The sequence below is a fragment of the Phacochoerus africanus genome, chromosome 7 (assembly GCF_016906955.1).
Source record: "Phacochoerus africanus isolate WHEZ1 chromosome 7, ROS_Pafr_v1, whole genome shotgun sequence".
Classification (NCBI taxonomy): domain Eukaryota; kingdom Metazoa; phylum Chordata; class Mammalia; order Artiodactyla; family Suidae; genus Phacochoerus; species Phacochoerus africanus.
Window position 1 is genome coordinate 60,088,352 of NC_062550.1, and position 144,179 is coordinate 60,232,530.

Below are 144,179 nucleotides of genomic sequence, written 5' to 3' on the forward strand. Positions count from 1 at the left end.
CCAATTGAATCCTACTTCAGCTTGTTCAGTTGGTAGGGATGGGGAGAAGGTGCACACATGTAAATTGGAGGCCTGGAGAAGGACAGTCAGAAATACACAGCCACACATGGGCCCAGACACTCCATGTTTTCCAGGCTGCAGAGTTTCACTCATTCTGTTTCTCTAAATAGAATCCACTTTTTCACATTTTCTACAAGGCAAATTTCCACTTTCTTCAGGCCTGGTTCAAATATTATCTGTCTTCTCACCTCAGGAGAAGTAATCTCTCCTCTTATACAGGCATTTTATAGAAGCATCAAGGAACATGCTCTGAGCACTTTGAAAACCCCTTCAGTATAGCACTTGAGGCACCAATGAAATTGGTCCCTTGGAGTTCCCATTGTGGCTCAGTGGGTTAAGGACCCAACACTGTCTCTGTGAGGATGTGGGTTCAGTTCCTGGCCTTGATCTGTGGGTTAAGGATCTGATGTTGCTTCAAGCTGTGGTGAAGGTCACAGATGTGGCTCAGATCTAGTGCTGCCATAGCCATGGCCATGGTGTAGGCTGGCAGCTGCAGCTCCAATTTGACTCCTGGCCTGGGACTTCCATGTGTCATGAGTGCAGCCCTAAAAACAAAAAAAAAAGAAAGAAAGAGAGAAATTGGCACGCATCAAAGATATCAATATCTTGTTTATCATTAAATTACATACATACATTTTATTTCTTATCTAACTTGACATTTTACTATTCAGTTCTTCCAAAACCTGCCAGGCAATCCCACCCCTGCCACAGCTCCCATTTCCTTCCTACAGTCTCACGTAAGCAACTCTTTTTCTATCTTAAATATTGAAATCCTCCAAAATGCCTTGTTTTGGGAGTTCCCGTCGTGGCGCAGTGGTTAACAAATCCGACTAGGAACCATGAGGTTGCGGGTTCGGTCCCTGCCCTTGCTCAGTGGGTTAATGATCCGGCGTTGCTGTGAGCTGTGGTGTAGGTTGCAGACGCGGCTCGGATCCCGCGTTGCTGTGGCTCTGGTGTAGGCCGGTGGCTACAGCTCCGATTAGACCCCTAGCCTGGGAACCTCCATATGCCGCGGAAGCGGCCCAAGAAATTACAAATAGACAAAAACAAAACAAAACAAAACAAAATGCCTTGTTTTGCCTTTGTCTTACTCTCCTCACCTTCCTTGAATGGCTTCAACCATCCTCATGGTCCCATTTAGCATCAGTAAATACAATCTATATCTCTGGTCCAGATTTGACTCCTCATATGAATATTCTGGACATCTCTTTCAATATGTCCCTCAGAAGCAATAAATTTAGTCCATTGTCTCCTTCACCCCCATACGCTCTCCCACTCCAAACCTTTCCACTCATCTATGTCTCAGGAAATAGCACTGTGAAATTTCTCCAGCCAGAAACCCTGGGAATCAAGATTGATTTTTCCCTCCTTCATGACTCCCTAGTCTGTACCCTGCCTTCTACCCCCATGAAAATACCCACAAATTGGCAGTCATCATTTATCACCCAGATGATGTATTTTCTAGCCTGTTTCTATGGTTTCCTGCCCATTCTTCCCATTGAGGCTGGAAAAAAGCCCCTCGTGGCTCTTTAGATTACAGTTCTGACTACATCAACCCAGAGTGGGAAACTTTTGATGGACTTCTCCTGAGATAGAATAAAATCTAAGCTTTATATCATGCACAAAACTCTCCACAATTTTGCCCCACCTTGCATGCCTCTCACCTTCACATAGTGTTCTAGTGCTATGAAAATATGTGCAGTTCTCAGACTCTCAATTCAGTTGCACAATTGACTGCCTGTGGCTCACTCTTCCCTCTTCCCGGAATGCACTGCCCTTCCGTCTTGTCCTGGATCACGTTTTGAACCTCACTGAGATTTCACTCAGGCATGACCTCCTCCAGAAAGTCTCTTCTGTACAATCTCCTTCACCTGCACTTCATCTGTTTATCCCATGATGCCCTGAGCGTACGTCTAGGAAAACAACGGTCACTGTTTTCTAATTATATTTTTACTTCAATCTCCACCATCAAACTGTGAATTCCTTGAAAGCCAAATCTATGTCTTTTTCTCTCAGTCCTCTCCACTTATTACAGCTTTCTGGCACACAAGCAATATGAAATAAATATATATATTTTTTAGGGTCGCACCCAAGGCACATGGTTCCCAGGCTAGGTGTCGAATTGGAGCTACAGCTCAGCTGCTGGACTACACCACAGCCCAGAGCAACGCTGGATCTGAGCTGTGTCTGCAACCTATACCACCGCTCTTGGCAACTACGGATCCTTAACCCCCTGAGCGAGGCCAGGAATCGAACCAGCATCCTCATGGATACTAGTTGGGTTTGTTAACCACTGAGCCACGCTGGGAGCTCCTGAAATAAATATTTCCTGAATGAAGAAAATAATCTTATCATAGTTGCGTGTGTGTGTGTGTGTGTGTGTGTGTGTGTGTGTGTGCAGTTATAAATATACAAACACATATACATACATACCATGTTGAAACTACATAGTATACTTACTGGAGGAAATTGAAAGTTAAAGATGACCTTATTCTCCTTTAAATCCCTAGCAGAGTGCCTGGCATACGACAGGTGTCCAATAAATGTTGGATTTTTCCTTGGAAAATCATGCCAATCCTCTGCTCTCTTTTTCTACTACAAACTGCTATGTTAAGTTAGGTGTCAGTCTGTTTGAGGACAAACATTGGGCAGAGCACTGTAAAAAAAAAGCTTAAAAGCTTTGGTCTTTGTTCTCTTGGGACTTTACAATCTAAATACATACACAGATACACATATAAGTTTAATATCAAAGTCCATCACATGGACAAGAGAGATAGGATCTTACTAGCCCCATAAAATAATTCACTGTCCCCTGTGCCCTGCGGGTTCTGAGATAACACTGTCCACATTTGTATATGCTGCTTTACACTACAGAAACTTTCCTCAAATTCATGTCAAGAGCTAGGAAATGAGTCAGAAAAAGACATCTCACTCTATGAGATAACTCGCTCTAATTTCCTCATTAGTGAAAACGACATCATCATAAAGAATATCTGCCAACAATCTGATATAAAAATGTACATGCATCATGAAAAATAATTGCTGTTCAATTACTACTGAATTATAAAGCTGTCGTACAGGTGCAATAATGCAAAAGCTTTGAAAGTATGAAAAACTGCTTAGCTTAGGTAATTACATGTGTTTGAATAAAGTCCCCAGAATAAAATTTGCAGAGTTTGAAGAAACAATGAAATCCGAACCAAAGTGCTATTTATAACTATATATTTTTAAATTTTCTGTTTTTTTCTCCTGCATAAATTTTGAAAGGACAAGGATTATTTTTTTAAATCTGGGGTCCAGGGAGCAAAAGCAAGATGAGTAGCTCTTCCTTTGCTTTCTAACTTCCTACTTCTCAAATTGGATCCACAGGGACAAAACTACAAAGATAGAAATCTAGCCATAACCATGGTAATTGCATCTTTTAAAATAGTTAAATCTTACTTATGCCCTGTGCAGAGTTTACATATATGAAAAGTATAATTTATAGGAAGGCAATTCTATTACTACTGTGAAAAGGATATATTTCTTGTAAATTTCCAAGGTCTTTAGCAAGGGAAATTAGAATCAGAAAACTAGAAAAGGCCTTAAATATCATGTAATCCAAAGCCATTAGTCATCTAATAAGGAAACCGAAGTCCTGAGAAGTTAAATTTATCATACAAATGTGTAGAGATGGTAGGAGAACTGGGTCTAAAAGCATCTCTCCAATATTATGGACTTGATCAAGCATCAGCTCTGTTGGTCCAGGTCAATTTCTAATTTTCAGGAGACTCAACTTTCAAAGCTCTAGAACAGATCTTTATGCAACTATAATGGTATAGAAACAAACTTGAGCTGGCAACAAAGGGGATGAATTTTATTGCAAGACAAGGTATTAATTAGTTAAGTTGGCTTAGACAAATCACTCAGTGGGTTAAGGATCTGGAGTTGCCGTGAGCTGTGGTGTAGGTCACAGACACAGCTCAGATCTGGCATTGCTATGGCTATGGCATAGGCCAGTGGCTACAGCTCTGACTGGATTTCTAACCTGGGGACTTCCATATGCCACCAATGTGGCCCTCAAAAAAAAAAAAAAACCCCAAAAAGTGGGGGTTTCAACATTCATCATCATTTTAAGTTTTCAAGACCAGTAGTATAGAGGTTAATTATTTCTTCCTACACATCTTCCCTAAAATTGGTGCAGGCAAAACCCAAATCTGAGGCGAATGACCAGGAATTAGTTTCACCTTCACACTGCTTAATATAGTATGTGATTCAAATGCTTCCTTTTTCCTTTTTCTTTCCTTTTCTTTTCTTTTTTTTTGTCTTTTTTTTTTTTTGTCTTTTTAGGGCTGCACTTGCGGCAATATGGAAGTTCCCAGGCTAGGGGTTGAATGAAAAGCTTTATGCAATTCCTATCAAATTACCCATGACATTTTTCACAAAACTACAACCAAAAAATCCAAAAATTTACATGGAACCACAAAAGACCCAGAATTGACAAAGCAATTCTGAAGAACAAAAACCAAGCAGGAGGCATATCTCTCCCAGACTTCAGGCAATATTACAAAGCCACAGTCATCAAGACAGTATGGTACTGGTACTAAAACAGATAGACAGACCAATGGAACAGAAGAGAGAACCCAAAAATAAACCCAGACACCTATGGTCAATTAATCTTTGACAAAGGAGGCAAGAACATAAAATGGGGAAAAAAGTCTTTTCAGCAAGCATTGCTGGGAAACCTGGACAGCTGCATGCAAAACAATGAAACTGGAACACACCTTCACACCATACACAAAAATAAACTCAAAATGGCTTAAAGACTTAAATATAAGACAAAACACCATCAAACTCCTAGAAGAAAACATAGGCAAAACATTCTCTGACATCAACCTTATGAATATTTTCTCAGGTCAGTCTCCCAAAGCAACAGAAATAAAAGCAAAAATAAACCAATGAGATCTAATCAAACTGACAATCTTCTGCATAGCAAAGGAAACCAAAAAGAAAACAAAAAGACAACTTACAGAATGGGAGAAAATTGTTTCAAATGATGCAACTGACAAGGGCTTAATCGCTAGAATAGACAAACAACTTATACAACTCAGCAGCAAAAAAGCCAACAACCCAATTGAAAAATGGGCAAAAGACCTGAATAGACATTTCTCCAAGGAAGATGTGCAGATGGCCAACAAGCACATGAAAAAATGCTCAACATCCCTGATTATTAGAGAAATGCAAATCAAAACTACCGTGAAATACTACCTCACACCAGTCAGAATGGCCATTATTAAGAGGTCCACAAATGGAGTTCCCATTGTGGCGTAGTGGTTAACGAATCCGACTAGGAACTATGAGGTTGCAGGTTTGATCCCTGCCCTTGCTCAGTGGGTTAACGATACGGCGTTGCCATGAGCTGTGGTGTAGGTCGCAGATGTGGCTCAGATCCAGCGTTGCTGTGGCTCTGGTGTAGGCTGGCAGCTACAGCTCTGATTAGACCCCTAGCCTGGGAACCTCCATATGCCGCAGGTGCGGCCCAAGAAATGGCAAAAAGACAAAAAAAAAAAAAAGAAGAAGAAGTCCACAGATAACAAATGCTGGAGGGGGTGTGGAGAAAAGGGAACCCTCCTGCACTCTTGGTGGGAATGTAAGCTTGTACAACCACTATGGAGAACAGTATGGAGGTAAATTAGAAAACTATACATAGAACTACCATATGACCCAGCAATTCCACTCTTGGGCATATATCCGGACAAAACACTCCTTGAAAAAGACACATGCACCCACATGTTCATTGCAGCTCTATTCACAATAGCCAATACATGGAAACAACCCAAATGATTGGATTCGGAAGATGTGGTATATATACACATTGGGATACTACTCAGCCATAAAAAAGAATGAAATAATGCCATTTGCAGCAACATGGATGGAACTAGAGACTCTCATACTGAGTGAAGTAATTCAGAAAGAGAAAGACAAGTACCATATGATATCACTTATATCTGGAATCTAATATACAGCACAAATGAACCTTTCCACAGAAAAGAAAATCATGGACTTGGAGAATAGACTTGTGGTTGCCAAGGGGGAGGGGGAGGGAGTGGAGTGGTTGGGGAGCTTGGGGTTAATAGATGCAAACTATAGGCTTTGGAATGGATTAGCAATGAGATCCTGCTATGTAGCACTAGGAACTATGTCTAGTCACTTATGATGGAGCATGATAATGTGTGAAAATAGAATGTGTATATATATGTATGTGTAACTAGGTCACTATGCTGTACAGTAGAGAAAAAAACTGCATTGGTGAAATAACTATTAAAAAATAATTTAAAAAAAAAGGAAGAAAAGCTTTAGCTGTTGGCCTACCCTACAGCCACAGCGATATGGGATCCAAGCTTCATCTGTGACTTCACCACAGCTTACGTAATGCTGGATCCTTAACTCTCTGAGAAAGGGCCAGGGATCAAACCCAAGTCCTCATGGATACTGGTTGGGTTCGTTAACCACTGAGCCATGACCGGAACTCCGGGTTGGTACCTTTAGACGCAAAAGAGCCCCTCTTCTTCTTGCCACTTTAAAATAAAGCTAGTGAGTCAAGGTGACTGTATTTTATGAACTTGTATTTAGAGCTCTACCAATTTACCAGGAGCCCAGGAGAGATTTCCCATTTAAACATAAAGAATTGAAAACTAGAAATTCTGTATTTTTAAGCTTATCTTTCCTTTTCTTTCTTGAACAAAGAAGAAAAAAAATTGGGGCAATATGGGTGATGTCTGTAGACATCAGGATTCTCCAGAGAAGCAGAACCAATAGGATGTGCAAATAGACAGTAAGAGTTTTACTTTAAGGAACTGGCCCACATGGTTATGGAGGCCTGTTGAGTTCAAAATCTGACCAAGGAGGTTGGCAGGCTGGAGACTCAGAAAAGAGTTCGAGTCTAAAGGCAATCTGCTGGAAAATCTGGAAGAAGTGATGCTGCAGGTGAAGTTCAAAGGTAGTCTGCTAGAGAATTCCTGCTTGCTCTGGGGGGCGGGGGAGGGGAGTCAGCCTTTTGTTCTATTCAGGTCTTCTATTGACTGGATGAAGCAATCTGCTTTACTCAGAGTTACCGATTGAAAGGTGTATCTCATCTAAAAATACAGAAACATCCAGAAAAATGTCTGACTGGGCACTGTGGTTCAGTCAAGTTGACACATAAAATGAACTATCGCATTGTACATGCAGTAACTCTTCCCCATCTTACTTTATACAACTATACCTTCTATGTAGAGTTCAGTGCAGTAGCAAGATTCATAGTGGTCTTCGTACGGTGGAAGGAAAACCCCTTAGGAGTGCAAAGGCCTTAATTCTTAGTTATCCTCAGGGAATGGAGAAGAATGGGATATTTTCTATGGTCTTAAGACCATATGAGCTATTACGTACTGGAGGCAGAAGTAATTCCCCTTCACACTTGACAGAAGAATTAAGGAATAGGTGTTATTCAACTGCCAGAGCCCCTTTATGATGGAGGAATAGGGGTCTTTTTCCCAAAACATATCCATAGCCCAATGTGTACCTTTCAATTTCCACATCTTGATGATGAAGCAAAAATTTCACTTCTACAAGTCTTTGAGGCACAATTTTAATAGTTAAATTATAATAAAACCAAGCCCCATGTTCCTGACAATGCTTTCAAGCCAGTTACCAAATCTCATAGTCAATGGAATTAAATGGAATTGATAGGCTGAAAAGAATAAATATCTTCAATGGACCTTTGTGTACACCACTTATAGAGAAGTATTGAGCTAGAAAAGCTTCTGCTAAAAATGTTTATTAAGTGTTTAGAAGACCTATGAAAAGCTATTCTGTAAATACGTGTAAAAGTTGAAAGTGTACAGCAACACATTGCAAAACCATTTTGGAAGACACTACGGTTTTCTCAAAAATTCATAATCACCTTGGAGATATTTTATAACAATGCATTTTAATACTGCATTGTTTAAAATTGCCTCCTTAAAAGCAGGGCTTACATTTCTGGTACATTCTCAATGCAACCCTTACAGGATCTGATGCATCCAGGCTCTGAGTGCCTAATAAAAATCATGGATTATCCTTAGTTCATCAAATAGGCTTCTGACAGATTTTCTCTACTAAATAAGATATACATTTCAACACCTACAAGTATGGTCAACATTATTACCCACATGTTGACTTATGACTTTTGTCTTCCCAGTGAAGAATTCTAGTGATAAGTATAGTTTTTGCTTTCCCAAAATAATATAGGTTTTTTAATTTTAAAAAATGCCCTAAGTTTATATTGTAATTTGACATTACATATCAAGATGCCTACAAACTTTCCCAAACTTTAACCCAGTACTGTTGTTTCTGAAAAACTAGCCTGAGGATATAATTCTGGGAGTGGAAAGCTTTATGCACAAATATTCATTGCAGTATTGCTGAGAAAGGTGTTTTGTTCTTTTAAATGTGGGTCCATGGTCCAAAGTTAAAGAAAGACTGACATATAACTGATCTGAGACAAATGTCACTAACCCAAAATGGAGGAAGAGTTAAGTGAACCATGTTTCTACCTATTAATAACCATAAAAATTCATGCTTATGATGAGTTCACAATGGCATGTTAAAGTGCTTATAACATTACCTACGAAAGAGGTAGAAAACACATTACATAGTAATTGTACACAATTATACAATTTAAATATTTAAAGCCTACTAATAAACACTAGCCATGAGGGGAAAACATCAAAAGAAATGCTTCAAAAATAGTCGGTTTGGGTTTTTTATTCTATTTTTAGACATTTTTCCAAATTGTTTCTAATGTGCATACATTGCTTCTATAATGGAGGAAAAATATCATTTCATTAAGGGTGGTGGGAGGGGGAGGGACAGGGACAGAGAACAGGCCTGAGGGTGCGGAGGATAGGATAAGGTTGCATAAAACTTCAGTATGCATAAGTTCCCACTTAAGGGCTCAAGTGTGTCGATAAAGATGGTATTCAATATTCCCCGCCAAGTCTTATTCTCAAGTGGAGTTGGAATTTGCCCTTTAAGCTCACTCTGAGCTTGGTATTGAGAAATACCAATAAGAAAGGAGCTTTCCTATTGTTTCAACCCCACTCAGCAAATACTGTTGTTCTCCCTGATATAACTACCCCCAAACCACAGATTCCCACCACCTGTGGCCTGTTCTTGGCCAAGGATACACATCAGAGCCAAAGAATTCAAACAATCAGCATCAGGCCCTGGGAAGAGGCGGTGCTACCCTGCTTTCAAAATTACACTGCAGGAGTCCTTTGTCAGGTACTGGCTACATGTACCCGCCAGTAGCTAGGGAGTAACTTTCCCTTGAATCTGGAGCAAACAGAAACAAAGTATCACTGAAGGTTCTTTGTAAACCACAGATATCAAATGGGGTTAATTTAAACCAAAATTGATTGGAAATGGAGCCCTTTACAGAATAAAACATCTAATCATGGCCCCCACTGCAGGATAAAGACCAGGGTGGCCCTGATTTCTCCGTCCCTTTCTTCTCAATCCCTTTTTGGGAGCTGCCATCTAAACAGCCTCCATCATGTCTAATCTTATGCCACTTACGATTAAAATTCCTGCAGGAAAACAGCAAAAAGACTGTCTTAGACCATGGGGTTGATCCCCAGACCAGAAGAAAGCTCCACCAGGATCTCCTGTTAACAGATGGAAGCCATCCCCCAAAGGTAGGATGACCACACACTGGGGTTTGCCCTAGGCAAATCCCAGGGTGTATCTGTTTTTCAGGAATAAGAAGCATCGCTTTCACTCACAAACATGTCCAAGTTTGCATAATAAATTGCATGATCGCTCTACACAAAGGAAAAACGGGGTGTTGAAGAGGGGGAGAAGCAAGGCTGAGGGGATGAAAACATGCCTTTACAATGAGACTCTTAGAAGAGGTCAACACAGAGTGTTTTGCTCCCAATCTCTCAGGTCAAAGATACGAACCAGAGTCAAAAGCCTTGATCAGTCTTTTGCTTTAGATTGCAACATGAAAATAACATTCCTATACTCACCCCCTATGTTTTGAATGATTATGACTTTGACCCAATAATTCCATTCCCTTGTCTTCCTATGTCCTTGCAGCTAAAGCCCTAACTGTTAAAGTGTTCTCTTTTACTGATGCTTTTTAAGTTTAATTTGTGCTCACCCGCTTTCCAAAATAGAATGCTAACATCCATTCACCCAGCTGGAGGGTCAGGGTGATTCCAAATTCAATATTCCCCAAAGCATGTATGTGGGATAGTTGCTGTACCCCTGTTGCTGACTAATAATGAGTCAAATAGCACCTTTTGATTCTGATTTCCTCTGAGAGGCTGTTCTACAAGCAAGGGGTCAACTTAAAGGAAGAGGGTTTTTGTTTAATATTTTCTCCTTTCATTAGTACACTTAAATTACTTTCTTGCAAACTCTGCTTGTTACCTAAATGTACTAGCACTTTCGTTACCTAATTAGCTTTCTTATCAGAATTCAAACCAAAAATAACAAGAAATGTAATAACGATAAGGTATTCTGCCCCCTCAAAACAGATTTCCTTTCGCGCTTTATCTCTTGGTACTGTTCTGGCTTGTTTAATTAAGGTATCAGAAATTATTAGACTCAAATTATTTCTTGATCTAGTGCTCAAATTCTCCTGAAAAACTGCTTCTTCTGCCTCTGTTTTTAAACCTTTATCAGTGTGAGGCAGATGAGTTTCCACACCTATGGTACTGGATTCATGTAAATCAATATAATTTTGGAGGAAGAGCCTAATTTAGCCTGTAAGTAATTAGACAAACAAATCAGATTGGGCTACATTGAACTACCATGGTTTAAACACTCGTGTCTCCTTTCCTGTGCTCCTGGATCATTAAAATGAACAACATTAATGTGCAAAAACCGTATGAAACTTTAGCACAGAGTTGTGAAATTCAAAGCAAAGATCTTATTTATTTTTTCATTAGAGGGGCAGGGGCAAAAATCACCAGGTTCAAACCACTAACATACGTAGCATTCAAAGAGGGTAGTCATGTCTGTTATAGGCTTTAAAAACACCGATGAGAAAGTATCTTTAAATCACAGGATTGAGAAGGAGGAAACTGTAAGCCATATTGGTTATTTCTCTTCATCATGCTCTGTGAAAAAAATTCAGCTTGGAATCTGTTTGCTTCTAGTGGAGCTGTGTGAGAGGTTCACTTTCTTTGAAGTTGTCTGCAATATGATCCCCTTTTGCACCATCAAGCTTGGCTACCACAATTATCAGGCCGCCATTTTGAACCTGTGTTTTATTGGGACATCAATCCTTACCCCTGTGTTTGCAGGATGGCTTGCTGACATCTGCCTGGGAAGAAACAAACTGGTCTATATTTGCTTATTTCTGCATTTCCTAGGTGAGTGCCCTTTTCTGACTACATTGCTTTGCAACTTATTTGACGGTATTTTTGTTAGAATACTTGGTTTATGTTATTCCCACCTTCCTTTTAGCATAAAGTGTAATAAATGAGCTAAGACTGTTGTTTCAATTTATCTCAGTCTCTGTATTCTTTGAGGGACACTGGTACGTGTGTGTATGTGTGTGTGTGTGTTACAGGATACTTTGATAGGTTTATTACTGCACTAATTATATTTTATAATAATTATCTCTTTACATGTCTCTCTTCTCTACTCTGTAGAACACACTCCTTTCCCTTCTTCCTACTGCAAACCCAAATTTGTGACAAATTCTATGTGAAAATATGAAGTTCATTTGCTTCACAGCTAAAGTGAAATGTGCTAAAAAAGGTGTTTCGAAGTTCATGCAGACTAATTGAGAAACATTTTCATCAAAAAGCAGACTTTCCATTTGCCATATAGTAATTAAGATTGCATTTGAAAACATGATGTCCCTATTATGAACTACGGCTACATGCTAAAAAAAAAAAAAAATGAGTGAGTGAGTTTAACACTACACTCTGCTTCTTTTCATAGTGAACAAGAGTTATCTCTACAAAAATTTGGGAGTGAAGTGATTGCAAGCAATGTTGGGGAAATAGCAAGTTTGTTTGATAAGGTATAGAGATCAAGTTGATGAACAGTCTAGAAATTAAGGTTGGAAAGTCCAAGTTGCTCTTCTAGACAAGGAGGAGTTACTGAAACTATGATGAACACATTGGGGAAGTGCTTCAATAAACAGGATGAACAATCACAATGATAGCTTAGAGAGAGAACAGAAAATCTCAGGATGCTGGTCTAGGTGATGGAGAAAACTACTAAAAAACTCCTCTCCTCCCGACTTGTATTATAACACTCACCTCACAACCCCCACCCGGGGCTCCTCACCTGTGTGTGTAGCTTCAAGGCATTGCATGAGAAATGAGAGAAATAAAAGGGCTTTAAAAGGAAAAAGAGAAATAGAAAAAGAAAAGAGAGGCTATGATCTCCTCTACAATAATGTTCTTAAAACATTTTATTTAACAAGTTTCTGAGTGTCTGAGATCATTGAGTTTTCTCTCATTCCATTGATTAAGAACAAACAACTCTTAGCAGTGGTTTTCTGGGAGGAGAGGGACTAAAAACATCTTTAGTCTCTCACATCAGGTATTTCTGAGTTGTTTTAATTTTGTCAAAATAGACACAATTTGCTTAAACATTTTGAGAGAAAAAATAGCTCAAGTTTGAAGGGAAAAAAAACCCAGGACTCTATAGATTCATTAAAAACACATATTGAGGGAAATATTTACATTGAGGAAAATTGTATTACCTCCAAAATTGCCATGATGAAATATTTTAATAAGACAATCACATAATGAGGCTCTGTTCAGAGGAAACGCCTTATTTATGATATGGTTTGTTGAGTCAATGGTCTATGCATATTTATTCCCTTTTTCCTTTATCTCTAGGAACTGCTTTGTTATCTGCGGCTGCTTTTCCCTTGGAGGATTTCTACATAGGCACTCACCATATGATTAACAACATACCAAAAAAGGAGCAGAACAGGCTGTTTCATGTAGCCCTTGTGGCCCTCTGCCTTGGCACAGGAGGAGTAAGAGCCATTGTCTGTCCACTGGGGGCTTATCGTCTTCAGGAGTATGGACCCCAGAATCGAATGTCTGTTTTTAACTGGTAGGTAGCATGGGCTAGGAGGGAAAACAGGTTTATGACATTCTTCTTCCTTTGGGCATTTCTCATCATTTGCTCTCTGGTCCCATTTTGATGGTGGTAGTTTAACCTTTGTCGTCGAGTGGGCCGGGTAGATGACAGTGGGACAATACCTGGGTAGTGACAAGGATTTAGCCAGTAATTATGGGAGCCTATGAGTTAAGGATAGACCCACACAGCTTATCAGCATCAGGTAAACATGTGTGAAGTGGTTTTTCATATGAATAGAATATGGGTTTGGAACCAAATAGGCCTTGGCGGCAATCTCAATTCCACTTCACAAAATTGCCTGACCTTGGTCAGGCCACTTGTTCTTTGTGAGTTGGACCACTGCTGAAGAGTTATAATAATACCTCTTCTTGGGTTTTATCATAAGTGATAATATGTGTATTGCTGGCCAAGAATGTAGCAGTGGAAGTAATCAATAAGCAGTAGATATTATGATTAGTTATGTCTATATGGTAATAGACTTAGAAGGCAGGGATTATAAATTCAGAGAGAAGATGATAATGCTTGAAGAAGTATTTTACAATTTGTTAAAACATCTACTAGCACCTCTATTTCACATCCACTCTACCTCCAACTCTTGAAAGAATTTATACTCCATGAAAACCAAACCACCATCTATGAATCTTTGTCTCTCCCAGTGAGTTCTTGTACAGTTTTATGTGTTTTGAAGGAACTAATTTTATCAAAAAAATCCAAGAAAAAATTGAAATTTTGATCTTGAGACTTGAGTATTTCAGCATTTAGTAGAATTATTGATCAGTAGATGTCAAATAGATCTGACATATATATGTCATATATACACATATATGTACATATATATATTGTTTTTTGCTTCCTCTTCTCTTTGAAATGGGTTAGCAACATTTTCTAAAATATGCTGTCTTTTCATCAATGTTAGCAGTCGATAAAAGCAATGCATAGGCAGCATCAGACAAAATGTTTACAGAAAATTCATATTAAGTGATTAAATAAAAAAACTTTGGAATAAATATTATCTAGATATGTGTAGCTATCTAAGAGAGTTCCTTTTTCTCTTTCCTTCCATCTTTCTTTCTTTTCTTCTTTCTCTCTACCCCCACCCATTATATTAATATTGCAAAGCACTCGGGCCTATTTTGGATTAAGTCCAAACATTAGAGAATAATGCAGTTTCACCAAAGGTGGAAGAGACTCTTTACTTCCCTATAGCAAATTCTGCCTCCTTGACCTGCCCAAAGGAGAAAGAAAAATCCTTCTTTTTTATTCTATTCGGAGGTTTTAATCCTTAATTAGCAACATCATTTTGATTAAATAAGACTCTAGAGGATTAAGACTAGAGAGCAATCAGTTGTTCTGAAAGATTGCTCTGGAGAATTTATTGTACTGTGGTCTTAGTCATTCAGCGTTGTGTTTAATCAAAGTGACATTTCTCAGTGTTGATTACAAAGGAGACATTATATGAATGAAATATTTCCTTGGGGAAATGGAGGGGACACCCAACGGGTTTGTGCTTTAGGACACTGGAAAGGGGGATGAGGAATGGAGTGAAAATGAATTTCTGTAGCCAGGCCAAATTTAGGATGAACACATTTCTTTGGTTCCTTATTATTTTCTAATTTCATTAAAATCTCTGATAAAAGGAATCATGCAATACTTTTTAAAGTTAAGCACTGAGAAATGTGTATAAAGAACCAGGGTGTTATTCTTTAATGTGATAAAAGACCATAAAAATAATAAGCTCCTTGAAGGCTGAATATGTTTTTATTTTTTTCTCAGTTCAATTACTAAACTACAGGAAAACTTTTATGAACACCTGCTTGTTGCAGTTTATAGAAATGGATGTTCATTCTATTCTGGTACATACTGCAGGGGTTGGTGGCAAGATGGACAGAGAGCCTGCTGGGAAGCCAGACAGCTGGCAGGATCCTAGCTTTGTCACTTGGGAGTCTTACGGTCTTCGGCAAGTTCCCTCACCTCTCAAAGCCCCAGATCCCACACCCTCAGAATGAGGATAACTTGGAGGATTATTGTGTGGTTTATACACCAAGTATCCTAGCACATTATAGGTATTCAAATCAGGATAGCTCTCACTGCTATTATGAAATGACGAATAAGTCATCAGCTAAAATCATTGTGCAACTTCTGGGAAAGAGGGAAGCCATTTAGGAGAAGGCCATCTTTAAAATGAGCAGCCCATTGATTTATAATCTATTTCTCCAAGTCAAAAATGCCCCTAGAAATTACAAGGTTGGTTAATATAATGAATTTCAGCACTTTCTTTAAAAAAAAAAAAATCATACTACTTGAATCTGGAACCATATGAAGGCTGAGAGTCCAGTTCTGTTTTCAGCACAGATGTCAAATGTTCATAGTTACAGGACCTTTAATGAGAGGTGTCATTGCATCTATACCACCTAAAGCTTCCCAATGAGCATGCAAAATAGTAGAGACTGGATGTCTTAGGCATTGAAAGCACCACTTCAGAGTAGAGCTGCCAAATATAGGTGAGAAAACCTCTCCTAGCCAACATCACCATCTGGTATTGGATCTTCCTCAGCTATGCACCTCATTGAAAGAATAAAGCTAAACTCCCTGAAAACAAGAGGCATAATAATCTGCCAACATCTCCTTGTGCCATTATCCAGATCAGAACCTGGCTCTTTCAGCATTTTTTCCAAATTCTGAGGTGTACAATTAAGAGTCACTCCACTGGAGATCATGTAGGTAAATACACCTGTGCAGAATCTTTTCTGGAAGCAAAAGCAATGGTGAATAATTAAGTCTGTTCATGACCATAATTTTAAATTCTACCAAAGTTAGCCTTAAATCCTGCTTTCACATTTCTCTACTTACTTCACCTGACAATTTGCATCCCATTTGCATATCATAGTCTGTTGCTAACCAGTTATCAGAGTGAATTATACATGATGTAAAGACCTAAATAGTATATTGGTAGAGATCTTAAAAAGTCTAGACACTGACTTATTCCATTCCATAAATTTTGAATATCTGGTACTCAATTTGACTGCACATAATATCCATCTCATACTAAAATGTTCTGATTTTAATATTTATATAAATTTAATGTTTTTTATCTTAGGAAAACACTAGAGGTTAAAAAAATTATTATCCCATAGTCTTTTTTTCCCAGGCTTTTTTTTTTTTATTGCTTTTTTGCTTTTTAGGGTTGCACCTGCATGGTATATGGAAGTTCCTAGGCTAGGGGTTGAATCAGAGCTGCTGCAGCTGCCAGCCTACTCCACAGTCAAGCAACATGGGATCCAAGCCACGTCTGTGACCTACACCACAGCTCACGGCAGTGCCGGGTACTTAACCCACTGAGTAGGGCCAGGGACTGAACCTTCATCCTCATGGATACTAGTCAGGTTCATAACCAACCAAGCCACAATGGGAACTCCCCCAAGGCTGTATTAATATTCACTTGAGTTGTTTGGGAGCAATGATTCTCAGACCTAGATGTCTATGAAAGCAACCTAAGGACTCAAAAAACACTGATCCCTGGGCCCTGCTACCAGAAGTTCTGATTTTGTGGGCCTGAGGTGGAACTAGAGACTAGTATTTTTTTTTTTTAAGCTGCCTAATTAGTCAGGTTTGAGAACCACTGCTCTCAAGCAGTGTAGGGTGATTTTCAGAATCACTTGAGGACTTTGTCAAAAAAATGTTTCCCATGCCCCACCCCCAAGCTCCCAGATCAGAATTTCTTGGGAGCCTAAATGGAGAATGTGAATTTTTAGCAAGCGCTTCAGAATTCTGAAAACAGTTCCAGAGACATAAGGAAAGGGGATTCCAAATATAGTCTAAAGATATTCTTGAAAAGAAATAGAACTAAACATGGATGGAAGGCACCTATTTTGTACCAGGATGCTTCAGAAAGTTTTGAGAATTCATAACAATTTTTCACTATACTTAGAAATCTCCCCGATTGAGAAATTCTACCCAATCCTTGAGAATAGAAACAAAATACAAATTTGCATAATTCTGCAATAGTAAATCTTAATTTATAAGGTATATTTTAGACAACAAAATCAAAGCAGTTCATGGAATAATCTTGTTAATACTCATGAATCTAGGTACACCTTATTTTATTACGATTTGCCTTATTGTGCTTCACAGCAATAAAGTCTTTAAATTTTAAAAATTTATAAATTTTAAATTTGATAATATTTACAAATTGAAGGTATATGGCAACCTCACATCCAGCAAGTCTATCAGCACCATTTTTCCGACAGCATTTGTTCACTTCATGTCTCTGTGAAGCATTCTGGTAACTCTCACAATATGCAAACTTCATTATTATCATATTTATTATGGAGATCTATGATCAGTGATCTTTGAGTGTCTACTATCATGTGCTAAGGTTCAGATGACGGTTAGCATTTTTAACAATAAAGGATTTTTTAACTATGGCACGCACATTTTTTTAGACATAACGTTACTGCATACTTAATAGACTACAGCATGGTGTAAACATAACTTTTTATATGCACCAAGAAACCAAAAACTTCCTATGACCTACTTAATCTTGGTGTTCTGGGACCAAACCCATATTATCTCTAAAATATACTTGTACTCAGAATATCTTGAGTTGCATACTGAGGAATAGCTTTTTTAAAAAATCACTAGACCTTCCAAAATTCTCTTTGCATGGGCTCTAGCCAAGTTTAACAAATGCTATCCGCTCACCCTAATAACAACAGGATCTCCTTCATTATCTCTGCCAAAACTGTATGCTTTCAGAAAATACAACACAGAATTTCTCTCTAACATATAACTATGTATTCTAAAACATATTGAGGAAAAAAAATAGAAATTTCTTACATCCCTTACTGATCCCGCAGTTTCCTGCTTTTTTTTTTTTTAAGCCCTGCTTGGTTGCTTTTAAGCTTGGTAGGTACATCAGTAGGGACTTATTTTTCATCAGTAAACGTGCAGTGGTTCAAGGATCTTAAACTCAGAAAACAAGAAAATGATGCACATTGTTAAAAAACAAAGTTCAATGGAGTAAATTTGAAGGCCTAATTGGCTTCGTTAGGTGATGCGTGAATTGGGCAGCATCTCAAGTAGCAACTTAAAAGGGTGTTCTGAGGGATTGTACCAAATGGAAGTTTTTTTTTTTAAATAGGAAGAAGGGTGGGGCCAGAGCGCTGTTAGCACAAGAAAAGCAAAGGATACCTTTTTGAGGGGGAGAAGGGAGTGGCAGGGGGTTTACCAGGAAGATTGTCTCTTCTTCTCCTGAGGGGTAGAGAAAGCCCACATGACAGATGACTTCATGGATGCTGCCCAGAACTTTCCAGATGGGTTGACTAAGAGTACATTTCTAGGGAAGCTCGAAACTGCAGTTAAGTCATAAATTAAGTCTAGGTTTGGAATCATGGGCTTTAGCACAAGTAACACCATTCTGAGCCTGTGGCTTTCTCTTCAACAATATAAACAATAGTTAAAATTGGGATGTTGGCAGAAGAAAGGGGAACAAAGACAGAAAGGGAATGAGAGCAGGTTAAAAGAGTGAGAGAGGGAGTTCCTGTGGTGGCATAGCAGTAACAAATCCATCAAGTATCCGTGAGAACTCAGGTTCAATCCTTGGCCTTGCTCCGTGGGTTAAGGATCTGGCATTGCCTTGAGCTATGGTGTAGGTTGCAGACGCAGCCCAGATCCGGCATTGCTGTGGCTGTGGTGTAGGTTGGCAGCTGCAGCTCCAATTCGACCCCTAGCTTGGGAACTTCCACATGCCGCCAGTACAGCCCTCAGAAGACAATAAAAAATAAATAAATAAATAAATAAATAAATAAATAAATAAATAAACAAACAAATAAAAGAGGGACAGAGGCAGGGAAAGCAAGAGAAAGAGAACTGAACTACTGAAGTAGTCCCCAAAATTTCTTAATTAAAAACAAAACTTTTACTCTAATAGTGCTGTCTATTCACCAAGATCCATGGTCTTCCTTTATTAAACTGCCTTTTCTTTTCTTTTTCTTTTGTTTTTTGCTTTTTAGGCCTCCCCCACGTCATATGGAAGTTCCCAGGCTAGGGGTCGAATCAGAGCTGTAGCTGCTGGCCTACGCCACAGCAACCAAGATCTGAGCTGTGTCTACCACCTACACCACAGCTCATGGCAACACCAGATATTTAACCCACTGAGCAAGGGCAGGGATCCTAGTTGGGTTTGTTACCACTGACCACGACGGTAACTCATAAACTGCCTTTTCTTTAATAGCCTTGTTGAAAAATACTTGTAGATAAAAAGTAGGAACTGCAAATTTTCCTTTTGGTCTTCCTCCAAATTCATGCCAGCTGGAGTATTCACTGAAGTACTTCAGTGGGCCAGTGGTTATGCTAAAAGAAGCACTGACTGACAACAGCCATCCACCATGACATCAGCACCCCTGTGTTTCATTGACGCTTCTAAATAGCTCAGTTTTAGCCAATTGAAGAATCACAAATCCCATGGTGAATTATCCCAAAATTGTTCAAGGCAAAATAAAAAATTCTGCCTGAATTCTTTAGGTTGTCCAGTAAGGTTATGAAGACCTGAGTTTTCCTTCCCACTTCAGTACATTCTCAAGTAGGCTGGAAAGACAATTTCAAATTTTTCTCTTATAATCTCTTAGAATAAGTCTGGGAGTTCCCACTGTGGCTCAGCAGTAATGAACCCAACAAGTATACATGAGGACATGGGTTCAATCCCTGGACCTACTCAGTGGGTTAAGGATCCAATGTTGCCATGAGCTATGGTGTAGGTCCACACACAGCTCAGATCCCCCATTGCTATGGCTGTGGCATAGGCTGGCAGCTGAAGCTCTGATTCGCCCCCGAGCGTGGGAACTTCCATATGCCACAGGTGCCGCCCTAAAAAGACAAAAAATAAAACCAAATATGTCTGAAGCATGTCAAAACTGGCCAGTCTAAGAAATGACAAAATATTTGAATGACTTTAGAAAATAAATTAAGGTGAATGTTTAAAATAAATAATCTCAAAAGGGTTGCTGAATTTTGCAGCAACAGGGTTTTTTTCCCCCCTTATTTGTATTCAACACCATAGAATCATGAAGACAAAAAAAAATTACCACTTATATATATTCCCAGTTATTTGCAGTTCCCGGTCTGTGTTTAAAAGTAGACTAAAGAAACATATTTTTACTGCTACTTTCAATTTTCCTTAATCACTGGTATTTGTTTTGCTTTAGTGCTTTGCTCTCTGACTTTCTGTGTGAGAGGTGCTTTATATATTCAATTTGCTGGTGAGCTATGAGATGAAAGGAGTCTTAATGGTGAGTTTGAAGACTATGGATTTGTATTTCTTTTCTTTCTTTCTTTTTTTTTTTTTTTACAGTTGATACATATACAATTTCACCCCTAATTATCTATGGCTTGTCCTGTCCAGGGATCAGCAAAGACATATATAAAACATGATTGTACTAGGTAATTCTTTCAGAAAATTACACAATCAAATAGGTTGGGTGGCATTTGTTAAAATACATTTAGTACTTATGTGAAATCTCTTCCTATACAGAGATATTCAGCACTATAATTCTTTGGTTTCTAACTGTATTTCACAAGCTGTAAGTCTTCGAAGAATTGTAATTTTCCTTGACCCTCTTTGGAGCAATTCAGTTTACATCCCCCCATGGTACACTGAAGACTCACATGGTGTCCTCTTGGATTTTCTCAGCATTATTTAGCATTTGGAAAAAAAAAAAAAAAAAAGGAAGGTTTCTTAAAGATTGAAAGGACTATAAAATTGCTTGCAGCTTCAGCTTCCTTTAGTTGCTACAGCCACAACTCAAGTGTGCAGCTTGCAATAGCATAAAAGAATGACCCGAGGCTGAGCCTAGGCACTCTATCCAGTTGCCCTAGAAAATCCTATCTTTGTACCTTCCCTGCACTCTGATACTGTGATAAATAAATTGCTATTAATGGATTACAGTCAATCAACTTGCTCAGCATGGCCATGTTTGACATTTGATTACTTTTCTAGGTCAATTATTGAGAGTTTAACTTTCATGATCTTGGATGGGGTGATCATTTCATGGGTACATACATATCAAAACTTACCAACTGTACATTTTAAGCACAGGCAGTTTATTATATCTCATGTCTATCTCAATAAAACTGTTTAAAACACAAGGGGAAAAACAACAGTAATAAAGATATTATGTTATTGGTATAAGGATAGCTTAGTAGGACAGAATCAAGAATCAGAATAAAAACACCACATTTATAAGGTCAATTGATTTTCAACAAAGATGCCAAAAAATTCAATGGAGAAAATATATTTTCAATATACTGTGCTAGAGTAACAGGATATCATTGAGAAAAAAAAATTACCCATGACACCTTACTAAAAAATTAATTCTAAGTGAATGATTAACCTTACATAGGTCTAAAACCATAAAACTACTTTTTTAAAAAGGGTGAAAATACTTGTGACATACATTTAAAAAGTATTCTTTACATAGGACACAAAAAGCATGAACCAATTTTAAAAAATGAATTGAAATTTATTAAAATTAGAAACTTTTGTTCATCAAAAAAATTCACTAAGAAAATGAAAGGCAAGCCACAGATCGAGAGAAAACATTTTAGAACATATATCTGACAAAATACATGCAGCCAGAATATATAAAGAACACTTACAAATCAGTAATAGGAAGATAAACTACCCAGTTGTAAAATTATAGAGGGAGTCCAGGATAGTCCAAGACAGTAGGCCCAACCCTTTTTACAGATCCCCCTTTTTGCCTCTGAAAAACCCTGGACACAACACAATAAATAAATACAGGAGATTCTGAAAGGTAGGAAGAAGACAGACTCTAGCTAGAGGTCTTGGAACATGAGAAAGGAGAGCAATGAGTTTTTGGGAGGGGTTTTTTGCCACCAGTGGGGGCAGTGGAGAACCCTGGAATGCCAACAGGTATGGGGGAGAGGGAAGCTCCAGGAAAAGTCTGCTCCTCCTTAGGCAAAGTACCAGGAAAAGGGTAGCCTAACATAAAATAATCTTTTTGATAATACATGCTCTACTTCAGGCAAACACTGTGGAAAAACTGCCCCAACTCCCTCCTCTGACTCCATAGTTTCAGTAGGAAAGAGGAATCCAATATTTTACACACTCACACACAGGTACACATACACATGCATAAGCACACACTTGAGCAAAAGCAATCAGGGACACTCTGATTCCCTGTCTGGAGTGGTGTGTTGATGGGATCACTTGAAGAACTGGTCTTCCACTCACTGCCCAGAAGAAGCAGGTCATGCACCAATGCACCCTCCTGGATAAGGTGAGCTAAGCACAGCAGGAGCCAAGCTCCCACCATGAATCAGCAAGTGGAATGAAGTGAGGTCAAGAGGCTGGTCTTCAGTTAATAATCTAATTCTGCATCCACAATTCCTCCCTCCCCCTCCCCTCGGTTTGCAGTACTCTCCTCAGGGAGGAAGGAAACAATCCTGGTTAAAATTAATCTCTCCAGGGAGTATAGCTCAGTGGTAGAGCATTTGAATGCAAAATTCAACTCTTCATCCATTATATTACTGTACACACAGAGCCAAATAGATCTGGAAAAAAGTGCAAAATCATGCCATCACACTAAATTCATGGCCAACATCAAAATGAACCCTTACTATCAACCTTCAAGTGTACAGTATGTAGTCATTCTCTCTCCTCCTCCTTTATATGACTATTTCTAACCATTTCCTTTTTTCTCAAACCTTCACTATCCTCTTCCTGCAGCCAGTCTTACCTGTTGACTCTGCTTCTTCCTTCACTTAGAGGAAGAAAGAGAGAGAGTGAGAGAAAGAGGAAGGAAGGAAAGAAAAGAAGAAGGAAGGAAGGAAGGAAGGAAGGAAGGAAGGAAAAAAGAGAAAGAAAGAGAGAAAGAGGAAGTCAGGAAGGCTAAAGAAGATATACAATGGTATAAAGTAGTATACAATGGTATACTTACTCAGCCATAAAAAAGAATTAAATTTTGCCATTTGCAGCAATATGGATGGACTTGAGGGTATTATACTAAATGAAGTAGGTCAGACAAAAAATACAAATACTCAATGACATTACTTATATGTGGAATCTAAAAAATACAACAGACTGGTGCATATAACAAAAACCTCAGATACAGGGAACAAACTAGCAGTTACCAGAGGGGGGGGGCAATAAAGGATGGGGGTGTGGAATGTATTACTGTGTGTAAGATAGGGTCAAGGATGTAGGGTACAATACAGGGAATACAGCCAATATTCTATAATAACTGTAAATGGAAAGTAACCTTTAAAATTGCATACACATCAAATAAATAAAATTCAAAAAAGAAAGCTAATAAATATTTGCAAAATTGGGAGTTCCTGTTGTGGCGCAGCAGAAACAGTTCAGACTAGGAACCATGAGGTTGAGGGTTCGATCCCTGGCCTCTCTCAGTGGGTTAAGGATCTGGCGTTGAGCTGTGGCGTAGTTGCAAACACAGCTCAGATCCTGTGTTGCTGTGGCTGTGGTGTAGGCCAGCAGCTGTAGCTCTGATTTGACTCCTAACCTGGGAGCCTCCATACGTCGTGGGTGTGGACCTAAAAAGCACACACACATACACATACACACACAAATTTGCAAAATCTAGTTCAGCTAACATGCTACTACTTTATAGCTTGTATTTATTAAAAGTATTAAAATTAGCAATTGTTATCTGAAGTAACTCAATGGTTTTTGTCTTGTACCCCAGGTTTTACTGGATCATGAATCTAAATGCAACTATTGTCTTTCTGGGAATATCTTACATCCAGCACACAGGGGCCTGGGCCCTGGTTTTACTTGCTCCTTTTATGTCTACACTTATGGCTCTGATAAGTCTTCATATGATACACTATAACTTGATTTATAAGCCAGAAAAATGTAAGTAAATCACACTTTCTGTTAATTTTTTGTTTTTTATGGGTTTCTTGACACGTCTCCTTCCTCTTTGATTCCCTTTTCTTTCAACTCATAGAATGTGTAGATACAGCCAGTTACACTTGAGACCAACAGTCTGCAAGAATATCAATAATCTCCATCTTCTTTTATTTTTCCCTAGTTTAAAAAGTCTTAATAATGGAATATTTTAAACATAAATAAAAGTAGAAAAAAATCCCATCTATCTAGCTCTCAGCCTCAGCCATTCTCAGCTCATCTCACTTTTTTCCCATCTTAGCTGGTAATTCTGAAGCTAAACTAAATATTATAGCATGTCCTGTGTGTGTGGGTATGTGTGTGTGTGTATAAATAAGTTATATATGTGTTAAATGCTTTAAAAAATATACACAATGTAATTAACACGGAGAGAATTTCTCAACACAATCATGTATCTGGTTACTAATCTGTTTCTATTTTTGAATTTCTTTTGTTTTGCTTTATAATTTATTCACATCAAATCCAAAAAAAGGCCCCACATATCCCAAATGCCAGATATGTCCCTTAAACCATATATAGTCCCCCTTCATCTCTGTCTATTTTAAGTTTTTTAAAAGAAATCTGAACATTTTGCAGAGCATTTCCCATAATGTGAATTTTGCTGATTACATCCATGTGATGTCATCTAGCAAGTTTTTCTCCTCTTTAATTCCCCTAAATTGTCTGATAGCCATAGGTCTTTGATCAGGTTCAGATTTTGGGGGGTCAACATTCACACATGGTGTTACATATTTCAATTAAGAAGCATAATGTCTGATTATCCACTTTCTCAGAGTCAGCACCCATTGATGACTTTTGCCTAAATCCACAACCCCATTGGGGGTTGCAAGTTAGTTATAGTCTATAATTTCTTCTTCTATTAGCTGAAATAATTCTATAAAGAGAACCATCTCAACAACCATTTAATTTTGTGTAAGAAAAATGAAGGGAAAAGATAAATAGGAGTTCCCGTCGTGGCGCAGTGGTTAACAAATCCAACTAGGTTGCAGGTTCGGTCCCTGCCCTTGCTCAGTGGGTTAACCATCTGGCGTTGCTGTGAGCTGTGGTGCAGGTTGCAGACGCGGCTGGGATCCCGAGTTGCTGTGGCTCTGGCATAGGCTGGAAGCTACAGCTCCGATTAGACCCCTAGCCTGGGAACCTCCATATGCCTTGGGAGCGGCCCAAAGAAATAGCAAAAAGACAAAAAAAAAAAAAAAAAGATAAATATCTAATTCTTTCTATTTTTAGATTTTCAAATTAATGAGTTGAGCTTCCATGTTTTCAAGATAACCTATTAGTTGTTTTTCTATGCTATTATTAATTAGTGGGCATAAAATTTCAATATGTTTTAACCCACTGCAATTATTGATGCTCGAATTGTTCCATATTTGGGCAGTGAGGTCCTCCTCATGTTGGTGTCTGAATCCTTCAGACAAGCCTGTGTTGTCTTTGAATGCTTCCTTGCTTTCTGCTATGACAAGATAGACTATGGTCATCATTTTCTTCCTAGAACTTTAAATCATCTCTTTCCTTCAGAATTGTGTTTCCTTTTCTTGTATAATGCTATTTAGAGACTACAGTCTTGGCAATGGGGGTGTTTATTGCTACTTAAGTCTATCACAGTTTCTAGGTCTTTTCAGTGAGCAAAGCTAGAGAATGTCTTTTTTTTTTCTTTCTAAGATAACATATATTTTGGATTATACGAATGCCCTAATCAAAACCAGTACTACAGGATTTTTACTTAACCCTGATTAAACTCGTCTTTTTTCTACTTCTTTCCATGAAAAAAATCCCAGATCACAATGATTGTTGACAGTTTCAAGAGTTTCCTTCTTTCCTTCCTTTTCTTCCTTGCTCCCTTTCACCCTCTTTTTTCTTTTCCTTTCCTTTCCTTTCTTTTCCTTTTGTTTATTTTCATTTCTTTCCTTCTTTTTTACGTGGCCACACCTGCGGCACAAAGAAGTTCTCAGGCTAGGGGTTAGATTGGGGCTGCAGCTGAAGCCTGTGCCACAGCCATGACAACACCGGATCCAAGCCACATTTGTGACCTCTGCTGCAGCTTCCAGCAACCCTGAATCCTTAACCCACTCAGTGAGGCCAGGGATTGAACCTGCATCCTCACAGAGACGATGTTGGGTCCTTAACCTGCTGAGCCACACAGGAACTCCTCGAGAGTTTTCTTTCAGTTTGTTTTTCTTTATGTTATATTCCCTAGGAATGTACAGTAAGATGATTACGTTTTAAAGTCACTTGGTATAGTTCCTCTCTGCCTGGTTATGCCACTAACTTTATAAAAAATTAAGTGCATTTGTTCCATTTTTGAGTGTTTTTTTTTTTTTTTAGGTGTTGAGCAAGTGTAATATAATTCATATTTTGTGTTAAGAACTTTATATCCAAGGAGTTCCATTGTGGCTCAGTGGGTTAAGAACCCGACATTGTCTCTGTGAGGATGCAGGTTCAATCCCTGACCTTGCTCAATGAGTTAAGGATCTGGTATTGCTGCAAGCTGTGGTGTAGGTCACAGATGCAGCTGGGATCTGGTGTTGTCCTGGCTGTGGTGTAGGCCACAGCTGCAGCTCTGATTTGACCCCTACCCCAGGAACTTCCATATCCCTCAGGTGTGGACATAAAAAGAAATTTACATCCAATATCTCATTTAATAACATGTCAACAATAGGAAATGGTGTTAAAATTCACTTTTTGCATATAAAGAATTAGACAACAGTTACTAAAGTCTGGACCCAGATCATTCCTAGTAAATGGGGGGAAGCACAGAATCTTTGTAGCTCTGAATCTGCAAGTCTCCTATCCAAAGTATTTCTATATATTATACTCAGTCTAAAACACTTAAAGCTAGATGTGAAAATTGCTAAATAGCTCATATGACCTTGTCATAAACATATACTGTTTAACATCTATCACTTATTCCCCTTATGTCACAATAACAATACTTCCAATATCTTTAAAAGACTGATAGATCTTTGCAGACATTATTGAATTACAGTGTGAAGCTTTACCTGATGGGCATAGTTTTTTGGACTTTTCAGTTACATATCTGCATAAATGAGATTTTTTTTTTTGCTTCTTCAATTTTTAGTGAGATATCATCAGCATACAGCACTATATAAGTTGTACAATATGATGATTTCACTTACACACATTGTGAAATGATTGCCATGAGTTTAGTGACCATCCATCATGTTATATAGATTTAAATAAAAGAAAAAGATAAAGACTTTTTTACTTGTAATCTCTTAGGATTTGCTTTCTTAAAAACTTTCATATATAACATACAGTTGTGTTGATTATATTAATCCACATAACACATATATAATAAATTATCGTGTATTATACAATAATATATACAATAAATTTTTTTTTATTGTCTTTTTGCTATTTCTTTGGGCGGCTCCCACGGCATATGGAGGTTCCCAGGCTAGGGGTCCAATCGGAGCTGTAGCCACCGGTCTATGCCAGAGCCACAGCAACGCGGGATCCGAGCCGTGTCTGCAACCTACACCACAGCTCACGGCAACGCCGGATCGTTAACCCACTGAGCAAGGGCAGGGACCGAACCCGCAACCTCATGGTTCCTAGTCGGATTCGTTAACCACTGCGCCACGACGGGAACTCCACAATAAATTATTGTATATTACATCCCTAGTACTTATCTTCTAACCAGTTTATACCTTTTGACCACCTGTCATCATGCAAAGATATTATTATTGACTATTTTTCATACTGTACAGTTCATCCCTGTGACTCATATTTTGCAACTGGAAGTTTCTGTCTCTTAATTTTCTTCATCTATTTCATTCATTCTTTAAAAATCCTGAGGGACTTTTAAAATGTAAAAACTTCAAATAATTTGAGGCATTTTTAAAACTTAATTTTAAATCATAAATAGCTTCATGTAGCTAAAATTCATGTACAAAGCCTAGTTATATTTCTTTATCCCCTCTTTTCCTTTAGGTGTCCATTTACATATTTTTAAAGAATTATCTTTCAATTTTTAAATAAAAGAAAATATTAAAATTTTATATATGTATATGTATCTCTGGGTATATGTACGTATTTTCCCACTTCTCATATAAACAGTATTATATTATTCACATTTTTCTCACTTTTTTTTTCATTTAATATAATGTAGGGAGTGCTTCATAACTGTACATAAAATATTCCTCATTCAGGAGTTCCGTCGTGGCGCAGTGGTTAACGAATCCGACTAGGAACCATGAGGTTGCGGGTCCGGTCCCTGCCCTTGCTCAGTGGGTTAATGATCCGGCGTTGCCCGTGAGCTGTGGTGTAGGTTACAGACGCGGCTCGATCCCGCGTTGCTGTGGCTCTGGCGTAGGCCGGTGGATACAGCTCCGATTAGACCCCTAACCTGGGAACCTCCATATGCCGCAGGAGCGGCCCAAAGAAATAGCAAAAAGACCAAAAAAAAAAAAAAAATTCCTCATTCTTTTTATAGCTTCACTGTGTGGTAACCACTGTTTATTTTACCATCTTATATTGATGGAGATTTGTCTTGTTTCTTTATTTTTGTCATGTTAAATGGTTTCTAATGAACAGCTTGGTACCTACCCCTCTTTGTATTTTACCCCAGCAGAGCTTTAGATTCCTAAAAGTTGGATTACTAAATCAACAAGTAAATCTGTAAATAATTTTGCTATATATTGCCAAATTCCCTTCTACAGTGCTTGTACTGTATGTTGTATCTCCACCCAAAATGCATAACACCACCTATTTCCCTAGAGTCTCTCCAGTTTTTTTTCAATTTTTATATTTCTATATATGGAAGATATTAACCCTTTGTCTATGATAAAAATTGCAAATATTGTTCCTAGTTTGTCATATATCTTTTAATTTTGCTTCTTGTGTTATTATCCATGCACGAGACTTAAGTTTGTCTGTCTTGTGTAGTTTATGGTTATAATCAAAGTTATCAATCTCCTTTACTGCTTCTAGATTTTGAATCATGGTGAAAAAGTTTTCCTCACTCTCAGATGATAAAGGAATGCATTGATATTTTCTTTTGGTACTCATATGTATTAACTGTAACATCTCTTTCACATTTAGAAATTACATTAGACTAAGTGTTTTTAAGAGTGAACTCAATTTTATCTTTTTTTCCATATGACTATCACATTATTGGAAGTCACTTATTAAAAAGTCTATATTTTCCCCACTAATCTGAGATGTCAACTTCCTGGTAGACTGCCACTTGCATTTCTGGAGTTTCTCTTCTGCTCCTTTGGTTAGTCAGTCTGCTTATATTCATCTTATTTGGTGTAACTCTGACCTTAATTTCTCATATATTTCACTTTTAGTAGTCCTTTGCTACCACCATTTCTAGCACTGATCTATACAACTACCACCAATAGCAATGCAATAAGTTATATTTTAAAAATTAAGGGCATTCACCAATGTTACTTCATTTCACCACATACTGGTGAGGAAGGCAGGAAGGGCACTATGAATCCACGTGATTTGCCTCTGTTCCAATACCACCCGAGCTACCTCTACCATTTCACCCACCACACTGCATTGAAACGATCCACTTCTGAATACAATTAGAAATTCCTGTGTCATATATATACTTGGAATATGGTAAATGCTCAACCAGTGTTTGTTATTGGTAAACTGAGTACAGAAGATGAGACATACTTGAATGAAATGACTTGCCCAAGGTATCATAGGCAACCACTGAAGTGGAACCAGAATCCAGGCCTTACTTTTCTCAGGCTAGAGCTAATTTTATTACACCACTCACTTTAGGGAAACAGGGAAAACATCACCCCAGAAACCTCTGCCCCAGTTTCTCAGAGCTCTGTGTTCTGTGGATCACAGCTGGGCAGTACACACCTTCCTGAGAGTCTGCAGAATGGGTTCATTATGTAAAAAGATGTCTGAGAGATCCTCTCTGTCAGCCCCAAACAGCAAAAAGAAGAACATGTAAAATATAAACTTTTATCAGAATACCCACTTTGGCGTTTGCTGGAGTGTGCAACTATCAAATAATTCTGGGGTTTTTTGTGAATATGTATGTGTATGGATATGTATACAAATGTAATTTTTAGATTCAAATTTTCTAAATAACTATGCAGCATGCAACCTAATTTACTTCCTAATCACCTATTTGAAAACACATTCGTCTGAATAAAGAATTACAGTTCTTCAATATACAGATCTATCTGATCAACTCAGTTTACTGCCAGCTTATTGTCCACATGTTACATATTTTAACATGTGATAAGGTAAGCTTTCTTTGGACATTTACAAGAAAAAAAATTGCATTAGCCACAGGTAAAATTATAATAGAAAATGTTCATCAGTGGATTACTTTACACAACATTCTACAAAATGAATACTTTGGAGTTTTTGTTTTGTTTTGTTTTCTATTTCCAAGTTACAGGATCACTCAACTATGATGAAGTAAAACTCTTGTCTTCCCTCTAGCAAAGTATATAATCCTTATTTTGGCTTCTTCCTCTCTGATGACTAAATTGGAAATTCTTCAAAGCTGTAATTCAAAGCCATAGGTGACCTTAAAGAAATGATTTTTATATGCTACCTTTTATTTTAAGGTAACTTTTCAAATGTGGACCATGCATTCCATTATGTTTAGCTGTCAAGCACGGCCTTCATTTGCATTTCTTCCCACTGCTATAATTTTGAGAACTGGCAGGTGACCAAAGAAGAAAAAAAATGTGCATCTACCATCTAGAGTGCAATGTAGGCTTTTTTTTATTATTATAATTAAGTAGCATAGATATTCATGATTAGATCAAGGTCAGAGGAGCAGAACATCAGAGCCAAGGACGTCAAGGTACAAAGAATAGAAAAATTGCTTTCTAAAGTTTTTTTTCAATAGTAATGGCTACAATCTTTAAGTTTTGCAATAAAGCATTTAAAATAGCTCATCTGTTTTATTTTAAAATGTGCACGCCTGGTGTGTTTGCCGTGCACATTTAAACTGGAGCTTGAAGTTTCAGTTGCATTTTCATTCCAGGTTTTTTTTTTTTTTTTTCAACTTCCCGTTTCTGCTCCTGGTGCAGAAAAGCAATTTGAAGATTATAATGACAATGGATTTTTTTAAAGGCTGAGTCTACAAGACACGAAATTATTTGTACAGAAGGCATGAGTTTTCTATTAAGTCTAATAGGTTAATCCAGGAAGACAATGTGATGTTTAGATGTAGATGTTTTCAACAGGACATCCCTCCCGACGCTCAGTGATAACTGCTGTTTAACGCGACAGCAGCCGCCCCCTTGGGTTGATGGATTACTGTAGAACTCCTTTTCTTACTCTAACTTACTGGCTCCCTCTCTGTCCAGCTGATCAACTTGGGTTTATTACTTCCCCTTCCTTCTGACTTACAATCATCTAGGACATCGTCCCCTCTTTCTCATCGGCTACCTCTTCTCTTTCTACAGTGTCCTAACTGATGAAGAGCTCTAGGATTTATTTATTCCAAGGACTCTGTTCCTCATGCCTCACCCTCTTTCCTTAAGGAACCACTAGTCCTACATTTTTAATGCCAACTATACACCAAACACTCAATTTCATTTGACTTCTCTCCTCACCTTGAAATCCATACATCCATCTTCCTATTCAACATTTCGACTTGGTTATCTATCAGTCATCCCAAATTTAATCTGATCAAAACTCAACTCTTGATTCATCCAACTGTGAACAGATTCCATTCTTGTCTTCTCCACCATCATGTAAGTCGCCAACACCCAGTGGTCTTAAAGTAGCATCCTCAGATCTTCCCATTTCTTCAACATTTCCCCACATCATAAAATCCTATTTCTTGTTCAATAACACATTCTATTTTGTTCACTTCTCTTCTAGCTGCTTCTATGTCCAAGTCACTACTACCTCTTCCCTGTCTTCCAACTTCTTCTCTTGTTCCCTAAAATCCACACAACTACCAGAGTTCTGGAGTAACTCTTTAAAAATATACATCATATCATAGCTCTACTCTGCATAAAACTTCTTAATAGTTTCCCCATAATACAGAGGATAAACTCCAAGTTCCTTACTTTTACCTGTAAAGTCTGACCTCATCTCTCTCTAATCTTTTAACTGAGCTACTGCTTCATTGGCATTTACAGTTCCTGTGCCTCTCCTAGCTCAGTTCTTACCTTATGGCATGCCTGGTATGTGCCTCCTCCAGGTCCTTTTGCCTGTTTCTGGTCTATTTAATTCTCAGTTCAAATTTCAACTCCTGAGGTGTCCTCTACACACTCCTCCACAACTTATCACAATTTTGTTTCCATCATTGAACTTGCACAATATTTCCCTGCTTGTTCCCTGTCTTCCCCACGGGAAGGAAAATGCAGAAATCTGTAGATCTTGCTCATTGCTATAGTCTCAAGGCCTAGAAAAGTCCCTGCCACTTAATAAATATGTTAAATGAATGAATGATTGCATTCATATTTATTTGGCATCAATTATGCACACTTTTGGTGCTAGCTAAAATTTTAGATCTCACAGAGTGATTCTCTGTGATCACTTAACAAAAGGATTAAGAACAAGATTATTTCTTGTTCTTAACCTTTTTGTTTCTGTTGCTTCATGTCACCATATCAGAAACAATTTTATGTGTTTAAATAAATTCATTTTTTCAAAGTGTGTATTCAGTTGAAGCCAGTGCTATACAAAACCTGGTCAATGGAGCAGGGCTGATGGTGAACTATTTGTTACTGGTTTGCAACAAAGTTAATAAAGACATTGGGATAAAACATGCAGAAATATAATGGAAAGTTACATCTTATGTCTGTTGAATCTAATAATCAAACTATCAGGACTTACATTTTGTATGTCAGTTTTTTGTGTTATTCTTTAGGTATTTCATTGTTATTTCATTTCACAAATGTATTGACCATGAGAGTTTAGAATTAAAAACAAACATCTTTTAACACAGCTAGTTTCGGAAGCACTAATCTAAACATTTCTTTAGAAGTAGTAATAGTGATATTTAACTATGTAATAAGACTTTGAGGTTTCAATTTATCATGCATAAGAGTAGATTCAAATTAACCACCAATAAATAGTGATTTGTTTAAACAAGAGTTTAAAATATTAAATATAACTTAATATATATAACTATATATTATAGCAACACTATATAATTATAATAAATAAAGTCCATGAATTTAAAACATAGGGATGAAATTGGGGAGAATATCTCTGGAAACAGCTTTTCATCCTGCAAATAATTATCATTTAATAATAAAGCTTATTTGAAAGTACAGAGTATGTTGGATCAATGCCAGCAATAACCCTTGTATCTACATAATACTATTCTGTAAGAGTTGAGCAGAGAACAGGTTGATGAGCAACAGAGAAAAGATCATAAGGAAATGTCAGGAAGCTAAGCCTCCTAGCCCAGACCTGTTCAAATTCAGTCTCGAGACTGTTCGTCAAGACATTCTCCATTCTCATCTTACTAAAACCTTAAGTAAACTAATTGAAATAGCTAGAAAAGTCTCATAATAGAGCCCCTCTTCCTGCAATAAAAAGAGATGTCCCAGTTTCTTCTTTGTTAAGAGACACAAACCTTGGTCATTAACAGGTTTGTCCATCCCTCAGCATTCCCAGTTTCGGGGGGGCATTCATCTATGTCTGGCTAAAGTGACTAAGAAGAGGCAATAGTGTGTAGATATGAGCCCACCTCCTGTCAGCAGTTATCCTGACATACTTCCACTTGACCTCAATACACTTTACAGAGGCCACCAAAGAGCCTCTGCCGAAATCATTCTTGGTCACTACCAATTTGGGCTGGATTTGATTCAGTGACTTAGAGGTGAAAGGCTCCATATTCAATTACCAGGCCCCCAGCTTCCCCTATTAATCAAAGACTGACATAATAGGTCTATTACAACTCTCAAAGAAAAGACCAGATCAAATCAATATAATCACTCTATAACCATAAAGAAGAATTATGAATAAATATTCTTTATTTAAATATAAAAACCAGTCGTCTGTGGCATTTCAATGAACTTGGTTAGAATGCATTTCATCTAAGCAGCATGGACAGACCTAGGGATTATCATACTAAAGTGAAGGAAGCCAGAAAGAGAAAGACAAACACTATATGATATCACTTACATGCAGAATCTAAAATATGACACAAATGAACTTATCTACAAAACAGAAACAGACCACCCACAGACATAGAGAACAGACTTGTGGTTTAACTAAGGGGGAAGCTGGCGGGGGGAGTGGGGTTGGGGGAAGAATGGATTGGGAATTTGGGATTAGCAGATACAAATTATTATATATAGAATGGATAAACAACAAGGTCCTACTGTATATCACAGGAAATTATATTCAATATCCTGTGATAAACCATAAGGGAAAAGAACATGAAAAATAATGTATATATATATATATATGTCTAACTGAATCACATTGTTATAGAGCAGAAATTAACATAGAATTGTAAATCAACTATACATTTTTTAATTTTTTAAATTATTTATTTATTTTTGCTTTTTAGGGCCACACCTGCAGCATAAGGAAGTTCGCAGGCTAGGGGTTGACTTGGAGCTGCAGCTGCCGGCCTATGTCACAGCCACAGCAATGCAGGATCCTAGCCACATCTGCATTTGCGACCTACACTACAGCTCATGACAATACCAGATACCTAACCCACTGAGCGAGGCCAGAGATCAAACCCGCATCCTCATGGACACTAGTCAGGTTTGTTACCACCTAGCCACAACGGGAACTCCATACATTTTTTTAAAATGCATTTCATTTAGAATTTTACAGTTGGAAATGAACATAATCAAAATGATGATTGACTATATACTTTGAGTTTCTATAGCAGCCTTCTTTGGAGAAACTCAAACATGTTCATGTTTATTTTGCTATTTATCCTGCAACTGCGGTTTGGTATCTACATAATTTGTGGAAGGGTTTGTCTGGTCATGGGAGTGCAATGAAAAATTGTAACAGTTGGAGTTCCCGTTGTGGCTCAGTGGTTAATGAATCCGACTAGGAACCACGAAGTTGTGGGTTCAATCCCTGGCCTTGCTCAGTGGGTTAAGGATCCGGCGTTGCCGTGAGCTGTGGTGTAGGTTGCAGATGTGGCTTGGATCCCGGCTCTGGTGTAGGCCGGTGGCTACAGCTCCAATTCAACCCCTAGCCTTGGAACCTCCACATGCCACAGGAGCGGCCCAAGAAATCGCAAAAAGACAAAAAAAAAATTGTAATAGTCATGATGGCAGAGTCTCTTATCTGTCACTGTATCAGTCCTAATGGAGTCAAAGAAAAGGTGGACTCTGAAAGATTATAAAAGAAGCAACAATGGGATTACAAATCACTAGCAGTAAGTGACTGCAAACATCTAAAGCAATAAAATGTTTCTGATACTAAAGCATCAGCCATATCAACCCAGAGAAAACTACTGGAAAAGTCAAAAGCCCACTGATCTAACATGAACTTTTAGTGACACTATCAACATATATAAAGTCATTTAAAGAGTTTGAAGTTTAACTTTATGTCTGAACTTCAAGGATAAAGTCAAAGCAGAGAATATATTTCAACTCCATGTCAAAAAAAGGAAACCACCTTCTACCTGACAAAGTGAGGATTATTTATGTGGCAATTTATATTAAAAAATAGTATCAGCTCTTTGTGATGAGGCTGTAAAAGAAAGTTCAGGTTGTCTTATTCATTAATGAATTAAAGTTAGAGGCTTCTGAGAGATTCTGAAATCTTTACTTTTCTTCCCTGTTTAATATGTTTCCATTGATCTTACCTTTTTCATTTTTTACATCAGCTGTCAGACACCACCTTGGGCTGGTCACCAGGATGCCAGAACCCTCCTCAGAAGCTTGTTCCTTTGAATTCGATCCCTCGGGTGCTAAAATCTTCTCAATCACTTTCCTGCTCTTCATCCTTACAATTGTCATCTTTCTGACTGACATTTTGGAAAAGTGAGGAACAATTCCTTTATTAACACCTATTATTTTCAATTGTTTGTAGGTTGCTCCCTCCTGACAACCTTTGGGGTGTTTTTGAATGCACTGAAAACATGCTGTCTGCGGTATTGCCATCTTGGCGGAGGTGTGACAAGCTGGCTGGACCATGCCAAGGAAAAAAACGGTGGCTGCTACAGTGAGCTCCATGTGGAAGATACAAAATTTTTCTTCACCCTTCTCCCTCTCTTCATTTTTCAGCTCCTCTACAGAATGTGCATTATGCAGGTAAGGAAAGGGCATTAATATGCCCCCCAGCAACAGGAAGATGACTGCATATTAACATTACAAGTAAACATTTTTTTTCCATCCCAGCAATCGCTTCCCATGCACTTCATTAGGCAGTTATCTTATAAATGTTTCTAGTCATTAGAGGCTCTAATTTTAAGAGCTAAGATGGGTCAGGTAGACACATACTTTGAGAAGAACCTGGGTGGGACATTTCGCCTGTATAATTACAAATGCCTATGACTAGGTGCAGACAGTACTTCAGAGAATGTAGTCATATGACCTAAGAGTAATGCATGGGAATATGAGATCTATAGACAATTACCCAATCTCCCTTTAGTCAAAGGTTCTGCCTTCCTCCTCGACCAAGCCTTTAAAAACTGGTCCTCAGAGAAAGACAAATATACGATATTGCTTATATATGGAATCTTAAAAAAAATGATATGAATGAACTCATATACAAAACATAAATAGACCCACAAACACAGAAAACAAACTTACGGTTTCCAAAGGGGAAAGGGAGGGAGGGATAAATTAGGAGTTTGGGATTAACATATACATATTTGACTGTATATAAAATAGATAACTAACTAGGACCTACTATACAGCAGAGAGAACTAGACTCGATGTTTAGTAATAACCTACAAGGAAAAAGAACCTGAAAAAGAAGATATGGATAGATAGATACATAGATATGGATATAGGTAGATAGACACACAGAGAGAGAGAGAACTGGATCACTTTGCTGTACATCTGAAACTAATACAACATTGTAAATCAACTATACCTCAATAAAAAAATAAAATAAAATAATGGTTCTAACAAGTAGCTAAGCTGGCTTTTACCACCACCCCCACCATGCTCTTAAGTATAAATACTAATGAGCATGTGATTCTTTCCCCACCCACTCTTAGTTCCCTTAGTGAATCAGTTCCTATGCTGTGAAGAAATCAGAGGGAAAATCCTAAGTCCAAAATATTGTTTTAAAGTATGTGTGATTTTAAAACAATTTTAATGTGGTAATTGTTGAAGACTCGCTTATTTAGGAAGAAGCATAAATGATTATAGAAGTCTTTGAAGAAACTTGGGACTCTTTATCGCTAACCCCTAACTTGGAATTAGATGGCTATGAGTGAGTTATATTCTTAAATCATAGAACAATAGAGCTGGGGGAAAAAGACATAGAGATTAATTTACTCAACAACTTGCTGAAGAAGAAACTGAGGCTCAGAAAGTTTAAGTGATTTTGAAGGGGATAAATATGTCGCACAGTCTGACACCTTCTGATTCTTGGTGCAATGCTCGCTCCTCTAAAACAGGGATCAGCAAATTACTGCCAGAGGCCAAACCCAGCCCACTGCCTATGTTTCATGTCCTAAAGATAAGAAGGTTTTTTACATTTTTATATGGTTAAAAATAATTTAAAAAAGAAAAATGTCTTGTGGTGCATGAAAATTATATGAAATTCAAAATTCAGGGTCCATAAATAAAGTTTTATTGGAACACAACCACTCCTGTTTGTAACAGTATGTCTGCTTATGCATGAAAACAGCAGTGTGGAATAGCTGCAATAGAATCCATACATGGGGAGTTCCCATTGTGGCTCAGTGCGTTAAGAACCTGACTAGTATCCATGAGAACGTAGGTTCAATCCCTGAACTTGCTCGTTGAATTAAGGATCCAGTGTTGCTAAAAGCTGCAGCATGGGTCACAGATATTGCTGGGGTCCAGCATTGCTATGGCTATGGTGCAGAATGGCAGCTGCAGCTCCGATTCAACCCCTAGCTCAGGAATTTCCATATGCTGCAGGTGCAGCCCTAAGAAGAAGAAAAAAATCCATACATGGAAATATTGTCTATCTTACCTTTGTACAGAAAAGTTTGCTGACCCTTGTTCTGAGCAATTCATGAAAAACAGGTGGATTTAGCAGGTTCAACCTCCCTCTTGACTCTACAATAGTAGCTGGCACAAAAACACAAAAATATTACCCATATATATTTTCATTAAAGAAAAACATCTTAGAATGGAGAAACTAAGCATGAATACGAACTTACTAAATGGTCCACAGGGAGCCTCCAACCTTCTGTGCAAACAGCCCAAACTACTGATTCTTACCTTCATGATGTAGTGACACCTGACGCTTCTTTTGACTAAGTCTGAGCCTCTTGTGCAAACTGTTGTATTTTTTAAATTTGACCTAACTTACAATACATTTTGATAAGCTAATTTTTCAGCATCTCACCAAATTGACATGCCCAGTTTATTGCGAAGAACAAACTAATACTGACCACCTACGTGGGTCATAGCCTTTAAAAGAGGGCTTTGGGGTGTCTAATTTAATTCCCACAGTGAGCCCACAGGGCTGATATTATTATCGTAACTCTGAAGCTCAGGGTCCTTAAGTGATTTGCAATCTGTTCTTGGTCACTCTACTAGCATATGGCAGAGTGGCTATCAACCCAAAGCTGGTATCAATGCCCATACTTTGCTATTAGCCCACAGTGCTTCTCTTGCAGCTGGGTTAACAAACCCCTAGTACAGATTATACAGGTTCCAAAATTATATACAGTAATGTTATAGCAGAAATTTCAAAGAAAATGGTTAGAATGTACTTCTCAAGGGAAGCAGAGGAAACTTCCACTGGAATAGCCTGGAATTAGATTTTTGCCTCTGGACGAAATAATCACCAGCATAAAGGCAATCAAAGTACCAAGAATAAAACATCATGGAATTCCATATTTTAAATTTAGTAGCCATTATTGACCTTCAGTTCCAAGACATACATTTAAAATATGTTGATATTAAAGCCGATGATGTTGCCATTTGACATTACTGGCCATTCAAAGGTGAAAATGAATCTCTATTGACAGCAATTATTTCTGAATACTCAGAGGCTTGTATGAAATAAAAGTATTTAAAATTTTAAAAGGGGATGATTTCAGAACTTGAGGCAGAAGCAGAAATGATTTCAAGCTTTCAAGACATCGAAGCCTTTCTCAGATTAGGCAATATATTAATATTGCTTCACTAAAGATTAATAGAACATTTGCCACATTATTAAGTTAACAGGTTTCTGTGTCTGTGATTCATGCCGATAATAACTTTATTCCTATTAACAATAATTCTCGTTTGAAATCAGTAACAGAAACTTCCAAGTTTTGCTGGGAGCTTTTTAGTCTTACAGTAGTTCTGCTGCCAGCACTTTTTTCTTTAAAACATCATTCATTTTCCTCTGATTGGGGGGATACGTGCTCAATATTTTGATTGAATGAGGGCAGAATGAACTAATGCTTCTTTCTCTGTTGCCCTCTGTACCCAACAAAAGCAACCCTTGTTTACAATCCCAAGGGTCAAATGAAAGACTGGAAGATAAATTATCACCAGGACATATTTTATATCGAGAGAAAGAATCTCAGTGTAAATGTGGTCCATTCCTGTGTTTAACATAGCAATAGGCCCATTTTACAATTGGTGGGTGGGTCAGAAGCCATACTGACTTATGTCTTTGCTTCTCCTTATACCCTGTGGGACTGCACAATTGATAATAGAGAATGAATTAGTGAAGGTTTCAAAAAGACGTATAGTAAAGGTTTCAAACAAGAAGTTATCATCTGGATGTTTGAGTCAGGTTGTTCTCCCAGGCTGGAGGTAAGACAGGAGTCCTAAGGTAGTTCAAGCTCCCATTGAAAATGAAGAATCCATTCCTCAAGGACAAGATCTGGGTTGGCTTTCTTGCCAAGCCACTCAGTAGCTTTGTGTGCCATTGGGAATTAGAGAAACAATTTGTGCTACTAGGGAGAACGAAGATGTGATTTCTGCAATAGAGCTCATGAACTAAGAAAGTGAGGAGATGCCCCTTTTCCTGTGACACTGCTTAGCTCTGGTGTTTTAAACTAACAAGAGGTTTGGAATACATGAAGAGACTCCAAGTTAGTGTCAGGGTTTTAGTTGGCATAAGGATTATTTTGTAAATGAAGAAATTCTAACATTAACAGGGAGGGTTCATGGTGAGCAGAGGTTTTTGTGTCTTCGTTTTTTCATTTCTACTACTTTATTATACAACTTTTTTCATGTAGTTCCCTTTTTGGTCCTCAAGTGCCACACAATTAGTTTAAAAGGAGAGTATAGACATAAATATGTTTTCTCTCTTTTTTTCTCATTTTACTCTGCTTATGTCAAAAAACAAGGCCCACTGGACCTCTCATCTTAGGGAAAAATCATTCTCATCTATTTTGCCACCAAACTAGATGCTATTTAAAAGATCTAGTCTAGCCCCAAACTATTTTTTATTAGGGTGAAAACCAAAGTCTTTAATACTTTCTACGCTTTTGCTTTATTTTTGGGGAAAAAAGGCTTATTTGCTTATATGCACAATATGTGACTTGATTCTCAGGTGTTATCTCAAGCACAAAATTAAGGTCATTTTATTTTTCCAAGGAAATTTAAGAAGATAGACTAGATGACAAAAGATTCATTGATAAGAAATCAGCAGTATTGTCAATAGATTAAACGGAGCCCCTGTTGTCCTTGGTCAGCTCATAATCCGGACCTTGAAGATCTGGGGATCCTTAGGCTCATCTGTCACAGAGTACAGGCAAGGGACAAGGCACTTGCCACAGGACTCTTTCTCCAAAGTTAAACCACTGTCATAATGCATGGCTCTTTTCCGGTTCAAATGCAGATTCCTTCAGGATATTATCTGCAGACCATGAACTCCAACCTGAATTTGGGTGGATTTCTTCTGCCAGTTTCTGTCATGAATGTCATCAGCATCCTGCCACTACTGATCCTGGCTCCTTTTATGGAGTATTTCAGCACCTGCCTATTTCCCTCTAAGAGAGATGGCCCATTTCTGCCAGCATGCATTAGTAAGTACAACTTACCATTGCACATAAGTGGTTTGCAACTTTATATATTTTTATTTATTTTTGTTTATTTTTTAAGGCCACATATGGAAGTTTCCAGGCTAGGGGTCGAATTGGAGCTGCAGCTGCCGGCCTTCGCCACAGCAACGTGCAATCTGAGTTGCGTCTGTGACCTACACCATAGCTCATGGCAATGCCAGATCCTTAACCCACTGAGCAAAGCCAGAGATCGAACCTGCATCCCCATGGATACTAGTTGGGTTCTTAACCCAATGACCACCAGAGGGAACCTAAGTAGTCTGATTTTGACAAGGTGGGAGGAAGGTGAATTTGAGAGTGATGACATCCAGCTTCTCAAATTCCTACACAGACATCATTGTCCCACTTTCTTCCTATCCCTCTACACTTACTCAGAAGACACATCTGATATAAAGATTTGGTGACACTTCCAGTGCTACCAAATAGCCTCTCTTTCTTCAAGTAAAGCCTCCCCTACCCCTTAGTCAATGCTGAGTATGTTTTAAAAAATTAACACAAGTAATGGACCTAAAAAAATAATGCTGAACTATACTTGGGAGGCATTAACTTCTGAGCCAGTAGAAAAATTTATAATAGATAAATTACTTAAAAGCAAAAAAGAAAAAAAAAGATTGAGTACTGTGATTCACAGCTTCAAATAATACTTCCTCCAATAGTAAGGGTGCATTAACAATAATTTTCAAACATTTTCCCAGCTTTACTGAAATATAATTGACAAACTGCATAAGTGTAAGGTGCATAATGTGATGAATTAATTGATACAAGTCTATATTGCAACATGTTTACCACGGTCAGGTTAACTAACACATTCTTTACCTCCCGTAATTACCATTTTTTGTTGTTGTTATGGCGAGAATATTAAAGCTATACTCTTGTTTTGTTTTTAAATGGAAAAAAAACATAGGAGGTCTTGTTCAGTACACAATTAATAGATGGTAAAATAAAACGTCTGCCATTGCGATGGGAGAGAAGGAGTATTCTGGTCACACTCTCCTCTGTTTCGCTGTGGTCCCCCAGGCGCTGCCACAGAGCAAGAGGACAAGTGCTAGGACAGGAAAACCAGACTCAATTTAACAGCCAGAGAGCAGGGTCTCAGCCCCTGCTTTGCCACTGAAGCCACTTCACCTTTCTCACCTTCTAGTTCACTTATTTTTTTTCCTTGATGAGCATGCCCGAGATAAATTTGGGGTCCCTTTGTCCTGTAAGCCTTTTGAAATCATTCCAGATGACATCAGTGTGTGGTGAATAGTCCAGACACAGAGTAAACGCTCTGTAAATGTTAGCTAATATTGAGTCAGCACTTGCAGGGGCAGGTCTAATTGTTTGGTGAGTATAAACAGAAAGCAAAGGGAGCTTGGAAGTCTTAAGAAATATCATGCAACCTTATGTCTTATCGTCTACTTGAGAAATAATTTCACTGAAATAGTCAGTCAGACATTAGGAAATTCTCGTCTCTTGGTTAACCTGTTGCTATTCTTTTATTGATTGATTGATTGATTGATTGTTGTTTTAGGGCCACATTGGCAGCATATGGAAGTTCCCTAGGCTAGGGGTTGAATCAGAACTGCAGCTGTCAACCTACGCCACAGCCACAGCAACTCTAGATATGAGCCAAGTCTGCGACCTACAGCGCAAAGCAGGATCCTTAACCCACCAAGAAAGGCCCGGGGCCAAACCTGAGTCCTCATGGATACTAGTCAGGTTCATTACCACTAAGCCACAAGAAAACTCTCCCTGTTTGCTATTCTCAATTTCTCCTTTGCAGAGATCTCTGGAGATTATGCAGTCTTTTAGTAACCCATAATTACCTATAATTATATTTTTTCTATAAACATTAACATTTCAGAGTAACTGCTTCCTGTTATTTACCAAAGCCATCAATGAGATCACTTCAGATTACATCAAAGAGTAGATTTGTTTTTGGAAAGTACTCAAAGTGACTAAACTCACCTTAGGTTATTTTGTTATCCTCAATTGCAGGTCTTTAGTACATAATCTTTTTTGATTTATTCTGTAAGCCAGCAATGCTGACATTATTTATTGTTAATAGGTTTAAGCAAACTATAAATAATTTCTTTTTTTTTTTGGCTTTGTAGGGCTGCACCCACACATATGGAGCTTCCCAGGCTAGGGGTCTAATCAGAGCTACAGCTGCCGGCCCACGCCACAGCACAGCCACAGCAACACCAGATCCGAGCCTTGTCTGCGACCTACACCACAGCTCACTGAGCTTCCAAATTATGCTTTATTACTAAAAAAAGATTTTTTAGTTGGGCTACTGTAAAGAAATATGGCATACAACATAAGAACTACATTAAAAATCCTTCCTGAGAATAAGAAATCTTAAATTCATTTGAAATATGAGCAACCTTCTCTTGGACAATTCTCCCCTTACATATTTGAAATCATGTCTATTCTTTTTTCCTTTTTAGGACTGCACCCACAGCATATGGAAGTTCCCAGGCTAGGGGATGAATTGGAGCTGAAGCTGCCAGCCTATACCACAGCCACAGCAACACTGGATCTGAACCACATCTGCAAACTATACCACAGCTTGTACCAATGCCGGATCCTTAGCCCACTGAGCAAGGCCAGGGACTGAACCGGCATCCTCATGGACACTGTCACTTCTTAACTCTCTCGTGTCTATTCTTAAAGAAGTATGTGATTTTTTTTTTGTCTTTTTGCCTTTTCCAGGGCCGCTCCAGCAGCATATGGAGATTCCTAGGCCAGGGGTCCAATTGGAGCTGTAGCTGCTGGCCTACACCAGAGCCACAGCAACGCGGGATCCCCAACCCACTGAGCAAGGCCAGGGATCGAACCTGCAACCTCATGGTTCCTAGTCGGATTCGTTAACCACTGAGCCATGACAGGAACTCCGTATGTGATTTTTTTTATGTATGGAGGAGAGTCAGAGTTATCTAATATACTGTTTGATGTTAATGAACTGAAATTCCCAGTCAAGATTGGTAACAGATTTACTGGGCATGAGAAGGAAAAAAAACTAGACTCAGTAAAAAAAAAAATAAAAACAAAAAAACTGAGCTATATTCTCCTGAGTATAGAACACTGAATTCAATTTCTAAGCCAGACTCCATTCATTTGTTCATTTACATACTTGTTCACTTATTTGCATAATAATTTGCTATAGGAATATAAAGATGTGTGATGATATGTACCTTTTTAACTAGATGTTCGCTTGAATTTTCCATATTCTGCTTGTGATTATGGAAGATTGATGTTTTATCACGACATATAAGCACAAACCTAGAGTACTTTTTGAGAGTAATTTACATAACTGCATTAATCTAATATTAAATTTTACTTTCACTTGAACCCAAGTGCCTTGAAAATATGAGTGAATTATGTAAGTTTGAAAAAAAATTTATGAATTAGTAATTTGAATCTAGCAGCTTCATATACATATCTCATTTAACCTTGTGATAAATCATCATTTAATAGGTCAAGGGCCTCAAAGATAATAAGCCTTATTTGAATTCAGGCCTTCTAATTCTAAAGCCATTGCATTATTTGTTATTAATATTATTATTATTATTCCACTTCCCTGCCATACATAACACTCACAGAAGTCAGTGTTAATTTGTAATCGGGACTGCTGTTTCCAATTAATGCTATGAAGTGAATGAAAAACATTTTAGTCACCACAAGGGACAGCTCCTCCTTAGAGTCCCTCACCTCTTTTCACAATCAGTCATTCCCAGCCCAAGGACTGTCAAGTTTAAGGAGGCAGATGGTACAGACAATGCTGATGCCTAGTGTCCAACACGGATAATCCCAGCCTAAGCTAAGAGTGAGTGATGAAGAACGCTCACTCACTTGGTCCAACTAGAAATTGTTAATAAAGGAAAAATAAGCTCTCTTTATCTACCTCGTAAACAATGCAAGGAAAGAGGGATTTCTGATTCAAGAAAGGACATTCTTGAGTTTATCAGCTAAAGAAATCAAGAAGTGTATCACAGTGACAACTGTAAAAAATCTCCAAATTTTTCAGAGCTGCGAAAGGCAAAGGTTTGATATGCTCAGAGTGTTTTACCAAGACTGTATTTTTCTAATGTTACATGTGACAGATCTGTCCAAAAGTCAACCTTAATACACTAAAAATTTAGAATCAGTGACATCATTGTGTTGTATCCCCTGTCAGAGCTGGATATACTTCGTTTTAGCCTTTTGCAGTTCAAAAATGTTTACACCATGAGTATTTTCTTTCCTTACCATTAATTAAATCCTGCAGTATGTGGCATTTAGTAGCTAGTGCTGACACACACAAGTATTAATCTGACTAAAATTAGCCTAATTAAGATTGTTATTAAGCCTTATACAAAGCAGAAGTGTACAACACAGTAGGTAGCAATTATCTTGGCTTTTAAGTAACATTTAAATTGAAATGCAGATGAAGTATATTCAAATATCTGCCAGACCTTTCTCTTTAAAATAAAATTCTAACTCGACATCCTTTATGATATAGGTACAGCCAAGGCGTTAGTCCCCTTTGAACATAATCAGTAACTTCCACTAGTTCTAATAATTGGCAGCGATATAAAGTATCTTTTTGTTTGGAACCAAAATGTTTGATAAATTAAAAACATTTTGGAACTAAAATGTTTGATAAATTAAAAGCCAAAATGTTTGATAAATTAAGTTAGGGGTCCAGTCACCTTCATCAAAAGTAGGATTATTTTATCCAAACTACTTTTTTCTCTATTATGGTTTTTAGAACTGCTACATTTTTGCAAGAAATATCACAAGTCTATCCCTATTGCAAAATACCTGGCAGAAGGAACTGCGTAAGCACTAAAAGAAGTAACATGCCTGAATAACTCATTCATTCAATTGTTCATTTGTTTAATAAAATCATGCCAATGTTCTCAGGTTCTTACTTTTAAAGGTGACATCAACGCTGGAATTAAATTTAGGTGAAGTAGACCATCTAGTAAGCCATCTAGTAGACCGTCTGAAGCAATAATTTATGACTTATATATACATGTGTGTAACTGATCTCCATGTATATGAGTTACCTGTTCCAGATTCAGAAGTTAAAATACTAACTGAAGCCGAATCTCCTGAAATCAGATTCCAGTGGTCTAAAGAGAAGCAAAAGATAGAATATGGATAGCTTAAGTCAAATACAGGAACATATCACTAATAGGAGAAATAATAAATTTTAAATAAAAACATATGCCGTTCTATCAGTGGGTAAGAAATATCTTCCAGGAAGGCAGCAGACATGTATGATGATAAAACTATAGCTGTCTCTATGGGAGTGGTTTATGGACACCAGTTTGTTCCCACAAGAACGAATTTTCTATTCTTGGAATATGCCAATATCATGGATCCAAGTACAAATTCTCAAGGACTCAGTAGAATTTCATACTGCATGTAAAGAACTCATAGTTTTCTCAGTGAACCAATAATGGAATTTAGCCAATAATGGAAGAATCTTAACATGCCTATTTTTCAGTATTAGAATTTGCTTCAATAGGAATTGGCAAGTACAACCGAAATATCTGATTAAATTTTGATTTTTAAAAATTCGATTGTGGTCTAATTTGGTAAATTATTACATGGTGGGATAATAGAGTAAATTATAAGAGCTTTAAGACTTTTGTAGATTCATCTACAGCCACACAGCCAATACTAAAACATACATTATTTATTGGAATATAATATCTCCTTTGGAACCATGTGCTTTACCTTATAAATACAGATCTGCTAGAGGTTTAAAATGTGTACATTCTGATAAACTGCACTCTGCTCTGGACGAGTTATGATCTCATAGAAGCTAAGAATAAAAATGGAATAGATTAAATTTAGGTTAGAATCCAACTTTGTTTTGAATTTTTAAAAAGCCATTTTTCACTTGCACCAGAGTGCAGCGGCAAATAAAAAGCAAATGCAGTTATCTAGATCCTTCATGTAAAATACACCTTGCCCTAAAATGTCTAGGTAAACGGGTTAAATATTTGTGCTTTGCTTGAAATCATTTGGAGTACTAGCTTTCCCTGGATTTTGCTAGATCAGGTCTCATAGTGCTCTATGCTAGAGTAGTTTTATGTGTATAGGAATCTTCTTGGGATCTTGTTTAATGAAGATCTGATTCAGTCCCTCTAGGATGGAACGTGAGATTCTGTATGTCTAGCAAGCTTCCAGGTGATCCCTATGCTGTTGGTTGGGGACAGAGGAAGAGGTCAAGAGAGCACTCTCTTACATTTCATGCCTATGTATAGGCAGCAGTGGCCCAGGTTAAAAATGCCACAGTTTCTCAAGAGGTCAAAGCTAGAATTACAGAGTGGGCAATAAAAGTTGATGACTAAACCAAGGGTTGGCCAACCACTACACTCATGGGTCAAATATGGCCTGCCATTTGCTTCTGCAATGTCAGCAAGTTTTCACAGATGGATATTTGCAATTATTTGATAAAAGATAATAATTTTGAACAACAATTAAGTGAAACCACATCACCCCCAAAAGAACTATTATTTTGAAATTCGTCAATAAAAATTTTAGAGATGGAGTTCCCATTGTGACTAAGTGGGTTAAGGACCCAACATAATCTCCATGGGGTTCAATCCCTGGCCTCACTCAGTGGGGTAAAGATTCAGCATTGCCACAAGCTGCAGTGTAGGTCACAGATGCAGCTTGGATCCTGTGTTGCTGTGGCTATGGTGTAGGCCTGCAGCTACAGCTCCAATTCAGCCCCTAGCCCAAGAACTTCCATACACCACAGGTGTGGCTATAGAAAGAAAAAGAAAGTCCTTTACCCTCAAACTTGATTAATTAGTTATATATAGAATTCTAAGTTGAAATCATTATTCTTCAGAATTTTAAAACTATTTCTCTATTGTCATCAGGGACTTGAATGATTACTGAGAAGCTCAGGCCCCTCTGATACTTATTCCTATGTTTATGACCTCTTTTTCTAACTGAAAAACACTCTTCTCTCTACCTGTGATATTCTAAAATGTCATGTTATTGTCCCTTGGGGAAGGTCTTTTTAACCATTCTACCGTCCTCCAGGTGAACTCTTTCATTCAGATAAATGTTCTGTTATTTTTTAAAAATAATTTCCTCTCCTTCATTTTCTCCATATTCCTTTTGTCCACTCCTACTGATCAAATGTTGGACCCTCCTAAAATAATCCAATAAATTTCTTTAAAAAAATCTTTATTGAGGTATGATTGATCTATAAATAGTTTATAAATTTTTTCTGTGTGATAAGAACCCAACATAAGATCTATCCTCTTAACAAAATTCCAAGTATACAATAGAATATTATTAGCTCTAGGCTATATAGTAGATCTCTAGGATTTACCCATCTACTATAACAGAAACTTTGTATCCTTTGACTAATACCTCCCCATTTCTACCTCCCCTTGCCCCCGGCATCTACCATTCTACTCTCTGCTTCCAAGAACTTGACTATTTTATATTCCCTATATAAGTGATATCAGGTAATATTTGTCCTTCCACGTCTGGCTTACTTAGCATAATGTTCTCCAAGTTCATCCATGTTGTTACCAATGGCTTGATTTCTTTCTATTCCTGAGGCTGAAAAATACTTCATTGCGTCTATATACCACATTTTCTATTTGTCCACTGATGGACATTTAGGTCATTTCCATGTCTTGACTATTGTGAATAACGCTGCAATGAAAATGTAAGTAAAGCTATCTCTTCAAGATTCTGATTTCAGTTCCTTTAGCTACATACCCAGATTGCTAAATTAGATTACAGTTCTATTTTTAATTTTTTGAGGACCCTCCATTCTGTTTTCCATGGTGGCTATACCAATTTACATTCCCACCAGGAGTGTATAAGCGTTCTCTTCATGCCATACCCTTACCAGCACTTGCTATCTCTTGTTTTTTTGATAATAGCCATCACAACATATGTGAGGTGATATCTTACTGTGTTTTTAATTAACATTTCCATGATGATTAGTGATGACAAAACTTTTTCATTTATCTGTTGACCATTCGTATGTCTTCTTTGGAGAAATGCCTATTTAGTTTCTTTGCTCATTTTAAATTAGACTATTTGGGGGTGTTTTTTTGCAATTGAGTTGTAAGAATTCTCTTTATCAGATATATGGCTGGCAAATATTTCTACTGATACTGTAGGTTTCCTTTCCATTTTATTGATTATTTCCTTTGTGTGCAAAAACTTTTGAATTTGATGTCTACTTTTCCCTGTGCTGCTTGTTCTTTTGGTGTCATAGCCAAGAAAGCATCGCCAAGACCAATGCTTTTACCCTATGTTTTCTTCTAGGAGTTTTGCCATTGCAGGTCTTTAATCCATTTTTTGGTTAATTTCTTGTGTGTGGTATAGGGGCTAATATCATTCTTTTGCATGTGGATAGCCAGTTTCCTCCATACTGCTTTTGGAAGCTACCATCCTTCCCTGTTGTGTATTTTTGGCATCTTTGTCAAAGATTGGTTGATCCTATATAAGTGGGTTTATCTCTGGGATCTCTATTCTGTTTCAGCGGCCTACAAGTCTGTTTTTATGCAGTACCATACTCTTTTGATTTCTGTACATTTGTACTACATTTTGAAATCCTAATTTCATGTGATGCCTCCAGCTCTGTTCTTGCTCAAAATTGTTTTGGCTCTCAGGGTCTTCCATGATTTTATGAATTTTAGAATTGTTTTTTCCTATGTCTGTAAAAAGTGCCATTGGGATTTTAACAGAGATTGCATGAATACGTAGATCACTTTAAATATTATGAATACTTTAACAATATTTCTTCCAATCCATGAGCATATGATGTATTCCCATTTATTTATCTCTGCTTTCTTTTTTTTTTTTTTTGTCTTTTTGCCTTGTCTGGGGCCACTTCCATGGCATATGGAGATTCCCAGGCTAGGGGTCTAATCGGAGCTATAGCCGCTGGCCTACGCCAGAGCCACAGCAATACCAGATCCGAGACAAGTCTGAGACCTACACCACAGCTCATGGCAACACCAGATCCTTAACCCACTGAGTGAGGCCAGGGATTGAACTCGCAACATCTTGGTTCCTAGTCGGATTTGTTAACCACTGAGCCATAATGGGAACTCCTGCTTTAATTTCTTTGATCAATGTTTTAGAATTTCCAGTGTACAAGTCTTTTGCCATCTTGGTTAAATTCATTCCTAAGTATTTATTCTTTTAGTTAGAATTGTAAATAGGATTATTTTCTCAATTTTTCAGATAGTTTGTTATTGGTATGTACAAACGTGATGATTTTTGTGTGTTAATTTTGTATCCTGAAACCTTTCTGAATTTGTTGATTAGCTCAAACAATTTTTTTGTGTGAATTCTTTAATATTTTCTACATATATGATCATGTCTTCTTTCCACTTTGGATGCCTTTTATTTCTTCTTCTTGACTAACTGTTCTCACTAGGAATTCCAATAATATGTTGACTATAAGTGACCAGAGTGGGCATCCACGCTTTGTTTTACCCATGCTTTTCCTTAGAGGAAAAGCTTCTAGTTTTTCACCATTGAGTAATATGTTAGCTCTGGGATTTTCAAATATGACCTTTATTATATTGAGGTACAACCCTTTTATACCTATTTTGTTGATTTTTTTTTATCAGGAAAGGGTGTGGAATTTTGTCAAGTGCTTTTTCTGCATGTTTTGAGATGATCATGTGATTTTATTCTTCTGTTAATGTAGTGAATCACATTTATTTATTTGTGGACATTGTATCCTTGCATCCCAGAAATAAATCCTATTTCTTTATGGTGTTGAATTTGGTTTAATACTTTGTTGAGGATTTTTCCTTCCATGTTCATCAGGGATAGTGGCCTGCAGTTTTTTCTTGTGGTGTCTTCATCTGGCTTTGGTATTGTGGAGATGCTGTACTCATAAAATGAGTTTGGGAGTGTCTCTCCCTCCTCTATTTTTTTTGGAAGAATTTAAGGATTGTTACAATTATTTAAATGTTTGGAGCAGTGAAACCATCTGGTCCTGGGCTTCTCTTTGTTAGGAGGTTTCTGATTACCTTACTCTTCATTGACACTGATTTGGTCAAACTTTCTACTTCTTCTTGATTCAGTCTTGGTAGGTTGCTAGTTTCTAGAAATTTATTCATTTCCTCTAGTTGGTCCATTCATTGAAGGATAATTGTTCATCATAGTGTTTTATGATCATTTAAATTTCTGTGACATCAATTGTAATGTTTCATTTCATATCTGATTTAGTTTATTTGAATCTTATCTCTTATTTTCTTGGATGAGTCTAGCTAAGAGTTTGTCAATTTTTATCTTTTCAAAAAAACAACTCAGTTTTTTAATCAATCTTTTCTATTAAATATTCTACTTTCAATTTCATTTATTTCTGCTATAATCTTGATTACCTCTCTTCTACTAATTTTGGCTTAGTTTGTCCTTCTTTTTCTAGATCCTTGAGAGGTAAAGTTTAAGAAGATTGAAATCATTGAGTATCTTTTTTTACCACAATGGAATAAAACTAGAAAGAATGACACAAGGAAAACTCACAAATAAATGAAAATTAACACACTCTTGAAAAGCCATTGGATCAAAGAAGAAATCAAAAGGGATATTTAAAATGTCTCAAGACAAATGAAAAGGAAAACCAATGACACAACAAATCTTTGGGACACAGCAAAAGAGTACCATGAAGAAAGTTTATAGTGACAAACATCTACATTAAAAAGAAAAATAGATCAGATAAACAACCCAATTTTACATCTCAAAATAGACTCACTGCATAAGCTGCAAATCACAACCACCAGCTCTAATTTTACCATAGACTCTTCATCTTTAGCTAAACTCACCAACAGTGGTTGCCGAAAACTTTTCCTCTCTATTCCTTCAACTTTTTTTTCTCTTTTCTTTTAAAGGAGGATTCTTTTTACTTCTTGCCATGAAACTCTGAAATTTTTTGGTCCCATGATCCTTTTCTCTCTCTTATTTACTTCAAGACATTTTATATTACTTAGTTCTTGCTTTTATGGCTTTAATTTTTCCCATCCCCAGTGGCTCCTTTCCTCTGCATATAAACATGGCCAAGCTTCCATGTCTAATTAAGACAGCTCCCTGTGATCTTGCTAACTTCTTCTGCATCTTATTTAGCTTTCTTCTTTCTTACACACCAAACTTCTCAAAAGAATTGATGACACTATTTACATATATTTACTCCCCCACTGATTCTTTAACTCCTTGTTCTCTCTCTCTCTCTCTCTCTCTTTTTTTTTTTTTTTTGTCTTTTTGCCTTTATTAGGCCTGCTCTTGTGGCATATGGAGATTCCCAGGCTAGGGGTCTAATTGGAGCCATAACCACCGGCCTGCCTATGCCAGAGCCACAGCAACTCGGGATCCGAGCCACGTCGGCAACCTACACCACAGCTCACAGCAATGCTGGTTAACCCACTGAGCAAGGCCAGGGATTGAACCCACAACCTCACGGTTCCCAGTCGGATTCATTAACCACTGCACCACGACAGGAACTCCTAACTCCTTGTTTTCTGATTCCATCATAGGAATTTGTTGGAAAAGAATAATCCATTTTAAAATACTGTTGACTTTTCACAGTTTTATTATCTGCTTTATCTCAACATATTTAGCACTATGGTCATTTATACTCATAATCCAAAGGTAATAATGCATTTTAAAGTACTGTTGACTTTTCACGTTTTATTATCCTCTTTATCTCAACATATTTAGCATTATGGTCATTTATTTAATTACATGTGGGAGTTCCCATCGTGGCACAGCAGAAACAAATCTGACTGGGAACCATGAGATTGTGGGTTTGATCCCTGGCCTCGCTCAGTGGGTTAAGGATCCGGCGTTGCCATGAGCTGTGGTGTGGGTCGCAGACGTGGCTCAGATCTGGCGTTGCTGTGGCTGTGGCTGTGGCATAGGCTGGCAGCTGTAGCTCCAATTAGACCCCTAACCTGGGAAACTCCACATGCTGCCGGAGTGGCCCTAAAAAGACAAAAGACAAAAAAATAAAAATAAAAATAAAAAAATTAATTACATGTGCATGTGCCTCTGTATGTATCTGCATGTAAGTGTGTGTATGTATATTACTTACTGTTAAATCAGGGCACTTTCCTTGGTAGCAATAAACTAGTAAGAAAAACAAACTTTGTTCTTATTTTCATGAAGCTTCCAGTCAAGTCACTGAAACAGTCATGGTACAAATGAATACACCTAAATCATTTAAATTCAGATTGTGTAAGTATGGGGAATAAAATGGATGTTATGGGGAGATTAATAGGCAGGGTCTAATTTAGATTATGAGATGCATACCTGAAGGATAAATAGGCAGGTATAGAGTAGGAAAAAAATGTTTCAGGAAGAGAAAAGAGCTAAGCAAGGCCCTAAGCTGAGAAAGAGTTTAAGGTAGTCAAGAAAAAAAAAGAAGACCAATGTAGCTGAAACATGGTCAGAGAAGAAAGAGCAGCAAGCAGGGTTAGAATGAAGTGATAAGCACAGGCAAGGACGTACAGGTCATGTTAAAGATTTGAGGTTTCATCCTGATGGTGTGGAAATCCCTAGAAGGAATTCAAGCAGAAGAGTAACACTGAATTTGCATTTATCTAAGATCACAGACGGGCAAAAGTGGGAATGGGAAGACTGGTTAATATGCTATTGCATGCCATCTGGGTTAACTATGTTAATAACTTGGATTAGAATGATGGCAGTGTCTAGAGAGGGAAGCAGGTTGATTCACAATATATTTTGGAAATAATTTCCAGAGAACTTAATAACATACATAGAGGCAGAGGGAAAGCAAGGGGACCCTGGATTTCTACCTGAGTACATGAAGATACTAGAGGACAGGGGAAAATTAAGAAGAATTAGGTGGAAAGATCAAAACTTCTGTTATGTGTATCCTCTGTGAAATCTTCCCTTAGATGTGACCTATCTTTCTGACTTTTCTTTCCCCCAAATGCAAATGTGAAAGCATAGCTTGGATATTCTCATCTCTCTTTCAGCAATCATCTTTCAATTTCACTTGACCCAAAATCCCAACTCTAGGTTGTTGATTCATTAAACTTTCTTTCTTAACTCAACCGATCTTCTAACCTATAATTCACATTTTCAGTTGTTTTTTTGGGCACTATTCTTTGGATTACCCCTTTGTACCTCTCAAGTCAAAATCATATTTATTTTTCTCCATATCAAATGTGAGTCTTATTTATACTATTGTCACTAGCATTGTTTCAGTCACCTAGAATCATAGTCAAAATTAACATCTGCTTCCTCCTTGATCCCTGTTTCAGTTGCTGTGGTTTTATCAGTGGACTCCATTGCATCTGATGTTTCTACCATCTCTATTTCCTAGAAATGGGAAACCTAATTGTAACTCAAGCCTCCTTTATACTTTATTAAGATTATTTCTTAACTTCCTAACCATCTTCCTCCTTTCAATATCACTCCCATTCTATCAACCTGCACATGGCCTTTAGAGTAATCATCCTGAATGACAATTCTAATCATTTCACTTGTGTCTAATGTCGTCAATGATTCCATTATCTTCAGAGTAATTTCCAAATTCCTTAAAAATATATTAAATTCCTCTTATGATCTGACCCCAATCTATCTTTTCCCCTGATTCTCAAATAACTTGAGTTTCTCACCATTCTGCAAATTTTTCTGACACCCTCACAATTGGTCACAATTGGTGCTTTTGCTCAGCCGTTTGTGCTGTCTTCACCTCCTCATATTGAAGCCCTTTTTTCTTTAAAGCATAACATGATGTATCTCATTTGTCCAGCTAGAAATAAATTCTCCTTCTTATAGTCTCCAATAGAATATGGCTCTGCAATGATTGAGAACAAATATTGTTTTATCTTACATCCTCAATGGCCCTAGCATACTGCTTTAGATACAGCAGTAACAGAGTAAATATTAAAATGAATTGACATTTTAGCTCCCTTTCTGATGCCAAGTAATCTAGAAAAATTATGTGATGAATTTTATCTTAAATGTAGATAACATTAAAATTACTTTTTTAAAAATATGAGCTGTTAACAGAACCAAAATCTCTACTTCCTTATAAATGGGCCTTCATGGAACCTAACTTAAAGCAATAATAAAGTCTGAAATTCCTCAAATTTGCTGTCATTCACATTTCTTCCTTTTTTTTAAAAAACACCCTCTATTTCTTGAGGGCTCAGTAAAGAGCAGAATTTATGGATACATTGAAATGCTTAGATATAATCAAAAAATTTACCTACCAGTCTCCCTATAAACCAAAACAAACACTAAACTATTTAAACATAAGATTGATTTTTCTGAATTGAAAGCTTTGCCTTATCTGAAATTTTATGCAAGTTAGCGAAATATGTCTATCTCTAAATCGCAAGTAAATTTTATCAAGCTAAAGTTTGCCACTGCTCTAACAATGGGATTAAGTCCAGTAATATGAATGATAAATTGAGAAATGGAATGGTTGCAGTAGATATAAAATGTAACAAAACCCCACTCACTTTCAACCAAAATTTCCTGGACAATTCCTTAAAAATGAAGTGAAGAGTTGGACTACTATCTGAATAATTGCTTCCACTCACATGCTTTACCTAGCTAATTCACCTATGACCTTTTTTTTTTCCTAAACAAAATTTCCTAAAGCAGCTCTAATAGCTGCTTTTTCTGCAAAAACTAGAGAAATGTCAGAAAACTGAGGCCTGATAACACGTTATCTCAAAACCATTTTAAAAATAATTAAAATCATATGAAGACATCACTTTATTTTAAATTTCCCTAAATCAGTTTGACTCAGATATATCTAAATCAGACTGATATACCTTACCTGAGGATAAAAGTCCAAAACATTACTGTATCTTCAGTAATAATTTGCCCAGAATTGCTCCCAGGAACTGTTGCAATAATACCAATACATTATCTTATTTAAATCCCAGGGCCACTCAACAAAGCAAGTATCATGAACCCCATCTTAGAGCGAGGAAAGTAATAATGAGGTTAAATAGCTGAGGCCATAGAGCCAGTAATTCAAGAAATAGGGGCTTAATGCAGCCATTTCTGAGAGATCAGAGCCTAAGCACAGGAAAGTCACACAACACTCCTGGCATCTGGATAACCCCAGAAAAGCAATCAAAAAAATGTTGAGGAAACATCCTCTAGTGTCAATACGTAAGAAATGCTATGGCCTATTACACTGATTTGGGGCTCTTTTAAATTTTTTTTGTTTTGTATTTTTTTTCTTCAGTTGCTGGCAATCTTTCTGCTGCACTGTCTGTGATGGTAGCTGGCTTCTTTGAAATACACAGAAAGCACTTCCCTCCAGTGGAGCAGCCTCTTTCAGGAAAAGTTCTCACCGTTTCTTCCATGCCCTGTTTCCACCTGGTTCTTCAATACGTTTTACTTGGAGTGGCTGAAACCATGGTCCACCCAGCTTGTGAGTAACTGTTTTTTCACTTCCTGTTGGAACATAGGGCGTCTTCACACAGAACATATCACCTCAAGTGGTTGGAGATCTACTCATGTCTTGAAGATTTTCAACAATGCTTCAGAACAAGCCTAGGTATCATCCTCATTTAAGAAAACATATAATTTCTTTTCTTTTCTTTTCTTTTAGTCTTTTCCATCTTTTTAGGGCTGCACCTGCAGCAGATGGAAGTTCCCAGGCTAGAGGTCAAATCGAAGCTGTAGCTGACAGCCTGCACCACAGCCACAGAAACTTCGGATCCGAGCCATGTCTGCGACCTACACCACAGATCATGGCAACACTGGATCCTTAACCCACTGAGCAAGGCCAGGGATCAAACCTGCATCCCCATGGATACTAGTCGGGTTCGTTAACCACTGAGCTACGACAGGAACTCCATATAATTTCTTTTCATTCCTTTACCACACATTAAACTATTAATTCTACCTGAATGTAGACAGAATGTAATGGAAGATTTGCTAACCTGATTATAAGCAGTAATCATGTGGCCAGATACAGGACAAGAGGTAAAAAAAAACTCTGCTAAAATGTAAAAAACACAGCCAGTGTACTCAGATGCAAAATTTCCTCTTCTCTTCTCCCTTCCCTCTTCCCACCGCCCCCATCCACAGATAAACTCACATATATACTCCCTCCAAAAGTGACATTTGTAATGTACTTTGAGAGTATATAAATACGCAAATGAAACGAAAATTCGAGCCAATTTTCCAGACAATTTGATGTCTTTAAACCACACTAAATTAAGTGTGGTCACTAGTGTTTCATAAAATAGGTTCAAAATAATTTTATTAAATTTCAAATGTTTTCTGGATTATCTAGATTGCTGATATTAATTAAACTAGCCACTCGAAAATTCATCAAACTATTTCAGTGACTTCTTGCAATACAGCAATGTGTGTTATGTGTGTGTGTGTGTGTGTGTGTGTATTTATCAATGTGTGATCTATTGCATTTGATATTTCTACCTTCCTTATATTTCCCTGCACTGGGAATCCTGATTGTAATGCAAGTTCAATTATTTTTTTTTGTCTTTTTTTTTGTTGTTGTTGTTGTTGCTATTTCTTGGGCCGCTCCCTCGGCATATGGAGGTTCCCAGGCTAGGGGTCTAATCGGAGCCGCAGCCACCGGCCTACGCCAGAGCCACAGCAACGCGGGATCCGAGCCGTGTCTGCAACCTACACCACAGCTCATGGCAACGCCGGATCGTTAACCCACTGAGCAAGGGCAGGGACCGAACCCGCAACCTCATGGTTCCTAGTCGGATTCGTTAACCACTGTGCCATGACGGGAACTCCCATGCAAGTTCAATTATACTTTACCAAGATTATTTCTATAACTTCCTAACTATCTTCCTACCGCCAGTATCCCTCCCATTCTAACTACTCAACTCAAAACCTCTCGAACAATTATCGTAAATGACAAGTCTAACCATTTTACTCATTTAAAATCTTCAATTTATTATCCTTGGTTATTCATAAATTTTTTAAATAAATATATATTTAACATATATGCACATATACACATTGACATATATGAAACCAAGGCAATCTTTGAAAAAAGTCAAAATAAGTTTAATTAATAGTTGGTGTAATTACAGTCATCATATGTATGTTAGACTTTTTTTGTAATTTTAAACCAATTCATTTCACATATTATGCATGAATAAGTGATTTTATGATATTCTAAGATGTGGATATCACTGTTTGACCCTACTAGTAATACAAAAGAAGTATAAAAGCATGCTATCACACAAATGTTTGTAACTTCCCTGGTATTTCCAGAAAATTGTTGGAAGTAGTCAGCCAAAATTTTATAGGCTAGAAATTGAAGAAAGGCAATGCATGAAGGTGATGCGTGAATACAGTCAAGAAATTCCCAGCCAGCTAAGCAACTGTGGTTCAACATATAAAAGCCAGAGAGGTACTTATGACCATAGACTGTCTAAAAAGCAGATCATGTAACATAAATCACTTGGTTTACCCATCCCTGATTTACCCATCTGGAAAGTATGGTCCAACTAAGTCAACTGACTTATCTTCTATAAAAGTCATGAGGCAGGGGCCAGACTTTGTTTTGATTTCCAGTTCTGTCACTTACTCCATGTGTGATCTAAAAAATTCACTTAACCTCTACCTTTCAGATTTTGTTTGTTTGTTTGTTTGTTTGTTTTTCCTTTGTCTTTTCAGGGCCACACCTGTGGCATATGGAGGTTCCCAGGCTAGGGGGTCTAATCAGCTGTTGCTGCCGGCCTATGCCAGAGCCACAGCAATGCCAGATCCAAGCCTCGTCTGCAACCTATACCACGCTGGAGCCTTAACCCACTGAGCGAGGCCAGGGATCTAACCCACAACCTCATGGTTCCTAGGCGGATTCATTTCCATTGCACCACGACGGGAACTCCCCTTTAAAGTGGAAAAATATAAATTATAATTCTTTCCCATATCACAGCCTCAGTGTAACAGTCAATGGGAATGGAGCCTACCCCTTGAGGATTACATGACATAAAATGTGAAGGGGTGTTTTGAACTATAAAATCAAGAATCACTCTTCTGGAAGGCAGTACAGCATAGTGGTTAGCAACTATGATCTTAAAGTCAGACTGATCTGAATTCAAACCCAGTTCTGCCCCTGACTAGTTATGTCACCTTGCAAAATTATTCCACATTTCTGAGCCTTTCTCATCATCTATAAAACGGGGAAGGGATGTTGTAAGGACTAAGTGAAATATTTTATGCAAAGGAAAAAGCAGGTTGTCTAAGATATAGACATCACTCAGTAATTAGCAGCTGTAATGTGTGCTGTTATTACTGTTAATGTCTTTCATGTGAATTAATAATCCAGGACTCAGGCTCAAGCACAGATGTCCTTCTCAGAGCTCTTTCTACCACACCTCCCCCAGTTGGAGCACCAGGAGGCCTGAGGGTGTGAGCATCATGTCTGTCTCACCAGTCATCCTGGGTCCCTTTCACCTCAATCCAACAGCAAGTCTTAGTCTTTACTCTGAAATATCATCTAAATCTGACCCTGTCTCACTGTCTCCTATGTTATCCACCTGGTCTCCAATCCCAATTCTTTCTGAGCCTCCTACCTTGTCTCCCTGCTTCCCCTTCTGTTCCAGGAGCCTGTTCTTTTCAAAACAGCTACGATGCTCTTTCTAAAACATCAGTCCCATCATTCCCCTGCTTAAAATGCTGTAATAGGAATTTGAAGATAAATGATTCAAATTCCACATGATTCGGGCTCCATGTACTACTGCAACTACATTTTATGCCATTTTCCCTGTGAACACTTGACTAGAAATTTCATGATTACACATGATTTGGCCTCCGTGTACTGTTCCAACTACAATTTTATACCACATTCCCTGTGAACACTTCACTATAAATTTGATGGTCTTCATTCTGCCTCTACGGCGTCAAACTTATTTTTGCTCCAGGTCCTTTGTACTTGCTCTTCTATCTAGAATCTCCTTTCTTTCCTCTGTTTTCCAAGTGGCTGGCTTCTCCTCATTATTGAGTTTTCTCAAAGATCAACTCTTCAGAGAGGATTCCCTGGCTATCCTATCACTTTCCAGGCCATTATCTTGTTCCATTTATTAAAGAACACTTGTCAGAATCCAAAATGATCTCATTTATAGGTCATGTTTATTGCTTACCTCTCACCATGAGAAAGTACAGTCTTGAACCTTTTCAAGATGAGTACCTTTTCTTATCTTGCTTATTCATCTCTGTATTCTTCTGTGTTCTGCCTTGCTGAAAAATGCACATACATGGTAGGTGATAAATACATTTTGATTGAATAAGCAAATGAATGAATGAAATATACAGCTATTTCTATTTGAGTATAATAAAGATATATAATTCAAATTACTGACAATGTCCTATGTTGTTAGCACTGAGAAAGCAAGCACAGTGGATCACTTCCCAAATTTCAGTGGATATTTTTCTCCCTAGTAAGCCATGTTGTACATTGGAAATGATCTGCAAGAAAACAAAATAGGAGTTCCCACCATGGCTCAGCGGTAACAAACTCAACTAGTATCCATGAGGATGCAGGTTCGATCCCTGGCCTCACTCAGTGGGTTAAGGATCCAGTGTTGCTGTAACCTGCAGAGTAGGTCACAGACGTGGCTCGGATCTGGCATTGCTGTGGTACAGGCCAGCAACTGCAGCTCTGATTCAGCCCCTAGCCTGAGAATTTCCATATGCTTCAGGTGTGACTCTTAAAAAAAAAAATTCAAATTATGTCTTAATCATAGCAGTGTATGCCCCAGCTATCTGATAACCTGTGTTTGTTTATTCAAAAAATATTTTGTGGGTGTCTACAATATGCCTGACACTGCTCTAGAAACTTAAGACACATCAGCTTAAAAAAAAAGACAAAGATTTCTGCCACTGTAGAATTTATATCCTACCAAGGGGACAAAGATAATATACAATAAGCGTAATAAATAATTAAATTAAATTACAGAGTATGTTAGAAGGTGGTGAGTGCTATAAGAAGGAGGAAAGATAGAGCAGGATAAGGGGCCAAAAGCCAAGCAGGGAGGGAGCAGGTTGCAGCACTAAGAGACTGATCAGGATAATAGAGAAGAAACTCATGGTTGTTAGAGGGGAGCAGCGGTGGGAGAGGGATGGATTGGGAGTTTGGGATTAGTAGATGCAAACTATTTTTCTTTCTTTCTTTTTTTTTTTTTTTGACTTTTTAGGGCCACACCTGTGACATATGGAGTTTCCCAGGCTAGGGGTCAAATCGAGCTACAGCTGCCAGTCTATGCCACAGCCATGGTAATGTGGGATCCGAGCCACATCTGCAACCTACACCACAGCTTACAGCAATGCTGCATCCTTAACCCACTGAGTGAGGCCAGGGATCAAACCTGCATCCTCATGGATGCTAGTCAGATTCATTAGCCACTGAGCCATGACAGGAACTCCAATGCAAACTATTATATAAAGGATAGATAGGGAGTTCCCATTATGGCTCAGTGGGTTAAGAATCCAACTAATATCCATGAGAATGCAGGTTCGATCCCTGTCCTTGCTCAGCGAGTTAAGGATCTGGTATTGCCATGAGCTGTGGTGTAGGCCACAGACATGGCCGGGATTTGGATGTATTGTAGCTCCAATTTGACCCCTAGCCTGGGAATTTCTGTATGCACCAGTGCAGCCTTTAAAAAAAAAAAAAAAAAAAAGGATGGATAAACTACAAGGTCCTACTGTATAGCACAGGGAACTATATTCACTATCCTGTTATAAACCATAATAAAAAAAATGAGAAAGAATATATACATATACACACACACATATATATATAATTGAATCACTTTGCTATACAGAAGAAATTAACACAACATTGTAAATCAACTATACTTCAATAAAATATTTCTGTTTTAAAAAAGATTCTTGTTAGGATAGACCTCAGTCAGAGGTGACATTTGAGCAGAAACTTGAAAGAGTTGAGGGAGTCGGCCACATGGATACTTGGAAAGAACATTCTTGCTGGAAAAGTAGTCAGTAAATGAAAAGTAGGGAGTGTGTTTAATGAGAAATTGCAAGGGGTCTCATGCAGTTGGAGGACCAAAGAAGGGAAAAACTGGTAAGAGATGAGTCAAAATGGCCATTGTAAAGACTCCAACTTGGGCTCTGAGTGACATGGTATCACTTACACTTAAACAAACAAACAAAACCCCCAAAACAACCCTCTCTATGGAGAATATACTGTCCATAGATTGATTGAAACAGTAGTCTAGGGAAGACAAATGAGTGTCTCAGACCAAGGAAGAAGCAGTTAGGTAGTGACCACTAGAGTAAGAGAGAAAGAGGCGAGTTAATAATGACATCAAAGTTGATGACCTGAGCAATTGGAAGGATGGAGCTGACATGTGTAAGAGGTAACAGGCCACAGGCGGAGGGAGCTTCGAGGAGAAGATCATGTGTTTCATGTTGGATATGTTGAAAATGAGATGTCAAATGGAGATATCAAGAAGGGCATTGGATAGTCAAGCCTGTAATTTGATACTGAGGTAGGAGCCAGATGCAACCTGAGAGTCCTAAGCACTCTGGTGACATTTAAAGTCATGTGACTAGCTGATACCAACAAAGAACATAGGAAGTCGGACAGAGAAGAGGATTCAAGAACTGAACCCTGAGGCACTCCCTCTTTAAGACATTCAGGAGAAGATAAGAAATTTGCAAAAGAGAGAAGTGGCTACTGAGAAAAGGAGAAAACCAAAAAAGCAACATCCTAAAAGTCAAATGAAGAGAAGGTAAGATCCAGGAAGAGGGAATAATCGACCATGTCAAATGCTGCTCATGGACCAAACAAGATGAGGACTGAGAATTGACCACTGAATGAAGCAATTTGGGGGTTACATGTGATTTCGACAAGTGCTTTTTTATGTCTGGAATGAGAATGCACAAGAGCCTGATTAGAATAAGTTTAGGGGATAATGGGAAAAGAAAATCAGAGACAGTTCATTTGAAAAACTGGGCTGCAAAGGGAAACAAAGAAATGAAACAGGGGGTTCCCGTAGTGGCACAGTGGAAATGAATCTGACTAGGATCATGAGGTTACAGGTTCAATCCCCAGCCTCGCTCATTGGGTTAAGGATCCGGCGTTGCTGTGAGTTGTGGTGTAGGTTGCAGACACAGCTGGATCCCCAATGGCTGTGGCTGTGGCATAGGCCAGCAGCTGTAGCTCTGATTTGACCTTAGCCTGGGAACTTCCACATGCCACAGATGTGGCCCAAAAAAGCAAAAAAAAAAAAAAAAAAAGAAAGAAAGAAAGAAAGAAAAAGAAATGAAACAGAAGCTGACAAAGGAATGGGGTTAAGAGAGGGTTTTTTATTTGTATTTGCTTTGAGGGAAGAAAATGATGGTCTCATTCATTATTCTGGTGGGAATGATTCAAGAGAGAAGGAAAGTTGATGGTGTCAGGAAGGGAGAAAATACTAGGTTGAAAATTTGGCTTTGGATACTAAAAAGCACAGTTCATCAATGGTAACAGTTTGGAAGGCAGAATATGTGGAAGCAGAAACTCATGGGTGTATAAATAGGGTGTGGAGATTCTATGGAAATTCCCTTCTGGCTGATTCGATTTTTTCAGTGACGTAGGATGCCAAGCCATTAGCTCTGAGTGAGGATGGAGGAGGACATTTGGGGAGCTGGAAGAGAGAAGAGAGGCATGACGTTGTTGGCTAGGACAAAAGGGGAGTGGAAGAACTACGGAGATACATGGAATGTTGCCTGGGAGCATGAGGAGGCCATTTGAAGTTTGTGGGCAGGAATTTAAAATGAGTTGGTCAGCAGTTTTCTGCAGTCACATTAGGGGTGCATGGATAAAGTAGCAAAGAGGGCAGGCAGTGGATTGTTTTGCCAATCAATTTCCAAAAAGCAAGAGACAGCCAACGAAACGAGGGCATGTGGAAGAATAGGATTCTAATAGTTGACCACGGAACTTAACTTAGGTAAAAAGAGTAGTAAGAACATGAGAGCATGAAAGAGGTGAAAATACTGAAAGGGGTCATGGAGGAGAGGCCCTGAAGGAGGGCCAGCATTTTTGTGTGTGTGTGTATGGTTGAGCAGTAGAGAGTAAACTGGGAAGGAAGAAGGCGGAAGTTAGAGGGGTGCACAAAGTTAAGATTATGGAGTGGTGACAATTATTACTCTGGAGTATGGGTTGGCAAATTTATTCTTAAAAGTGATAGAGAGTAAATGGTTAAGTTTTGCATGCCAGCCTCTGTTACAACCACACAATTCTGTCGCGGTGGTGTATAAACATAGACAATAGACCAATGAATGGGTGTGGGTGTGTTCCAAGAAAACTTTATTGATAAATAGGTGGCAGGCTGGAACTTACCTGACTATAGTTCACCACCCCCTGGTCGGGGGTACAAGATTCAGGGTGTGACCATGGGTATAAGTGACTAAGGTTGAGTGGAGGACAAGGACATTGGAACTGAGAAACCAAGATATGGCAGGCTGGAAGGTTGTAAGGATGAGCTACACATATGTGTGCATTAAAATTGCCAAGAATTAAGTGAGAAGGAGAACGAGAGGGTGTGCCCATGAGAGAGGAATGGGTGCCTTTGAATGATAGAGGAAAATGCCCTAGAGATAGGCAGCTGACAGCACAAAAGAGGTGATCTAATCGGATAGCATGAGACTCCAAGCCGAAGCTTTTTAGGAATGAGGAAGGAATAATGATCTGAAAATGGCCATAGGATCAATTTCCATTTTCTAGTTTTCTCCATGTGTTCAAAATAACCCCTCACCAAATGCAGTAAACACATTTTAACTGTTTAAGAACAACCTGAGTAAAAAAGAAATTTCCAGCAATGAGCCCCCAGTACCAGGTGCCTCAGGAAGGCAGTTAGGGGCCTGAAGTTTGTAGATTCCGCATACACTGTGATGGGGCCTCTTTGCAGACACTAACCAACCTCCACCTGGAGGCCCATTTCAGCTCTCCCTGGCAAGAAGTCCAGCTTTCCCACACACTGAGTATTTTTTCACTGTATCTTCAGAGTAGAATGAGAATTTTAGAACAGTGGCCGACTTGTTGACAATATCTCTACTGCAGTGTTTGCAAAGAAGTATCATGGAGCCTAAAACATCAAGTTGATGATCACCAATGTGGAAAATGATCAGAACACACAAGGAGATGCCTGGAATTGGAGAGCCGAGGACTTGAAAAGCTAAGTCCTATAAAAGGGAACCAGAGGCTTTCAAAACGACAAAAATGACACCAAAGAGAGATTAACCAGCAGGCAGAGAGCTGCCAAAGTGTGTTCATGAATTATATACTGCACCAGAAGTTCTAGCAAGAGAAAAGCACAGGATTAATAATTAACTAGCAAAGTAATAATGGGCTTGTTCGTTCTGCTTTTTCCAAGTGAAAGAAACTGGCCGACCTTGTCTTTCTGCCCATTGTTTGTCTCCTCGTATTTAGAAGGAGGAGAGTTCATAAGCCAAATGATTTTTACAACTGTGAATCATTTCTTCCCAAAGCCTCTTCAGTGTTTCCCTTATACTCTCTCCTTTGGATCTTCCCGAAACACTTGCAAACTTGGCTAGGGCTCCTGCCGGTGATTTGCACTGCACTGGAGAGCTCTGATAACCACGGCCCCTTGCTGCCAATATTTGAAGCCCTTCTTCACAGTATTGTGTTTATCACCATCATTACCTTCATTTCTAATAACTATCTGTGGTATTTAAGTGCCTGGTTAGACTGCCCTTAGCATTGCGTGGATCTCTGCGCTCTGCCCTCCCAGAGTTTAAAGTCCAGGAGAGACATACTGATGCCTTTTCCACCATCAGCCCTGGCACTCAGCACATCTGCAGCACAGAGAGAAACTCCTTTAAATGTTTGTTGAATGACCGATAAAAATGTGCATAACACACAGAAGGCAAAACCGAAAAGTTAAATGACTGCAGGAAGGGATGTTAATACGTGTATGTTAGATGTTAGTAAGTTCATTTACAAATGCTGGACAAATTCAGGAAACTACAGGGAAACCAGAGGTGAAGGTGAAGTTTTCCTGAGAGGGAAGGGAGAAGGTAAGAAAATCGCTTTCTTCTTATAGAGAGGGAAACTAAAATTTTACTGTTTATGGTATAATGGGTTTTATCACCACTTTAAAAAAAATCAACTGTACTTCAATTTTTCAAAAATTTTATTGGAGTATAGTTGACTTACAATGTTGTGTTCACTTTTTTTTTAAGAGCTTAATGTTTATTTACAATCTCATTGTAGAAAAATTTGCAAAGTTCAAAAGAGTAAGAAGAAAAATTCAAAATCCAATAATTCAGCCACTCAAAGCTAAAACTATTTATAACTCTTTAATGCTTCTTGCAATTTTTTGCCACTTATATACAAAAGAGATTAGTATCCATGTTCCAGACTCAATAATTTTCCACACATGGCCAAACTCGTCTCATCTCTGCCTTCATTCACATACTCTCTTCCTCCTCTTTGTATAATTATGAAGCAAATCACAGCTATCACATACATAATATTTTAGCTTGTATTCCTAAGATTGCCATGCATATTTTAACATAGTTATGTTGATGTGAAAGTACAAAATTATATATACTTATTTCATTTATTTCTAATATCAAAAATCATTTTAATTGAAATTTTAAAATATAAATATATTTCCATGATATTTCAACTTCCTTTTTTTTTTTTTTAATCTTTTTAGGGCCTTACCCTCAGCATATGGAAATTCCTAGGGGTTGAATCGGAGCTACGGCTGCTGGCTTACACCACAGCCACAGCAACTCAAGATCCCAGTCCCGGCTGTAACCTATACCACAGCTCACAGCAAGTCCAGATCCTTAACCCACTAAGCAGGGTCGGGGGTAGAACCTGTGTCCTCATGGATACTAGCTGGTTTCGTTACCACTGAGCTACAACCGAGAACTCTATTCTCTCAACTTCTTGCCACCTTCATTACTATCACCTCAGCAATAACTTGGGGGGAAAAAGATTACCATTTTGGAGACCCAATGCTTGAGCATTTCCTTAAATGAAATCATTTAAATGCATGTAAAGGGCTTTGCACAATGCCATGCACAAGTAGGGATTATTTGATTTAGTAAAGTTAACATTGTTAAAAGTAGCTAACTTTATTCACTTCCTTCAAGTCAGCAATATAATAGGTACTTTACATATATTATAGCAAGTAACTGTTGCAGCACCTCAGTGATGATAATGAAAAATGATCTTACTCCCATTTTTTAGAGAAGAACACTGAGGCTTGGAAAGTTTAAGTAACGTAACGTAAAATCACAGAGGTAGGAAACAGTTGACCCAGGATTTTAGCGTGAGCTTATTTAAGTCCAGAGCCCATGCTGGTCACCTCCATGCTAATTTTTCATGACAAATTCAGGTTTTCCATAGGGAATCTAATGATTTATGTGTAGAATCACAGAATCATAGATCTTAGTGATAGACTATCAGGATACTATCTGATGCAAGCTTAGCTCAGTCTGAAATTCATTAGAAAGGTTCAAATCAGGGTGAAATTTGGGTGAACATATCAGGACACTTGACCCCAAGTAATAAAATTTTCCTTGTACCTCCACAGGAGTACATTTTGCCATTTTTTTTCTACTTGCGGAGACTGTTAAATTGTAACGTGATACCCTCTTATTAAAGTAACTTTTTTTTTTGCCTTTTTATCTTTTTAGGGCCGCACCCATGGCATATGGAGGTTCCCAGGCAAGGGGTCAAGTCGGAGCTACAGCTGCTGGCCAATACCATAGCCAAGGCAACTCAGGATCCAAGCCACGGCTGCGACTTACACCACAGCTCACAGCAAGGGCGGATCCTTAACCCGCTGAGTGAGGCCAGGGATCAAACCCACCACCTCATTGTTCCTAGTCAGGTTTGTTAACCGCTGAGCCAGGATGGGAACTCCATTACTAAAGTACTTTAACAAAGTCTAACTCCAAACTTGCCTGTATCACTGAACTTTCTTTGAGGTATAATCAGTACCAATTTGAATAGTTTCTAGGAAAGCATTTTAGAGAGAATGTTCTAAATTCTGATGTCTTTTCTTTTCAGTCTCTGTAATATCATACAGATTTGTTCCAAGTACCATCAGAGGAACATTAATGAATTTTTTGACACTGTTCAACGGATTTGGTTGTTTCATGGGGGCACTGCTGGTGGAGCTGGTCTACCTCATCTCAGAAGGTAAAATACTTGCATGGTATGCTTATATATACATTGATTTGATGACTAGAGAATTGAGAAACAAAACCTTAAGAGAGGGGCTTTGCCAGTGTAGTGTTTTTTTTTTTTAATTGATCCACTTTTGCAATTAAGATAGAATTAAGATAGGAAATAGACTCTTTCTGTATTCATTAATTTCTTGGAATTGTTTTTCTTTTGATAGGATGAGGTAATTACAGAATGTCACTTCTCATGAGACCCTGTCTGCTGTCTTTCTTTAGTGTATTTTAAAACAAACTGGGGATTATATTTTTATTAGGTCTTTCAACAGGGCTATTTTTAATAGCTGGCATAGATAACCCTCAGAAAAGGTAATTCCTGTGTAAATATAGGAGGATGGGGTATCTAGATGATACTTTATTCAGAAATATTGTCCACACAACCAAAGAGACATTGTGAGTTGAATAACAACTGATCTTAGGAAATTTTCCCCATAGATATTTTGGTCAGGAGAAACAACCCATCTGAACATTTCACATGCAACATAAAAAGTACTACTCTTACATGTGCTGGCAGAAAAATCAAACAGGATGACATTAAAGATTAGCTGTCACAGTGAAATGTCTTTGGCTGTATTTTAAATCCACAGATTTTTTCCTCTATTTGTTCTGAGATTTTAATACAGCTTAAAATTTGTTAAATTTCTTTTGCTTATTTTATGGGAAATAACTGCAAACTTATTCTTCTCTGCTTTCAAAAATACTTATAATTGTACATTTAAAAATAGCATCATAAAAAATGTTCATTTGTCTTCTCTACGAATAATTTATCTACCTCCGAACCAGGGAAAAAATAACTTTTCTGAAGGATAAACCCCTTTTAACACTAGGTCTCCATTCAAAAAATATTTGTGAAGGACCCACTCTGTTCCAGACACCCACTCTGTTTGTTTTTGGTACATGGCAAACAAAATAAATTTCCACACCCTCACAAAATACCCAGGGGTGAAGGGAAGTAATACAATTAAGTGATAAATTCAATGACAGCTATAGTGGAGTTCTAGGGAACAAATCTACAGTCCTTGTTAAGATCAAACCCTGTTCTTTTCTTAGTTAACTGAGAAAGTTAAGCCAAAGCATGTATTGAATACTAACCATATGCCAGCCCTAAATTTTTTTTCTGCTCATAATAATACTGGGTAACATCAAATCATATCCTAATAAGTGAGCATCTTACAATTAGATATCATCTTAGAGATAATATAGTCTAACATTGTACAATAACTAGAAGATATACCATCATTTTCTAGTGCCCAGAAAAATCCTCTACTTTGAGGAGTAACCTGAGTCTACCCATCTGTTGATAAGTCTATTCCACAGAATAAGCCTGCTTTTCTATCTGCAGGGCAACTCTTAAACATTCGATAAATATTTGGAGGAATAACGTGGTACAATGTCAAGAGAGTAGGTCCTTTGTCAAACTATATGGATTCAAATCCAGGGAGCCTAGCTGTATGTCCTCAGTTTTAATGCCAATAACAACAATAAATAATTCATCATATTGCTGAGAGGATTAACTAAAATATGCACAATAAGTGCTCAATAAAGATAGCTACTATGATCCCCTTCTATTTTACAGACAAACCACTCCAGTTTTTTCATATTACAAGATTCTCTGATTTTTCACTATCAAAACCCCTCTGTCCATCAAACAAACAATTTGTCAGTATCTTTCTTCAAATATGGTTTCCAGAATCAATCGCAGTACTCAAAATGGGTACAGCTAAGATAGATATGTTATTTTTATCAACCTTCTCTCTCCCCCTCTCTCTCTCTTTCTGAATGCCAGAAGTGATGGTGGAGACTTTTTCAGTAGTTGCCTCATGCTTATGGTCAATTAAAACCTGAAGGTTTTTTGTTTTTGTTTTAGCAGTTGCTCTCATTCAATTCTAATCATCTTATCACAATTTCTTTTTCAAATTAAATGCAAGACATTATCTCCATCCTTAATAAATGTCAACCCATCATCCTAAATAATCAACATTTTAAAAACTTGAGTTTGTCATCCAGTGAATTACTGATCTGTACTTCTTTACCAGCTTTGTGTTGCCTGCAAATTTCGTAAGCAAGCTCCTAGACTCCTTCCAGGTAACTGATAAAATTGGTGAACTGGACAGGACCAAATATAAAGCCTTGTGGAAAATTCCCAGAGACCTCACTGCAAGTTAGTCACAAACAACGAATCTTCCCCTTTCCGATATATTCAGCTCCCACTTTACCTAATTGCTATCATTCAGCCCACATTCTTCTCCGTCATTCCCAGAGTGACATCACAGAAGACCTGGTCATGTGTTCTTTTGGGTGTCGGATATATCTGAATTTGTGACAGTCCCTTTAGCCATCAGAACAGCATTCATCAAGAAAGGAAATGAGCTTTATTTAGATGACTTGGTTTTAGTGACCCTAAACTGATTTATGGGGACTAATTAGGGCCCCTAAAAGAGAGTGACCCTTTGACTGTTTGCATGACTTCAGGTAGGTCATCATTTCTTAAGACAGCTTCCTCTTATTTAAAAAAAAAGGAAATGATGCCCTTCACTTTTTTCAGAGATGGCAAGAGGATAAAATTAAATAATGTATTTGAACACTTGCATGCCAGAGATTATTTTAAATATAAAACAATGTTTAAAATGGCCCAAATTTGGTTAGAAATAAGATTGGTATTTTTAATCAAACAACCAGACCAGTTTTTTGTTTTTTGTTTTCTTTTTGACAGAACCAACCATAGTGAAACGAACACTATAGCTATATGTTGAAACATCCCACTTGCCTCCACATTCCATTTAGCATATAGGATATTTTAAACCTTTAAGGATTTGTGTCAGCCGAGGATGTGTGTATGTGAGTACATGTGTGTTAGCAGATGATTGGAAAAGATGATCAGCTATCACAGTCTCCCCATCTCCAGGTTGCATTAGTCATTTTTAGCAGCATGATGGAGAATGGTGTGAATGCGGTAAATTCAAAAGATTTCTCAAAACTTGACTGTGCAGACAGATAACTGTTAGAGTGACATTTTCAGTACAAGCGAGAAAACTGATCCTTCTGGGATATCTAACTCTGAGTGCTTTAAAGGAGAAGATACAAGACTAAACCCATCCTCCCACACTAATCATTTCAGGAATAGTTTATCTAAAAGTAGCAATGCTAATAAAAGGGAGTGAAGAAGTCAGTCAAACTGCTTATTTTGACTCTATGCCATTAGCAACCAGATCAATTTTCTTACATGCGTGAGTTCCAGCTTACCTTTTGACGAAAATAACAAAGCAGAATTCAGTGACGAGTGACATCTTAGTTATGGACGTGTAGGTGATTGAAAGATCCAAAGCAAAATGTCTCGGAGAAAAAGGATAATTGGGCAGAATCGAAAGGTCAAGGGACACATCTTCCAGTCTCTGTTAGTCCTTCCTCTTCAGAGCCCAGGAAAGAAGCAAAGAATTTAGTTGTTTAATTCCCACCAAGAGCATTTTAAATTAAAAATGTAATCTTTTAAAATTCTCATTTAAATAGCTATGATTATTGAGACCACTGACAGCCATGTCAGCATGAATCACTAAGTCGTTCTTGAAACAAGAATTTTTTTTGCAGTTGCAGGAAACTTGAAAGAGGAAAATATTTGTGCATCTAGAGAGCTATTCAACTGGATTTCATGGGTTCATGCTTATTTTCTGAGACATGTTTCTTCAAATTCACATCAGTGCTTCCTCAGGTCCAACTTCGTAAAGATTTCGAGATGACAGATTTTGAGAGCCAGAAGGGAGAAGAAATGGCCTGCTACCCTATGATTCACCTTTAGACAGGCCATATTCTTCGTAACCGCCAACTGGTATAGTACCACTGTTCCCACAGCTAACATGGCAGGTCCCCCAGTGCTCCAAGGGGAAACCCTGCTCTTGATCCTCAGTGAGAACCAGCCACAGAAATCCTCCTAGTCCCAACAAGATTGTATATCCCAGGAGCGACTTATTCTACACCCTCAACCTTTGGCTCCACACAGAGACCCTTGGAGCTGCCGGCAGGCCTTGGGGTTCATAACAGCACTGGGGCAAAATCCAAAACACCCTCGATATGGAGGGCAGCTATCCATTTCTGCTAGCTCAAAAGAGGCAGAAAGGTTAGAACTTTGAGTCAAACAACTGAACTCAAACTCAACTCAGCCCTTAACAAGCTGTGAGGGCTTGAACACTAGGGGTTCAGAACAGACCTCCCCAAGATGTGCCACTTTGGCATTTGGATTCTTCTGAGCTAAAGACAGCGGAGACTCTATTGCCCCTCCCTTAACTTCATAGAAAAATTTAAATTGGCTATTTTTCCCAGAAAAAAAGTTATTACCAGAGATAAATTTTATCTCTGGTAATAACTAATCTATATGGAAGGGCAAACATCTAATTACCAAATATCTGCTCTTCTTCTGATCATCCTGTGAATGACCTTCCTGTCCTTGGAAGGCCCATATCCCATTCTTTACATTAGGATGGCATATATACCACACTTTACTTTTCTGTGTCTGAAACTTTTTATGTGTGGGGGGTTTCCATAAGGCAACAGAGATCCTAAATGACAGCAGAAAAGTTATACTTAATTGACATTTTCAGGACATTACATCCAAAAAAAATCAGAATATACATTCTTTTCAAGTGCACATGGAACATTTTCAATGATCAACCACATACTGAGGCACAAAAATAACCTCAACAAATTCAAGAGTATAGAAATTATTTCAAGTATCTTCTCTGACCACAATGGTATGAAACTAGAAATCAACCACAGGAAAAGAAATGAGAAAAAACTGACTACATGGAGACAAAATTAAATTTGATTTTCTCCCTGTCAATCTGTCTCTCATGTCAATTTAATTCTTAGACCAGTCAGAAGAACCTAGAAGGATGGAGGAAAGTACTGTCATCCCTGATAGCATGTTACTTAACTTTTCTGAGTCTCTATTTATCCATCTCTAAAATTATGTCCCTAACAACTTTGAAGATATCTATGAGGACTAGAGGAAGTAGATATAAAGGTGCACACAAGTAATGATTTATGTTGTAATTGCTATTGCAATGCCGAGTGACCTCAGCATTTTCCAAGTGGGCTAGGATTATCTTGAATATGATATTCTAGTTTGGCACTTTAATAATTATTCAGAAAAGAATGTGTTCCATAAATGCAGAGCTTAATTGCCCTATTCAGCTTCAATTCCAAGACTGGATTAGGATGAGATAAAATAAAGGCACATTCTGAAATTCTTCTTGGCCTCATGGACCCCCCCCCCATCATTAGTGGAGCTCCCTTTTCATGGCAAACTTACATGTCTAGAGAGAGTTACAGACACATCCATGTTCATGCTAAGAGTGCCTGGAAATGTGCTGAAGTTGACATTAGAAGGATAAGTAGTATTTGACTTGGTGAGCATAAGTGTGAAGTATTTCTGGTAAAAATTGCATACCAAGACCTGTAAATAAGGAATCACTGGCCCATCAGAAGAACTCAGAGGAAGATCACTAACCCAAAAATTTCAGGGAGGATGGCATGAAGTCAGGATGAGGAAGCATAATCAAAATCATGCAGGATCTTTGGCTTAGAAGTATTTTTTAACACAAAAAGAAATTATAAAGGCATCAGGCAAGTGACATGATTTATTTGTGTTTTAAGATCACTGTGGATGCAGTGTAATTTGGAAAGAAAAAAACGGCTTGGGATAAGCAGGAAGGGCTCAAATGAAGTAAGAGACTAGTCTACAGAAGTAATGAACTAGTGAGAAAGAAGGCAGATGAGAAGATATGGATGGAAATAAGCTTGATTTTAGAGGTAGAATCAACAGTATCCAGTGAATGGTTTTAACAGAGTCAGGAGGCAGTAGGATGCAGGACACAGGAGTAGTAGCAAGGAAGCATTCCAATGTCTGCCCAAAGCAACTGAGTGGGCAGTTTTTATTTACCAAATGGAGAACACTGGAAGACAAACAGGTTGAAAAACTTGTCACCCATTCATTGTTTAATACATTGTTTGATCTACCTATGAGACATCCAAATGGAAATATCTGGAGCTCAGAAAAAGGATCTGGGTTAGAATACAATTATGAGAATCTCTGGCACAAAAATAGCATTTGAACCCATGGAAGTGAATAAAATTATCTAGTGTGAATATTAAGAACAAGGAGAAGGAGCTCCTGTCATGGCTCAGTGGAAACGAATCCGACTAAGAACCATGAGGTTGCGGGTTCGATCCCTGGCCTTGCTCAGTGGGTTAAGGATCCAACGTTGCTGTGAGCTGTGGTGTAGGTTGCAGACAAGACGCAGCTTGGATCTGGTGTTGCTGAGGCTCTGGCGTAGGCCAGCAGCTACAGCTCGGATTAGACCCCTAGCCTGGGAACTTCCATGTGCCATGGGTGCGGTCCTCAAAAGACAAAAGACAAACAAAAAAAAAAAGAATGAGGAGAAAAAGGACCTGGACCTGAAGAGCCTCAATATTAGAGGTTAGATGGAGGGAAAATGGCCAGCCAGAGAAGAAAAGGAGCAACCAGAGGGGAGGGGGAAATACACATTTGTGTGTGTCTGTGTGTGGTCACTGAAGACAGAAGAGAAGACAGGAGATGGTGAAATTGTATTAAATGCTACTATGAGATCAAGTAGAGTGAAGACCGGAAAATATCCAAAATTTAGCAACATTATCATCACTGATAACTTAAGCAAGAGTCATTTCAGGAAGGGAAAGAAAACCAGATTGAAACAGGATCAAAAATATCTAGTAAGTGAAGAAATAAAAGGCATCACATCTAAACAAGTCTTTTGAAGAACTTTCTTTGAAGAAGATTTAAAAAATAAAGTGGTGGCTGGAGGAAGCTGTGGGTAGATTTGCCAGATTTAGCAAATAAAAATACAAGACACCCAGTTATATTTGAATTGCAAGTAAACTAAATATTTTTTAGGATAAGTATGTTCCATGTAATATTATGGAAGTACTTTACATAAATTATACTTTACAAAATTATTTGTGCAATATTTAGGACATGCTTATGCTAAAAAATAATTCAATTCTCTGAAATTAAAATTTAACTGTGAGTCCTGTATTTCATCTGGGGAACTTAAATGTGGGTGCAAGATTTTTTTTTTAACATTTTGAGACATACTTGCATATTTAACTGGTGCAAATATGTGGTATAAATGGAGAGGTTAAAAATGCAAGAGAAAGAAGAGAGATTGACTTCTCATGGGAGGGTGGATACTTCTTTCCTGCACAGGGGCAAGAAAGGAGAGGGTGGGTGTAGGTGCAAGCAGATGTGTAGTTCTCATATTAGAAATATCCTGAAGCCTCCCTTTCAAGGCTTCCAAGTTTCTTAATGAAGTAGGCAGCAAAACATTCACAAAAGTAAAATGGGATTAGCGTGAGAATGAAGCTTAGAAAGAACCTGTGGGTGGGGGGGGCAATGAGGCAAAAAAGATGACTTAGAGGAGGTCTTATGATTGGCGGCAGTGTTGAAGGCCCCAGTTGACACTGATGAGCCTGAAGGGTTATTCCAAACCATATGAAGCATGATTTTGCCCACTGATATTCAGGTGCTCAATGCAGGCAAGAAGCTGTCAGGTGGATTTTTTTTTCCTTCCCCCCCCACCCCACATTCAGTTTTTTGGTTTTTGTTTTTAGGAACAGTTGATTTACAATATTTCTTCTATTTCTGTTGTACAGCAATTGCACACTGTCCCCTGTGCTCTACAGTAGGGCCCCAATGCCCATCCATTCCAAATATAATAGTTTGTGTCTGGTAGATTTTTTTATTTATTTATTTTTATTTTTATTTTTATTTTATTTTATTTATTTATTTATTTATTTATTTATTTTTTGCTTTTTTAGGGCCACACCTGCAGCATATGGAGGTTCCCAGGCTGGGGGATGAATTGGAGCTGTAGCTGCTGGCCTACACCACAGCCACAGCGAGGCGGGATCGAGTGTCATCTGCAACCTACATGACAGCTCACAGCAACACCAGATCCTTAACCCACTAAGCAAGGACAGGGATCGAACCCACATCCTCATGGATACTAGTCCAGTTCTTTAACCCTGAGCCACAATGGGAATTCCCCATGTCTGGTAGATTTTTAAATGGTCTAAAGACCACAAGACACAGGAAGAAAGGCACAGACTATGTTCTTGAATTAGAGTAATTTGGGGTAAATCTTATAGGCTATTTCCCCATGAATGTGCAAAAAAAAAAAAGAGAAAACTTTTATTCTCTAATTTTAAAATTAAGTCTACACCATTAGCTAATTAGAGGTGCAAATGCGAAAATAGACTTAAAAGCAAGCAGGTTTGGGATATGGAGGGATTTCCTGCTATATCCATGATGTTATTTAAATTCAATATTTTATTATTTTAAATAGCTCTACTTAGAGACTGATTTATTAGTTCAGTGCATAAAAAACATATTAGGTTCCTACTATGTGCAAGTACTGTCGAGATACTGAATTAATAAAACCTAGGCTGATGTTTAATTAACAAGAAGAATCTTATAGAAATATTTGACACTCAAATTAATATCAGATATATTCATTTGACTAATGCTATTACAATTACAGTTCATAGCTAATGGCATTATCGGGCTATTATCACAAAGCATTACTTCTCTTCTAAAACTCATTTCCATGATAATTCATTGAAATCATCATGAGAACACACTATCTTGACGGATTTTTACCTCCCAGTGCTCTTCAAGAGAATGAACTCACCCTTATTAGAAAGCTTGTTATCCCAAATAGCGCCCAGGCCCAGGCCCGTTTCGCAGTTCAGATGAACAATGCATTGAGATTTCTCCACAATTTTGAAAGACACCATGTCCCTTTCTGGAAACAGCAAGCTCACTTCATTTTTAATCTGCAATTCCCAAGAAGTAGAAATGCAAATTTAAGTCTCAATGCAGACACTGCTATGAGAACAAAGTATGGAGCGTATGCAGATCCAGGGCCCAATCTAGGTTCACCCATTCATTCAACAAATATTTATTCTGCCTTCTTTACATGACTTTACGCAAAGAGTGCAGCCTCTCTGTGCCTCTGTCTCCTTGTCTGTAAATTGAGGTTCATAATAATTTGAGTAGTTATTAGGTGAATATGAAAAAGTGATAGAAAAGCCAAAGTTAGAATATAGTTGTTAGGTATTATTTCCTTCAGGTATCATGAAAATTAATGTGTTTTAAAAATTAACTCAGGTAGGAGAGCTATGAATCTCAAATGAAGCATTTAAATCAGGTTACTGAAAGGAGGAAGGAAAGAAATTAACATTTATTAAGTGTCAGTTATATGCAGACCTTGCTCTATGCATTTCACAAAGATATTATTTCATTAAATCTTCACAACAATTCTTTAGGGGTAGGTATTTGTAGCCCCACCATGTATAAGAAGAAAATGAGCTCAGAAAGCCATAGAAGTTGCCCAAATCCTACAGCCAAGGTGGATTCCTGACTCCAAAGCTCTTTTACTGCTTAGGGTTTACTTCCCAAGACAAAGAAGCACATCCACCCCAGAGAATGACTGTTACATCTTTGTAATTGCATACGTCGTGTCTCCCAAGCAAAAAGCACATAATGAAGTGACAGATATGCTTAAAATAAAGTAAGGTATAAAGCCCATTTCAGCTTTGTCTCAACAATTTTGGATGTTTGCTAGAAGAACCTCCTTTATAAAACAACTTTTTTAAAAAATTTAGGAGTTCCCTGGTAGCTCACCAGGTTAAGAACCCAGCAGCATCACTGCTGTGGCTAGGGCTGCCACTGTGGCACAAGTTCAGTCCTTGCCCCAGGAACATCTGCATGCTGCAGGCATGGACAAAAATAAATTAAAAAATTAAAAATCTAACAAAAATCTGAGGAAGTAATTGCTCTGTGCACCTATCATTTGAATAATTCTAAAAGGCACAATATAAGATTTTCAAAGTTCCATTACATTCCAAATAAAAGAGTAGTTAGTAAAAAGGGGAAATACTGCATCTTTCTCCAGAAAGAGATAGCTGAAATCTGCCTTGAATCAAAAGCAATATGCTGAAGCACTTAAAATAATGCCATGTGTACTTGAGGTAGGGGTAAATCTAGGACTTGAATAGTGAATACAGTGAAATGTCACTGAATGGTTCAGAATTGACCAGTAATTGTAACTTGGGATATCATAATTTCCAAACTAAAATCTTAGAACAGTTTCATAAATAGCACATAACTTCCAAGTTACAATATTGAGGCTATTATTCAGCACTTCGACTGCTGAAGAAGTTGGTTATGATGGAAAACCCCCCCTTTCTGTTCTTTTATAATAAATCAGAAATGATTTTTAGAAGTCAAATTTTCCAAAAGTATGTTTGATGAAGTGGTTTTAAAACAGTATTTTTCTGCCATAAGGTAATATATGATGAAATAAATCCAAACTATACAGAAGGGTGGAAAAAGACTGAAAAGATGATGGCAATTATTATTTGGATAAATTTTCTTCCAAAAAATGTTTTATTTGTGTGTGTAGATATTGAATTTATATAAGTGTATATGTTAAATAAAATTAGGGTCTGGGTAAATCCTGCTGAAAACTCAATAAACAGATCTGTATCAAGTACCCACCTTTTTTTTTTCTTCCCTTAAAAATACTGAAAGCATATTTCCATGACATTCGATATTCTTCTCCAAAAGAACAAAAAGAAAGTTCAACTTCAACAATCGATTGGTTTACTTCATTACATGAATGGATATATATCTTAATTTGCTTTTCCCTTCTTAAGGAAGGCTTAGGTTATTTCACATTTTCTAATACTATAAATATTACTAAGGTGAGCATTTTTTAAAATAATCTTTAAGTACATCAACTTATTGTCTCCTTAGCATAGAATCCTGAAAATGTGATTGTTCTTTCAATGAAGATAAATATTTTAAAGACTATTGAGAAGCAAAGCCAAATTGTTTTCTACAAGGCTACATCAATTATGCCATTGTGGTAGGATAATACTTGTCTCAATGTATTAATTTCAGCCCTGAGCATAATAATATTTTAATCTTTGTCAATCTGACTAGCAAAAATTATATTTCATTGTTACTTTAATTTTTATTTTTAAGAACAGGAAATTGAAATTTTTAATGTTATGAACATTGTTATCTTTTTTTCATTCATGAAGTGACATATATTCTTTGCCCATTTTTCTTTTGGTCTATATTTGTGTTTTCTTTCTTACTGCTTTATATGTTCTTTAAACTTTAGGGAAGTTATCATTGTCATTTATTGCTAATATTTCCCCAGTTTTAACCAAACATTTCATTTTTAGGTAAGTTTGTTTTACATGTGTTTGGCTGATATAGGTGATCAAACCTATCAACCTTTCTCACTGTGATTAATTTCATTGCATTTATCTACAGTTACGGAATTTTAGTAGACTAATATTTTTTTTTTGATTTTTTTTTCTATTATAGCTGATTTACAATGTTCTATCAATTTCCGCTGTACAGCAAAGTGACCCAGAGTAGATTAATACTTTGAAAAGAATTTTCTCATTCATATCTTATTTTTGTGATTCAAATAACCAAGTTTCACAGCATAAACTGATATATGTTAAGTAAATTAAACAAAAATGTTCCACAACCATAGAATAACTGGAATGAAATTAATTAGTTCATGATGTATACTTTACCATAGTCTTCTAGATGATCTTAGAACTGTTTTGGGGCTATCTTTCTGTCCTGTTCTTTTCAGTTGTCTCTTGATTTTTTAGCTTAAAGTCACCCTCTTTTTAATTATTACAGTTTAATGATATATAATGCATCCCAGGGATTACTAATCATACTTCTATGATCATTCTTCATTTATAAAAATATAGTGAATGTCAACTTAAAAATATGCACAACCTAAAAGATGAGAGTTAGGCTTTACTGGGGGCAAAATGAGGACTATAGCCCAGGAGACAGCATTTCAGATAACTCTGAAATAACACTCCAAAAAAGTAGCAGGGAGGTCAGCATACATGTGATTTTGGCGAAGCGGGAGGTACATACAATCAAATACACATTTTTACAGAAGGTTACTATTAATCTCATGAAGGTTTCTGCTAGTCACAAGAAGCAGAAGTCACCATGAAAGATTTTAGTGCTTTTCTACCTAAAAAGGAGATGCAAGAATTGGGCTCATGAAATCATCTCCTGACAACTGATAATATCTATATGAAGACCTGTTCTCCCAGTTTTCCTAGAACACAGAGTGCCTCACTCCTGTTCTCCACCCTGAGCTTGGCAGCTGCAGTAGCTCATGATTCAATTGTGTAGAAGCAGATGGCAAGTGCAAATCTCCAGTTCATGTGAACATAAAAGTCACATTCCCTATGGTTTGCACCTCCATATGAATTTTAAAGTTATGTTATTAGTTTCCACCAAATCCTATTTTTATTTAATAAAATTAGTAAAAGTTATTAGCTAATTGTAGGGGGGGAAGCTTTTACAATAGTTCATGTTCTAATTGTATAACATTTTTAATTTATTCAATATTTAAAAATTCAGCTCAGTAAATTTCTCTTCTCTTCATATATATCGTGAACATTTCTCGTTAGTTATTATAAGCATTTAATGCTCTTTTTCTTTTTGTTCTTACAAACGGAATCATTTCCCTCATTATAACTCATTGAGTTAATCACTATTACATAGGGAGATTATTAATGTTTGTCTTCATCTTGCATCCAACTTCTTAAACTTTCTTCACAAATTTATGAGAGTATTTTAGGTGATCCTTTTATATTTATAGCAGAATTCTCTAATCTTAACATAAATATATAATTTTTATCCTTATTTCTGATATTAACTCCTGTGCTTTGCATCCTCATCAGGACACAGAATTTCCAAGGAAATGTTAATACCAGAAGACAGTCATATTTCATCTTGCTCATGATCTTAATATGAATCTTTCTTAGTTTTCCATTAAGCTTATTTGTAGGTTTATCAGGAGAATCTTAAAGGATATTCTTTATCATAAGAATTTTTTTTTCGCTTTTTAGGGCCGTACCCATGGCATCTGGAGGTTCCCAGGCTAGGGGTCAAATTGGGGCTACAGTTGCTAGCCTACACCATAGCCACAACAATGCAGGATCCCAGCCAAATCTACAACCTATACCACAGCTCATGGCAACGCCAGATAACCCACTGAGCAAGGCCAGGGATCGAACCCACAACTTCATAGTTCCTAGTCAGATTGTTTCCACTGAGCCAGGACATGAAAACTTCTATCTCTAAGATGTATATAAATCAGGTTAAATTTTACTGAATGTTTCTTAAGCAGCTCTTGAGATTATCTGTTGATTTTTTCTTACTGTTCCTGATGTTACAGTATATTTCATCAATAGATTTTTCAATATTAAATTATCTTAACATACATGGGATAAACAATCCACAGTAGCATCAATACTTAATGGTCTTTTGCTCTGGAAGATCCAGAGAGAAGATTCATTTCTTCCATGAAAATTCTCTTTTGAGAATCATTCTTTGTAATGTTTCCCTGCTAATTCTTGCCATTAAGATTTTCCATTTCTTCTTGGTTCTACTTTGGCAATTAATGTTTTCCTAGATAATCATCCAATTTCCGTGAGATTTTTGACACTAACTTAGCTACTCATAACTGAACATTATCTCTTCTGATTCTTTTGTCGTGCATTCTTTTCTGTTGTTTTTGGTTTTTGTTTTTGTTTTTTTTTTTTTTTTTGCTTTTTTAGGGTAGCATTCATGGCATATGGAAGTTCCCAGGCTAGAGGTCGAATCAGAGCTACATCTCCCAAAGCAACATGGGATCTGAGCAATGTCTGCGACCCACATCACAGATCATGGCAACACAGGATGCCCTACCCACTGAGCAAGGCCAGGGTTGAACCTGTATCTTCATAGATACTAGTCAGGTTCATTTCTGCTGAGCCACAATGGAAACTCCCTGTTGTGCGTTCTGACTGGATTTATTACCGTTTTTGTTGTTATATTTTCCTGCAATGAGTCAGCTCTTAGAACTATTTAATATACTTTAAGATACCGACTTTCTGCTCTATTTCTTGCCTCCTACTTTCCTTAGATTTGGTTTACTTGTTTTCTAATTTTTCATGTCAAATGTTTAATTCATCTGTGCTCATTCTTACTCTAAAAATAAAAACAGTGTACCTTTAAATGTGCTTCTTATAAAATTTATACCTGTATGTCTAAATTTGAAAATGCCATTTTCTCATTTCATTTTCTAAATATATTGTGATTGTGGGTTTCATTTCATTTGAATTCAACTTTTCCCAACTGGTTATTTAGGAATAGAATCTTCAATTTCTATAAATTTGATTTGTCATGAAGTTATCTAAACTTCTATAAGTTCTATAACTTCTTTCTGTGTACCAAACAATGTTGTAGTCTTAACTAAACTCTTACCAAGTCCATTATACTTTTTAAGATTGAAGTAAAGTTGTTTCACAATATTGTGTAAGTTCTAGGTGTACAGCAAATACCAGTCACTTTATTCTGATTTTCTACATTATTTTCCTTTTTGCCTATTCTATCAAAAATTGATCACTGTGATGTAATCACTCACAAGAATTGTTTATCTACCTGGTTTTTAACTCTGTGATTCCATTAGATTTCATTTTATTTCATTACCTAAGGGATGTTCATTGACAAATCATCAATTGGAATTATGCTTTTAATCAGTGTAAAAAGAACATGGATATCCCTTTGACATGGTTTTTCCTTTGAATTCAACTTTTCCCAAAATTAGTATTTGCTTCTATTTTATTTTTGTCTTTGCCTTATGAGTTTCTCATTATTATTATTATTATTTTTAACCTTCGTCATTTTGTATTGGGGTGTTTTTTGTAAGCAACAATAAGAATATGTATTATCATCACTTTTCCTCCCTTATATGGATTTTTTTCCTATTTATTCAGCCTCAAGGAAGAGATTTACTAAGAAGCCATATTTACTAACTGAGAATGTGTAAGGATTTCCTTATGTCTGGCCACTTTCCATATTTTTGCCAAAGTCTTCTATTAAAGTGCCCCATTCAAACCCATGTTACTGCAATAAGCAGATGGCTGAGCTTCAGTGAGAACTCTATCTACCCCATTTTCTGGTTCTCCAACACTCTGCTCAGACAATGTGATGACAGTTTGCAGTCTCCAGCATAACTGACTCTCAGGTGCTCCCCAGAGCTCATGTTCATCTGTAATGCTTTACTTCTGAGAACTCTAATCTTTGGATGCAGTGTCCCCTGACTGCGCCATGCTCCCATCACTTCTTGTCTTATGGTTTAGGGAAGTTCCGCTCCCTGATGTAGTTTAGAAGCAGAGGTACTTGGTACTGGCACTGATTAGAGGGGTGTGTGAGGGTTTCCCCTCCCTTAAACAGTAATTATGCATTAGACCAACAGCAGATACTAGAATTGACCTTGATTTATATGAGGATGGGGGGGGGCACATCCTGGTTACCTCATTCGGGAGGGAAGGATGCCCTCCCCAAATAGTATCAGATGCTAAAAACATGGGCAGATGAGACTGACAGCAGCTTATTTGTCACCTATGCTCACAACCCATGGGACCAGAGCAGGCCCTATGAGGTTGCACTCAGGAAGAGCCAACAAGCAAGGTCTGGGGGTGAGGAGTAGGCGTTGCAGCAACAAAACAGTGAGGTGATCTCTAGTTCCCACAGGAGGATACGGTTTCTTGTCTGAATAATGTGGAAGGCCAGGAGGGAAGTGAAACCTGTTAGGTTGAGCACCAGGCAGAATGTAGCCAGTGTGGCTAATGCAAAACTAGCCAGGAAGGGACCCCTTGGGTGGGGAACATATCTGACGAAGGAAATAGGAAAACGTGTGGTCAGGTCTTTGGGGCCTGTGATGCTCAAGACTGAAAGGCAGCCCTTGACATGGTAGGCCTCACAATATAGGACATGGGATGGGGCAGGAATAAGTACATTCCCATTTCCCATCAGCAGCTTTGTGCTGTTTATAGCATCATAGCATGTGTGGGTCACCGTATGTATTTTTCAACCCCGTTTCAAAAGCCTTAAATTTAGTGTAAATTACTCTAAGAGTCTCACAATGGTTGATTATCAACCCCAGGACTTGGATGGAAATGTCATAGGTATTTTAGGTGGTATATGGGGTAAGCTTTTTCAGAGAATGCTGTCCAAACATTTTTAAACTGTCGAGAAGATGTTAAGGAAAGTCAAAAAAATCAGTAGTTCCATTAGCGCCAATCAGGGGCTATAGTCATGCAGTTGGAAGAGTAAGAAATGAGGATTCTATTGAGCGATGTTTCCCTTTACCTCTCAGTACTTTCACTCTTCAGTCAATAAAATGCAAGAACTAGTTTAGATAATTTCATCTCCAAAGTGACTGTGATAATTTAAGATAAATAGAAACATTTTATTTAGTATCGATAAGGTCCAGTTCCTGCAAGTCATTACAGGCATTACAGGCAACCTCAGAGACACTGCAAATTAATAAGCAAGTCACATGAAGTTTTTGGTTTCCCAGTGCATATAAAAGTATATGCATATAAAAGTACAGTATGTTCACACTATACTGTAGTCTAAGTGTGCAATAGCGTTATGTCTTAAAAAATGTACGTATTTTAATTAAAAAAGGATTCTGTTGGAAAAATGGCACCAATAGACTTGCTTTGAAGAAGGTTGCCACAGAACTTCAGTGTGTGGGAAAGAAAAGCATTACCTGTGAAGCACAATAAAATAAAGTATGCATGTCTCCCTTATTAATCCATGAGCTCCTTTTCTTAAGCAACTTTGAATGCCCATTTCCTTGCACCTGAAAAGTTCTTAACAAATGATTTTCAAATGAGTCATAAATCTAGCTGAGCAAGAGATATGTGGAGGAACTACGAACAATGCCAAATATTTTCTGAGTGTTCTCTTAACAGTCTAACACTCATTACTAACTAGCTGGTTATAGTTTTAAAGTATGTGTCAGGCTCACTGTCAGCATTAACCAACAACACTTCGCCATCCCTCAGACTCTTTATGGGGCTATTTTTTCTCATGTTGTTAACCTTCCTGTCCACCCCAGCTAAGATCTAGAGAAGTCTAGTTAGTCCCATTCTAGACCTAAAGTCTCCGCTTTTCTCCCTTTGCAAGGATGCTCCTGATTTCAATCAGCTCCTAGAAATGTCACATGAAAAATGGCACAAATGTGAATTACGACAATAAAAGTTTATAAGCTACTAAAATAAAGTTATAGTACCTAAGAGCTGAGTCAACTGACAATGTTAAATGGAACATTTTACAACCAGTCCTAGGATAATGATAAAAAAAAAAATGGCACACAGAACATGAAGAAATATATGACAGGAAATGGGCCCAAGATCAAGTTCAGCTACACGATTTTGTATGAGTACCTCTAAAGGGGGGAGGGAGAGGTGACAATCTAATGCTCATAGAGTGCTTCATCTGTGTCCAACCCTTGACATCCATTATCTCTTTTGCTTCTCATAACAGCTCAATGAGAGAAGTACTGGTATCATTTTAGAGAGGAGGAACCAAGGCTCGATTGGTCCAGTTGGGCAAATGGTCAACAACAAAACTATTAAATAACAAAGACTTCAAAAGTCCCTCTGATCCTGAAGCCTATGCTGTTTCTATATCTTTTTATACACAATGCTATCTCTTTACATTGACATATACTCTCTCTATATATAAAGCCAACTCAAGCTTCATGAAGAATTTCTCTATCCAACTTGATACTAGTGTTTATTCCATGTTATCAGTTCAGATAACATGAAGCTCACCAGGTAAATTAGCTACATAGCCAATGTTAAATTATAGCTAAATAAGGCAAAAATATGGGGCCGGAAGGAAGATCAGGATTAGGAAGAAAGCTTAAACACTAAAAGTGATACTTAAGAAAAAATAGAGGAGCATGGTCAGGAATTCAATTGGGTGTATGGCACGCTTTTGTTTTATTTTTAAAAATAATTCCACTCTCAAAATATCTTGTGTTACTCAAAGAGTTCCACTACCTTTCTCTAACTTTTCTAGTATGACATCCTCCTGTCACCCCACATGCACATAATACCAAGTCACAAAGCTTCTCATATGTGCCCACCCCAGCATTCACAAAGACAGAGACGCAAATACACCAGCATGCCTGGGGGAATCTAGTGCCATCTCCTCATAGGCTGGCATTTGCTATGGTTGAACAATTTCTTAAATACTATGTTTTACCTCTAAAGATCTTACAAAATTTACATTCTTCTCCCTCATCTTCCTTTGTTATACAATATAGTCTTTTCAATTACTTATTATGGACCAAAATTCATTCTCCAAGAAGAATTAACATCATGTTAATTCTGAGGCTTTGCATACTCTGCGCAAACTACTCTTACTCTAGCCAGAGAATAACAGTGATAAAATGGTATAATCGTATGACATGTAAAGTGCTGATGTGAAATGAAAAGGACAGAAATAAGATTGGGATATTAATTCAAGAGAAATAAGGAAATAGGACTGTTTGAATAGGCTTAGCAGGATGGCTTAGTTCTTAACCGAAAGTAAGTGTGATGTTATCTCACGTTACTTTGACATGCACCCTAACTCCCCCATTCAAGTACAATCAGATGTTTAGTTTCTATACACACACACACACTAAGAGGGTTACACAATATCTGACGGACGGACATAGAGGGAGACATTCAGTGAAATTTCTCCTAAATATCAGATAAAGGCGGCATGTCAATATAGCAATAAAACCATAAATTCCTACTGTAATGGAACACAAATTAATAAAATGGGGAAGTAGAACTTACAAAATAGCTTTAAACTCAATACCAGATTTCATTATAGGTCCTGGACTATAATGGACACAAGCTAATTTTCATGGTTGATCCATAATAATAGTCATTGAGAAGTTAAATGACAGAAGAGAAACAGCTTTAAATGGGAAATGGCACAATTATTCACAGCTGTCATGCTTATGCACTTGCTGACTATCAACCTTGAACAGAGCATTTAGTTCAAACCCCATTTAAAAGTATACACTGTCAAGGGAGAGGCCAAGAACCATATTCTAGCTCAGGAAGCAACCCATAACCCATGTGCCAAAGATGACACTGAAGATCAAGCCTATTGGAACATAGACAGATTGCTCACAATCCAATGCAGGAGCTGCTCTGGTTAAAAAAAAAAAAAAAGCAAGTAAATGCCAAAAACCCTGATGTCTGACTCTTCAAAGATTTCAGTTCCTGTTCTTATACTTCATAACATTTTTGGGGAAATATAGTGCCCATTCAGCACTGCAATTAATTGAACTTAAGTTCTCTCTCTCTCTGAAGATAGCTTTTGCCTTTTAAACAATTTTTTAAATTTCTATAATGTTATGAATCTGTGACTTATTTGTTAATACTAAGATCCTATTGCTGTTTTAAAAGTACTGTATAAAAATAAGTGCTGCATGCATAATATACATGTTCTATAAAATACATGATATGTTACATATGTATATAGGTATTATATTTGTATGTTACGTATTATATAATATGTATGTATATGTATGTATGTTCTATATGCATTTGTTATACATAATACATCATATTTCAGGTAATGTATTCAATAATCTCTCAAAACCCATTTAGAAAAGGGGTGTGTGTGTGTGTGTGTGTGTGTGTGTGTCTGTCTGTCTGTGGCAATAAAGCTGATATGGATAGAGATATATAGATAAGAGACGTAGATATGAAAAGAGAGTTCTAGCAAAAATACAAAGCAAAAGTCACAACTTAGGAGCAAAGTAAAAGCAACTACCTTAAACTCTATTAATTAGTTTCATATATACTCAAGTTTGATATCAAAAGGAAGTAAGGGTTCCTTACTTAGGGGTATTAAACTGAAGGAATTACTCATCAGGTTAAAAAAAAAAAAAAAACCTTACATCAACCAGGGACTTCAAGTATTTGACCAAGAGGGTCTGTGATATTATAATAAGGTAACGCTGGATTTATCTGTTATCAAAACAAAGTAACATCTGGCATCTACACACATTATCTCATAACCTTACAATTAGCATATACAACTGACTCTCTGGTGATGGCAAACAGTTCTCATATATTCAGTGCATATGTACCAAACAATCTCTATGGAGGTGCCAAGCACTGTTCTAGATATTAGATATATAAGGGTGAATCAGACAAACATGGTTCCTACAAATTAATAGCCCATTCAGGGCTACTTTTGTAACTTAGTTCTTCTGACACCTATATTGTGTTATACAACTCAAGTGGGGTTTTTTTGACCTTCAAAATATTTGGCATGCTATGCTTATTATTTTAGTGTTAATTACAGAATTAAATGAATTTTAACTACGAGCTTCAGATGTGCTTTTTTGTTTTGTAGATATTATTCAAGCGAATAAAGCTCTACGAATTGTGGAATGATAAAATATTCACAGAAACTCACAATTCTGTAGCTGAATAACAATTACATTTGTTCCAAACAGGCAATTGGTTTCCAAACACATTAAACAAAGGCAATTTAGAAAGCTTCTTCTTCTTCTTGGCATCATTAACGTTGTTGAACATCCTGGGATTCTGGAGTGTTTCACAAAGGTAAGTAAGTGTGTGGTGAGATGAACAATTTGTGAGTCCATGAAATATTGATCTGGGAGCGATCACTGAGCCAATGGGAATTCCGTATTCCATGACCGGACAAATTAGCATATTAGAAAAATTCAACAGATATTCAGAGCAAGAAATTTCAATTTAGACTTCACTTTTTCCATTGGTCCTAATAAGAAAATAATGCTTTGCTCAACTCTAAAGCAAGATTTTTCTCTCCACTGTACAGTACCATTTTAGAATGAGAAATAACCATATTGATAATAAGAATGAATGTCATTATCATTAAAAGCAAATATCATTAAACAAATAGCTAGAAATCTAATGATGCTTAAGATTTGGATTCCATTCAGGCCTTTAAAGCAGCAGTGACCATTTCAAGGTCAAAAACAAACTGCAAAATCATTTAGCCAGTCATCTGAGACCATTCAGTGCCTTAATATGTATCATCTATCATCCATCTATTGCCAGCCCACATCTCCCTCTCACTGATGTACTCTTGGATGGCTGTGTGCTTTCAAGTAAATTGTCTAACCTCTCTGAGCCTCTTCTATTGCACATGCAAAATAAAGACAGTAATTCCAACCTTTTGTGGGGTTTAGGAAGGTGAATTTTGATAAAGGAACATAATGGGAACTAAAGAGATCTTTATTTTCCTCACTTCCTTCCATTCATTTATCTATTTAGTCTTTTAGTATCTCATCCATTGCCACTTATCCTTTGCCTGAATCATTCTTTTATTCGTCTAATAAATCTCTTCTGGAACATCAGTCAGGTGATAGGTACTATGGTAAATTAGAAGGACATAAAGTCAGTATCAGTAAATTTTTAGTGCCACCTCTGCCCCTGTGTTTGTGGGGCATAGGTTCAGTATAAGAAAGCCACTTAAAACCCAGGCAAGACAGAATTAATGATGAAATCAAAAGTCTTAGCAGCTCCCTGAATTTTGAAATTTCTTACCTTCAAAATTGTATGTCGTCTAAGTGACCCTCCATGATGTCTAACTTTCTTAAAATACCCATCTCACTCTTAGATTGAAAACCAAATTAGAAAATCAGATTCTTGCAGAAGGATTCAACAGGAATGTCCCCAGATTTGCAGCAGAAGAGTCAGCAAGGAAAACTGAAACTGAAAGCAGGGCTTCTCTCCCCTCTGTCCATTTCTCCCAAACACATGTGTGGTGCCCATCTGCTAATTCTCATATGCCCATCTGCTAATTCTCATGTACCTGCACTGTTTCTCAATTTCACGTACTCTCCTACTATAAGATTTGACCCTGATTTCATGAAATAGTTTAAAAGACAGTCTCTAGAGGCAGCCCAGTTGATTCCAGTTCCACAACTTGGATTCCCAAACTTCAACTAGCTATTTAGCCTTGAGAAGCCTCAACTTCTCTGTAACAAGAAAATAAGAAGAGTGGTCATTGTGCCATAGGTTGTTGTGAGGATGAGTAATTGCTCAAAAATATTAGAAATAATCTTAATAATGGCCCCATATATGTTGCCTTATGCTCCCTTCTTCCTCATTTTTATTATTCACCTTAGACTCATGCTGAAATATGGCCAAGATGGCCATGATTGTGGGCTGAATTCAAGTTGAACTAGCCCTGGGACCAGAATTATTAGTGCAAGAACTTATTTATTCATCTGTCCATCCATTCATTCAACCAACATATTAAGCATTGTTCCAGGAACTAGAAAAATAAAATCCAAGAAAGCAAAGTACTGATCTACATGGAGCTAGCATCTAGTACTCAAAATATTTAAGTGTGATTCTTTTTCTGTGATTGTCAAGCAAGTGAGTTACCATAAAGAAGTGAGAAATGGTGGAGGGGATTCAGAGGAGGAAAAAAATGAAAATATACAAAGCCCCAGAGATTGGAGGAGCCAAAGATGAAAGGGACTAAGGGATAACATAGAGTTCATTCAGAAATAAATCAATTTTTTACCAAATTTTCTCCATCTCCTGTAAAATTTCTTTTCTCTTACATACTTTTTGAGGGAAGGAACCATAGAGAGGGTGAAACAATGCAAAGAGGAAAGAAATTAATTTTCCATAAGTTGAGCATTCCTATTCCTTAAACAGCATGTTTGTTCATCTCCTGTTACATAGATCTTACCATTCTACTTTATACATAAGAAAACAAGAGTGAAAGTCTAGCTAATAAAGTTTCCTGAGTTCATATAACTAGGATTCAAACTCAAGTTTGTTTGTCTCCAAAGCCCTTACACTTTCTCCTAGCCGGTGCTGCTTCTAACTGTTACAGAGGAGCCCTCTGCCTGTGCTCTCACAATCCTTAACTCTCATGCGGGCGGAAACCCTCCCTTCAGTTAAAGTGACTATACCCGCCACCATCTGTCAGTCAGCCTCCACAGGAAAATAATGGGTGTCACATTTCAGAAGAAAGGAGAATCTGAAAATTTGCCTGCAGAGATTATGTAGCTAGAACCAAGGGCATTACTGCAAAGGCACACAGTGCCTCGAGTACCTATTTCCCCTTGGGGTCGGATGGGCAGAGCCAGAAGAGTTAGGCAAGAAACTGTATGGAATCCAAGGCAGTAAGATCAGTGCCTGAAGTGACAAGTGCATGACTCCAGCTTATTTCTGTACTGATTGTTTTTGCCAAGCACAAACAAACAGTAAGGATACAACAAAGAAATAAGAGAAAACACGGATGTCCCAGTGACGGTATTATTACAACATATTGTTTATGAGTCAGACGGTGTTTGACCTCAATATACTTCCAATCACAGTCCAACTTTATCAAACCCAAAGGTGTATCTATTCAAAGATAGATAATGGAGACAAATCTATGAAGAACAGGGCAGTCCCAAGTTATTTTTGTCCCCAAGATCTCGAGGCCAGTGGATTAATGATGAAACAGTACTCTCACTAATACACAGATGGAATTAAGTCTGAGGATAGGACACCTCACTATCAAGATTATATTAGTGGGATACAATCCAGATATAAGTCCTAGAATCAAACTAATCTTGTCAGAGTCAGTGGGATATCACTTAACTGAGTATAGTTAGAAATATTCCATGCATGTCAGACCAGACGTACTTCCATTTCTACAAAAACAAAAACAGTCCCCTGCCTCTGTCTGTATCGGAGTCCTCCTCAATCAGATCTGAACTAGGGCAATGGTGACACAACACACCTATGGCTCTCCAGATTGGGGGTATTAAACAAAAATCTCTACAATGCTTAATATAAATATGTATCCCACATAGATGCTAAAATAAAAAGATATTACAAGATGTTTATGGGGGAAGAGAACAGAAGGGTACTTGTTATTAGGACTTGACACCTCTGTCCCTCCAGTGTTGTAAAAGACATCTTATAAAGTTGATATCATTTTATTTATTTTCTTAATGATACCAGTAATCTTTTTGCATCACCTGTAACAATTATTGAAAGAGACCAATGACCAGTTATGCAAGAGTATCCTTTTCTTAGTTATTTTCAGCAATATATTGAGAAAGAAAAGAAGGTAAAATTACCCTCCAACCATCATAAATTAAAAAAATCTCTTATCTCAGAAACTGATAAAATTGAATTTGTGGCCCATATTCATTTGTTCATTCAACCAATATTTACTGGACATCTGTACCAGGCACTGGTCAAGGCACGAGGACTTCACTAGCAGTGAATAAATTCCTTTCCTCTTGGAGTTTCTTAAAAAAATGTTTAAGAAATAATTTGTTGGAGTTCCCATCGTGGCGCAGCAGAAACGAATCTAAGAACCATGAGGTTGCGGGTTCGATCCTGGCCTTGTTCAGTGGGTTAAAGATCTAGCGTTGCAGTGAGCTGTGGTGTAGGTCGCAGACACTGTTCAGATCTGGCGCTGCTGTGCCTGTGGAATAGGCTGGCGGCTCCAGCTCCAATTCTCTAGCCTGGGAACCTCCATATGTTGCTGGTGTGGCCCTGAAAAGACAAAAAGACAAAGAAAGAAAGAAGTAATTTGTTTTTAGAGGTAGCATGCCATAACGGGAAAAGGCCAGGACTCAGAATAAGAGAGTTCTGGTTCCAAACCCAGGCTCTGCCAACCATTACACATCTGAACCCTAAGCAAGCTGTCTAACCTCTTAGAATTTCAGTTTTTCTGTCTGTTAAATGGGAATGATTCGATCCTTCCAGGGTTGTGATGAGAATCTGGTAAGTCAGGGTGAGTACTCTGCCCTAGCATGGTGCCTGGCACTTAAAAGATGGGAAAAACAGATTTTTCTTGGGTCCAGGGTAGAGGGTACACATTTTAGAAATACATTCATGGATTTCTTCTTTGACAATGGTCTTTTCCTCACGATCTCAGCACCAAATGTGCAAACTCCCAGAGTGTCTGATAAATCTTTCGAGAGTCCTGATTGCCATGAAATCTGTAAAGTTGATCATTCTAGACTTCAGTTTCTCTCACTGTCAGACTCACTGCAGGTTGTAAAAGAGCGCCATCTAAAGAACCTTGTGAGACACTTTAGTATGTCCTAAAACTCCTTTTGTGGTTTTATAAAGACTGTTCTGGGGAGCAGTGCTCTTAAATAATCATCACGTTGTGCCAGTATCTATAGGCCTATAATAAGAGGGAGACAAGCACGAGGAGGGGCGGGGCAGGGGGAGCAAATGATTTATCAAGTCATCTACATCTGGTCTTAAAAAAAGCTTACTTTCTTTCTTTTTTAGATATTGTAATCTAAATCATTTTAATGCCCAGCACATCAGTGGAAGTAATCTTGAAGAAACACTTCCCCTCCATGAAAAGTCTCTGAAATTTTATGGCAGTACACGGGAATTTTCTTCAAGTATTGATCTTTGGGAAACAGCCCTGTGAAACTCTATTTGACTCAACCTGTCTTATGAGAAGAGTATTCACTGTTTCCTTCAGTTGGACACTATGCATTTTAGTTTAAGAGCTTCAGAAACGAATCTGACTAGCATCTATGAGGACGCAGGTTCTATCCCTGGCATTGCTCAGTGGGTTAAGGATCTGGCGTTGCAGTGAGCTGTAGCATAGGTCGCAGATGTGGCTCAGAACTCACGTTGCTGTGGCTGTGGTGTACGCCGGCAGCTACAGCTCCGATTGGACCCCTAGCCTAGGAACCTCCACATGCTGCTGGGGCAGCCCTAAAAAGACCAAAAAAAAAAAAAAGAGCTAAAATGTATGGGAGTGGCCTTTTGAAAATTATGTGTCCTTTATTTACAAAGGCTAATTACGAGTCCTCTAGTAAACTAGAATGCTTTGCATTAACATGTTATGCATTTGAATTAATTTACTAGTAATTAAGTAAATTTCAAAGTCTAAATGACTACTCTATGACAATAAAAATTAGCATTTCTTATACATCACAATAGTTTATAACTATTTACCATGGCTCGGCTATTAAAGCCAATGTATATGACATTTTTTAGTTTCACTGTATCCTTAAATAACAGTATGTTAATATTCTTTCTTTCAATACATTTATTGAGAACATATTACATGCCAGACAGGGTGGTCATCTCCTGTCTATGTCAGAGTAAATGATAAACCAATACATAATATTACTATATTTCATCTTGATATTACACTATCAAATCATGAATTAACGAAATTTTCTCTGAATCAAAAAGCAATCTTACTAAAATAGAGGCCCTCACAAAAGAGAATATTCACATACTGAAGAAATTGTAAAGTAAATGTAAATGATGGAATATTTGAGATTAAAGAAAGAAGAATATTGGGGAAAGTTAAAATAAGTGCTGGGAGGGGGACAAGTGATCAAATCAGAGATGCTTAAAGAGATTCCTTAGACATCTTTTGGTCTCCGCTGCCACCAGCTCAGACACCCTCAAGAAATGGTCTTCTAAAAGAGATTTTTCCTGTATAAGCAAAGAAATGTGGGAAAGCTCATTTTAAAAAGTCAAATACAACTAATGCCTCATACCTTAGTTGTAGCTGTGCTTGTCAAGTTTTATTGAGGACCACCTGCTTCAGGCAAATCTTTCTAGCCCCTACCACAGACTGCTTTAACCCAAATATTTTTCAGGAGTTCCCATGTGGCTTAGGTTGAGGACCCGAGGTAGTCTCCGTGATGATGCGGATTAAGGATACAGCATTGCTGAAAGCTACAGCATAGGCCAGTCGCTGCAGCTCAGATTTGACCCCTAGCCCTGGAACTTCCAAATGCCATAGGTGTAGCCATAAAAAAGAAGAAAAAAAACCCTTTTTTTCCAGAAATCAGTAGTTCTGACAAACACACCCAAATCATTCTTATGCTCCCTAAAATTTGAGTGCTACTGCTTTTAACAAGCTGGATAGGAGAGGTGGGTTTATCAGTTGATTGCAAGTGATTCTGCAATTAAGCATTTCCCTTGTGTATACCTAAAATATTTTAGATCTGTAGAATAAAAGATTTATACATCTTGATTTGGTGTGATATGCATTTTTAATTGCGAAAGAGCAGCTGTAAAACACCAGGTGTTTCTCTTACTCAAACTATTTTTTATTTGTTTGTTCTAAGGAGAAGTAAAAAGGCAAGCTCTTACAGACAAACATTCTTGCCCTGTAACTTTTTTGAAATTTTTTTTTTAAGCATTTGTGCTCTGATGAAACAGGCCAATCTCTGATCTGCCTCAGAAGCTTTCTTTGCTGCAAAAGGTTAAAAGCCAAGTTTGCAATTTGGGTTTAATGAACACCTAAAAGATCAAGAAACCTTTAAGCACCTCATCTCTGTACAAGTGCGAAGCTCTAACAGTTTCTCACCATTAGGGGAAAAAAAAAAAAAAAAAGGTCTGCTTTATTTTGTTGTGGTTTTTTCCCCAAAATTTGCCTTCCTCTCCTTAACTTCTACATCATAATAGAAAAAGGTGCTCATTATGCTTTCACTCATCCTTAGGGATGAAAAGAGATCTACAGAATTATAAGGTTGACCCAAAGCAAACACTTAAAGGGCTTAGAATTCTTACATCGAGGCTGACACTAGATTAGCTCAACTGCAGTGACTACACATGCTTCCATTCGAAACAGGATGCACTCACATGGTGGTTTCTTGTCTAGTGCCTAGCAACATTATCATTGAGCACCTGGAATAGTTTAGGCATTAAGTGTAATTGGTTTTGCTTTACATAAATCTGTAGCTTTGTAAATAAGCAGAGCATTTCAGCTTCTATATAACACCAATTAACTTAAAGGGATGCGTTGTTTGCAGAAGCCTGCTGGGTTCTGTACTGTATTTCTCCAGTAATATGCTCAGTGGCGGGCGAAGTTCTGTGTCCCTGCAGTGTTCCATTTACTCCCAGCCACTTGGTGCCAAGGGTCTGTAGCCAGCCACTCATTTGCTCCATTTTTCAGTTGTCAAAGATTGGGAAAACGAAGTCTTCCCTAAGAAGCAGCCCCTGTGCTCTATTTCTGTCCATGATCGAGACCTGAAAGGCGAGGTATTTGAAAATGTTTTCTATGACCTGCAGAGCACAGATCTGACCCCAGCTGATTCTGTCCACAACTGACGGCCACATCTCTTTCTGCTTTATTTTTTTCTTGTAACACTTCAATCCTCTACAGCCAAAAGTCACCGCATGGAGCCTGGATACAAAATTAAGAAAACCATATTCTTACGACATGAATTCACTAGTGCAAATTTTGCCGTTAGAGTGACTTTTTTTAATAGCACTAAGAAATCTGCTCCTGGAAGTTTGTAATTTTTTTCAAGCTTCTTGGATATTTCCCCTTGTTATCTCTTTACTTGGCTTAATCCCTTATCTCTCATATCCCCTTCAGGTAATCTTGATTTATAGCTTTCATTCCACCCTGGCCAACCTCTAATTCTCTCGGTTTCTGAAAGTGTTTTATCAACTATTAGAGTAACAGTATCATCAAAAAACAGCTCGTGATTCCAAAAAGTTTCCTATTAATACTGTGTGATTTACAAATTGAAGGAGAATCACCCCCTCTGAAAACTGTCAGGGGACCCCCCTGTTTTATGAGAAAAGAACTTCAGCATTAGGACCCTGAACCATTCCGGCAATGGGCATATCCCATCACCACTGCAAGAGAAGCCAAAGTACAATTATAAGGCACAGAAGCTTATGAGTCAGGTTCCTAAATGAAATCAATAGGCAAGTGATGACAGCATACAGGTGCTGCTAAAATTCAAGTTTACTTGTAGGAAACAGGGAAATTAAAGGAATCACTCACAATAACAGCTCATATCTGTGTCACCCTTTAGAGTTTACAAGTTGCTGTCACATAGATCTTCACGTTTGGTTAGCCACACCCCTGGAAAGTAGATGCATTTCGGCATGCGCCTTTTCTACATGAGACACGGCAGCTCTGAGACACTGAGTTATCAGGAGTCACAGAGATAGTGGATGTCACATACAGGACTAGCTCCTTCGACCATCTGTCTCTAAAGTACCAGCTCGCTTTACAAATGGCTCTCGTAATGTCACCAACACTGGCTCTTCCCCAGACACTTGGATGAAACACTCTCTACATCATCCAAAAGGGAACAAGAATGAAAGACCAGCTTGGGGTTAGAGATTCTGACAAAATGGTTACCAAAAACAGCATCTTTTAACATCTCTTCCCAGTGTGTCAGCTTCCTCTGAGGAGCCAGGCACTGTCCTCCTGGGGACCTTAGGCTGTCAGTAGCATCCCAATGAAAAGACCCACACAGACTGACCACACTGGGGTCAGGAAAGACGGTCTTGGGCTCAAAAGCATCCTTTCAACAAAATGCCCTTGGATGTGCTATAGTCCATTCCAAACTGCCTTAGGAAAAAACAAGTTGAGAAAAACAAACTTACCCCCCCCCAAAAAAAATATCATTAACAACTGGGAAGACTCCTGTACTACTTGCTAAGACACAATTCTAAGTGGTTCTCCTATATTAGCTCATTTAATCACCATAGTAACTCTATACGTGCAATTATAAACCCCATTTTACAGATAAGAAGCATGAAGCACAGAGGAATTAATAACTTTCCAAAGGTTCCATAGGCAGCAGCTTATAAATTCCAGGGGCTAGACCTCTCTACAGAACTGCCTCAGTATAGCTGTGGTCTACAGTCGATTTTATATATTCTCAGGGCGATTCCAGGGGAGACAAATGCCTTGGCCCAGTGGATTTCAGTCTCTTTCTGTCTCCACACAAAAGAATATGACTTCTTCCATCAGTAATTGCTGGACTGAAACAACAGCAACTCTTAACACCCCTAGGTAATACCACCCTCCCTCTCTTTCAGTGACTAATTACTGTTCTCCTGCTTAACCCAAAGACATGGCTCTAAGGGCAGAATTTCAGGCTCTGTGGCAGTGGGTGGGTACTTTCATCTAAGGATTGCTGCAGGGGTCTTTTGGCAGTGTTCCTGAAATCACAATGTAAGCTATCTGTTCCTCAAGCGACAGTCATCATTACAGCAAAATGGAATCTTAGGTCAATTGGTCTCTCCACTTCCTTAGCCTCTACAGACTGGGATTCCTCCAGTCCCGTTCTCCAACGAGTTTAGTGAAATGTAAAAGATAATTGCGTATTGCAGTGACAAGACCCAGTCTTCCTGTCTCTCTCTGCTTATCTCTGTCTCTCTTAGGTTCTCTTTCTCTCGCGCTCTCTGGCTGTGTTCTACTAAGGATGTTCACCATAGAATGAATGCTATTTGACAGCCAAGATCTTTTCCCCAAGTGAGACGCTGTCACCAGTCTACTCAGAAACCTTACTAACTATTAAATAATAAGAGCACCCAAACCCTAATCTATCATCCATCTCAGACAGGTTTGAATCCATTTACTGGCTGGGAATCAGGTTGTTCCTTCAGCCTGCTAAACCACAAGTGACCAAATCTCATATAAATACAGTAATGAGTCAATAGCCTATGACAAGCATCTATTACCATGGTAGCAGCAAGTCAGGAGCACATTTAATGACATTTATGCAAAGAGCAAGGCAACACTTCTACCTGGAATAAAAGAAAGAGAAAAATGGAATCAACGGGAGGCGGAAATTTGGCAAAAATCAGGGGGAAGTCACTGTGACATTAAAGGAACTACCAAGAAAGCATCCGTGTCATCATCATGAACAGTTTTCATTTTCCCAAAGCAAATCTTGGAATCAAAATGAGGAAGAGAGATGACCAGAGGATATGCTAAATTTTAAAACAAGAGAGAACTTGCTATCAGAAATGCCAGGGGGAAGTGTGAGCTTTAGAAGCTGCATCAGTGAGAGGCCATCTGGAAATACTGATTTCCCATCCGGGTGTGATGCATGGCACAGAGTAGGTGCTTAGGTTTATGTGCATTGGTTAGGACCCCCTTACCCAGACCAGAGTACTTCTTGCCACATTCCCCCTGCCTCTCTGACACTGAAGTAAACCTTCCTGACTGGCTCCTGTGGTACCCCCAGAAATGCAGACTTCTGCGTTCATGCAGCTTGCATAGTTCTGCCTTATTTCTTTGCAGCCAACCAGGCCTGGAGAGACAAGAACAAACAAGATGGACAAGTGTGGCAGTGAATGAACCATTTTACTGCAATTAGAAGTTCACGGAGAATAAATTATCCTCCGGTTCAAGCTGTCCAGTAGTCGTTCTCATTAATAATAACACTACAACAACAGTCTGCCTCCCACAACGACAGGAAGTGCTAGAAACTTCCTCGTTCCTCTCAAGGCAGGAGTCACATTCCAGACGGCTGGCCCAGATCACCATATGCAGCACACAAGAGAAGGCTTACATCACCAAGAAGCCCAAATGCATAACTGTCCATGAGGTTCACTGGCTAGATGAGCAGGTGGAAAACATCCAAGGGCTTCTCTCCTTCCAGTTTTGTCTGTTAATCCACGCTAAATTGTAAATTATATTTTCACATGAGTGAGTTAGTTTATCTAAAAGGAACTTGCTTTCTCTTCTTGCCTCATTGAAGATATCGCTCTTTTACTACAGGATCCTTATTTCCTACATGTAGCCACAAGGTTATAGAGAATATGTGGCCTACGAAGACAGAGATTTTTGTGGAGATCTACATCTCTCACTATGTATGTTACACATACATACATATATACAGAGAAGGAGTGTTCCAGTCAGTAATTGACGCTACAGTGCTTCTCCATGTGGGCTTCTTTATGTTGTTTCTCTACATGGTCTACTTTGGGCTACTTTGGAGCTTATGGCCAGTATCCAAGGGCAAGTATCCCCCCAAAGAAATAAAGCCAGGCAGATGCAATATTGTTTTTTTATGACCTAACCAGGGGCTACACGGCCTCACTTCTATGCCATCTATTTGTTGAGATAGTCAGGGAGCCTTGTATACATGTAAAGAGGGGAAATAGGCTCTATCATTCAAAAGAAGTAGCAAGATTCTAGAAATTCACCTGAGACCCCCAAATGTTGCTGTGGACATTTTTAGTCTAAAGAAGAACAGGTATCTATTAGACAACAAAGGGCAGAGGCAGGAGCATTTCAGGTAACCTCAGGAAGTGGCAGAAGCAACATGGCAAAGTGTGAAAAAGCACAGCTTATTCTGCAAACTGCAAGTCATTTGGACTTTTGACAGGAGCAGTTGTTTGACTGGAGCATAAGATTCAAGGGCAGAATAATATGACAGATTTGTGTTTCAAAAAAAAAAAACACTCAGTCAAAAATGTACAGGATAAATTGGTAGGGACGAGGCAGGAGTTAGCTCTGGATGGTGACTCTGTGTAAGTGAATATTGAGAAGATATAATGAGGTCTGAGGGTTAGGCTAGCAGTACGTGGTTGGAAGGGGGACAAATATGAGATTCAAAGGCAGAATAATGGGAAAAAACCATTTATTGAATTTCCACTAACATTTAATTAACTCATGTAACTCTCATGATAACTCTATGATCTGGGAATTATTATTGTCTTCCTTTTGTACATAAGAAACTGAAACAGAGAGAAGTTAAGCCACTTGCCCATTTTCCCCACAATTCGAACTCCAACACGGAAGCACACACATTTAATTACTATGCTGTACTGATTGGAAGTAGTCGTTGCTGACAGAGGAAAAAGAATCCAGGATCATCACCCAGGTTTCTAACTTAAGCAAGAGTGGCTGTTAGCGCCACTCAACTAAATAAAGAAATACAGGAGGGTGGGGGGACTGGGTACAGAAAGGATACAAACATGTTTGTACCTAATGAATTGGAGATGTCTATAGGCAACTGAGTAGAGGTTTCTAATACCCTGTGGATGATCCATACAAGGCATAATAGTTCTTGTTCAAATGGAAATGAATCTGAGCCATCAAGCATTTATACTTATAAAAGGGCCTTAAGGAAAATCTAACCAAATTTTTATTTTGTAAATGAGGAAATCTAGGCCCAGAGTAATGCAACTTGCCCATAGAGAAGTTTTACCTATTTTGCTGGTGAAGCTTCCAGGAGTTCTGACACTCAGTCTAGCTCAGTAGAGTATGAATTCTCCAAAGAATTATTAGGGAAGAAGGGTCCATAGTCAAATGCTGGATTTAACAATTTAGTTCAATGTCTTCACAACTTCTCTGGAAATCTCTTACATACATTGAGAATTGCTAAGAAACAGATCTGCTATTCAGTGTTTTCTAAATTCATGTGGCTACTCAATCCTTTACTCAGAGAACAGTTCTTAGCACTGGTATTCTTTGCTATATATCGGAAATGCTGGTAGGATGGAAAATACACAGATTTCAAATCAAATAAAACTGGACTTGAATTAAGTATTCACCAGGCGGTAGCTGGGTATACTTTGACATTAATTTCCGTGAGCCTTAGCCTCTACATCCTCAAAATATGGTTAGAACATATTCTTCGCAGGACTTTGTACATATATAATGCATGTGGCAAAGCCCTTCAAACATGGCGATACTCATTCAAATCAGTCACCTATTAGTTTTTCCTCCTCTTCAATCAGAAAATATTTATTGGTTATCGTCTATATTCCCCAAACCACTTTCAGATATGTGCTAATTAGTATTCTATTCTCACTTTTATTTCAGAAAAATTAAAATAATTTAGTCTTTCCTATTTATTTTACTCCAAATAAAATTTTTATGCATTAATACCAATCACCTTGATACTGGACCCTAAATTCTTCCAATTTGGGGAATAGGCAAGATGAACAAGCAGAAATCTCATTTATGAGATGAAAACAACTCTTCACTTCATGGAATTTGGAATTTCTCCAGATACACAATTAACAAGTCTCCTCTTCCTTAGTACTCATAACTGAATTATAAATGGAGTTAGAGCTTCATATGGATAATCACTGTATAAGATGGAAAGAAACTGTGATGGTTAATTTTTGGTGTCAACTTGGCTGGGCCATGGGGTGCTTAGATTAAACATTATTTCTAGGTGTGTCCATGAGGATATTTCCAGATGAAATTAGTACTTAAATCTGTGGGCTCAGTGGATGTCCCTCTGATGTAGGTGGACATTGTTCAATCCACTGAAGGCTTGAATAGAACAAAAAGTGGAAGGAAGCTGGGACATTGGTCTCCTGCCTTTGGACTGAGACTTACATCATCACTCCCCTGGATCGCGGGCCTTCGGACTTGGACTAGAATTGCACCACTGGCTTTCCTGGGTCTCCAACTTTTAGACGATAGGTTATGGGACTTTTCAGCCTCCATAATTGTGTGAGCCAATTCTTCATAACAAATCTCCATATGTATATCTTATTGGTTCTGTTTCTTTGGAGGACCCTGGCTAAATACAGATTTGGGTACTGACAGTGGTTCTAGAGGAACAGAATGTTAAGGATGAGTTTTCTGAACTGGTTCAAGAGTTTATGGAATTGCCTCTCTAATCTGATTAGATTTAAGGATGCTAATGACTCTGTTGCCAGTAGTAAAGACAGCACTGACAGTCCATGGCATAATCTAGCAACAGAGATATGCAAAATATTTGCATTGGATACTCCTAATCCACCACTTATATAAATTAAGAAGCTAAGTAACTCTCTATATGATAGTTTCAAAAATTTTTTTTAAACTAATGAATTTAATGATGCTGACTGGTTGCTTCTAATGTTGCTGGACAAAGTAGTGCAAAAAAAGGATGAACTCAGGGTTTTGACTTTGCAGTTCAAAAGCATGACACAGATGACTTAAGAGTTTATATGTGTGCCCTGACCCTGAAGGAGACCCTTATTTTCTTCAGTTCCAGAGCTAAAATTGAGAAAATCAAAAGCAGAACCATCCTGTGAATGGCTGAATTGCAATTCAAGGTAAACTCCTACCTTCTTGGGATGTCCACTGTTAAAGTCAAGATGTTGACTGGGAAAGAATGGGGTCCTGTTAAGCTGGGATGGGGACATGTGGGAAGACTCTGATGAAGCTGGAGACATGGAGCCTCTAAATTCTGATGAGTCTTTTTCAGTGGGAGAGATCTCCCCACCTGAAGTGAAATCAACCTCTCCAGACTTTTCCATCTTGGTCTGAGGGAATTCACCCTGTACAGCTTGAGGGAACTTTTAAGGCCTTTTCCTGAGGCAGGTGCCATACAAGATAATGCTGAGTATCTTCAGGACCCATCCCACCATTCCACTTTGCCTCTGTACTCATAAATAGACTCAAGTTCTCATAGACCCCTAAAGGTGAGGTACAATGTGTGACTACCCATAAGAAGATGGACTACACACCAGAACTATATGACTTTTCTAATTTATATAGTCAGGAAAAGAGAACATGTGTGGGTATGAATACTAAGAATATGGGATAAAGGTAGAAGAAATATAAAGTTGGATCAGGCATAATTTACTAATATGGGTTCATTAAGATTCTACATTTAATGTTATGACTCAGAGGTTCTAAAAGTTTGTTTGGCCAATTGACTGAAGCATGGACCAAAGAGTGGACCACACTGAACAAAATGGAAAAATCCCAACCTGCCTTGGTTTAATGTATAGAAAGGGATTCAAAGGCTTAGGGAGATTGTAATGTTAGTGTGGATTTGTCATTTAAGACCTATTTACTTGCACCAGAAGGGTCCAGAAGATATATACCTATCACCAAAGCTGTGAGAAATAAGTGATGGAGCCCCAGGATCCTTTAAGAACTCTATGATCATTCTCCTCTGTAGGCTAGACCTTACACTTGGATCTATAGTCACTAAACTGAGAAATGTAAATGGATTTAAAATCAAGTGATGGATTCCAAGGTGGTAGGGTTAGGCCTTAATACCATAGTGGACAGCAGAGTCAAAGCAGCAATGAGAATAGCCTGACTCATGTAGACCTATGATATTGTCTAGTTGATCATGGTGCTCCCAGATCAAGAGGACATAAGTTTAACCTGAATCATAAAGACATAGAATCACAGCCATTCAATCAAATTTCAGGCTTGAGCCACCTTATAGAACCACTTGAATGAAGAGGAGGGTGGGGTGGGCAGATTCCCTTGAGAAAGAACTCCAGTACATTCCAGAAATATACTGTTAATTTTCCTCCCATCCTCCTCCAAAAGGAACCTACTGTCTTTTAGCAGAGTATGGATACATTGGGGATAAGGAAATAATCAGATTTTTAGGGAACTACTGGATACTGGTTCTGAATTGATACTGATTCCAAGGGACCCAAAACGTCACTGTGGCCCACGTGTTGGAGTAGGAACTTATGAAGGCCTGGTAATCAATGGAGTTTTAGCTCAGTCTAATTCACATTGGGTCCAGGGTGTTCCCAAAAATACCCTATGGTTTTTTTCCCCAGTTCCAGAATCTATAATTGGAACAGACATACTTAGCAGCTGGCACAATCCCCACACTGGTGCCCTCCCTATAGACTGAGGGTTATTATGGTTGGAAAGGCCAGTGGAACACATTAGAACTATCTCTACATAGGAAAACAGTAAACCAAAAGCAATACTAAATTTCTGGAGAGATTGCAGAAGTTAGCACCACCATCAAGGGCTTGAACAATGCAGATGGGGTAATCTCCATCAAATCCCACTTAATTCTCCTATTTGGACTGTGGAAAAGACATATATAAATACAAAAAGTCAACAAAACATAAAGGAAGATGGCAAGAAAAGAAAGGGGGGACAAAAGAACTATAAAACTAACAGAAAACAAATAAAATGGCAATAATAAAGCTTTCCAATTGGTAATTACTTTAAGGGTAAATGGATTAAATTTCTCAACCTAAAGACATGGGGTGGCTGAATGGACAAAAAAAAAATCCATCTATATGCTAAATATAAGAAACTCACTTTAGATTTGACACACATAAACTGAAAGTGAGAAGATGAAAGAAGATATTCCATGCACATGATAACAAAAACAGAGCAAGTCTGGCTATAATTATATCAGGAAAAAATATACCTTAAGTCAAAAATTGTCACAAAAGACAAAGAAGAAACTTACACAATGATAAAATTGTCAATTCAACAGGAAGACATAACAATTAAAAATATATATGCACCCAATATCAGAGGACCTAAATATATGAAGCAAACATTGACAGAACTGAATGGAGAAATAGACAGTAATACAATAGTAGTAGAATACTTCAAAAACCTACTTCCAGCAATGGATAGTACATCCAATCATAAGATCAATAAGGAAAAAAAGATCTGAATAACACTATAGACCAAATGGACCGATACCAACACTGCAGCCAACAGTAACAAAATAAACATTTTTCTCAAGCACACATGTTTTTTTTTTTCTAGGATAGATCTTTTTTCCATGTTAAGTCACATAAAAAGTCTCAACAAGTTTAAGAAGACTGAAATTATGCCACATATCTTTTCTGACCCAAAGGAATGAAACTAGATTATCAATGGCTGAAGGGAAACTGGAAAATTCACAAATTTGTAAAAATTAAACAATACTTCTTGAATGACTATTGTGTCAAAGAAAAAAAATCAAAAAATAAAATAGAACATATTTTAAAACAAAAAAAGTGAAAACACAACTACAAAAACTTATGGGATTCAGCAAAAATAATACTTACAGGGACGTCATAGGAACAAACAACTACAGTAAAAAAGAAAAATCTCAAATAAATGATCTAATTTTATATCTCAGGGAATTAGAAAAAGAACTAAGCTTGGCAGAGGAAGGAAGTAACAAAGACGAAGACAAATAAATCAAAAAACCTCCCAACAATAAAAAACTTGGCACCAGATGGCTTCACTGGTAAACTCTACCAAAAATTTAAAGAAAAATTAATACCAGTGCTTCTCAAACTCTTCCAAATACCTGAAGAAAAGAGAACATTTCAAATTCATTTCATGAAGCTGACATTACTTTGCCAGCAAAGCCAGTCAAAGACATAAGAAAATAAAATTATAGGCCAATATCCCTGATAGACAGAGATGCAAAATTCCCCCATAAAATAGTAGCAAACCAAATCCAACAGCACATTAAAAGGATTAATATAACCAATGAGATTTATTCCTGGGATGCAATGATCATTCAACATATGAAAATGAATTTGATAAGCACATTAACAGAATAAATGATAAAAATCACATAATTATCTCAATAGATGCAGAAAATGTATTTGACAAAATTCAAAACTGTTTCATGATTTAAAAAAAATTCTCAACTAGGAATAGAAACAAATTATCTCAACACAAATAAGACCATATATGAAAAGCTCACAGCGAACATCAAGTCAATGGTGAACAACTGAAAGCTTTTCCTCTGAGATCAGAAATAAAGCAAGGATGCCAAGTCTCACCACTTCTATTCAACATGGTATTGAATGTCCAAGCAAGAAAAAATAGGCAAGAAAAAGAAATAAAAAGCATCCCCATCAGAAAGTACTTAAATTGTCCTTCTCTGCAGGTAGCATGATCTTATATATGGAAAACCCCAAAGACTCTATTAAAAGAAAAAATGGAGTTCTCCTTGTGGTACAGGGGAAACGAATCTGACTAGTATCCTTCAGGAGTCCGGTTCAATCCCTGGCCTTACCCAGTGGGTCAGGGATCTGAAGATGCTGTGGTATAGGTCGCAGATGCAGCTCAGATCCTGCATTGCTGTGGCTGTGGCGTAGGCCAGCAGCTGTAGCTCCAATTCGACCCCTAGCCTGGGAACTTCCTTCCATACGCTGCAGGTGTGGCCCTAAAAAGCAAAAAAAAAAAAAAAAAAGATATACCATTGACATACAAACTCAGCTGCATTTCTATACACTAACAATGAACTGACCAAAATTAAGAAAACCCATTTACTATTGCATGGAAAAGAATAAAATACTTAACCAAAGAAATAAAAAAGTTGTACACCTAAAACTGCAAGTCATTGATGAAAGAAATTTTTTTTAAAAACATAATATTTTTTAAATGTCCATACTACCCAAAGTGATCTACAGAGTCAACATAATCCATACCAAAATCCCAGTGGCAATTTTTACAGAAATTTTCAAAAATTTAAAATTCATTGGAACCACAAAAGACCAGGAGGAGCCAAATCAATTTTGAGAAAAAACGAACTTGGAATCATACTTCCTGATTTTAAAATATATTACAAAGCTACAGAAACTAAAATAGTATGTTTTGGGCATAAAGACAGACACATAGACCAGTGAAATGGAATAGAGAGCCCAGAAATAAATCCACATATATAGGGTCAACTGATCCTCAACAAAGGTGCCAAGAACACTAAATGGATAAAAGATAGTCTCTTCAACAAATAGTATTGGAAAAGCTGGATATTCACATAGAAAAGAATAAAGATGGACCCCTATCTTGCACCATACACAAAAATCAACTCAAAATGGATTAAATGTAAGATCCACATCTGTAAAATTCCTAGGAGGAAACATAAGGGAAAATGCTTTATGATATTGGTCTTGGTAATAATACCATAGATGTGACATCAAAAGCACAAAAAACAAAAATAGACAAGTAAGGAGTTCCCTCACGGCTCAGAAGATTAAGGATCTGGCATTGTCACCAGTGTGGCTCTGGTTAAATAGCTGTGGCTCAGATTCAATCCCTGGCGCAGGAATTTTCACATTCCATAGGTGAGGCCAAAAAAAATTGGCAAGTAAGACTGCAAAAAACTAAAAGTCTTCTGCACAGCAAAGTAAACTTTACAACAAAACAAAAAGGTAACCTTTAGAATAGGAGAAAGTATTTGCAAACCATTTATCTGATAAGGGATTAAACTCCAAAATATATATAAAAACTGTAACAACTCAGTAGTAAAAATTAATATCCTGATTTAAAAATGGCCAGATGAGCTAAATAGATATTTCTCCAAAGACATGCAAATGGCTAGTAGATATTTGAAAAAATGTTCAACACTACTATTCATCAGGGAAATGCTAATCAAAGTCACATCACCCCACACCCTACCAAGATAGCTATTATCAAAAGAGAGAGAGAAAGAGCAAGTGATGAGGTTGTGAAGAAATTTAAAACCTTGCACACTGTTGATAGGAAGGCAAAACAGTGCAGCTGCAAGAGAAAACAGTACAGAGGTTCTGCAAAAATTTAAAAATAGAACTAGGGGTTCCCACTGTGGCTCAGTGGGTTAAGGACCTGACATCATCTCCATGAGAATGTGGCTTCGATCCCTGGCCTTACTCAGTGGGTTAAGGATCTGGCATTGCCTCAAGGTGTGGCATAGGTCACAGATGTAGCTTAGATTTGGCTCAGATCCAGCTCAGATTTGCTGTTGCCACAGCTGTGGCATAGGCCTCAGCTGCAGTTCCAATTTGACCCCTAGCCTGGGAACTTTCATATGCCACAGGTACAGCCTTAAAAAAAGAAAGAAAATAAAAATAAAAATACAAGTGGAACTAGTGTAGAATTAAGCAATCTATTTTTGGATATTTATTTAAAAGGATTGAAATCAAGGTCTCAAAGAGATATTAGCACTTCTATGTTGACTGCAACATTATTCACAATAGCCAAGATGTGAAAAGAACTAAATGTACATCTGTAGATGAATGGATAAAGAAAATGTGGTATATACACACAAGGAAACCCTAGCAAGACTCAAAATATAAGGAAATTCTGCAATATGTTAGAACACAGATGAACACTGAGGACATTATGCTAAGTGAAATAAGCCAGTAACATAGCGACAGATACTGTATCACTCCACTTATTTGAGGTATCTTAGTCAAACTCATAAAATCAAAGAATGAAATGGTGAATACCAGGGGCTGAGGAAAGAAGAAATAGTAAGTTACAAATCAGCATGAAGTTTCAGTTCAACAAGACGAATATGCTCTAAAAGTCTGCTGTACAATATTGCGCTTATAGTCAACAATATGCATTGTACACTTAAAAATGTGTTAAGAGGATAGGTCTCATGTTAATTGTTCTTAGCAAAAAAAATTTTAGATAAATTTAAAAATCATATCAATCAACCCTAATATTTGGACTTATTTAGATCCCAATTCAATAAGCAAAATGTAAACAATAGGATAAACTAATACGTGATAATATTAAGAAATTATTAATTTTTCAGTGTAATAGTGACATGGTGGTTACATTTTTTAAAAATAATTCTTGTCTTTTGGAAATCCACATAGAAATACCAATGGCTAAAGTGCCATAATGTCTAGTGTTTGCTTCTAAATAAATTAGGGTGTGAGGAAGAGGTGAGAGCTTAGATCGATCGGATTTGGCGGTGAGTTGATAAATACTGAAGATGAGATTGGGTGCATGGGAATTCATTATAGCATTCTCACTATTTTTGTGCATGTTCGAAATAGTCCATACTAAAAACTTTTGCTTAAAATGTGCTACAAACACTATCAGTATTTCAGTGACATATGTAATTACTAATTAGTTAAAGAGATACTTCTTGATAATCTGGTTTTTCCACATAATGTCTGGAAAATCCACTGTCAAAAATAAGGGAAAAAATAAAAAAATATCAAATGTATGTTTGCCCCAGTGAAAGAAATTTCAGATTTCAAAACTATAGTTAAATAACCTGCCGTAAATCGAAGATGAAGGACTAACTTCTCTCACCTTCCAATTGACTGTGCTGCCTTTGTGATGAACCCAAGTTAATAAAGATCAAATGCTGCATGCACATGCTAAAATTTTATGTTGACTTTAAGGATATATAATAACTCTCTATCTTTGATATCTTGTACAAGGAAGGCATATGTCCAGAGAAAATCCCAGATTACTAGTACCTTCCTTGGATTTATTCATCCCTAAAAAGTTTAGCTCTTTTGTGCAGCTGAATTGGATATGGATGAGGCTTAAACAAAGGGAAAAAGGCACTCTTCTTACCCCCACACGTGCCATTCATAAGTAGAATTATTTCTGTGCAAAACTGGTTAACTAGCTTAAAGATATGGTAGCTAGAAATGTAATAGGAAAAATAAAAATAAACAAGGAAGGGAGGGAGGGGAGGAAGAAAAAAGTTGACCCTTCTCAGCAGAATTCAGAACATTTCAATTTAGTAAGTTTGGTGCAGCTGTTCTCATAAACCCATGAAGAATGGAGCCAATTGTCCATTAAAGATTTACCAGCCATTCCTAATCTTCACTGTGCAAAGTGTCCTTTAGAGATTTCCCTTTACTAGTTGGTGAGGATTATTCTTCCTTTCAAAGTCATTTATGGCCACTGAGGAATCTGAACTGTAAGAAATAGACTGTTTGTCTATTCACAAAATTTTACATTGTGATCACTGACTCTGTCAGATCTCAACTTTCTCCTAAACACTTTAACAGGACCCTAAATATATGCAAAAAAAAAATTTTTGCACCAACTATCTGAAAAGTTAGATTAAAACCAGATTATCTCAGGAGTTCCCGTCATGGCTCAGCAGTTAACGAACCCAAATACTATCCATGAGGATGTGGGTTCAATCCCTAGCCTTGCTTAATGGGTTAAGGATCCAGCATTGCGGGGGGCTGTGGTGTGAGTCGCAGAGGAGGCTCAGATCCTGATTTACCGTGGCTGTGGTGTAGGTCGGGATCTACAGCTCCGATTCAATCCTAGCCTGGGAACCTCCATATGCTGCGGGTGCAGCCCTAAAAAACAAACAAACAAACAAAAAACAGATTCTCTCAAATTTTGGGCTGTTTAGGGATGTTTACTTGGGTAGAGTAACCTTTGCAACTCTTAACCCACTATCTCCAGATTTGCAAAGATGCAGCCAGGGCTAAGATAATACTTCTATTTTTCTGAGATAACTGAACTAGCAAAATCTAGAAAGCAACGGCAACTCTCTAAAATGTCAAAATAGCCTGTTTCAAATAGTTCAACTATTCATGTTCACATTATTTATTTCTGAGATATGCATTGAATGTCAATATGCCTAGTAGAGAACCTAATAATACAAAGGTGAGGAAGACAGAGAAGATTTCTCAAGGAACATACAGTCTAGGGTAGGTCTCATCTAAAACCTGAAATATTAGTGTAATTTAACCAAACAAGAGGGAACAAATGGAAGCCTTCTCAAATGACTACATTGATATAGGAAGTCCTTGGAGATCCAGAATTATTTTTACGAGGTCTCCTAGAAGGGGCCTGATCCTCCTCTTCACTCTCATTCCAGGATTAATTTTAAAGAGAATGGAGAAGTGAATGGAGTCCTGGGATGATTTGGGGAATCCAAAAGAACTCCGAGTTCTGGAACTCTGGGAAACAGGATCTGCATTCATTCAGTTGATCAACAAACATCCATAATGATCCTCGTGTGCCATGTGCCAGGCATATCTTTGTAGGGCTTTTTGTTGTTGTTTATACAGAGCTGAATGGCTTCAGGGGAGGTCTGGGGCAAAGAACCCAGTATATCACCAAGTCTCTAACACCCGTTCCTCCCCTCACTTTTCAGGATACAGAAGTTACAGCTCTGAAAGAGAGGAGAGAGAGAACAAACATGTACCCCCAAATGGGCTTTACAATCATGATGAGGGGTCACAGAAGCACAAAGCATCATGGGAGGTCTATTTCAGGAGAGACCAGTGGAGGACAGGTGAAGACCAAAGAACAGGTACAATTTCTTCACTACAGCTATGAGACTATGAAAACCTTCCAGTTTAGATTAGTCCTGGGAAAAAGGAGAAACTACGACTTGATGGAGTGTAAACCAGAAATAGGGAAAACTCAGAATTGACTTAGATTGTGTTGTTTATAACTGGAGAGCAAGAGTGTCTTTGAATGTGTATTTAGTTGAATTACATAAAGTTTTGTTTTCTACACAAATACACTTGAAAATATTGCAACCTGTACAGAAGCCGTGTGTATGTGTGTGTTCGCAAACACAATCAAATGTTCTTGAACATTGGACCCTTCAGAATACCACCTTGGGAGGTTCTATTTATGGTGTTGTCATTGTTCAACTCTTTCTTGGGCCTTCAGCATCATTTTATAAACCATATGAGAAAATCAATTCCATTAGTTTTTATTGACTCTCCATATTTGATTACTAACTGTAAAATAAAGAAAGAGAAAAAAAAAAAGATCCACTTAAATTACGGTTTTAGGAGTTCCTGTTGTGGTGCAGTGGAAATGAATCTGACTAGTATCCATGAGGATGAGGGTTCAATCCTTGGCCTCGCTCAGTGGGTCAAGGATCCAGCGTTGGCATGAGCCATAGTATAGGTCACAGAAGTGGCTCAGATCCTGTGTTGCTGTGGCTGTGGCGTAGGCGGGAAGCTGTAGCTCCAATTTGACTTCTGGCCTGGGAAATTTCATGTTTTTTAGGGTGTGGCCCTAAAAAAAAAATCAAGGTTTTATTCACAAAAATTGGTGCTTGCAGGCTTATGGCAGTTACCAAAAATCAACGGAGACATGTTTATTAGCCCTGAATATACTCAAATATAAGCAACTGCAAAGATCCTCAAGCAATGGCTACTGTGTTGTAAGACATGTATTTTCAAGGTGACTATTTTGTATGAAAACATTCATTTGAATGTATTAGCATATTTGTGGACAATAAGCAGCAGCCCAAAAAACAGCCACATTACTTTATAGTTCTGAGTACTTAGGGCAGTGACAAAATCTCAACTTGAGTACTCATTTCCACTGAAATCACATGCTCTCTGTCACTGTCTCAATCTCCGTATGCCCTATATTTCTCCACACTTTAGAAAAAGCTTTCTCAAGGGGGCCATGGAATTGGTGCTGTCATGCAAGAAGAGAGGGTAGCTTGAGAGAGTCTGGGGCACACTTCCTCCACTGTCTCTCAAAGAATCTTTGCATTTTTACAAGCATTACTCTAAATCTCATTTTTCATTCCCATCTTGCAACTTTATGCCTTCCTATTGATCTTAGTTCTGCTGCTTAGAAACACCAATGAGAAATGCTGAGAACATTCAATAAATAAAAAATATCCATCTACCCTGTATGTGATTCCTCTTTAGAAAACTGTGCAAGTAAAAAGGTGTTTGCTGCTCCCTGTTCGTTCTTGAGACCAAAGACTATGCCTTGCATGTGGAATTGACTCCAGGGATAGGTAGAGGGTGTTCTAAATTTCAAATCTCAACCCTGGTTCTGAAGCCCAATATTGCCTTAGAGAAGTTGCCTTCTATAATTATTGATTACCTCTCACATAGTGGAATTGAAGTCACATCTACAAAGATCTCAGTTTAGATTGTAGCACTTGTGGTTTTTTTCCCTGAATGAGAAATGCATTTATTTGCATTATTTCTATAAAAGAAGTTGTTTATAAATAAGGAAATAGTCTTTTGTCACATGTATTTTGCCAGCTTGAATTTAGTCAGGGATCTTGGCATATTGGTACATATTTCATTCAGATGACACTTTGTTTTCAAAAAATTGTAATCAAAGACCACCTGGGAGGTTTTTTTTGTTTTTTTTTTTTTAAATCACACAGGTAAGCCAATTCAGCGATCAAAATTATGCCCTTTATCTCTGTACTATGGACGATGAAGTAATTATCATTGAAAAGGATGGAAAGAATTCTGACCTAGGAACAGAAGATGTGGGTCCTAGTATTTGCTCCCAAGCTGTGTGGAATTAATTTGACCTCTCCAAGCTTTTTTCCTATTATCTGTGAAAATGAAGGGGCTGATAGCAGATCTCCACTACCACTAATATTTTCAGATCTTCATGGACAAAGTGTGAAGGTATATTTTCATAAGCATTTGGTTGTACTTCATGACAGCTTTATCTCTCTCTCTTCCCTCATTTCCAGGTTTCTTAAGAGCACCAATAATCTTTTGCCCATGGAGAGCAAAATATTGAGACGCAGGAGCTGAGAGGCTGCATTGGGAAGCTGTCTCAGTTAGACTCTAAAATTCTAAGTGACCGAAAAATCCAACCTAAATTAAATAAAGAAAATAGGAATTCATGGGCTTGTGCCATTAAAAGTCTAGGTATGGACCGAAATTGGATAAAGCGCACTACCTCAAGATTCATACTTTGAAACCCTAACCCCTAGGATCTCAGAATATACTTTTTGAAAGAGGACTTTAAAGAGGTAAGTAAGGTTAAATGAGGTCATATGAGAGGGCCCTAATCCAATCTGACTGGTCTTGTAAGAGGAAACTTGGACACACAAGGAAACACCAAGGGTGCATATGCACCAGGAGAGAAGCATGTGAAGAGACAGCAAGAGGGTGGCCGTCTATAAGCCAGGGGAAGAAGCATCAGAGGAAACCAATCCTGATAGTCTCCTGAACTGTGAAAAAATAAATATTTGTTGTTTGAGCCCCCCAGTCTTATGTTTTGCTATAGCAGCCCTTGCAGGGTTGGATATATAATTTTCAGGGCCCAGAGAAAAATGAAAATGTGGTACACTAGTTTAAAAAGCAGGAAAAAAAGTTCCACTAAAGATACTAAAACATTAGGCTTCTTTCCCTTCCTTCTAAGGTCTTTCTCTCACTTCTGGCGGTTTTGGGGTTTTTTTTTTGGGGGGGGGGGATTTGGCTGATTTGGGGTTTGATTGTTGTTTGTTATTGCTATTTTAAGTGATTCTTAGTAAAGAAAAATTAAAATGTTGAATTATTATCATGGACCTAGAGACTATCATACCAAGTGAAGTTAGTGAAAGACAAACATCATATGATTTCACTTATATGTGGAATCTAGAAAAAAAATACAAATGAACTTATTTCCAGAACAGAAACAGACTCACAAACTTTGAAAAACTTATGGTAACCAAAGGGAACAGATGAGGGGAGGAATGGACTGGGGGGAGGAATGGACTGGGGTTTTGGGACTGGTATATGCACACTGAGGTATATGGAATGATTGGCCAATGGGGACCTGCTATAATACACAGGGAACTCTACCCAATAGTCTGTGACAATCTATGTGGGAAAAGAACCTGAAAAAGAATGGATGTGTATACATATATAACTGAATCACTTTGTTGTATAGCAGAGATTATTACAACACTGTAAATCAACTATACATCAAGAAAACTTTTAAAAATAAAAAAAAACTTTAATTAGCATGAATTTTACCGTTCATATTGTGCAATGCCAGTTTCAAACACAAATATAAAGGCATTAACTCACATGCAGAATCATCCAAATTGCCATTTCATCCTTTATAACCCATAGAGGCCACAGACCATTCTCTACCAGAAGAGTAGAAATTCTGAAAAAACTAAGTCAGTTGTTTTTACTTTACCTCTTTTTTTTTATGTATTTTCCAGGGCTGCACCCATGGCATATGGAGGTGCCCAGGCTAGAGGTCTAATCAGAGCTGTGGCCACCGGCCTATGCAAGAGCCACAGCAATGCTGGATCCCAGCTGCATCTGCGACCTACACCATAGCTCACGGCAATGACAGATCCTTAACCCACTAAGCAAGACCAGGGATCAAACCCGCAACCTCATGGTTCCTAGTCAGATTGCTTAACCACTGAGCCACGGTGGGAACTCCTACTTTACCTCTTGATACACACAGATTCTACCAACATTCTCTTTCCTCAATTTATTGATAAGTATGAAAGGACATACAGGAAAAAGAATTAAAGGTTGTTCTTCCTTTCCTTTTCTTTCTATCATCATTTTCAGCATAAATGGTTGGCTCATACAGGGAAGTCACACACAAGGAAGAGAGGATCTGACAGGTACTTTGGTCATTTGTGTTTCTTATACTGCCTCTACCTTCTTTCTGCATTCAAAGCAGGTTCTGATTCAAAGGGAAAGCATGGCTTCTCTGGACTGTCAGCACCCTGCTTTCTCAGCTGAGAGGGACCTTATACTCATTTTGAGTCTCACTGAACCTCCACACATTGTAGGGTTCATTGGAATTCTGTGTTTCTGGGTCATCATGAATGCTATATGCAAATGGGGTATCAGGGAGTGGCAGGCACGTACATTACCTGTGCTACTCTGTTCAAATGTGGGCTCCACTGTCCCACTGAATTTCCCTTACAAAAACCAAGTTCAAAAATAAAATGTATTAAGATGTTCAAGACTGCCACAGCTGGGCATTAATCCCAACACAGGACCCTTCTAAACATGGAGCCCTGTGCAACCACATAGGACATACACCATGAAACTAGTCTTGTTTCCTTGATATGATGTTATGGAAAGCTCATGATAGCATCAAGACTCAGTGTATCCTCTCCCATTATCTGTTGACTTTATTCTCAGCCAAAGCTCTTATTTTGTGGTTATCTGATGGCTGTAGAAAACAAGCTAGATAGAGTTCTATCTCAAAAGTCCTAGCTATTGTCTCAGTATATGTCATAGATTTCAAAGGAGCATGATCCCATTTCTGAACCAATCTCTGTGACCGGAGAAATACAATTCTCTAATTACCCAGGGGCTCTATCCCACTGCCCATCTCTGAAGCTGAAAATGGAGACTACTTCATAGGAATAAAGCACATGGCTAGAAGGTCAGGAATAGAGTAGTCTGCCAGAAGAAAAATGGGCTACATTCACCAAAATTAGGGTAAGTGGAAACAAAACTAAAAGTCAGTGGCCATTTTCAGGGTCCTGATCTAGGATATCAGATTAGGAAGCTTGATACAAACAAGCAAGCATTTTGGAGCTAGAAACGTCACAGAACTTAGGTTATTTTTCTATTCCAACCCAGGACCATCAGGTAAGGTTGTGCAGCACAACTTATGCTGTAGCTCTTGTTCAATAAATGATGGTATGCATACAAGTTCTGTGCCAGGATATTTTATTTGGATGCTTCTTTTAGCATTTTCCCTGCATTCTCATTCCAAATTTACCACCAAGTTATCTCAGACCCCCTAAATCATTTCTATTTCTAAATTTATATAAGAACTACTTCCAAACATTGCAGTACCAGCACTGCAACTGTTTTAGTAGCTCTATTCTATTCATACTATCTCATGCTATTTCACTTCTGACTGAGTGGGTTTTTGGATGCCAGCCAAAGGGAGAAGGTGGTTAGAGGGAGGAGGTGGGGGCTGGAGGTGCTATTAAAAGTAGAGAAGGGAGAGTAAAAACTAAGGGTCACATTTACAGTTATACACTGTTTGTTTGACTCCCTTCAGACCTGTGACTGTTGGAGCTTCTGCCCTACTCAAAATCTCACCTTGGGTCGGGGGGGGGTGCATCACAAATTCTCATGGGAGAGCCTTCTCTGTTCCATGTGGAATACCCATTGTTGTGTCACACTTCCACCACATAAACATACTCCCTAAAGAATCACTCAAGAGGATCTCACTGGCACAACCATAGTGTATACATCCAGAGTGAGGCCACCAACCACAAAGATTCTGCTTCCCAGTCTCCCAATACCACCTGGGTACCCCCACGGCCAGAAACCCTTGTCAGAGCCCATAGGTATCTCGGCAGCTCCTGACACTATAACTCTACTAGAGCCTTTTAGACTTTATATGCTGAAGCCCTCAACTTGCTGAAGCCACATTTTTTTCCCATGCCAAGCAGTTCGTCCATTTTTTACTCCACTCTGTCACACAAATACCAAAACAGAGTAGCCAGGCACTTCGAGATCTTGTAAAGGTATTAGCAGAAACAGCAAAACAGAAATAAAGGACACAATTATGTATTCAAAACCTTTTCAACTACAAGGATACTAGTCAGAGCAAGCTTGGGTGCCTAGAACTCTCTTTTCCAAGAATTTCTTTCCTGGACAGGAAATACATAGAGTTGACAGGTCCCTTGTATAAACAGGCTCCTGGCAAGTGACCTCATTGTCTTGGTTTTGTCAAAAGGAGCAAATGTGTCCAATTGTCTGAGATAACAGCAGCTTAAACTCAAGCTTGGAACTCACTAGCAGTAAATTAATTCTAATAATGAATTTGGTCAGAATAAAGTCTGAACTGGAGATCTTGTTCAGAATTGGGGATTTCTAGGGATAGAGCTTACAGACATGTTACTCTACTTCTCATAGAAACTTCTGTAATAGAAAGTTGTTTGAAATTGAATGTTGTGTTCCTGAAACACCACAGAGACAGGTTTTATAGAAACTTACCTCTCAATGGGAATTTTAATGTCATCTAGTACAATTCCTACTTTTTGGCATTTGAAGAAACTTTTTTTTTTCAGCTAGTGAGTGACAAAGCTAGAGCTAGAGTCCAGATAATTTTTTTCTTTCCTCATGGAAAAATCAGAAGAATAGGGAAATGATTACTGGCACTCTTAAAGCCTTGGCATCTTCCACATTAGTCCAGGATTACAGAAAATTTGCCCTCATATAATCCAAACCACTTCTTACTCTGTACTCTCATGAGAAAGATTAGAGAAACTGTCAAAATCCTGTGAACCCTGACTGGCATCTATTCCCAAGATCTGTAGACAAAGCAAAAGTCTTACATCTTATTTTCCATAGCAGGTACTCTGGCTCTTCCAGTTTTACACTGATTTTTTCCCCTCATCTGTGACCCATCTAAAAGGAATGTTCTCATCTAAATGATTTTTCTCTCTCACACCCACTCTATTTCCCCAGAAAATCAGGACAAAACTCTAGAAAGCTGATGAACACACATCTCTTTATATTTCACAGCTCTCTCTGATGTTGGCCTCACCTCCAAATGTAGTTCTCCGGAGGTATGGAATAGTTTTCACTGAACAGAAAACAATAAAGGTTTAGGTCATTTTAATGATGGAGAAACTGAAGAAAAATAGGAAAAATACAGAGACACTCTAGGGACACAGCTGCGACACATGTGATCTTGTCCCCATGCCACTAGGCAAAACCTATATATTATTCAAAGTATAATCTTGCTGACTCTCTCATCTCTGTCCATAATTAGAGATCAGATCCTCCTTGAGAGGGGTGTGTGTGTTTGGTTCATGGCATTCAGTCCAAATAGTTTTCTCATTGTTTAAAACAAATTTGCTTCCTGGAGTTCCCTTTGTGGCACAGTGAAAATCAATCCAACTAGGAACTGTAAGGTTGCTGGTTCGATCCCTAGCCTCACACAGAGGGTTAAGGAACCGGCGCTGCTGTGAGCTGTGGTGTAGGTCGCAAACGAGACTTAGATCTTGCATTGCTGTGGCTATGGCTGTGGTGTAGGCTGGCAGCTGTAGCTCCCATTCGACCCCTAGCCTGGGAACCTCCATATGCCATGGGTGCAGCCCCAAAAAACCAACAAATTTGTTTCCTGAAAACTTAATAATCTCCCTCAATTATGCCTCCCTCTTTTTCATCTATGTAGATAAACAAGAACCAGGAGGAAAGGAGCGATGATCTTCCTTGTTCCCTGCTCTGACACTTCTCACTAAGTGCCCAGCCTCATCAGATCTTCCTCCAGGCTCCAGCTGGGCTTCTACTGACATTCCTCGTACAGTAGGGCTTCTCAACCTCAACACTACTAACATTTAGGTGATAAGTGGCTGCCCTAAGCACTGTAGGATATTTCTCAGTATTCTTGGTCTCTACTCATTGGATGCCCGTACACCCACTAGTTGTGACACCCAAATATATCTCAAGACATTTCCAAGTGCCCCCAGAGGAGAAGGGGCAAACCTGCCCTTGGTTGAGAATCACTCTTCCAGGGTCATAAAAAGTGGGGTCAGGCAGAGGCCACAGGAAGCTAGTTCTCAGAGAATGACTGTTAACCTTTTTGGTGTCAGTACTCTCAGAGAACTCAGTGAAGAATTATTTTTTTACCTTATGTCCACAAATACACTTAAGGACATATGGTCAAAATTTTACTTCAAAAACTCCCTTAAGCTAAAAAATAAAAGCTCTAGAGCATTAATTCCTTTACCCGAACACTGAAATTTTTTTTATATAGGACTTTCCCAATAAGCAAAGCAAAACAGAAATAAAAAGAAAATACTGAAAATGTAGAATACTGACAAAGTTTTGTAAGATAGAGATATCTGAACATAATGAAAATCTAATCACACAATGGCTCTGCACAGTTTAAGGGCTCACAAGCTCTACATTTTTCCTTCTATTCTGGCTTTGGTGGTTCAGTGGTGAGCATAGCTGCCTTCCATTTTGCCTTCTATTCTGAGTGACCTCATCTCAATGCTTTATTTCCCACCTCCACCATATCCCCTTTCCTTCCTAGAAAAGCATAGAATTATAAGAGTAGGAATAGCTCATTTTTATCTGGAACCCACTAAGGGCCAGGCACTTTCTGAGTACATTTACTTATATTTGCTGATGTCATCCTCATACAATGAATAAGTAGCATTATGATTCCTTCTTTACAGATAAGGAAACAGAGGCACTTAGAGATAAAGTAACTTTCCAAAAGTCACACAGCTAATAACTGGCAGAACCAAAAGTTAAATTTAGGCTGGTCTCAGAGTCCATGCTCTTGGGCCCCCTACCTTCCAAATTATGTGTTGTCCACAGTCCTAGGTGGACAATGGGTAGCAATTATCCAGTGGTGAGAGATTTTCATACATTTCCCAGGATGTATGGCTGTAGCAGCCAATACCACAGACACCAGCCAACTTCATTTCCTCCTTGTCTCCTCTTCCCCTTCAGTCTCTCTGCCTCTTATCACCTCTCTTTCCCTACGAAGACTGCAAACTAGTAGTTCCTGTCGTAGCTCAGTGGTTAACGAATCTGACTAGGAACCATGAGGTTTCAGGTTCCTTGTGGGTTAAGGATCCAGCGTTGCCATGAGCTGTGGTGTAGGTCGCAGACACGGCTTGGATCTGGTGTTGCTGTGGCTGTAGCATAGGCTACAGATCCAATTAGACCCCTAGCCTGGGAACCTCCATATGCCATGGCAGCAGCCCTAGAAAAGGCAAAAAGACAAAAAGACTAAAAAAAAAAAAAAAAAAAAAGACTGCAAACTAGATGACATGGGGACATGGGGGAACAGTCTGGATAGATAAAGTCCATCTTATTATCAAAATGAGAAAACTAGCTTCAAGGGCATTATTTTGATTCAAATTGAGCAATATATTTTTTCTAATGGCATTTTTTTTTCTCTTTTAGGACCCCACCTGCAGCATATGGAGGTTCACAGGCTAGGGATCAAATGGGAGCTACAGCTGCCTGCCTATACCACAGTCACAGCAACACCAGATCTGAGCCACATCTGTGACCTATGCTGCAGTTTGTAGGCAATGCTGGATCTTTAACCCACTGAGCAAGGCCGGGGATGGAACCCACATCCTCATGGATATTAGCCAGGTTCTTAACCCACTGAGCCACAATGGGAACTCCTCTAATGGCATTTCTTGAATGAGCAAAAATGCCCAACTTATAACGAAGATATAGTATTAGTGTCCAAAAAAGGGAACTATCAGTGAGACTTACTCAAAGTCTTGCTTAACTCCTCTCTGTGTCTTAGGTCCAGAGATTTTTTTTTTTTCTAAATCACTTATACTTTAATAATGTGTAAAAAATGAAATAGGATGACACTTGTCTGAAGTCATGTACCACTGGCAGTGCTTATTTTAGGGTTCTTTTTTGACCTACAAAATGAAGAAAAAAATATGTTCTGCTTATTAAAGGGATAGATTGAAACTTACAGAATTAAGAATTTTGGAGCTCGAAGAAACTATGCCAGTACCCCTACAACCAAATATCAAAGAGAAATTATGCCCAAATAGGTTAAATAACAATTGTAAGATTCTGTAATGAGTGCTAATGTATAATTTCCCTTTTGGTAATCTGAATGATAATTTAACATTTAAGAACTTTATTTTATTTATTTATTTATTTATTTATTTTTAAGGTCCAGAGATTTTAAAGGTGGCACAACCTGTAATTTGCTGTATGCAGCATCTTTCAGGGTTACACTGTGGCTGAATTTATTTTTAACAAAATACAGTCAATAAAGGCTTTCAATGCTAAAGTCAGTTGACAAGAATTGTGCCTTGGCCGTGGACCCTGACTTCTTCATGGACGCAACTCCAGAACGACTAAACCTCTCAGCAGTTTAGAGTCACTCTCAACCAAGACAAAGTTCATAAAGGCTTTTGAATCTTAACTCCCAGTCATTCACATCAGACAGTGTCTCTGAACTATCTCCCATGCCAATAGTACTATCTGATTGTTTTTCTAAACTGTATAGAAACATTGGAGCTATTGTAGAGGAGTCAGCTTCCTCCTTTGAGAAATACTAATTAGTAGCCTTTAAGTTGGTTCTCGGAACTGCGCGTGCGCCCTCTCCCAGTAGCGGCGCACCAATGTCGTTTTCCCAGCAGGAACTGTGAGCTGGGCTGCTCTTTAGTTACAAGCAAATTTTATTGTTTTCCCTAAGCGAAAATAAAGTAGTCTGGTGATAGAAAGGAATTAGAGAGACAAGACTTCATTTGGGAGCTTGACGGAACCTGTTCGGAGTGGAAAATTCCGTTTTCCATATTTTCTGAATGTTTCAGGCAGTGGCTTGGAACCAACTTAAATCCTATTGCACTTTGTTCTCTCTAGTTAACTTCTACACAGCCGTGGGGTTGATGGTGGAAAGTCACTTTTCCTCAGCTTTGGACAGCGTGCTGTGCTTCAGCTTCTCATCAGTAAAGAACTCATTTCATTTGCACTCTCTTTCCCACTATAAAATTCTAAGAATTAACTAAGTATCTGTAGCACTTTTCTTTTAAGAGTTTCACCCAAGGCTTTTATTATTATTATTATTATTTTATTTTTAGCTAACACTTTCAGGAGCTGTGCATGGTCCTCCCTGACAACTGCAGATGGAGAGCTGATGTGGTTAAATAAGTTTTTATGAGGTCTGAGTAGATAATAAAATATGTTGTAAGTAAAACTAAATTCTCCTATTTTCCATTTTAACTAGACCAAAGATCTCTTGAAGATACAAAATTCTTTTTTAACTTTTAATTGCCTCCCAAATTCCTAATATACTTGACATTTATTCTGTAGCCATTGTGTCCTTCATATATATAAAATATCATTTAGGCGTCTCAACAAATCTGAAGATGAACTATTAAACCCATCTTATAAGAGCCTGAGGTTTAGAAAAACAAAGCCTATGTGCCCAGTGTCATGGAGTAAGTGAGAGAAATAAGATTCAAATCCTGGTCTCCTCACTATTAGTCCAATGTCAAGTCAGTTGTCCTACAGCTATTACCTGGTTACATAAAACTGCTGAGAATAAGTGAGTGATCAAAATTCAGAGCTTCTGCCTTGCTAAAGAATCCCATATGTTTTATATCCTCTGCTCCCAGGAGGAAGTTTTTCACAGGTTTGGCAAGGTTAGCATGCTCTCATGTTCTCACCCTTCCTAGCTCAGATTTGTTTCACCTGCAGGAATTATAATAGCCATATCCTCAGACTTCCTTCCTTTTTAGAGCTTTTTAGAAAAACTAGTCATTGGAGAGGATTACAGAAGTAAATATGCAATGACACAGAGCGATATGACTCAAAGGATTCCTTCCACTAACCTCAGTCTCTAGTTCATCCATTTCTAGATCATCCTGCTGTTCCCAGGGGCAAGCAATGTGGCTAAGCACACCAGAACTCTTGTAGGATCTTTCTAAAGGTTCCCTGCAAAATGCATTGTTTTTATAACTGCCAGTTAAGTGATGCCTCAACTGCATTTGAGGAAGAGTGGGGACATCCAGTGGCCACGGAGGTTGATAACAACTGAATTATCACTACAGTGATATCTTATGATTTGATATAAACTCTTGCAATGCACAGGCTCTTAAAAGATCTTATTTTCAACAATTTTAGATTACTGCAAAAGGGATATTTTGGTAGCCAGCAGACATGTATTTAGATTTCACTTGGCAAGTGCATCTCCCCCAATAATTTTATTTTTGGATAACAGGGTCATAATTACTGCTCAGAATTATCTACCACATGAAACCAAAGTACATGATAACATTAACTCTTCCAAAAAAAAAAATCTGAACATAATAGACCGTTTGACTTGGGTCCACTTACGTGGATGATCTCTGGCCTCAGGATGTGCATAGTACACAAATATTGAAAGGAGTCATCCTTTTGGTGGTAGGAAGGAAAATGAAAAAGTTTGAGGGGTCAAGAGGCTTCATTGATCACCTAGTGCAATTTGGAAACTGAAATCTTTTAGTGAGGAAAGAACCCACTTGTCTTTAAACCTTCCTAGAATAATATCATTGAGAATTATTGGTATTGTTCTGGCATAAGATGATATCATTTGGCAAAAACAAACAAAAAATGCATATTATTCTCCTAGAATGCAGTTTAATTACTATGCTTTTGTTTTCATCCCATCATATGACAAATTTTAAAACCATTTAAAACACAACATTCATATTTTTGCCTGAATAAGACAGGTAAAGGTGGAGGACAAGATAAACAGAACAAGGACAAGGGAATTGCTAGCATGGAATCTTTGGAACATGCATTGTTCTATCTGCTCTGCCAGTTGCTTAACTCAGGGGCAGCCAGCCTCAAACAAGTTATGAATAGAAGTGTCTAGCTTTGAGGCTTTCTCAGTCTTGGTCCATCCCCTTGCTTTCCACAACACATTGCAGGACTGGACAGACTTGCCCTGTACGCCATTCTCCAAACTTCCCTAACCTTTCCATCAGCCATCAAAACTTAGCCATGGCATACAACCACAGGACCCTGCTCCTACAGAGACATTCCTAAGCAGAAAGGAAATTGATGAGCCTTTAGAAATTTAAGGGTAAAGGGCAGATGCTAGTTGGTATTGTTACTGCTTTAAAAGAATTTCTCCCTAATAGAAGATAATGCCTTATCATATAAAAATGACTTGAAATATTGGAATTTTAGGCAGGTGTTAAACTATTTCAGAGTTTTATAGGTCCTACCATGTAGGCTCTCATCTATAGATAAAGTCATTCCTAATTCTTAACCATTAAAAGTAATCAGAAGAGGAGCCCCTGCTGCGGCTCAGCAGTAATAAATCCAACTAGTATCCATGATTCAATCCCAGGCCCCGATCAATGGGTTAAGGATCCGGCATTGCTGTGGCTGTGGCGTAGGCCAACAGCTGCTCCAATCTGACCCCTAGCCTGGGAACTTCCATATGCCATGGTTACGGCCCTAAAAAAATGAAATAAAAACAAAAACAAAAAAAAGTAATCAGGAGTTCCAGTCGTGGCTCAGAGGAAACAAATCTGACTAGTACACATGAGGATGCAGGTTCAATCCCTGGCCTCACTCAGTGGGTTAAGGATCCAACATTGCGGTGAGCTGTGGTGTAGCTCACAGATGCAGCTCAGATCCTGTGTTGTTGTGGCTGTGGTGTAGGCCAGCAGCTACAGCTCCGATTCAACCCCTAGCCTGGGAATCTCCATATGCTGTGGGTTCGGCCTTAAAAAGATTTTTAAAAAAAAAGTAATCAGAAGAAATGAAGCCCTGCATTCTGGCATCTTCATAAATCTCTTATTTTTGCTTGACAACTAAAATACATGGTACCTAACCCTACGGTCATCCACATTCACCTTGAATACAAACCTTAGGTAGACAGTTCATCACTTAATGACTCTTCTAGGATATATTGCCTTTCTGAGGTTCATCTCCATATTGTATTAACACAGTGTTATATTTCAGGTTTGCTTTGGAAAGACTAAAGACAAAGAGACCAGTGTTCCAGCTCTGACTCTCCTGCTCATTGACCATCTGATCCCACATTACTCAGTGTACATTTTTAGCTCAGCTTTCTCATCTGTAAAATGAGTAAATTAGATGATCTCTAAAGTCTGTCATTATAAAATATCCTCTCATCCCTTTTTCTTCTTTGGAATTGATTTGTCCAGTATTATGACAGCACAAAAGTCACCTGACACCATAAGGCCTTTGCGGAAGATGCTCTCCTTCTAAAAGAAAGAACTCCATAAGTTCACTACCAGGAAGAACCTCTATTACATACCAACATTTAGGGTAGATGATGTGTGGTACAGAGATGCCTTGTGGCATAGCCTCCTCTAAACGCCTAAAGTACTTTATTATACTTCCTGTCTTCTGTGAGATAAAGGAAAAGAGAGCACAAAATAAAAACCCAGGAATCCTGCATCCTCACTTCCTGCTCCTAACAATAATTATAATGATTTCTGAAGAAAACGGAAAAAATGAGCAGTGCTGCTGCTCACGCCATGCTTCTCAACAGTTTGCCATAATACGCATTTGAAGATCTTTCTTCTTTCTTTCCTGCCAACACAGGAATAGGAGGCAGAACAGCAATGAGGGATATCACAGGAATTTGCTTTCTCTGTCTTAAGAAGAGCCATTCCATTTCTTGCCTGAAGTTTAACTTGATTATGCATTCATTAAAGACGAGTGATGGCGATGATTAAACAAAAACATCTTTAAAATGCAGAGTTCATTTCAGCCCATTTGGTTTTGTTACACACAAATTGGATTTGCATTGCATCCTGCACAGCAGGTATTCCACTTGAAATCAAAGACAGATGCTTTTATGGGATTAAAAAGAAAACCTAGGAGGAGGGGGAAGAGGGCTAGAGATTGAGATATTTTGCATTTTGGTAATAATGGCTCCAAAATGAAAAAGTGATCATATTGCTGCTTTATCCATATAAGTGTTTGGGCTATAATTAAATGGAAACAGGACCCCCCCCCCCAATAACTTGAGTCGTTGTCAAAGAAGAACATTTAATTTGCAGGGGAAAAAATGATTTTTCCCATAAATGTCTAATAATACCTTAGCATATTTGAAATTTAATCATAAGTGGCTTAGAATTAAACCATTTGAATTATTACTGAAACATTTCAAGTGGTGACATTAAATGCTTTGTTTGAAATTAGCCATTAATTCAAAAGTCTTCTCTAGCTCTGCTGTGAGAGTTTAATTCCTTGTCTGTAAACAGAAGTCCCTGGTTCTCACACTCTATAATTAATCTTCATACCTCTACAACACTCACATCACTGGCTATTTACACTGGTACCTTTGGTTGAATTACTCTGGACACTATAATTTTAAAATTGATATGATCTACTATTTTAAATTTTTATATATCCATCCGCTTATTGGACTTTTGTTGGGAACACTAAGTCAAAAAAGCCAGAACTGACAGAGGCCCTGTGTAGCTCACCTTTCCATTAAATCCAAGAAAATCTGTGCAGTGAATATAGTTAATCTCATATAATGTCTTACAGAGCGTCTGACCCTGAAACAGGGCGATATTAGCATTTCTCGTCCATTTGATAGTTGCATCTTGTGATAGATTGATTGCACTGATGGCCCCAATTACTAGCCTTCCTGTTCTATGCACTTTGCAACACTGCAGATCTTCCAATGAAGCAATGGGCTCTATTTCCCCACCTCTTGAATCTGGACTGGGCTTATGATTTACTTTGGTAACTAGAGCTTGGTGAAAAGCATGACATGTCAGTTCTAAACTGAGGCTCTGGAGGCCTTGCCTATTCAGTTCTTTCTCTTGAACCCCTGATTCTGCCATGAGAACAAGGCTAACCTGATGAAAAATGAAGGCTATGTCACCCCGCGACTCCTGCCAATATTCAACCTCCCCCCCAGAAGCAGACCTGCCTAGCCCAGATGAAGCTGACCACAACCAAGACCAGAAGAACTGCATGGCTGAATTAACAAAAACAAAAAAATCATTAATTGGGGGGATCTTTTGTTACACAGTAATGAGTAATGACACACATCTGTATCATGTAATTTGGATTTTAAATGATGAATAGTGTTTCCAATGATTAGCGCACACTTTTGTCCTGGTATGTGTTAGGATGTATTTAATAAATATTTACTGATTTACAGTTGGGTGGAGGTTCATTTACCTATTTTAGTCTGTTGATCAATATGTTCTAATAAACTCTCACAGCATGTAACTGTGCTCTCCATACTTACATAGAATGCTTGCGGGGGGGAGGTGGGGGCAAAAACAAGAACAAACAGAAAAAGGCATTATTCTCCATTCTTTTTCTCACTGAGAATATCACACATGAAAACTGGCCCAAAAGAGTTCCCTGGTAACTCAGAAGATTAAAGATCTGGCATTGTCACTGCTGTGGCATGGGTTCGATCCCTGGCCCACAAACTTCTGAATGATGTGGGTGTGGCCAAAAAATAAATAAATAAATGTTTTCGAACACGCTGAACCCACTGAAACATAGAATTGGAAGAAATTTTGGAGATCATCTTGCCCAATCTCCCATTTTACACAGAAATCTCCCTTTGGATTCCCCCAAATGATAATAAATATAATCAGTAGGTAACATTTAATGCACACTTATGAGTGCTAGATCCCATGCTAAGTAACATCTGTGTATTAGTTCTTCACATAAGTGTTATGAGGTAAGCACCATTCTAAAGCTGGGGAAAATGTGCTCAGAAAGGTTAAGCAATGTTTCCAGTGTCCCATAGCTAGCACACAGCAGAGATGGAATTCAAACTCCAGTCTGCTCTCTTAGCTCTGAAATGGTTCCTCACTGTTAACAATGACAGCCATTCACTGAAGACTGAGCCACCTTGTGGTGAGGTGATTTCTTCCCCTTCCCCAGAAATACTCCAATAAAGGCACAACATCTGAAAACCCATATCTTACAATGGCTCAAGTTCAAATCTCCCACTTCGTAACTTCCACCCATTGGCTTTGTTTCCAGCCTTGAGAGCTGCAAAAAAAATTTGTTTTCTATGGACAGATTTTCAAATATTTGACCCTTCCATTTCATTTATTCTTCACCCAACATAGTTTTCATATTCTTCACTCAGAGTCAGCCTCCTAATGAAATCTCCACAGTGCCCCCTCCTACCTCACCATTTTAGTGTGGAGACTAGACATCTTACAGCGTAAGACAGCATCTGGTTTTTATGTGGTGCTTGGCTGGCATGTTGTTGACTGATCAGGAGATTTTAAGTAGAAAAATCAGCCCTAAAAATCTACATTAACCATTGAATTTAGTACCACAAATATTTTTTTCTCTAAACATGTCATATATTTTTTGTTCTTTATCTAAGTTTAAGGCCACAGTTATCCTTTTGTGAGAGAACATGAGTCAAGTTCTATTGCCAGATTCAAAACAATTTCACTGGTAGCCTATGGCAAATGTACATAACCCAGAAGATGATACAAATCCATGACTTAATTTTTCTGGCTGGGTTACCTTCCAGTTAATTCAGAGTCAGCCTCAGGGAAGTGTGCAGCATCACCATGACTGCTGGCCCACTACCAAGTTTCCACCTCATTTTGGTGATTCCTTGTACCTAATGTCATGGTACCACATTCTTAGTATGGATATAGGCACCAATACCCATAGTAAAGTATGTCTTCCAGATACTTCAAAACAAAGCATCTAAAGGAATAGAAAAACTGTCTCTTGCTAATATTTGCCAGCTCCCACTGAAGAACTTAAACATTATTATTGCTAACAAAATATCTGCTCTTCATCTGGGTGTGGTTTTTATCTTTATTGTTGTTGCTGTTGTTTTGGTTTGTTTGTGTTTTCTGCTTTGTTTTTCAGTCAAAATCTTTGTCTGTAAGCTGCTGGCACTCTATAATGATCATAACTTACATTACTTCATTTCACTCATTTGTATTTCATTTTATACTCTGTATTTCACTCTTATATGCACACCACTTAGACTACTGACGATCTATCAAACTACCCCAGTGTATTTTTAAGTTTGTATTTTTTAAAAGTTGGCATTTAGGAGTTCCCATTGTGGCTCAGTGGTTAACGAATCCCACTAGGAACCATGAGGTTGTAGGTTCGATCCCTGGCCTTGATCAGTGGATTAAGGATCCGGCATTACTGTGAGCTGTGGTGTAGGTCACAGACGCGACTTGGATCCTGCGTTGCTGTGGCTCTGGCGTAGGCTGGCAGCTACAGCTCCAATTGGACCCCTAGCCTGGGAACCTCCATATGCCATAGGAGAGGCCCAAGAAAATGGCAAAAAGACAAAAAATTTTAAAAAGGAAAAAGTTGGCATTTAGTCTTTCTTAAATTTCACAATCCGACCAACATTTAACTGTGAGCTCACACACTCCTATGTATTTCTATCATCGCCCTGCTCTTTAATAAAACTCAAAGTTTCCAGATGACAACAGTAAGAGTAGATCAAATACAAAGTACTATTTATTTTATTTCCTTACTATATGCTCAGTATTTTATATACATATTATCATATATACTTATATATAATGTCATAAACATGTATAGATTGTGTGCATATGTGTGTGTATAAATTTTTTTCCTCATAGTAATTATAGGAGACAGGATTTCTTAAAGTCAACTCTATTCAGGTATAATTTTAAACAATCATATAAATTCATTTTAAGTGTAAAGTTTGATGAATTTTGATAAAAGAATACATCATGTGACCACCATCTAAACCAAAATACAGAACATTTCAAACTATTTCCTTGAGTCCCTTCTAAGACAAGCATTCTCCCCACCCAGGTAATGACTGATATGACTTCTGTCACAAGTTTCATTCAAATGGGATGATACAGTGCACATTCATTTGCATCTGATTTCTTTTTCCCAGCATTATATTTTGAGATTCATCAATGTTGCCATATCATACAGATGGCCAGCAAACACATGAAAAAATGCTCAACATCGCTGATTATAAGAGAAATGCAAATCAAAACTACCATGAGATACCACCTCACACCAGTCAGAATGGCTATCATTAATAAGTCCACAAATAACAAGTGATGGAGGGGGTGTGGAGAAAAGGGAACCCTCCTGCACTCTTGGTGGGAATGTAAGCTGGTACAGCCACTATGGAGAACAGTTTGGAGATACCTTAGGAATCTATACATAGAACTACCATATGACCCCACAATCCCACTCTTGGGCATATATCCGGACAAAACTCTACTTAAAAGAGACACATGCACCCGCATGTTCATTGCAGCACTATTCACAATAGCCAGGACATGGAAACAACCCAAATGGCCATCAACAGATGATTGGATTCAGAAGATGTGGTATATATACACAATGGAATACTACTCAGCCATAAAAAAGAATGACATAATGCCATTTGCAGCAACATGGATGGAACTAGAGAATCTTATACTGAGTGAAATGGGTAAGAAAGACAAAGATAAATACCATATGATATCACTTATAACTGGAATCTAATATCCAGCACAAATGAACATCTCCACAGAAAAGAAAATCATGGACTTGGAAAATAGAGTTGTGGCTGCCTGATAGGAGAGGGAAGGAGTGGGAGGGATCAGGAGCTTGGGCTTATCAGACACAACTTGGAATAGATTTACAAGGAGATCCTGCTGAGTAGCATTGAGAACTATGTCTAGATACTTATATTGCAACAGAACAAAGTGTGGGGGGAAGAAATGTATACATGTAAGGATAACTTGATCCCCTTGCTGTACAGAGGGGAAAAAAAAAGCTATTAAAAAAAATGTTGCCATATCAGTTCATTTCTTTTCGTTTCTGAGTAATACCCCATGGTGTGGCTGTAACACAATTTACTTATCCATTCACCTATGGATAGATATTTGAGTTGCTTCCAGCTTGGGCCTGTTATTTAAAAAGCTGCTATGAGTATTTCTATACATACCTTACTAATTTCTCTTGGATATATACTTACGAATAGAATTGTTACATGCATGGTGTGTATTTAACTCTAAGAAATTGTCAAACTGTTTCCCAAAGTGATTGTACTGCTTTACATGCCCACAAGCAAAATGTAAGAGGTTTTTTTTCTGCCGTTCCACGTCCTCACCGATATAAAGTATTATCAGTCTTTTTCATTTTAACCATTCTGGTAGGTATGCAGTAGTACCGATTTTGGTTTTAATTCGAATTTCCCTAATAAGTAAAAATGTTTGGCAAATTTTCATGTGTTTACTGGACATCATACAACTTTTTTAAACTATGTATTCAAATCTCTTCCTCATTTTGGAGGGCTTTTTGTTTCTTAATGAGTTGTAGGAGTAAATTGATCTGCTCTCTGGAGTCACATTTTTTGCTAGATGTTGCCAATATCTTCCTCAGTTTTTTACTTTCTTTTTTATTTATTTAGTAGTGTCTTTTGAAGAGTTAAAACTTTTAATTTGATGTAATCCAATGCATCAACTGTCTTCTTGTATGCCTAAGAAACTTTTGCCTACCAATTTTTAAAAGGTTTTCTTCTTCATCTTTTATAGTTTCACCGGTCTTTGGATCTATGATCCATCTCCAGTTTATTTTAATGTATATTGTGAAGTAGGGACAGAAATTGTTTTTTCCATACAGATAGCCAATTTAAAAAAAAACTATTATTTTAAAAATTCAGTTCCTCGGAGTTCCCATCGTGGCGCAGTGCTTAACGAATCCGACTAGGAACCATGAGGTTGTGGGTTCCGTCCCTGCCCTTGCTCAGTGGGTTCACGATCCTGCGTTGCCGTGAGCTGTGCTGTAGGCTGCAGACGCGGCTCGGATCCCGCGTTGCTGTGGCTCTGGCGTGGGCTGGTGGCTACAGCTCCGATTCGACCCCTAGCCTGGGAACCTCCATATGCCGCAGGAGCGGCCCAAGAAATAGCAAAAAGACCAAAAATAAATTAATTAATTAATTAATTAATTAATTAAATAAAAATAAAAATTCAGTTCCTCATTGCATTATCCTGGCACCTTCGTCAAAAACCAATTAGCAATATGTGTCTTGAACGCCATTCTGTTCCATTGATCTATATGTCTATCATTATGCCAATATCACCCTGTATTGATTATTATGGTTTTATAGTCAGTCTTAAAATCAGGTAGTGTAAGTTTCCCATCTTTTCCATCATCTACATCTTTTCTCTTTTTCAAAATTGTTTTTGTCTATTCTAGCTACTTTGTATCTCCTTACAAATTTTGGAATAAGCTCATCATTTTCTGTGTAAACCATACTCACATTAAGATTTTTATTTGCTTTGGACTGATTCTATGTAACAATTTGTGAAGAATTACTCCTAACTATATTAAATTTTTCTATCCACGAATATGATATATCTTTCCTATTAGATCATCTTTAATTTCTCTTACCAATTTAAAATTTTTTTTCACTGTGCAAGTCTTACACATATCTCAGCACATTTTGTCTAAGTATTTAAGGAGTTATTTACTGCATTTTTCAAATGAGAGAATAAGATAATCAGAGAAGTTATGTTGTTTACCCAGAGCTAGCAAATGGCTGAGCCAAGATGTGAATCTGGAAGTGACTGAATTCAAAGACCATGTCTTTAACCACTCAGCCAGCAATCCTCTGACCAAAAATAAGCAGAGGAAGTTGAATCAACCAGGAAGATTTTTCAAATCTTATGTGCCCTACAAGTCATTCTGATACCTCAATGACAAGAGGATAAGTGGGTCTGGCTAGCCTGAAAAGCTCCCAAGGTGTTTCTGTTATAGCCCACTGGTTGAGAACTTCAGAGTAAGGCTTTTTTGCAGCGATTAGTTCCAACGTGGTCAATTTCAGCTGGACACCCTGTGAAGCCTTTGTTAGCTGGTTTCTAGAAAGATCAGGCCAGGAAAGAAAGAGCCTGCAATGAGAGCCAGACAGATCCTACACTACCAGAAGCAGCTTCATCCACAATAAAAATAGTGTCTCTCCCAGATTCTGGTCTCACCTAAGCTTCCGTACTATGAAAAAGCAGACACGCAAATTAATTTTGAATACAAGTAATGTTTAAAGTCCAAAATTAAGTTTGAATACAAGTAATGTTTCAAAGTCCAAAATTTGTTTTTCTTTGCTCAATCTACTTCAATGAATTATGTTTTCCCTTTTGTCTCTCCTTCCTTTAATGAGCTGAAAATTTTATTTTGTCATATTAATTTTGAAGGATAGAAAAGTAAACAAGTGTGTTTATAGAAGGGAGGATCATGGTCATGGACAAACAAGTCAGCAAGAGCTGTGCTTAAGAACATCCCTGCCTGAAGAGGCCTGCCACAATGTACCAGTGGTGGAATGTATTAGAGATACCTAGCCCAGATGGAAAAAAAGATGGGCTCAGTAGTGAAATCAGTGTATGTCTATTAGAGATGGAAAGAATGGCTAGCAGTTCACAAATAAACTATTTGAATGGAAAGCAAATGTTATATATATATAATAATTGCTAACATTAATTTATCCAATTTACTGGATACTAATATTGCCCTTTGAAAGGGAAAGTAAGATCCTGTTTACTGCTCTGGAGAAGTTTCCAATTCATAAGCGAGAAAACATAGCTATGTAAAAACAATTCAAGACATCCTATAGCAAAAGCTGTCGCCCCCATTCCCCGCCGCCCATCCACACTGCACCACACCCTGACTTCCTTAGATAAAGAGGCGGTTGTCTCATATGAAATAGCAGGGGGCCTAGATTCACAGGAGCTGAGTCAATTTGCTCACAGTATGGCCTTAGACAAGTCACTTGATGCATCTGAATGTATGCTTGTATCTGTAAAACAAAATATGTGTTTTATAAGCTTTTTATGATTGTCAATAGCAATGATGTAGAATGCTTGGTAGACTGTCAACATACAGTTATTGGTGATGGTGGTGGTAGTAATGCTATCATAAAATTGTGATCCCTGTCATCCAGCCTATGAACCCCACCTCAGTTCAAGCAATTTTGTCTTCACATGTTTTTAGAAACATTCATGATACCTCTTTACCCATCCAGTTCTTTAGCTCCCATTCAGTGGAGTTCCAAATATTGTCAGAATACCAGAACTAAAATTCAGATGCCTGAGTGGTGACAGCTAGAACCACTCATTGACCTTGGAGCAAGCTTGCCTTATTGCTAGTCAGACTTCGAACCCTGTACCTTCAGTTACAATTCATTGAGATCTGCATTACTCCCAAGTCACAACACCTCCAGTCCCCTTTAGTCTGCTCATCTATACAGAGACTTCTGCCTTGACCTCTGATCCCAATCATTGATGTAATTCCCCCCAGGGTACCTGGCATCCTGCTGAGACGTGACTAGCACTCTTGATTTATCCATTCTGGAAAGGCTACATTGCTTTACATCTGATAGAACCACTTCCCTTTCAATGTTGCTCTATAATGTAGAATATTGAAATCTTATTTGTAGTGATGATTAATATCTAAATAGCCCTTTAGATTAGAAAGTACTTTCACATCCATCCTCATGGAAAACTTTATAAAAGAGAGATTATTTTATCCCACAGTGAGGAAATTGAACCTGAAGAAGGTTAAGTGAATTTTCCAGTTTCATACTAGCACATCCAAGCTAAAAAAAAAAAAAATCAGGTCTTCTATGAGTTTACTATTTCCAAACTTTTATTTGGCTAAAGAATCTCGTATATGCCACCTTGATCAAAACATGCATGGGTTTATTCACTTGGTGAACATTTAGAGAGTACCTATATGCTAAGAATACCTTAGCCCTCAGAGATGTTCACAGTCTAGCAAGAATACAATCCTGTAAACACAGGACCAGTGTCTTAGTCCTTAAATAATCACCTCCTGACACAGTGGCTGGCACAGAGCATATTTACTGAAGAATGGTATATGAATGAATATATTATTTATTTATTTATTTATTTATTTTTGTCTTTTTGCTATTTCTTGGGCCGCTCCCGCGGCATATGGAGGTTCCCAGGCTAGGGGTCGAATCAGAGCTGTAGCCACCGGCCTACACCAGAGCCACAGCAATGCAGGATCTGAGCCGCGTCTGCAACCTACACCACAGCTCACGGCAACGCCGGATCGTTAACCCACTGAGCAAGGGCAGGGACCGAACCCACAACCTCATGGTTCCTAGTCGGATTCGTTAACCACTGCACCACGACTGGAACTCCTGAATGAATATATTAAAAATTAAATTACTTTTTAAGCAAATTTAACACAATGAGAAATTACTCTGTAAAGCACAAAGCGCTACATAAACTTTAAGCATTATCACTGCATTCAATTTTAGGTGGAATTTTAATTTCAATTAGAATGACAGAGTAAGTTCTTAGATAATTTTAATAATGCCTTTTTTATCCTATTTAACATTATTTCCTTCGCATTCAATATACCATCAAGAGAAAGGCTGTTTTAAGTCCCTACTTCAAGAGTTCTTTAATCCTCTGACCTGACTGCAATCACTTCAGCAAATTCACCCACACCCTGATTCTGTCACTGCCAAAATTCCCATATGGAAGGGGAGGAGCCCTCTCAGAAGACTTGGCACAAATCCTTGTAATAGCACTTATCACATTTTATTGTAATTATCTGTTGACATGTCTTTTTCCCCCTCAAATCAACACCACTTGATAATTCAACTACTAAAAGTTTTCAGGAACTCAAAATACAACTGTCATTTTTTAAAGTAAAATATTCTCCTTTCAAAATTAACCCCAAGTAAAATTCTTTTATATTTAGAAAATATTTAACAACGCTTCCACTGTTTGGTTCAGTTTCCTTAATATTCGCCTTCTCACAAACCTACTAAATAAACATGGAAAATCCTAAAATGAATGTTCAATTTTTAAAACACACGTAAGCTAATTTGGGAGGATAGTTTTGAAAATGAAGGTCCTCTGCTCCCAGCTTATGGTAATAATGCCCAGGCTAATACATTTCATTAAAAAGGCCACTCTACTAAGTTACAGAATTATTAACTAAAAATAGTGTGGTATGGCTAAGAATTCCATGAGGCACATTCAAATAGAAATCACGGATCTGGTGCTGATTTTTTATATAAGATGAACTTAAAGTAGCTTCTTTTCGTTTAAGAAAAACATTTAAAGATTGGGTAAAATCGCTGTTTTAATAACAGATGGTCCTTGCTTCCAATTCATTTTTTTCTGTGTTAAATTTGCTTATCATTTTATGTGATATTTGTGTACACATGTTCAGAGACTGCAGGTTTTGATGGACTCTGATCACTACCGATTCCTCAGAGAAAGAGGAGTAGCAGTATTTTGGAAGCTCAGTAGATATCTGAAATAGTTGGAAGAGTTCCTAGAGTGATTTGCTACAGAGACCCTTGGAAGGCCAAGATTTATCTGCTTTACATAAATATGTCACAGGCAGATGTTAAAAGAGTTTATGCTGTGGACCATCACCACCAGACACTGGATTAGCTTCAGACCTATGAGAGGGACAAGACCAGAAACATTATTTGACTCTCAGACTTTAGCTAAATAAGACTAGGTAGTTAATTTTAAGTAAAATTGGGAACGAAATATCACATATAATAGGATAGCAGATGATATTTCACTGTTTAATTATGTACTACTTAGGTACTGTTTCTTCATACAAATTCTTTTTTTTTTCCTTCATACAAATTCTAAAGCTCATCCCTTCAATTCATTACTGCCCCCAATTCTTTTTTTCAAGAAAGAATGCTAAGCTATGATGTTCAGAAAGTTAACTTTAGTGGTAAAAACAATAATAGAAGTAAAGGGCTCATAAACAAGTTAAAGGCAAAAATGTAGGGAAGGAATATTCTGTCAAAAGAATTCCAGCCACATCGACGGTAGCTCAGTGACAGCGGTTACTCCTGATAGCCGACTGTCAAAGGCAGAGTTGCTGGAAAATGATTGACACATTTCATCAAAGCTTCCACTCAGCTGCCTCTGCCAACTGTCGCTGGTAAATGACTTAATCTTTGCTAAACTTTCATGCAGGAAAAGCAGAGTATTTGAAATGCACCCACATATAGACCTGAAACTCTAATGAGATCATTTGACATTCTGGTTGATACGAAATCTACATTGTGTTTTGACTTGCCTGCCACCATTGATATGGTGGATTTCCAGTCTGAAAGGTTCAAAAGTAATAGTTTACAATACATCCCAACTGTAACTGAGAACGAAGACATCTGGACGTGAATGAATTAATTGCCAGTTATTTGTTCCAAGGTCAACATGTAATCACATTTCATACTTATTTTTTCCTTAGGAAAAGTAATTGCTTAGGAGAACAAAGAGACATAAATATTTTATGTAACTTCCTAAAAATAAAGAGTCATGTGGTTCTTCCATGAATACATGTCTACATGCCTAAGGTTGAGGGAACTTACGCAAAAGTGTTGAAATGCAAGATAATACCGATTGCAACATCTGCCTATGTCAATTATGGATCTGCTACCCTAAGACCCCATAACTTTCTTACATGGATTTCAGATTGGTTTGTATGTTATGGTAAATACACACTTCCTAAAAGTGTTAGAGGGGTTTTTTCTGCTTAATGCTGATCTTTTCTACAAGCCTATAGAGCCTTTGTGAACAGGGGTAGGAATCAAAATGAATTCTGGGTACTGCTTAAGTCAGGTAAATCCTATTATAATATTTACATATGAGGTGGGAAGAGAGGGCTAGCACCTGCATTCATGTGCCTTCCTCCATTTCCATACTGCTTGAAAAAGATAATTCGCTATTACAGGAAAATTAAGAGGAAAAATGTATGGCTTATGTCACTCAAAGCTTCTTTACCAGGGGAAATCAGCCTAAAGTTGTTAGTCACCCAACAGACAAGGGCTCTGTGATCAAAGGCAGTGACCTCCAAATTGCATTCTGCCCATTGCTACTGTTTTCCCTTTGTTTTCCCTTCTACCTCTTAAGAAGACATCAGACCATCTGATTCTAATTCTTCGCAATTGACTCCACACATTGGGTTTCTCTTTTCTCTTTCTCTGACTCTCTCTTCTCCCTCCCTCATTGTCTGAAGAACTGATTTTCTTTTAACTAGGAAATTTTTATCTTGCCAGCAATCAGAGTTCAAATACAGACATACACAAGTTTCTGTAGAAACTCTTAATACGTAAAATTTGATTTGCTTCTAAATTTGGCAAAATGCCTTGTCTTCTCTGAATTCATAAGACAGATGAGACACAAAAGTGAGATAAATGATGCCGTCCTGCTATTTCAAATGCCATATTGATAGAGTCATTATTTGTGCCAATAAGGCTCACTGTCATCTAATTTTATCCTGTTTCTGTGTTAATTATGCTTAATTTTTGTCTTTCCTGCCTTTGATATCTTACGTTCTTCATTTACTAGAATCTAAGTTTGTGAACAACTAAATATTTCCAGCAACTTTCAGAGTGTATACTAGGTGCAAAACACTATACTTTTATCTTGGGTGAGGGTTGGGGAGTATAAAAATATGAAACAGATATGCTGACACATAATACAGGCTTAACAAAATGTGTGAAGGATAAAAAAGGAGGAAGAAAAGGGATAGCAAGAGAGAAGGGAGGAAAGATGAAAATGTCTAACAATTCACTGCATGCAAGAAAATGGATTCTCTATTCCACCATGCTGCTATAGTTTCTTCATAGTGGATGCTATTACCTGCTACTGCCTTGATTACTTGTGTGTTTCTTGTCTTTCTCTTTAGCCAAAGAGTAAGTACCATGAAAGAACAAGGTTGCTGGTCCAGTTCAGAACTGTGAAAAAGTGTTTTTGCCCCAAGACCTAGGAAATGCCAAAGAAGTGTGAAAGTAAAGAAAAATGAATGAATTCCCTGACCTTAGAAGAGCAAGAACACTTTTTCACTTTCCACATTAACTCCCAACAAACTGCCTTCCTTCTAGAATCTTTACTCCCACACAGTAAGGAATACTACTCTGAGTATACCTTGCTAGTCCAGCAATCAACCAATGTGGGGTTAATTATATATAGAAGCAGAATTTGTCCCCATGGAATGAAGAAGCTTCTAATGAAGTTCAGGTTGGAAATTGCCCCAGTTGGTTAGAGATGTGATCCCTGTACCTGCTTTTTAGTTCTGTTCCTCCACCTGTGCCTGCCACCATTCCATGTTTATTTGGGCTTTCTTTTTATTTCATTCTTCTCCATTTAGTCTCTCAAATTTCTCCCACTTCTTCCTGACTTAGGAATTCTAACAGCTACTTTCTTAGAGTGTTATCTCCTTTCTTTACCACTGTGTCATATGCTCTTTTGTTCATACACATTGGATTTATCACAGTCATCTATGTCCTCCTGGGGAAAGTGTGGTAGCCTCAGAGAACACACTGCTAAAACAATGGGGAGTTCATAGCTGATTATCTGTACTTGATTGTATAGTTCAGATACTCAGGAAAAATTCTCCACTCCTCTTTGCAATTAGGTACAGTGATTAGAAACCTTGTATGTCATGCTCCAGTTCTCCCTTAAAAGCCCTCCTCTACTGGATGGTGGTGTAACTGATTCTTAATTTGATATTGCACAGGTAGATTAAAAAGAGGCAGCATTGATGTTCCTACTGTGGTGCAGTGGGTTAATGATCCAGCTTGTCTCTGTGGAGGCGCCAGTTTGATCCTTGGCATGAAGTAGTAGGCTAAGGATCTGGCATTGCTGAAACCATGGCATAGGTCACAGCTCTAGCCTGGATTCAACTCCCCACCTGGGAATTTCCGTATGCCATGGTTGTGACCAAAAAAGAAAAAAGAGAGAGGCAGCATATCCCTGAGAGATCTGGATGACTAGGTATAAAAAAGAAGAAGAAGAAGAAGAAGAAGAAGATAAAAGAATTAAGACCACAGCATGTGTTGCCCCAAATAGGTCTGGGGTTTGCTAATGTCAATAAACAGCTCCAAACTAAACATGAGATAGTGCCATCAGCAGTGTCCTTGACACTGTGGATTCATTCATTTCAGCCTCATTTATGGTCCTATGGTGAAAAATAACTGTTATTATTATTATTTATTTTTTCTCTTAAATAAGATCCTATACCTTCCTGAAAACTGTCATTTTGTAAAAATATTGCTGGAGGGCAGACCCCTACTAAGAAATGGAAGATGTGTGTGATTCACGCATCCTTGTGAAATGCAAGTGCCTATGAACCCTGACAGGCTATAATTACCAGCAGGCAGAGTTGGCTGTCAGTTACTAGTATAATTTTCGGGGTAAAATCCTTCGAGCCTGAGATTTCTTCCCAGGTGGCTTCTAGCAGATACCTCAAATTCCCCTATTAGGCATTTATATGTTTAGGTCAGTGATTCTAAAGAGGGCAAGGGCAGCGAGACACGGAGGCCAATGAAGGAATCTGAGACTCTTCATGTGGTTTGGAAAACATATATAATATCTCATTGCTTGGTTATACTATTACTGGAACTAAAACTCTTGGTTTTATATTTCTTGGCTTAGAAAATAAAGTAGAAATGCATTGAGAGATGCCTGAGTTTTGCAATGTTGAATAATAATAGTTTGGGTGGAAATTGGCCTTCTCCACAGTCCTTAGAGTAAATATAAAGGTCTTAGTACAAATTAGTTTATGTGCTGACTTTCTTCAACTGGATCACTCTTGTAGAGCTTTACGATGATGTTGGAAAGTGGCAGAGCGAGACAAGATTTGCTCATGTCTAGAACCTTCCTCCAATCTGTCTTTGGTCCCAATGAGTCCCTCACCTCCTTTTTCCTCTCCTCCCTCCTTTCCCAGATAAGATTCCATGATTCATTACTGTAATCCCTCACCCCAATGAAACAGCCATGTCAAGGTCACCAGGGGTCTCCACATTGCCAGTCTTCCTCCGTTTCAACTTCACTGAAATATCAGTAAGATCTGACATATCCACCACTTCTTCCCTTTCTTATAATAGCAGGCATTACTCTCTTATCAGGCATACAGGCTCCACTTTTGTGCCCCTTTCCCATCTCCCTTGGGCTCCCCTGATTGTGCCAATTACTGTTCCCGCCTTCCAGTTCCAAACCCACCCTTCACTGCCCTGCTTTGTGATACAGGAGTTGGATTCCACAGACTATCTTTCTTCTTTGCCTCTCGCTCCAAGGTAGGCTCTGCCAACAGAGCACACTGGAGGGAGCCTGCAAGCCTGGAGTTGGAAGAAGGCACTTTTTCTTCTGGTGTTGTGCTTACTTCAGGACACAAATGCACAGGCATCGCAGAGGCACAGTTCACCGGCAAGCATGGCTCTTCAGCACACAGCTCCTGCAGGGGCATGTACTCTCCTCAGAGACTGAATCTCAGTCCTGTGTGGCCCTCCTACAGGTTTCCAGATCCTTTCTGTGTTCACTGTTTCTTCAGCCAGAGGACTGAAAACTGACCTCTGTGTACTTTGGCGCTGTCTTTACCCCTTTAACAGTTAGCCATGGTTCCCCTGGCTCTTGCTATTTATACTAAATGTTCCCCATTCTAGTTCCTGGTGGTAGTTTCTGTCTTCTGAATATAGCCTCATTGACAGACCTTGCTAAATCCCAGGCCTGGTTAAACCAGCTCTTCTCCTCTGCACCTAGAACCTCAAAGCTGAACAAGACTGAAAAAAAGCATCTAGTCCCCCTGTCTCACTCTAAGTCTGCAATCATGGATGTCAAGCATACATTTGCTGACTGTATGCACACATACCCCTATCTTCTAGATGACTACTTCACACCTTCTCATCTCTCTCAGTCCTCACTCACAGCTGATGACTGCCTCCTATGCTGCTGATAAAGTAGAAGCCCTCAGGAGAGAGTTCCACACTCTTCTACTGTCATGTCTGTTGACCAACTTGCATCAGTACCCATCTACCCTACCTTTCCCTGGTACAACAGAGGAACAATCTGTGTTCCTACTTAAGACCAAGATCCACACGTGAACCCAGATCTACCTCTGAGGGCTACTTGATAATTACCTCTTCCTCTTACAAATTATGATTTTTTTCTTTCTCTATTGAATCGTACCCATCAACATAAAACCCATTTTAGTATCTCTCATCTTTTTTTATAGCCACACCCACAGCATATAGAAGTTCCTGGCCAGGAATTGAATCTGAGCCACAGCAGCTGCAACACTGGATCCTTTACCCACTGTGTCAGGGATGGAACCCACACCTCCAGAGTGACCCAAGCCACTGCAATTGATCCTTAACCCACTGTGCCATGGCAGGAACTTAAGAGTATCTCTCATCTTAAAGGACCCCTCTCCCACTGTCTCCCTCAAGTTACTGCTCCATTTCATTATTCCTTTTTTATATTCCAACTCTTCTCAAATGTGTCCATGTTTAGTCTTTGCTTCCTCTTCTCACATTCTCTCTTCAGTTCACTCCAATGAAATGGCCAGGTCAAGGTCACCAGGGGTCTCCACATTGCTAGTCATCATCTGTTTCAACTGCATTGATATATCAGCAACAGGAGTTTCTGTCGTGGCATAGCAGAAAGGAACATGACTAGGAACCATGAGGCTGTGGGTTCAATCCCTGGCCTTGCTCAGTGGATTAAGGATCTGAGAGCTGTGGGGTAGGTCACAGACACAGCTAGGGTTTGATGGCTGCCTTCTTATTATGTCCTCATATAGTCTTTCTCCTATGCCCATGTGGAAAGAGAGCAAGGTCTCTAGTGTCTCTTTCTCTTCTAAAAACTCTAGAACTTAGTACCCTATATTATTTCCTCTTTTAACCTTATTTACCTCGTTAAAGGCCTTATCTTCAAATACAGTCATATTGGGGCTTAGGGCTTTAACATATGAATTTGGGCAGGGATATGATTCAGCCCATAACAACTTTAAAACGATCGTCTGGTTTCCACATGGTTTTCAGACTACTCCTTTTAGGATGTCAGTCAGATCAACTCATTCTTTAGCTTGAAACTCTCCTATGGTTTCTAATCTCACTCCGTAAGTGCCAAAACCTTACCATGCCTTCCCCTGATCTGATCCCATCCTACCTCCATCACCTCCTCTGTCCTCACCTTGTGCCATTATGCCCCTTGCCCTCTCCACTCCAGCTATAAGAGACCCCCTGCTATTCTTTGCACATGCTCTCACCTCTGTACTTTCTGCTGTTCCATAAACTTAAACTCCTTTTACCCCCATATCCACATTGCCAGCTCCTTCACCTCCTTAAACTCTTTGGTCAAATAGAATTTTATTAAGGGAAGTTCCATGACTGCCCTACAGAAAATAGCAATTCCCCGCTCTTAGCTCTCCCTCTACCCCTTCCTCATTTTAGTTACATTTCTTCATGTTATTTCTCTCCTCCTACTAAAGTACAGTTTTTATAAGATAATGACCTTTGCTTTATTCACTGTTGTATCCTCAACACCCAAAACAGACCTGGCACATAGTAGGTTTGGGATATAGACACATGAAGTACTGTTTGAATGTAAATGAATA

General features: G+C 38.1%; 1 protein-coding gene across 1 annotated transcript; it reads left to right on the forward strand.

Annotated features, from left to right (window-relative positions):
* The first annotated feature begins 11,080 nt into the window (after positions 1-11,080).
* On the forward strand, positions 11,081-93,831 carry SLC15A5 (solute carrier family 15 member 5). Its single transcript, XM_047788550.1, has 9 exons — positions 11,081-11,441; positions 12,930-13,152; positions 23,901-24,070; positions 36,110-36,330; positions 41,012-41,198; positions 56,446-56,634; positions 68,254-68,385; positions 88,886-88,994; positions 93,684-93,831. Exons 1-9 carry the CDS (start codon positions 11,081-11,083, stop codon positions 93,829-93,831), a joined length of 1,740 nt encoding a protein of 579 aa, XP_047644506.1.
* The last annotated feature ends 50,348 nt before the right edge of the window (positions 93,832-144,179 follow it).

What these genes read in the sequence shown, in the direction of transcription:
- SLC15A5 (XM_047788550.1), top strand. Translation starts at nt 11,081, where the DNA reads ATGTCTGTTATAGGCTTTAAAAACACCGATGAGAAAGTATCTTTAAAT. An exon ending in CGAATGTCTGTTTTTAACTG is followed by an intron (nt 13,153 to 23,900) that starts GTAGGTAGCATG and finishes CTTGTACCCCAG; the next exon opens with GTTTTACTGGATCATGAATC. An exon ending in GATTTATAAGCCAGAAAAAT is followed by an intron (nt 24,071 to 36,109) that starts GTAAGTAAATCA and finishes AATTGTTTGTAG; the next exon opens with GTTGCTCCCTCCTGACAACC.